This window comes from Corvus moneduloides, chromosome Z (assembly GCF_009650955.1).
Source record: "Corvus moneduloides isolate bCorMon1 chromosome Z, bCorMon1.pri, whole genome shotgun sequence".
Lineage (NCBI taxonomy): Eukaryota > Metazoa > Chordata > Aves > Passeriformes > Corvidae > Corvus > Corvus moneduloides.
Window position 1 is genome coordinate 46,665,951 of NC_045511.1, and position 144,179 is coordinate 46,810,129.

The 144,179-nt window shown below is 42.3% G+C and overlaps 3 protein-coding genes and 1 long non-coding RNA gene across 6 annotated transcripts; 1 reads left to right on the top strand and 3 right to left on the bottom strand.

Annotated features, from left to right (window-relative positions):
• Positions 1–19,431: 19,431 nt before the first annotated feature.
• Positions 19,432–52,647, bottom strand: TRIM36 (tripartite motif containing 36). Of its 3 annotated transcripts, none has more exons than XM_032096832.1 (11): positions 52,530–52,645; positions 39,628–39,862; positions 37,287–37,316; positions 32,094–32,419; positions 28,757–28,903; positions 27,607–27,702; positions 26,457–26,710; positions 25,681–25,805; positions 24,037–24,330; positions 23,468–23,765; positions 19,432–19,823 (listed from the first exon to the last, which is right to left on the bottom strand). In XM_032096832.1, exons 1-11 carry the CDS (start codon positions 52,590–52,592, stop codon positions 19,469–19,471), a joined length of 2,223 nt encoding a protein of 740 aa, XP_031952723.1. In that variant the 5' UTR covers positions 52,593–52,645; the 3' UTR covers positions 19,432–19,468. The 3 variants fall into 3 exon arrangements, with proteins under 3 accessions (XP_031952723.1, XP_031952725.1, XP_031952724.1); XM_032096834.1 differs by lacking the exon at positions 52,530–52,645 and adding an exon at positions 40,801–40,893; XM_032096833.1 differs by lacking the exon at positions 37,287–37,316 and having other exon boundaries at positions 52,530–52,647.
• A 13,693-nt stretch (positions 52,648–66,340) lies between these two features.
• Positions 66,341–102,335, bottom strand: PGGT1B (protein geranylgeranyltransferase type I subunit beta). Its single transcript, XM_032095642.1, is given in 10 exon segments — positions 66,341–70,658; positions 70,661–70,795; positions 72,982–73,090; positions 73,361–73,545; positions 75,253–75,298; positions 80,844–80,976; positions 82,441–82,592; positions 88,312–88,379; positions 96,592–96,710; positions 102,120–102,335. Coding segments are annotated over 10 exon segments (1,128 nt in total). The 5' UTR covers positions 102,257–102,335; the 3' UTR covers positions 66,341–70,614.
• LOC116437664 lies at positions 82,844–94,803 on the top strand. Its single transcript, XR_004237407.1, has 3 exons — positions 82,844–82,932; positions 83,319–83,414; positions 94,560–94,803. It is a non-coding gene; the product is annotated as an uncharacterized LOC116437664 (long non-coding RNA).
• A 102-nt stretch (positions 102,336–102,437) lies between the features above and the next one.
• CCDC112 (coiled-coil domain containing 112) lies at positions 102,438–111,300 on the bottom strand. Its single transcript, XM_032095641.1, has 10 exons — positions 111,200–111,300; positions 110,743–110,858; positions 109,467–109,588; positions 107,802–107,891; positions 106,407–106,482; positions 105,432–105,822; positions 104,238–104,636; positions 103,458–103,553; positions 102,731–102,849; positions 102,438–102,653 (listed from the first exon to the last, which is right to left on the bottom strand). Exons 1-10 carry the CDS (start codon positions 111,245–111,247, stop codon positions 102,623–102,625), a joined length of 1,488 nt encoding a protein of 495 aa, XP_031951532.1. The 5' UTR covers positions 111,248–111,300; the 3' UTR covers positions 102,438–102,622.
• Positions 111,301–144,179: the final 32,879 nt, after the last annotated feature.

Below are 144,179 nucleotides of genomic sequence, written 5' to 3' on the forward strand. Positions count from 1 at the left end.
CTGCTCCCAGCACCCAATTGCCTCACATGACCATTATTTGCATGGATAGGCAGGATTCCTTATGTAGGAGCCTGCAGAGGCTTGTGTGCTCTCTTGCCACCCTATCAGGATTATTTTAGTTGCACTTCCCAACACAAAATAACTACTCAGCCATCTGTGAAGGAAATCCTCTCCTACACCCTGATTCAGAAGCAGGCATAAAACTGTAACCAAGCTCTCCACTATCTCATGGGCTCCATCAGCAGATCAAAACAGTAAGCAAGCACATTTCTAAAAATCACTGCCAGAGGAAACTTTCAAAGCACCTGTAGAACCAGTTTTGGGAAAAAAAAATCATTCCCAGTATACTGAGTAATATATAAATACCTATTTTTAATAAAATAAGGCTTCCAAACTTTAGAGGCGGCTCTACTCTGAAAGTCAGTGCTGATCGCTGGTGCTCAGGCTCCCGGTAGGCTTCCTAGTGTGACTATCAGAAAATTGCTTATCTAATTGAATTACAGCATAATAATGGAGAGAATTCCACAAACCTGACAGCATTGCTTGTAGTCAAAGACAACCAGAAGAGATCTGAATAAAAATAAATCATACAAGAAAAAAAAAAAGAGAAAGAAGAAATCACTGTATGCCTCTTGTGGTACTTGATTACAGAGTATCTAGTTCATTATTGTATGTTACATTTTCATAATGTGGTTTAATTGCCAAAGTTGTTCACCCTTTCCCACTGCATGTTGTTCATTCTCACCCATGCAGTATCAGTCACTCTCCTTTAAAAAATGTTGACTGGGGGTGTGAAAAAAGCAGTCAGGCAGCTGGTGGCAATGTGCTCAGAAGCATCTTAAATCAGCTTTGCTGCTTAAAACTCTAGTACGGAATTACATCACCGCTCTTTACAGAAAATGTGACTTAGCAGCCTTGGCCTGAAACAGATCCCTTCTTCACCTAATCATGACACAGCATTGACGGCACAATCCTTAAACAGGGCACAGATGATTCAGAGAAACCAGTGTGCATGTGTCAGAGAGTGAAAAATGACCACAATTTTTGGGCTAAGTGTAGGATAAATTCGTGGTGCTACTAAGCAGGCCTGAGGTAATAGGCTGTGAAAAAAAAAGCACAAAGACGCAAAAAGCAGTTAAAACACGTGAACAAATAGAGTCAGCATGCCGGATCCCTTGGTAATGTGAGCCATGAAATACTCAGGCACATTGCAACAGCTGAACTTGCCAAAACAATCCATTCCTCTCCCAGGGCCATCTTCAAGCACAGTTTATGAAACCAGCAGGTAGCAAGTCCTAGATGTTGTGAGACTGGCTTAGTAATGCTGGGTGAACAAACAGTCTTCTGGTCAACACCTTCAGAAACAACAGTTTTATAACTTCTATGTGTCTAATTAGTTAGAAGGTTTTTGGACTGCCCCCAGAGAAACAGTGTCCTTCTTAAATTACTTTTATTTCCTCTTTGAGAAAAAAAAAATCTGCTGAAACTTACAGGCAAGGAACTACTCAAAGTGTGAGAAAACAGACGTATGTAATTCAGACTCTACACGACATGCTTGCAAATATGAGATGTGCAGCACTTGCCTGCTCTCCCTGGCTCTGGGTTCAGTTTTGGGGCTGTCTCTCCATAAAAATAGGAGCCGCTTGAGAGGGACCAGAAGCATGGTGACAGTGGGGGAAGCAATCAGCAAGCTAGAAAGCATGACCTTTAGAGACAGATTAAAGAATCTGGTGGAGAGGGTTGTACTTAAAAAGAAAGGATAAAAAAGGAAGGCATGTAATAAGGATCTTTAAAAATTCAGGAAACCTCTGTGTAGGGAAGATGGTGATTTGTCGAACTCCATCATACATAAAGTTCAATCAGGCAAGCCATGCTGCTGCAGGAGAGGGGGACACTACCAGTACTGTCTTGAGAATCTGTGGAAACTCCCATGTGGGGAATGGTTAAGGACATGTTAGGTTACTATATGTCAGGACATAGCCATCAGTGGTCACCTCACACCATGGCTGAGACCCTTCTGCATCAATTATTCTGGTATTTGGCTCTTTATTATGAAGGAATTATTTACTGAGCTGACCATGGGAAAAAAAAAAATCTCCTATGTGTTGCATAAAGGAAAGTAAAAAAATCAAAGATAGTCTTGCTGATATATACTTGTCCGTAGACAGGCAGTCTCCTTTCCAAAGCTGAATAGTTGCATAGCTTAGTAGGAGATTCAGATATTCAGATACCCAAGAAACTGCTTTAGATGGCTACAGCATCACCTAGACAACAAATTTTTTAAAATGTTCTCTAGACTGAGAAGCCTGTTATGTAAATGGGTGTTATGTCCTCTTCCACCTATGGTTTCATTACCAGATTAAGAAATGATAGTGTGATCTTCTCCGAGTCCTTTGGGTTTACAATTATTTATAGTCTCGGATGCACAGTGCCTGCAAAGCGAGTGTTGAGTATTAGAACAAGCTGTATGTCCTTCTGGGAATGTAGTGAACATATGCCAAGAACAGCCTCCAGCTGAGACAACCAGAGCTCAGCCAGAGGAAGGCTCTGCTTCATCTCACCTGGGGCGACTTGCTGCCCATAGACCATACTGTCCCACTGTACAGGGCCAGGGGAACAAAGGCAGTGCGTAGGCGTTGCATAGGCACTCTGAACAGGACACCGTCTCTCAACTACAAGCGTGGGAAGGATGCAGAAGGCAAGGGAGTTGGCATCTGTTCAAATTTAACCTTGAGTGAAAAAAAATTGGTGCTTCAAAAGCATGCCTGGAACTCAGCACTCTTTCAGAGAAAAGGTGTGTAATCTTTTTGGTTGGCTCATGTACTCACACAAGCAACCCCCGACCAGCTGCTGATCCAGCAGTCAAGAAAACAGACATAGTGCGCAGCACAGCACTCCATTCCAGTTGTTCCTGTGATGGTGACACAAAGCTGAGTGCTTCTGGCATTTCTAAAGAGAACCGTAAGCCTGAAGCATGTTTGGTAGATGCATTAACCAAATGCATGTAGAAATCTATTTTCTGTATACATAGGCCTGATCCTCAGCACTGCCAAATGAACATATATGCTTTTTCCTCAATTATATTTCACTACATCTGCCTTACATTTTTGCCTGTTGGCTAGCCTTTGAAACCTCTCTTAATTACATCAACTAGCAGGGCACAGAAGATTTTTACCCCTGTAAAATGCATGCCTAATGTGTAGATCTTGCCTAGTACCTAATGCATACATAGTGGATACATCCTGCAATTTGTTCTTGCACTTTGCAGCAGTCGTCTTAGCACCAGTGCAGGGATGGTAATGCTGCATCTCCTGTCACACCTAGATGGCCACAGATGACCACACCAGGACAGTGCCTAGCTCTGCCAGCGACACAGATCACAGATTCACCTGTCACACTTCTGCATGGGGAACATGGGTAAGCAAAGACTCAGCAGCTCTTTGGCAATCCGGCGTCAACTTCTCCTTTGCTGTCTTCCTCTCTGTGTGGGAACCTGCCGGCAAAGTATTTCTCTTCTACTTCTCAGCTCTTGGAGGGGCTGCAGGACTGTCAGGGCTGGGGATCTCCCCGGGCATCCGGCCAAGGCAACCAGCGAGCGCACGGATGAGACTCGGCAAGCCAGTGCCTGTGCTGCCGCTCGCCAGCGCAGCCACTGCTCGGCGGGCGCAGCCGCTGGGGTGTCCCGGCGGTATTCCCGGGAGGCGGAGGCGCCCACTTCCCGCCGACAGAGCCGCCCGGGAGAGCGCGGGGCGCGCCCCGGCCGGGGCTCGGTGCGCTGCTGCCCTCTGCCGGCAGCGCCGCCCGTCTGCTTCGGGCTCGCTGGATTCGGCTTGGTTTGGTTTGCTTGTTTGTGTTCTGGGCCGTGTTTGTTGTTTGGGGGGTTTGCTGGTTTGGTTTGGTTTGGTTTGGTTCCTTTTGTTTCATGCTGTGGTTTGGTTGGTGGGAGGTTCTTGGGCACAGGGTTTGAGTCAATAGATACGGCTGCCACCCCTTGCTGCTGCTAGACAGCAGCTCCCACTTCACTTACAGACTTGCCACTGGGCATTCCTGGGTTTTGACCAGGTCCTTTGAGTTACAATTTGGAACAGCTGGCCCTGGTTGTGGTAGGATTTCATTTCGGGTGTGCTCCTCAGCAAGAGCCATTTTGGGCCACAAGCTTTGTTCACATGACTCCTTCCAAGGTCACTGGAAAGGTCACATTCCTAAAACCCCACATGTCTCATCCAAATGGATGGCCAGACACACTGAAGTTGAAGCAAATATCTTGTGCTCTAAAGCAACAGAGTTTTTAACTGGTTGGTACTGTGGGTGCTTGAGATCAGACATTCCTTGGCACAGATAGTTGGGTTTTGACCTTCTAAGTACTTTTTTCTTTCTTTCCTTACTGACATTTAGAAATGCTTTGCCTTTATAGAAGTGAATTTATATTTGTCTGCACTGCAAAACACCCTAACAGAGAGCTTCTTCTATCCGTACAGCACAAATTAATACACCTGTTTCTCTTCCACCTGCACCAATCCCATAACTGACTTTGAGCAGAGAATATTAATTTCAGCTGTAGGTTTTACATTTAAGCAGATATCCTATTTCCAGCTTTCCCCTTTCTTATCCCAGCCTCCTTGCTTTTCATGGCACTCCAAGTACAAATACATATTCCTTGGCCTTCACATAACGTAGTCCAATTTTTCTTTGTGGCGTTATGGTTTGTCATCAGCAAATGTGTGAATGAAACCTAACTTGCTTTGGAAACTGGGTAAATTCAGGCCATAAAGATAGATATGCTGGGTTAAAGAACATGGTTAAAATCCTGTCTGCACTGAAAAGGAGAAATAATTATGTCTGCATCAGATATCTACTTTCTTAGTTCAGGAAGAAATTCCTAGATCGCATAGAGTTTTGTCTTTTTTAAAATAAAATATAATTTTGTTTTGAAATTACAAAAAAATGTAGGTTTGTTCATTTGTTTTTTTCTCAGTAGAACCTTCTCTTCCTTTTGATCTCTTTAACAAATGGCAGGGATAAAAAAGTTCTGTATCATTTAAAAAAAAATCTAGTGTAAAAAATCCACTTTTTGCTAATTCCACAACAGAAACAAATGGCAACTAAGAAATCAACTCAGTGACTAAGAAATCTGTCTTGTATTGATAAAGAACATTATTCTCAAATTCCCTAGTGATAGCTTAAGAACTTCGAGCAGATTTCTCAGTGTAGAAGCTGACAAAGCTAAACCTAAATTTTTTATAGCAAAAACATTGCAAATATGAACAATATTGATGTGAACAGTGAAACACAGTATAATCATCCACTGAGTCACTCTGGGGAGGGGCAAGATTTTAACTTAATTGTCAACAAGTTGGTCTCTGCAAACCTACTTGTTGAACTCTGTTTCAACAGGCTGTGTACTGCTTAGTATAACAGCTGTGGAAAATAAGAACATTATTTCTCTGGTCCTTGGCTTCTCAAAGCCTTTTGATTGTCATTCTGTAGCATACATTTGCATTGTATGTGCCATATCAAAGGGAGCAGAAAGGCAGTCACCGGAGCAATGGCTTTGCCATTGGGTTTGCATTTCAAAGGAGAAGAACAATTTCCCAGATATACGACAAGGCAGCCAGCCCTTATGCCTTTGCATTTCTTGTGTGGTCTGTTGAGGACAACCCAGTGCTAGCAGCAGCACTGGAAAATACACTAGAGCCTGGTTTGGTCCCAAGTCAAAGAGCACTTCACACAACTCTAAATCTTTCGCCTCTCCCTTGAGAAGTGAATGGGTACTTGTCAGATTGCAGATTGTACAAAGCCAAGCACACACTGTACCTAAAGCAGAACAAAGAAGGCTCAGCCTGTCTCCCAGGAAATACTGCCGATGGCTGCTGTGAAACCAGATAGCCCATCTCTCCTAACTATTTTTGTTTCTACTTATCCATCAGTATGTTTTGACCATGTGTTCTTAGAAATATTTCAACACTTCTTCCTTGCTGCCCAATTATGTGTTCCAGGCTCACCAATACGCACAGCTGGCTTTATTAGGATGACCCTGGAGCTAGCCCTGGGAGGCATGTCCTGGAGCTGAGGGTCACGCCAGGGCACCTTGGGGAGCTTTCATAAACTGGCAAAACCTCAACATTAGTGCAGACAGAGGGGTCCCAGACCCCTGTGCAGGGAGAGCTGAAACTCTGAGGGACAGTGGCCATCCGCCCACATGGACAACAGCTGAGCATGAGCAACCAGGATAAGAGGCCAGGGCATCTGCTCACTCTGCTCCAAAACCAGCATCTGAGACCCAACAAAAAAAGCCACGGCAGGGCCCCATGGAAAGGCTCTCACAGCAAGTCACAAAAGGGGTGCTGAAAGATAAAACTCACACTCAGTCTTGAATGCGTTTACCCCACGAATCTGTCTGCTGTGTGTTGCTGCCCTTCGATTGCAGCAGTAAGGCACCATTGTGGGTGCTGTGCCTGGCTAGTGCATGGGGAACTGGAAGGGGCTTAGAGCTGGCCAGCCTGCCTCTGTGCAGCCTGACAAAATACAAACTGCATAAGGTAAAAAAAAAAAAAAAAAAGAATTTTCAAGGGAATTGAGGTATTTGGAGAGCAAATAGAATTTACATAGAAAAATCTTACCAGTACATCCTTTTCTCTCTAGGGTCTTAAAAATACATTTTTCATCCTTTTTTATGTCTGGGAAAAACCAAAGTGCTCCGAAATAAAATTAAAATAGTACAAACCTGGTACTATACATGATTTTTTTCTCATAATAAGTCCCAATTTTACCCTTCTTCATCCTTATTTTTTTGTCTCAATAGCTCTCTAAAATGACTCTATTGTCATTTTAAAAAAAGATAAATCAACACTTCAGGTTACATTTACTTTGTGTAAGGGTTTGCCTGTTTCCCTGTGAGGCAGTAAAAAGTCATAATAAAACCAGCATGAATGAATTCACACCTGCGTAAATACCCTGGAGTATCAGGAGGTAGCTGATTTATAGCATCTTCTAAATAGGGAAAGAAGTGACAAATTCAGCTCAGGTCTGGAATGCCTGTGGAAAACCTGCTTCCTGTGCTAGTTAGCTCCTGGGCAGTCCACAAAGAAAGCTTCTTCCAGACCCTGAATGGGCATCATGTGGACAGGGCCACAGAGAATTTCTGCCAGGGTAGAGATACAGGAATTGGGCTTGAAAGGTGCTCCCTAACATCATTCCCATAACTCTAAGAGTCTTATTGTAAGTCCCAAGAAACGGCAGGGAGGAGCTGAAAATGTTTGTGTTGTCTACAGGTTTGGTGAGGAAAAAACTGAGGAAATGTAATCCTGTCAGCTCCACTGGGGTACAACGCCACATCTTCACATCTTCTTCTGGCTTAATGTTCACAGGTAGAGAGGATGCACCACCAGCACTGACCCAGGTCCTTCTGTCTCAATAAACAGTCCCTTCACTCTGTAGCCTCCCAGGAGCATAGGAAAGGACCTCTGTCACCTTCATAATCTAAATATCTGTCTGCAGTGAGCACAGTTAACCCAGCAATATGCACAGTCCTGAGTAAGACAGTCCTAAGAACAATTATCAGAATTATCTTAATAAGTCCCACTGTCTTCTGACCTTCCTAAACATGTCATGATTAGTCAAGTGACTTTCCAGAGAAAAAGATACATGCACTTAAGCACAAATATAAATAGGTATACCCAAGATGTCTATATATAGGTAGGTTTTGTGAGAAATGAAATTAAATGTTTTCCCTAGCCAAGCAGTTAGTTCAAATCCCTGCAATTCTGTTATGAAATGACTTCTCAAATGACTTCTCATTTTCTAATCATCATTCATTGCTTACCTTGGTTTTGAAGGAGTATTTATGAGAGATTATTTCTCAAAAGAAGCTTTTTTCTTCCACCAGTTTAGTTATGGTGTTTTTGTGGCATTCTATATAGCAAAGTATGATGACTCACTTAAATTACATTGCTGTAAACTCTACCCTTAAAAGTTATACCACAGTTCTCTTTTTAAGAAAGGATGGATAGCTATGGAGACAGCATTTTTGTTGGAGATGAAAGTATTTTAAGTCAACTAAGACAGAGTCTAAATATAACATATAATCTTTTTATTCAAGTTCAGACAGAAACAAAGTCATTTGCAAATTATACCATATAGGAAGAAACTGAACGTTCCCCTGTTTTAGCCCACCAGGCCACAGTGGGTTACCAACCCCAGAAACAGTTCTGGACAACATACCAAGTTGTTCTGTGGGTTGTCCATGCTTAGCAGCACTGGTGGGAGCCTGCTCTGCCTGCCTGATTCCCTTCCCTGCTCAACCACCCATGCAGAATGGTCACTCATATAGTTCAAGGAAGAAAATAGTTATTTTTCCCTGTCTTCTGAAATTATTTTTCCTTTTTTTCCCTTTTCTTTTCCTACCAAGTTGAAAGTTTTCTGTTCTACCTAGGGCACCTTCTCTTCACCTTCATCTGATAGTTTAAATGTAGCTCTGTGTATTTTTTTTTCTTCCTTTCTTCGTCAGTGAACAGAGGAGCAGAGGATACTGCAGCTGTAGTTGTTTTCAGGTCTGAGAAAAGGGCAGGCAACCCACTAGCTGCACAAAAGTTGAGCTGACATGGGTATGATAGAGCAAAAGAGAGGAAGAATTTAATTAACAGACAGGAAAAAATTAATTTCTGAGAGAAGTATTTTTGTAGTGTTTGAGCCCCCCACTTCTCCCATGCAAATGTCTTACGGGAGACAGGAGGAATAAAAGGGTTAAGAACAAGGACTAAGCCTGTCAAACCAGGCACGCTTGCTAAAACAAATGGGTCTTTTCAGGCTAAATTGGTTTTGCTCAGTGCAATGTCTATAGTTGGGCAATAAATACACATAAAGGCTTACTATTTTGCCAAGGAGCTAGAAATATCGTTCAGGCCAACTCAAAGCCACTTCTTTCTAATTTGAGACTCCAGTGCAAACTGAAATTTTCTCTCACACAGATGCACCATTTGTTTTTCTGAACCTCAAAATAGGCTTTCAGACACTTGGTGCTGAGCAGGAGCTGAGCACAAACCATCTCAGGTTTCCCCTGATGGTAAACACCCTGGGAAGCACCAGACAGCCGTGCATTCATGTACTGGTGGGGTATTCAGAATATTCTTCACAGCTCTTTTCAAGTGCTTCCCCAGACACCCATCTGTCTGTTTTACTATATTCCAATCAAAAAACAAGCCTGTCATTTATACCTTTGAACAACATACTAGAGAATGGCAGCCAAATCAAAAGCTTACTTATAGTGGACAACCCTCTATTAGGGGGCACTGTGTCCCCCATCTGCCAGCCGGGTAGAGAGGCAGGAGATCCGTGCTGCCTGCTGGGGGCTAAGATGCATGATGTTGCCAAGAGAGCGCCCCAGCTTGCCAAGAGCACGGGCTAGTACCCGCTACTACTTTCTCATGTGGGTGCAAATGACACTGCAAGCCAAAAAATGGGCAGGATCAAAAACGACTGTAAAGCCCTGGTGAGGCAGGTGGAAAATATCAGTGCCCAAGTCCTCTTCCCATCTATACTATCAGCTGGAGAAACAGAGACAGCTAGAAGCAGACACATAGTGCAGATAAAGATTTGGCTTCATGACATTGGCTTTTATGACAATGGGCTGTGCTTTAAAGATGGTAACCTATTAGGGAGGAATGGGAGCCACCTGTCTAAAAAAGACAAGAGAAGCCTGAGCATCAGGCTGGCCAGTTTGGTGAGACAGGCTTTAAACAGAAGGACTGGGGGGAGGGGATGTGTTGTGTCCAAAGTGGCAATGCTCCTGCCACTGCTTCCTCTTGGGGTGTTGGTCATGTCAACCAGTGCAGCAACAGATGTCCTTTGGCTGCCTCTCAGGATGAGAATCATAGGGCTAACCACGTCAAGGGTGTGTATGGCTATGGTAAATCCTCTTTTGCCCCTTCCATGGAACCTTGATGCTTGATGAATTCTCTGAAATGCCTGTACACAAATGCACACAGCATGGGGAATAAAAAAGAACTAGAACCTTGTGTGTGGTCACAGGGCCGTGATCTCACTGCTCACATGACTGGAATGTTGTCATGGATGGCTATGTACTTTACAGAAAGGACAGGTCAGCGAGGCAAGGTGGTGGCACCGCACTTTAAGTGAGAGAGCACTGGGAATGTATCGAGCTCTGTCCAGGGGCAGATGAACGAGTTAAGAGATTACGGCTAAGAATTAAGGGACAGGATAATATGGGTGACACTGTTTTGGGTGTTTGCTGCAGGCCACCTGATCAGGAAAAGGAAGTTGATGAGGCTCTCTGTGGACAGCTGGAAGCAGCCTCAGGGTCACAGACCCTGCTTATCCTGTGGAAATTCAACTACGCTGATACTGTGGGAGGGACAATATGGCTCAGCACACCCAGTCCAGGAAGTGGATCATTGATGGTAACTTTTTGATGGAAGTGGAGGAAGAGCCAACAAGGAAAGGGGTTGCTGGACCTTTTACTAACAATCCAGAGGGACTGGCCAAAGATAAGAAGGCTGGGTGCAGTCTTGGCTGTAGTGACCATGAGATGGTGGAACTCAGGATCCTATGTGGAGGAAGAAAAGCATCAAGGACTAGAACCCTGAGCTTCCAGAGAGCTAACTTCAGCCTCTTCAAAAAGGAGCATGGGTTGGGGCTCTATAAGATAAGGGGGTTCAAGAGAGCTGGTCAATATTCAAGCGTAATTTCCTCCAAGCTCAAGACCAGTGTATCCCCATGATAAAGAATTCAAGCAAAGTGGGCAAGAGACCTCAATGGATGAGCAGGAAGCTTCTAGTAAATCTCAAACAATTTATGGGATGTGGAAAAAGGGACAGGCCACACAGGAGAACTACAGGAACATCATCAGAGTATGCAGGGATGCAACAAGGAAAGCCAAGGTCCACTTGGAATTGAGTCTGGCAAGGGATATCAAGGACAAGAGGAAGGTTTCTGCAACTACATCAGGAGCAATAGGAACATTATGGAAAAAGTGGGGCCGCTGCTGAACAAGATGGGTGTCCTGGTGACAGAAAATACAAGGATGCCTTCTTTGCCTCAGTCTTTACTGCTTTACTTCTGGCTCTCAGGAACCCCAGACCTCAGGGTTAAGAGAGGAAGGCTGGAAAGAGGAAGATTTCCCCAAGGACAAAGAGGGTTGGGAGCTGAGGGAGCTGGCAGATACCGTTGCTAAGACACTCTCCATCATCTTTGAAAAATCATGGAGAACAGGAGTGGTGCCTAATAACTAGAGGAAGGCCAATGTTACCCCCATCTTCAAAAAGGGAGTACACGGGAAACTGTTAGCCTGTCAGCTTCACCTCCCTCCCTGAAAAAGGGATGAAACAGATCATTCCAGAAATCATCACCAGGCATGTAAAAGAAAAGAAGGTGATCAAGGGTAGTCAGCTTGGATTCACCAGGGGGAAATCATGCTCGACCAGTCTGATAGCCTTCTGTGATGGCATGGCAAGATGGGCTGATGAGGGGAGAGCAGTGGATGTTGTCTACCTTGGCTTCAGGGCTTTTGACACTGTCTCCCATAACATCCTTGTAGGTAAGCTCAGGAGATGTGCATGAGGAGAATGGACAGTGAACTGGACCAGGAACTGGCTGAATTGCAGAGCTGATGGCCAGCAGAGTTTCTACTCCAGTTCCAGTTGGAGGCCTGTGATCAGTAGCATTCCGCAGGAGTCAGTACTGGATCCAGCCTTGTTCAACTTGTTTATCAATAATCTGGACAAAGAATGCACCCTCAACAAGTTTGCTGATGATATGAAACTGGGGCTGATACATCAGAAGGCTGTTCTCCCATTCAGTAAGTCCTTGGTAGGCTGGAGAATTGGGTGGAGACAAACCTAGTGAGGTTGAGCAAGGGCAAGTGTAGGGTTCTGCAGCTGGGGAGGAATAACACCATGTAGTGGTTTTGGTTCAAAATATTCATTACTTACTTATTTTCCTTCTGTGAGATAAGAATTAGAAGAAAGCAAAGCAGGCACAAACCTTAAACAGTCGCAGTACACTGAAAGAGTTTTATTACTAATAGAATTAAAAGTAAAGAGGAATAACAAGAAATTAAAGCAAATCCCCCTCCCTCCCTTTCCAGCACTTCTCTCCCTTTACCCAACTCACACAAAGGGTAACAGAACATGGGATGTTAGTCAGTGTTCCAGTTCTTGAAGAGTCTCTCTCTTATGCTTAAGGAAAAAAAGGGTTTTCTTCAGCTGCACATGGTTCCCAAACTGCCACCAACAGCAGACCCTCCCAGAAACAATCAATCTGCTGTGTGTAAAACATCTCTTCCATGAAAAAATCTCACAGTTCCTTCACACTGCAAAACATGGGCCATCACATGGGGTTATTAATCTTTTTAAGGATAAGTTCTTTTGGCCTGCACACAAAGGCTTTTCTTCGCCACAAGTCTCTAACAGCCTCTTACTACTTCTATATAGCCTGGCATAGGCACTCTTCACAATCTTCACAGGCCACACGCGGATTCTCCATCCCCCCTTGTACTTCAAATGGATTAAAGAGACAAACAGTTTGTGGTATTACAGTTTCTTACCACGGCAGGCAAGAAGGGTTTTTAAGCTACGCGCCAGAATCGCGGCACCGCCCTCTTTTCTCCCGTCGCCATTTCCAGCTCCGTCCCACGGGACTCACTTCCCTTTCTCTCTGACTCTGAAGCCGCCATGTTGAAGGGTGTTCTTGTTCAGGCTTTACGGTGGGGAAAGCCTCACTCCCTCTGTGCTGCTGGCTGCACGGTGTCCTCTTCAGTTCAGCACGGAGTGTGCTGGCTGCAGACAGGAGGCTCTGCCGGCTCCCGCTGGCTCTGCCATCTCCGCATGGAGAGGAGAGGGACCCGCCTGTCCCCAGAAGCCGCGCTGGATGGGTTTAGCTGTGGCAGTCCATGGCTGGTTTTACTGCCTGCGGCTCTGGGACAGTCCCCCAGCGACCCAGGGTCCGTGCCGCAGCGTTGGGAAAGGGGGGAAGGGGCAGTGGCCCCGGCCCGGCCCGGCGCCCCCCCCACCTTCCAGCAGGCGAGCTCGGACAAAAAGGGAAATCCCACCTTTCCGTGCCGTTTAAATATGTAAATTGTGAGAAGCGTCATTAGTCTAAAAGACTGTCCATCAACTCAGGTTCAACCCAATACACCCGAGGTACCAGTACAGGTCAAGGGCTGACCTACTGGAGAGCAGCTCTGTGGAGAAGGATCTGGGAATCTTTGTGTATGACAAGCTGACCATGAGCCAGCAGTGCCCTTGTGGCCTGGAGAGCTAACGGGATCCTGGGCTGCATCTGGAAGAGCAGTGCCAGCAGGTCGATAGGGAGGTGATCCTGCCCCTCTACTCAGCCCTAGTCAGGCCATATCTGGAATGCTGTGTCCAGTTCTGGGCTCCTCAGTACAAGACAAGGAGCTAATGGAGAGGGTTCAGCAGAAGCCACAAAGATGATAAAGGGTCTGGAGCATTTCTCTCACAAGGAGAGACTGCGGGAGCTGGGCCTGTTTAGTTCAGAGTAGAGAAGACTGAGGGGGGACCTCATAAATACAAGTATCTCAAATGTGAATGCCAAGAAGATGGTCCCAGACTCTTTTCAGTGGGGCCCTGTGACAGGACAAGGAATAATGGCCATAAAATCAAACAAGAAGTTCCATGTCAACATGAGGAAGAACTTGAGCGTGGGAAAGCAGTGGAACAATGCTGCCAAGGGAGGTTGTGGAGTCTCCATCACTGGACACATTTAAAACCCACCTGGATACACTCCCGTTTTCCCTGCCTCTAGGTGAATGTCCTGGTTCTGCCCAGGGCAGAGTTAAGTTTTGCAGCAGCCAGAAGGGGCACAGCCAGGTTATTCTATACCAGCTCACACCCTGCACAGAGGGGCACAGGATTTTTCACCAAGGTGTACAGGTGGCACTGGGTTCCATGTGCTGAGTAATCCTATGTCAATTATTCACCTGTCTGGTACACTCTGTTATTAGTATTGCTGTTGTTGTCATTTTCTTATTTCATTGCTGTTTCTAGTAAATTCTCCTTATCTCAACCCGTGATCTTTACCTCTTTGTGCCTCCAGTTCTCCTCTCCATCCTGCAACAGTGGGGAAGGAAGGGAGAAAGCAGCACATGTACATGTGTTTCCGTGGAAACATTTATTTGAGGAATACGGTTCCTAAACTGTGACCCTGCCTAGGTAGGAGTGTTGGACTAGATGGTCTCCAGAGGTCCCTTCCCACCTTAGCTATTCTGTGATTCTGTGAAAATTCAGCAGAATACTGCTCTTGGTGTCAATACTCCTGCTTTCCCAGGAGTGTCAGCCTGCCTCTGCTAAAGCATACACATCCATATATATTGGCTGCTTTAACTGCACTGGCACAGCCCACAGGGGATTCCCTGTGAATACAGCCTCTGTTGCTTGCAGGTGCACACACAGCTGGCCTGAAGGCAGCAACCACCAGAAGCTGGAACTTTAAAGCGTCCTGCCAACAACAGCATCAGCAAATGTAAACATTGAATGAAACAAAGGAATGCAGATTCAAGCAGTAGCACCAATTTTCAGAATTGCAGAGTAAAGCAGGTCCACCCAGCCTGAGGTCCTCCAGTAGAGCTGTTCAGGTTGGAGAGCACCATCTGCTTCCTCTGTTAGGGAACAGATAGTTTCCCTTGAAAATGCCCAAGAGCCAAGTTCATTTTGGATGCACATTTTCCTTCCCTGACTAGGGAGGGAGGCTCAGGCAGTCAAGTTCCTAACACTAGCATCTTAAGTAAATGCCTGGCAATCAGTCCAAACTACTCCTAAAATCACAGGTACTGTTATATGTGCACACTTGAGAACCAAAGCAGTGCTTTCTCCTTACAAGTCACCTATTTTCATGTATTGTATGAAAAATTATTTCAACCAGGGTCCTCCAGAGCTGGGATGTAATAATGTGAATGACTAAGATATAGTATTTCAGCTTTTATTAAAAAAAAACAAGACATCACTTTTACATTTCAGAGTATTTTCAAACAAGGCCTTTCTGTTAAAGCTTTAGGTATCTAAAAAGTGTCTACATGATTCACACCTGCATGAAGCTTTGCAAGTCACACCATAGTCACCAAACAGCTATATTGCACAAAGATCCACACAATACCACACCATTTTTAGCTTAGTCTACATTGTAAAGTGCTGTTTCATAGGGAGAAACTTGAAAAAATAATTATCTGGATAGGCAAGTACTGCTGAACTGTATCTCTGAAAGTTGACGCTTCCATGGTAGCGGAAAAAATATCACAGCGTGTTGTCAGTGCCTCTTGATAGTGTGTTTTTTATTTAATAAGCTGAAGTAAGCACCAAAGAGTACTGTCTGGAATGCATACTAAGTATTCAAGTAACACCAAAAGCCAAATCAATTTTTAAACTCAGAATGAGATAAATACAAGCAAATATATCAAAAGGTAGATAAATGTTTAAAGTAGCATCAGTTTCTGTCCAGTAGAGTAAGTAATTGCATAGCGGAACACATCTTAAATGAATTTGAAACTCTAGTAGAAAAAAGCCCCTAAATTTTTAATTTCTGTAGTCTCAAACCAATAATCTTTTTAGATTAATGAGTCTTGAGACACTGTCTTCATATCTGCAACAGAGTTTTCCATTTACAAATATTTCCATAAAGTAACAAAAGGTCTGGTGATACCAGTACAGATGCTTATAAAAAATCTAAATGTGGAAACGTGGAGTGCTAACCATGACATAAACCCTCTAATCTAGACCAGTTTCTGAAACAAACCAGTTTTTGTTTCATCAAAAATGAAACATTTGTCTACGGAAGGAGATTTGGTCTGGAAAAAAACCCGCAAAGTTCAGCCCTACAATCTACAGCTTTAAGCTGGTACTTGGTTTGGTAGATGAACTGACCATTGCCAGCTATAGAAGGGGAGAAGTCACAGCTACCGAAGTGAGAATCCTTTCTCCTGGGTCTGTCTGACTGCTGTGCTGACACAAGCAAGATCATGACTCACCTACTCAACAGAGTATACTGATGTAAGAGTTTTCAGTGCTTGACTTGTGGTTTAATAAATATTGGACAGGGGGGAAAAAAGTAGAAGGAACAAAAAAATCTTAACAGCAGAGGGAACTGCTGAGTCTCACTACAACTTAGTTAGCTCCAAGACCTCGAAAAGCAAACAAAAAAAAGGTCATGTTCATGTTACCAATGAAGCTACTCAGGAATATCCAAGTCTAGAAGTGACTGAAGAGCTGAAGAAGGCCCTTAGAACTTAGTGACTAGGTAAACAAGCATTATCAACATAAACAAATGCAAAACAGCACACAGGTGGGGAAAACCCTACGTGCACAGGTAACCATTAGGACTGCATGAAACACTGCAGAAGAAGCTTCATCATCACCCTAGTATTGGGTATCAAACAAAAAAAGGCAAATATGGCTTTAGGACTACAGAAAGAAGGAGAACACAAAACTTTGTTATCCTTCACAGCAACAGGGTGTCTTATGGACAGACTGTTCAGTCAGCCTCAACAGGAGAGAAGAGAGCAATGGCTTCAATCCAGCAAGAGGGAAGATGAAAGGGAGGAAATGATAGAAATGAAAGACTATGATGATAACCATCTAAAAGAGAATAAATTAGCAAAAGGCTAACTAGTAAGGGACAATTTGCCTTTACTCCTGCAGGAGAAAAGGCCAAAGATACCCCCTACTTCACACCTGCTGCTGGGACATCAAAGTGTTTCTCACACAACTCACACTGAATCTGTGGAGTGCACCTCCACACAGCCTTATCAAGACAGAAACATTTGCAGGTGAGATCCAGACAAGAAGTTGCTCTTGCTGGGCCTTTCTAGCCCCAAAAGGGCTGTCATATTCATGCTGGCACAGACAACCATTTTAGACCGTTTTTTCCAACAGTGGTACAGTCAGAGGCTTAGGAGAGAAGACACTGGGAGGGGTGGACTCCAGGTCAGATCAGTACAACAGTTCAGACAGCAAAGCCCACAAAAGTTTTGCATTATGACTTACATTCACTTAACTGTTATTGTGATTTTCAGGTCCCATTTCACAGCTCTACAGCTGTTTACATGTACTTAGTAAGCATACTTCACACACATTCGTCAAGATGCAACACTATCCCCAAATTAGAAAGCATATCCCCAAATTAGAAAGCATATCCCCAAATTAGAAAGCACCAAGTACTCATTAGAAACATCCTTCACTTTAGATTCTTATTTTTCCACAAGTCAACGGTGCACACACCCTACTTTTTTTTTATACACAGGTTTCTGTAAAGAGAGGCAGTCCACTTCCATTCCCAGGAAGATCATGTAACAGATCCTCCTGGAAGATAGGTCAAAACTTACGGAAGACAAGAAAGTGATCAGGGACAGCCAAATAAGCTCACAAAGAGCAAACACTGCCTGACTCACCTAGTGGTCTTCTGCAACCGAGTGACTGCACCAGTAGATAAGCGAAGAGATAAAGAGATACCATGTACATGGACTTCTGTAAGGCCTTTTACAGGATCCCCCACAGCATTCTTACCTCTCAACTTGAAAGAGAAGGGCTGAATTGGATGGACTGTTCAGTGAATAAGGAATTGGCTGGATAGCTACACCCAAAGAATCACAGTCAACAGCTCAATGTCCAAGAAGAAACCAGTAATGAGTGGTGTCCCTCAAGGGTCTGCACTGGTACCAGTGTTGATGTGGATCTCATGAGGTTGCCCAAGAGTGAGCACAAGGTCCTGTACCTGGATCCAAGTAATCCCCACTATCAATACAGACTGGGGGATGGAGAGCAGCTCTGCAGAGAAGGACTTGGGCATCCTGGTGAATGAAAAATTGGCCATGAACCAGCAGTGTGTATTTGCAGCACAGAAAGCATCCTGAGCTGCCCAGTGGCCACCAGGGCAAGGGAGATGATTCTCCCACTCTGCTCTATCAAGACCCCACCTGGAATACTGTGTTCGGCTCTGGGGCCCCCAGTACAGAGGAGAGGCACAAAAACTGTCAGAGGGCTGGAACACCTCTCCCGTGAAGACATGTTGTGAGAGATGGAGTTGTTCAGCCTGGAGAAGAGAAGGCTCCAGAGAGGCCTTATTATGGCCTTTTAATACATGAAAAGGATTTAAAAGAAATATGGAGAGAGAGAGACTTTTGACCAAGGCCTGGAGAGACAGGACAAAGGGCAGTGATTTTAAACTAAAAAAAGTTAGATTTAGATTGGATACAAGGAAGAAATTTCTAACAGTAAGAGTGGTGAGACACTGGAGAAGGTTTCCCAGAGAAGCTGTGGATGCCCCATACCTGGAAGTGTTCAAGGTCAGGTTCGATGCAGCTTTGAGCAACCTGGTCTAGTGGAAGGGGTCTCTTCCCATGACAAGGGGGGTTTGAAATGGATGGTCTTTAAAGGTCCCTTCCAACTCAAGCTGTTCTGTGGTTCTATGATTCTGTGAAAAACTACTATGTGATACAGTTTTTAGCATTAGAGGAACTGAAATTTGAAGGGAGACATCCTTTAAGGCAGAAATTAGGTCTCAAAACTTAACCAGTGCATTTTTAATATTCTTACTAAGAAAAATCTAAGCTGCTACTAGATGAAAAAAATTAACCTATAAAAGCAAGTATTAAAAGAAATACCTGATTTTTTTTTGAAATTCACATATGATTACTCATGTCAGTAACTCATTTGCTTTTGCCTAAATACCAGGTACTATTAATCACACATGCAAACATTTCTGATTTTTGACTCCAAAATCTGACATTTAAGGTACAATTGCACTTTCTTTTTGATAGCTTATAGTAAAAGCCTGAAGAATAAAGATACTTACCATTATGCCACCAACTATATGACACTGAGTGTCAGAACTTGAGTTTTAACTTACAATCACATTAAGGGTATACAACATGCAATCAGATTCAAGTTTACCCTCATCATTCCAAGTATAACTTAAACATTCAACACCATTTCTAGTTTCTTCCTCTTTTATATTGTATTTTCTTAAATGCTGTTTTGTGCTGAAAGGCCCAACTGGTGGTCAGGGGTTAACTGGAAAGCATTTGACCCCGTAGAGGCATTCAGGCAGATTTCTTAAAAGGAGAATGGCAATCCCCCACTGTCAGCTTTGACTTCATTAAATACAAAGCTGACTGTGTAAGGATTTAAGTTAAATACAAGGCAGATTTCTACCCCGAAGAGTAAATTTTGGTTGCTAGTCCTGAAGAGTAAATTTTGGTTGCTAGTCAGACTTCTTCCCTGCTTCCCCCAGGAAAAGAAGGCTGTAGAGAACAGCATTGCACAGATCACAAGAAAGGCATGAGAATTCCTCTGGTTCAGGAAGTGCCTGGACCATCTCTTTTAAAAAATCACATGCCAGAGGCTTGTGAGCAACACGCAGGTAGAATATAATTTATCAGGACTGAAAACTAAGGTAGAACTTTTCTGCTTTCATCTCGGAACAGCAACGGGAAGAGATTACTGCACTAGATGTCGTCGTGGTACTCCCTGTACTTGGCTGTGACAGCTTCCTCAAGATGCACTGCTGCACCGCCCATCAAAGCAAATGCTGGGTACATTATGCCAGAGCAATCCACCTCACATTCATACAGGCACTTCATATGGCCTGCATCGTAAAACCCTACCCTGCCTTTGTCACAGTCAAGGCAAATGCCCAAGCATGACGGCAGGGGAAGGATTCTGCTTGCTGGATCCTTGGGAGCAGCAGGTGTAGCAGGGATAAAGAACTTCTTCATGCCTAAGGTGACCAGTGTGCAAGGCTGCGATGAGTCAAAGAAGGCGTCTTCACTCCCACTGTCATGACCGCTGTCTTGCTCATATCTGGAACAGAAAAAAAACCATGTGCTTTTGTCGAATTATTAAGTGGGATCGGTGATGTGAACTGGAGAAAACATTTTTGTAAGATAGGCAACACCACATGATCACCCAAAAAAAACTTGTGTGGTAAAAAAAAATCATAGAATCATAGAATATCCTGAATTAGAAGGAAACCACAAAAAACATCAAAGTCCAAGTCCTGGCCCTGCACAGGACAACCCCAAGAGTCACATCACGTGCCTGAGAGCATTGTCCAAATGCCTCTTGAGCTCTGTCAGGCTTGGTGCTGTGACCACTTCCCTGAGGAACCTGCTCCAGTGCCCAACTACCCTCTGGGTGAAGAAACTTTTCCTAATATCCAGCCTAAGCCTCCCATGACAAAATTTTGTGTCATTCCCTTGGGTCCTGTCAATGGTCACCACAGAGAAAGGATCAGTGTATGCCTCTCTGCTTCCCCTCAGTCTCCACCAGACTGCACAAGCCCAGTGACTTCTGTCACTCCTTCTGGGGCTTCTCCTCAAGGCCCTTCCCCATCCTCGTGCCCTCCTTTGGACACTCTCTAACAGCTCAGTAGCTTTTCTGTGTTGTGGCACCCAGACCTGCCCCCAGCACTCGAGGTGAGGCTGCCCCGGTGCAGAGCAGAGCGGGACAATCCCCTCCCTTGCTCGGCTGGTGATGCTGGGCCTGATGCACCCCAGGACACGGGTGGCCCTCCTGGCTGCCAGGGCACTGCTCACTCATATTCACCTTGTCATTGACCAGGACACCCAGGTCCCTTTCCTGCACTCATTTCTGCTTTCCAGCCTCTCCTTCCCCAGTCTGTCTGTACATCCAGAGTTGCCCCATCCCAGGTGCAGAATCCAGCACTTTTCCTTGCTAGATTTCATACAGTTGGTGCCTGCCCAGTCTTCTTTCTTGTCAAGGTCTGTCTGCAGGGCCTCCCTGATCTCAAGGGAGTCAACAGCTCCTCCCAGTTTTGTATTGTCTGTGAAGTCACTTAGTATCCCTTCCAGTCCTGTGTCCAAGCCATTTATGAAGATGCTGAAGAGCTCAGGGCTGAGGATGGAGCCCTGTGGAACCCCCCAAGTGACAGGTCACCAGTCTGGTGTTACCCCATTCACCACAACCCTTTGTGCCTGAAACATGAGCCAGTTGCTCACCTAACACATGATGTGTTTATCCAGCTGTGTGCTAGTCCTGAAGAGTAAATTTTGGTTGCTAGTCAGACTTCTTCCCTGCTTCCCCCAGGAAAAGAAGGCTGTAGAGAACAGCATCGCAAGAAAGGCATGAGAATTCCTCTGGTTCAGGAAGTGCCTGGACCATCTCTTTTAAAAAATCACATGCCAGAGGCTTGTGAGCAACACGCAGGTAGAATATAATTTATCAGGACTGAAAACTAAGGTAGAACTCTTCTGCTTTCTTTTTTCATCTCGGAATAGCAACGGGAAGAGATTACTGCACTAGATGTTGTCGTGGTACTCCCTGTACTTGGCTGTGACAGCTTCCTCAAGATGCACTGCTGCACCGCCCATCAAAGCAAATGCTGGGTACATTATGCCAGAGCTCTAGAAGATCTCTGCTCAGCCAAGCCAGCCTTCTGTCTCGCCTGCTTGACTTACAACATTTTGGAAGTGCCTGCTCCTGTGCCCTTAGGAGGTGATGCTTAAAAAGTGACCAGCACTGATGGACCTCAGCACCTTCAACAGTGATCTCCCAGAGGACTTTACTGACTAGCACCCTGAGCAGCCTGTTCTCCTCATGTCAAGAGCTGAGGTTTTGCTGGCACTTTTCCTCCTGACAACGGAAATTTTAAACTCGATCACTTTGTGGTTGCTGTGGCCAAGAGGGCCACTCATCTCCACTTTGCTCACGAGATCCTCTCTGTTGACAAGGAACAAATCAAAGAGGGCACTTTTCTCAGCTGGCTCCCCTAGTACCCATAACAAGAAGTTATCATCCAGATATTTTAGGACTCTTCTGGACCTGCTTGTACCATCTGTGTCATGCTCTCTGGCAAGCTGAAGTGCCCCACAAGGACACAGGTGGTTGATGTAGAGATATTCCTTAGTTTCTTAAAGAATAATTCATCAGTGTCATCATCATGTCAGGCTGGGGGGCCTATAGTACATTCCCACAATGACATCCACTTTCTTTGTCCCTTAATCCTTATCCAAAGGTTCTCAGCTGTGGCATTGCCAACTGCAGGCTCCATACATTCCAGACATTGTTACACACAATGCCACCCCCACCTCATCTGTCCTGCCTGTCCCAGGGCACTCCCGTCACAGGACTCATCCCACCGGGCTTTGCTTACACCAGTGGTACACACCTAAGCCAGGAAGGAAGATGCATTTAGTAGGTGGAGAAGACTCACTTCAGTCACTTCAAACCATTAGTAACAGCTGAACTCCAGTAAGGACAAGACCACAGAAGGGTATACTACAGAGTGGATGTATCTAAACGTACTTACGCTAGGCAATCATTAGTGAACCTACAAGTATAGTAAATTAGTTAATGTGAGAAGTAACTTAGCAAATATGACCAATCCTTCCAGACAGGAACATGTCCTGTGAGTTCTCCATGACACTGCTGTGTTACAGTATCTTTAAAATTCAAAAATCGAAAGGTAGTGTTTTAATGGTTTAAGCTTTGGGGCTTTTTTAAGGTGCGCTCTCTGAAGACTTCCCTGAACAGTTTCCCAAATGGTTACTGAAGAGTGTGCAGATATATCTGGTCAGTCTGCATGCTTTTCCCCTCACCTCTGTCCCAGATAGAGACACATGGAGAAGCATACATTTTTCAGTACAGACATTCCCTACCTAGGATTTCAGTTTTGGCGTGCTTGTGGGGGCAGTTGTTTCTGTGTCAGCTAAAGTTTTGCAGATATCTATGTGGAGAAGGAAAAAGAAATCAGGAAATTTAGATCTAATTTCTCACTTTGCAAATTGCTCCATCTGGTTTTAAGCAGCTCGAGATTGTGCTGACACATTTTCCACGTGTTATACAGGAGGAAGCCAAACATTTGTTAAATTTCTGAGAAAGAGTCCCCAGGAGATAGCCTCCCTGCCTGCAGTTCCTACACACACCCAGGCTTGCTACAACTGTAATTGAGAGATGGAAATATTTTTACTGGTTTGTCCACTGCACTTTGGCTTGTGCTCAGTGGCACTCCAATACAGTATGTAAGCATGGAGCCTGGGGTAAGCCAGTGCCTTGGGATCCACTGTGGCACAAGCTACTGCAGAAAAATACAAATAAGTACAGTGAACGCAGTACTTCTGAAAGGCTGCCAAACCTTGTATGCTGAGGGAATTAAGGCAGAGTCTCGCTATTGATAATTAAGCATTGCTTCTATCTTAAAACTTACACTTATTTTTAACCTTCTTGCTTTAACTGACATTCCTTGGCATCTATAGGAACCTGGCTTCTTTCCCAAAAAGAAAGAAAATAGGACTCTGGATAATCAGGACATCTTTCTGCTAACAGGAAGGGATGAACAGGACAACCTGCTTATACCATACAGTTCAAACTTCTCACTGGTGGTTAGGTTCACCTCATGTAGTGAGACCAGACTTGCTCTTAATTTACTTTTTTAAAAAGCCATCTCCTTATGTAAAACATGCATTAAGCAAGAGTCTGCAATTTACCTTGGACTGGTCACATCATGGGTATTGTGGAACAATTTCTGTATCTTGTTGCTAGGAACAACTCCCACTTTCACCAGGTATGAATAGGCTTCCACACGAAAAGCCCAGAAGTGCTTCCCTTTGGCAATCCCAGTGTCGCCAATGATGTAATCCAGGGTTGTGTAGCATCCAACCTGCAAGCGTTCAGATCCCAGTAGGAGAGGAAATCCTGCCCTACTTTCCACAGAGGTTCTTCTTGGGTTCAGCTGGAGATGCTCATTGTTGTACCCACATTTGTCATCAAAAAGAAAACTGAAAACTGAAAAACAGTATCCCAGAAAAATTCTTATTTATGTATTTGGCCTTCTGTGCTTATAAACTACATTTGAAGTCATACTGACATTAGAATTCCTCACTTTTAAAGGCTACTAGGAATGTCATGCAAGCTAACAGTCTCTGTATGTTACCTACTTAACCTTTAACAGTGATTCTAAACATTTATGCAACTGGTAACAGTGTAGGAGACATCTGGGAGCTACTGGAAACTACTTTCAGCTCTTAACACTGCCGGACATAAGAAAACCCCATACCTGGAGCTGGAGGAGTACGCAAAATAACTTCTCGGCTCCAAGGGCTACAGATAGACCCTTTGTATCCTCGAACTCTAAAGGCATAGCTGCTGTCGTCATCAAGATCAGATAATAATTTGCTCTTGCCACAAACTTCAGTCTTCTGCCATGTCACACTCTCATCTTCTCTATTAAGCTTATGGTACTCAAGAACATAGATATCAGCTGAATCTGTCTTCCCAGGGCATTCCCAACAGATCAGAGCTTTGTTGTACATTCTGCTCTGCTCTTCATTGATTTCTGGTATTTCTAGACCTGGAACACATGAGGAAAAAAAACACTGAAATTTATATACATGTTGTTTTGGAGTTAACCATACAACCTGTCCTGGGTAACCCAAAATGTTAGTGTATTCCACATCTATCTGTGCCCCTGGGATATTACAGCTGGTGGTGGGGTCTGAGGCTGTGACCCAGGAAGAGGTGACTGGGCCGGGGAGATGGTCCTGAAAGGAATTGCCTTCCCAAGGCCCGGTGTCTTCCCTCAGCTGCTGGCAGGAGGGCCCTTGCAGAGACTGTCAGCTCTTTAGTGATATCAGCTCATGATTCCAGCTCAGCTCTGCAGGGCAGCCTCCAGGCCAAGCCAGACCAGAGAGAGAGACGAGAGGCTCGTGTGGCTGGTTCCGCACGAAGGGAGCTTTATTGTGGGTCCCCTCCGGCGAAGGAAGCCAGGGACGAGCTCTCCCTCGAGGGGCTCGAGGGAACTTGCCTTTATAAGGATACAGGGGATCAGCAAGGGGACCAATGGATTACAGAGGGTCTGGGACAGACCAATGGGTTACAGAATGATCTGCATAGGGTATCCCAAAGGATTGTGGGTCTACCTTTCCTCGCCATGACCCAAAAGTCATTGCCTTTCCAGGGAGTCCTGCTGGGCGATTGTGAAATCTTTTATCTCAGCAGAGATCCCTCCAGGGCAGTGGCTGGGCATACCCCACACTGTGAGATTTCAGTCACTTTGTAACTAGGGACTATTACTGTTATTTTTGGCCCATTGTTTTTTTGTTTTAGTAGTAAACTGTTATTTTTTCACTTCTACCTACTCCTATTAGTTTTTCCCTATTGGTGGAAAGGGATTGGTTAAAATTATATTGGGAGGAAACTCATTTTAAAGCGTCCACCTCTTAGAATTGTCTTAAACCAAGACCCAGCTCCTTTTTTGCGCTATAGCTCTGTTAAAGGAGGGAATCTAACTCTCTGAGTTAAACGGAGCAGATGAGGATGGTTCTCTGTTCATACACTTAAATAAATCCCCTGTTTTCTATTTTTACTTTGAGAGGCTTGAGCCATTTTTTTTTCTGGCAGCTTTAAAAACTATTACTTTCTGTCATGCAATAAAATCTTTTAGAAAGACTGAGTGTGATGTAACTACAATATTTTAGAAGCCAGTGCAAACTGGTACCAAAGGCAATGTCATTTTAGCTTCTTTATGAAAGCTGAAGCTTACACTGCTGCCAGGTAATGCCTTCTGAATCGTGGAGACAGAAGGCACAGTGCGAGTCACAAGACTGAGCCCTGCAACTGCTGCCCTGTGCAAGTTCTGCCTTTCTCCAGAGAAGCCCTTAAAGCTGTAACTTGAGAAAGACCTGATGCTCTCAGAATTTACCATTGGAATGGAAGGACAAGTCACCAAGGATGTCTTCTTGCTTAGCAGTGTCCACCACAAAGTCTTCAAAAGTAGTTTCAGCTGCTGGCCTAAAGCTCTTCAGAGACTCAGTAGCTTTTTGGATTCTGGAAACACAGAAGAAGCAGACTAGCACAAGAGAAAAAAAGACAATTCAAGGTGGACATTCCAAAAAGTAAAAATGCTAGGTTTTACTTTAAAAGAAGTTCTGCTTTCATGTACTTACTGATGTCTCCCAGAAATTTTTGTCTATCTAAAAAGGTTCTCAAATACAAAATTAAAGGCCTTTTGTACATCAGTGTAAAGATAATGAACAGGATATATTCAGCTGGCAAAGCATTTAATTAATTTGGAGCATTATGTGCAAAGAACAAAACTGATGTGAGGTGCTAGTAGAGAACACAAAGATCAAAGAGCCAGAAGAGGCCTGCTATATTAACTTGCAAACACCTGATAAAATCTCTGAGAAAAGGGATTTGTCAGGGAGCTAAACAGACTACCCTTCCTCTGCAGTGCCACTGAACAAGGCTAGGCATTGAGGCAGGACAAGAGCCCTCCTCTCCTGAGTGGTGTTTCCTAATGCACACTCTAATGCAAGAATTCTAACTCTAATGCTGGAACACCACCAGGACTATCTCCCAAGCCTCTGCAGTACACGGTACTGCAGTCAGTATTTTGCTATCAGCTTTCTAAAGAATACAACAGCAGAGACATCCTGGAACAGTACCTGCACTTCAAACAGAAGATATTTAAGATACCTGACATGAAGTTGTTTTGCTGTTTGAACAAAACAGGAGGGATCCGTTTCTTTAAGCACTTCTTGAGCATATCCTACAAGGCCATTATTTTCCAGGAGCCCTTGGTATTCTTCCACTTGTGTTTGCAATTTTTCCAGCCTTATATTCTTAGAAGTTTCAATTGCCCTAAGAGCTGCAGATTTCTTCTCTTCCAGGACATGATATAATTTCTCAAAACTCTGAGATGCTTCTTGTTTAGCTCTTTCACTGTTGCACTAGGAGAAAATAGAAGACATTTTAGACAGATTCTGTATCACTGGGGCTCTACAGAAACATACTTAAGGTTGTTCAAGACATCACAGTAATCTAGTCATCCATTTCACACACAAGACTAATGAGCTTTGCTATGCTATTCAGCACTGAAAATGAGATCAGCATACCACCCAAGCTAGTCAGCATTTGCTGTCTTTAAGAGAATGAAGGAAAGTATTCCTCTGATTATGTCTCAAGTTATGCATTACATTTGTCTAGATAGCTCATGAAGAAGCACTGTGAAAGCATGTCTGTCTCTGAAGTCTTCATGCCCAAGAGCTAGATGCTCTTCCACCTTCCCCAATCACCCTGAACACCCAAGCCCAGCTTCTCGAGTACACCCTCTGAACTGTAGTGCCACCTCTGACTACTGCCCTGGATAAAAGGAACTGCAAAGCACAAAGGCAATCTGTAATCAAGATACACCAGTACCAGGAGCTTCTGCAATTTCTGCCTTCGGGTTTTTCAGCTTGTATGTGAGTTTCCAGCCATGACCCTTCAGGCAGATTTTGCCCTTAATTCTGACTCTCTCAATGTAAACAGGCAGCGTAAATAATGCACCATCATAAAAGCACAAATACCCAATGTTTAACCCACTTTGGTTAAGGTATCAAGCAAGCTTTATTTCATTTAAATTTACAGCAGCACCCAAAAATGAACTTCCCTCTGTATGCTTCCCACACTGGCAGGACTAGGTCTTGCCATGTGTGATTCAGTACTAGCATAAAGTGTTCAAAAATTTATTTCACTCCTTAACTGAAAAGCCCGAAGTTTGAAACTTCACTGAAAACAGTGAAGACACAGTCCTTCCTGTGTCTCTACAAAGGCCAACTCCAGAAAACCTGCAAGGCACTCTTACCTCTGTTTCTTTCAGCAGCAGATCCAGCTGTGTGATGTGAGCTTTCACCTGGCTCTCCTTACTGATGAGGTACTCAATATCTTTTGAAAGCTTCTCCTGTTGGAGTAAAACAGCAAGAATAGGGTATCTCACACAAAGTGACAACCAGCACAGACAGGTCATCCAGCTAGTCCTCAGTTTACCTAGCCACAAGGGCAACAGCCTGACACCAGTTACGAGAAGCAATCCTGTGGAGAATTGTTTGGTGACCTGCAGAGACTACAAAGCAACTGTGAGCAAGACTGGTGGCACAGCCCCTAAGGACAAGAGGTAACAGTGTCAGCTGGCTCCCAATCACCCAGGAGTCACCCTCTCTTAGGTTAGGAACATTATGCTTCAGGACATTAAACTTACAGAAAGGAGTTATTAGCTATTAACTCATTTGTAGTAAGAGTTGCTAGAAAAAGGAGTAGTTCACATCACAGGTTTATGAGTGTCCCTGTGCTTCCTTAGCTGCAAGAGCAAGCAATTGTACAGGAAAAGCCTTTCAAACTAGTGAGGAGGCCAAAGAGCACAAGGCAGGCTAGTCTGGTCTCTTTTTTTTTTTCTTCTTTTTTTTTCCTCCTGTGAGCAAGAGAGGAAGAAAAGGAAGAAGAAGAAGTAGGTGCAGTCTTTAATAAAAAACTGATGTTTGCAAGTCTTCTCTGTTGTGCTTTGCTTAGGAAATTAACAGCTATACAGCTTCCAAAACACACAAAGATACATACTAAGGTGTCAACAGGTACTTCTGATGCAAAATTTTTAGAAGTGCTTCTCAAGTACCAGCTACCACAAGCTACCTGAACATTTATATTAAAAAAAGTTGATTGTAAAGTATTAACTGCTTAAACCTTCTGCATTGTCAGTACTGCCGTACAATTAGTTGAAATAAGGTGAAAGCACTTTTAAGGGGTTACGTTTCAAGCATCACAGCAAATGGCAATTTAGTTTCTAAAACATGCCCTACATCACACTAATATATACATTAACCAATGCTGCACAACAACAGGCCTCAAGACTAGTTCAGGGTCTCCTAAACACAAATCCTGGCTTCCAGCCAGAGGGAGTTTGCCCTCACATCAGAAGTACTCCTCCCCTTCTTAAGGTCAGGTCCAATGATATTTTCTTTTACCTTAAGGGTTTTGTAGGCAGTGCTCATGGTTGTTACTCTATGGTTTGCATGACCTCCACCCAGTTTACAAAGATGACAAACAGGCCTTCTGCAGATTTCACAGTACATGTTTACCCTCTCCATTTCATGTTCTGGACACATCAAAATCTGTGGGGGGGAAAAAAAAGAAAAGGAAAGAGACAATACAGGTGTACTTCCAACAAACAATCAAAACACCCAATCAACCCAAAGCAGCATGTGATTTCATCAGTGAATTTTTTATAGCCAGTTTATCTTCTACCTTTTGTATTTGTCAATGCCAGTGAAAGCAGATGAACACACACAGTTTCACAAAGTTTACAGTATGTAAACCTCTAGCAGTGTCTGTGTAGACTCCATATAGCAAACAACCTTTTGCCAACCCCTGCCCATGTTGCTTGTGATGCCTCTAGCACCCTACACTCCTGCTCAGAGCTGTAAATGCAATATATAACACACCCAGCCTGTCAAAGTTAACCATGCTCATGCCAGCATCTCTTGCAACAGCTATGAAGTGTTTCTTAAAGCAAGAGCTGACATAACACTGTAGCAATTTAAGTCTAAACTAGATTTTGATAAGCCACATAGCCATTGCTCTTGGAGCAACAAAGTGCAGCCACCACCAGCTACAGTAATTTTAAATACAAAAGACTCCAGTGTTTCAGTCTTTCCATCTGACTCCAGTTACAAGCTGCTCGCACTGAGTGCTCCTTCCACGATTAGCTCAAACAGCATTGCAAGAAAGCTGGTGTTTGCTGAAAATAATCTTTCAAGAACTGAACACGGGTAAATAAATGCTCAAAGAGTTAAAAAAAGTGCTGCTCAAGTCCAAGCTCAGGCAACAGATTAAACCACGTAAAACGTGTGTGTGTGTGTGTGTGTGTATGTGTCTGTGTGTGTTGCTTTAAAAAACAAACAATGCTTTGCCTCGTTCTAGAGCACTGAAAGACAACATTTGGGTCATCTATTCCACAGAAGTTACCAAAGAGAAGCTTTTGAGGAAGCTTTTCAGTTTCAATATGCCCCCACACAAGAAAGGTCAAAAAAGGGCATAAAAATAGAAAATTGTGAGCAGCACAAATATGGACACAGTAAGTTAAAACCTGAAACCAACATTCAAGTCCCAAATGTTATCTTAGGCTATGCTGAAAAGCCCAAAGTTACTAGTCTCACCAGCACCTTAGAACATTAAAATTATCATTAACCCAAATATGCAATTAGCATTGACTACGGGACTTGGAAGGAAATAAAAAGGGGAAAAAGGAAGCTGCCAAAAAAATCAGCTGTGCAGGCAAACATCTCCAAAAACTACAGTCAATCAGTTAGGCTGTGGAAGTAATTTTTCCACAGCAGTGTAGAGTCACACCTAGCAAAAACCACATATTTTTATTTATCTCCTCATATAAGCAAGAATTACAGGCTGCAAGTGAGAGACAGTAGAGGTCAGCAGACTGCCTTATTATCTTCTCTCAAAACTCACAAACCATCAGCCCAGTATGTACTTCTCCCATCCCCACCACACACACTTCGAAGTGCTCTCCAGCCTGGTTGTAAATTAAAGTGATGACTGAAAACATTGTTAGGAAACCAACAAATACTTCATGCTTTCAGCTCAGGTCTTAAAAATGCAGAAAAATGAAAAATGCATTTTTTTTTTCTTTATACTAAGCTCAAGCAGTCCTCAGAAAAGTTTCTGTAAGAGCACAGTAAAGATCTGATTACTGCTGTTGGTAAGTTTTTCAAAAAAGCAGATGCATCTAAAGTTAACTACACTATGCTTTTCTCCTTTTTTCCCTGCTTTCTGACTTCACATAAAATTAGAAATGCTAAATCCCACAGGTGCACACATACTCAATGCATCTGTGTCAGAATAATCTAAACCACTTCACCCCACTTTGCTCTGCTTCAAGAGAAGTCAACTACTGACTTTTAATCCTGAATTCAGTCTGCATGTAGTATAACACCATAGGGCACCTTTAGGAGTGCACAGGGATCACAAGATGTCTTTGGTATTTTCAAGTAGCAGCATTGCAGCTGTGAGGGTTTAGATACCATAGAAGAGAAGTTTTTAAGGAGCTGTATAGCATTTAAAAGCAAGAGCTAGAAGATACTATGCAAACCTTCACCCTTCTCTTTTATCCAACAGAAGGACATTTCAACATGTGCAAGACATTTGTAAGCATACGAAGCATGTGCTCACTTTTAACGGGAAATAAGCACCAAGTGGACTACTGGATGCTCACTATTTGCCAGCTTGCTAACTTTAGAGGCTCAAATCTTTCCAGTCTCAGAAGGAAGATACACCAGCAGTCAAGAGCTTCTTACACACTGCACATTAATCAAATTTACTTAATTGAACCATAATTAATCAGGACTTCTTGACCATCAGCATTTCCAGTATCTGTGTGACCTCCAGCAAGGAGGCACAGGCACACAGCACATGGTGGGACATTAAGGTCTTTTGTGGTCCCTGGTTAGCAAGGTGGCATCTGTGACATGTCACATCTGTGATGTAACTTAAATTCAGTAAGGCACTGCCATGTACTGCACCATGCTTAGCGCGGGACACAAAGGTAGCAGCATTTTGTTTTCACTCTGTTTTGTCTGAATGCAGCACCAGCAGCACCAGTGTATGAAGCAGAAATTTTGCCATTAAATTTTATCTCTTATGGTACAGATAAAAAAATAATGGTGTAATAGCAATGGAGACCTTAACTCCACCTTTTGCTCTAGTTAGATGCAAAGAAGGAGAGAAAGAAGATGCTTTCTGATGGATCAAGTTCAGGCACAAAGCATCCAAAGGGGATGTGCCTAAAGGGGGCATGGAAGAGGCCAGGTGTGTTGAGGTTTTTAAGTTTATCACACACAGGCATCCTTCTGAGGCAGTCCCATTTTAGATGCTCAAGAGCATAGTGCCAATAACACCAAGGGTGTGGATTCAATCCCTGTATGAACCATTCACTTAAGAGCTGGACTTGATGATCCTTGTGGGTCCCTTTCAGCTCAGAATTTTCTGTGATCTGTGATCATTGTCTTAAAAAAAAAATGGAAAGAAAGACTCAAATCACAAGTAACACAATCCATTCCACAAAGTAAAAATCCCTCTTTTTATAGTACCCTTCAGGAATGTTCTCATTGTCCCCTTCAATGACAACCACTTGACCATCAGCAAGAAAAAAATCTTGTGGTTCACTCAATAAATAACAGCAATAGTCAATAAAGCAATAATGGTCCTGAAAAGCAACCACCATTGCACAGATATATCTGAAGCTACACGAGAATCCTGCAACCCAAATTCTGTAGGGTACAGTACACTTACCTTGGGTCTGAAGTTGGTGGTTGGTCCTACATACTCATGCTGGGCTTTCACGGTTCCCCAAGGATGGTGTATTTTGAAACATTCATTGCAATAGCTTGCACTGCAGTCCATGCAGCTCTTTGTGGACTCCTGAGGCGGAGGTTTGCAGAAATCACACATAATAGCAATGGCTGCCCTGGCTGCCTGTCTGTATCTTTCCACAATGGTTTCCAAAGTGAAGTTGCGAAATAAGCCATTGATGCCACGCTCTCCAAGATCAATATCCCGCTGGCAACCAGGACAAGGAAACAGAGTCGATCTAGGAGTCAGTGAATTGCGTTTTCTGCCTGTGTAGACACCAAAGCCCAATTTAGAATGAGCACAAACCAAACTGGTTTAGATTTTAAAAGCAGCACAGGAATCTATGAATCAATTCCAGACTGTAGCACATCATCCAAACCAGTACAACACCAATTCAGACGCAGTCTGCCAAGCCAAAAAGAATACAATCGCCCTGACAAGGTACTGTAATTTCTGACTCCAAGGGACATTACAAACTACTCTTCTAAAACTTAATTTTATGTTAAGATAAATTTAGCTGTTCCAATTCTATCTTCTTTATCTAGTTTTGGATACACTCAGGCTGTAGCCTTTTGAAACAATAAACACAAAACCTCGTGGAAGCCAGGTGGTTTTAGACTAACTGGTTGCCCATATAGAGAGCAACAGCTTCCTAAGATATTAAAGTGAAAGATGCTTACTCCCAGAGCAACAGAAAAATAAAGCCAACTTTGAGCTCCCTGAAGCTTGCTTTGGCTGAGTTCAAACTTACTTTACTCATCCTAAGAGACATCATAAAAAAGCCAGGAAAATGAGGGAACAGTATGATATCTCAGCCAAATCATTTAGTCAAAAAATGCAGAGGCTGACTTGGCCCCTGCTGAAAGACCTCAATAAAGGAGAACTGCGAAATAAGTCCTGCACACCAAAGGGGAGTCTGAGGTAGTTATATGGGAGAGATTCCTCCACCCTGAACTGAGGAACCACAGATCTCCACAAGGTACCTCTATCTTTATTAATTTCTAAAGGAGGAACTGCAGAGAAGCTGCACTCCTACCAAACAGCTACACACAAATTTCCCCCTCTCTCCAAAATAAAATCACAGGCTCAAGAAAAGCCACTAACCTAAGGAGCCTTTTGAGTCTGTTAGGGGACTGGCTCATACAGACTCAGAGGTTACTCACAAGGTGATGCTCCTGAGGTTACCAAACCAGGAGTGCATCCCATCTCACTCATGAGCCCACAGGATGCAACGACCAGAAACAATCCTGTATGTATTTCAAAAGCAGGCTAAGCCAGTCTTTAGGCTTAACTTGTATCCTCTCAGCTTCCCCTTACAAAAAAACCCACCTTCTGTAGCGCTGGTACATTGTTTTAAGATCTCTTTGAGAGCACTGCATGTCGGTATAACTAAATGTCCTGATTTCATTTGGGTTAGAGATAATTTTCTTCTCAGTAGCTGGTACAGTGGATTCAGTGTGAGAATAATGTTGTTATTACACACTGATGTTTTGGCTGTTGCTAAGTAGTCCTTACCCTAAATCCAGGACTTTTCAGTTTTCCACGCTTCACCAGTGAGCAGGTGCATGAAAAGCCAGGAGGGAGAACAGCCAGGACAGCTGACCCAAACTGGCCAAAGGGATATTCCATACCATAGAATGTCATGTCCAGAACATAAACTAGGGGCAGTCAGCTGGGACAGGCTGGGCACAGGGCAGTGAGTGAACAATTGTATTGTGCATCACTTGTTTCTCTTGGATTTTATTCCTCTTTCTCTTTTGCATTGCTATTTTTTTAAATTATTGTTATCCCTCCAGTATATACTCCAGTATATAATTAACTCTATTCCAGCTGAAACCAGGACACTAACAAATTTGTAAACGGAGGTATGACCTAAAGCTGAATTCTTAGTGTGGAAATTGGTTCTTCAGAAAGGGAAATCCGTACTTCTCTGTATTTAATCAGTGTTTTCCCATCAAAAATGCTAATATTATAATAATAATAATAATAATAATAATAATAATAATAATAATAATAATGCTTTTTTTCTTTCTGAAGTGTCCTGTGATGCTACCCAAAATACACTTGCCTTGGGCTGCTCTGCTGTTGCCCCTTCACTTTAAAATCCAAAACCTCCATTCCTGTCATGCCCTTTCCAGTCTCTTCAAATGAAACACCAAACCAACACTCCTACAAGGAATTAGTTCCTTTAAATATCTTTGAAATTTGACCCGTGGTAGTTATGCATGACTGTCAGCTAAGAAGTCACAATTGGAGCATGGATAAGTGTGCATGCACTGACAGTCTCCCACCCAGCTGGTCTCATGCCTTTCTGTAAATTCTGAGCAGAACTAGGCTGCAGTTACAGAACAGGATGGGTGACACAAGACAAGTATACAACTCTCTGGCTAAGGGAGCAGAGATTTTTTTTTCAGATTTCATATTTTTTCAGTACTTACTTGAAGTGAATTAATTACTGCACATCCTGCAGTACCTATAACTTGGCAAACACAGCAACACACGCATGCAAGGCACAGCAACAGCAGTGAAACACAAACTGTATTTCCAGTGTATGCTCCAAGCCAGCACTGCACACGTCAACACAGAGAAATCTTCTACATAGACTTCTACTATGTCTTAGACAAAAATATGACTTCACATGCAGTGCCATGCAGACAGTAGCTATAAAAAGTGATCTAGAATACATACATTTGCTGAAACTAAGAAAATAATCATACAGTGTGGCACATATCACGACTGCCTACAAGTAGTAGGCTACAGCAGAGAGCAAATAATGACAAAGCAAGATAACAAGGAAAAAAAAAAACATGGTGCAGTGGTCAAGTTTAAAAATACAATCTGAAACTCATATCCATCCCAATGGAGGCCTTTCATTCTGCCCATGGTGGACCAAAATGAGACTGTCATCATGAGCGATGCTCTGCAAAGACTGGTGACATTGTTTACGGAAAGCAATCCAGTATCAAGGAAGTCCTGCACACCTTCAGATGTCTCATCCCTTTTCATTGACAGCACTTCGAGAGTCTAGGTTGGGGTTTTTTTCCTATTTTAAATCTTGGAAATTTATTTGCAAACCTTCTTGGAGTGTTCTGCCACTTTGACAGTCAAAAGTAAGGAAACACATTCTCTTTCTGCCTAGAGAGTGTTAAAATATGAACACTCTAGTTTGCTTTCTGCTTAAAGGATTTCTACACTCGTATTTTAAGAAGAATGAAGTGATGAAGTAACGAATTACTTTGGACACTGTCTTTCTATCTGTCTTGTGTCCAGTTTGCTAAAACTGAATTCTGGTTATACACAAAAAAGATCCTAACAAAGAAAAAGCACACACAAAAAAAACAGAGCACCAAACCCCTGGATTTTGTAGACATATATAGACGTGCAGCTCAGGGAAACTTAGGTCCTACCCACATTCTCTTTCCTTTGCCAATTCAGTTTACAACAGGCAAATATGTATTTTGTGAAATATTAGAAATCATCACATGAAATTTTCCACTGTGATTTGTAAACTGATTGCTCCACTTACAGTAAGTTGCTCAATCAGTTACAAAAAATTATCACAACATACACTCATGCTCAGACTCAGAAATATTACCATACAGATTGCAATGACTTGGGTCGAAGAGCAATCTTAAGTATGTCCTTTAAAGACAATGTTTAAATGTCATCTTCCCAAGGAGAGGTACCAACACTTAAAATGTTGAAAAGTCCAAGCTGCAGTGAATGGTTTGCAAAGGGATAAGACATCTTAAAGATAAAGTTGTGTTTTCCAAGTAAACAGTATTACCAGAATTTTATGGTTGCGGAAGACACGGACATTAAATGTGTGAAAGTTTAAAAAAAAAAGATTTAAAAGTCAACTGGATTCTCTTGAAAGGTTGGGGGTTTTTTAAAATATAAATATATATTGCCACCCCATATCTCAGGTGATGCTTTTGTATGGACTTTTAGGGGGAAGGGGATAGGGTTAGCAAGGGGAAGGGATAAAGAGGGAAGGGGAAGAGAAAGGGAGAGGAAGCACAGAGAGGGGAAAGGCCTCATGAGAGAAGCCAGCAGAGCTCAAATGTTACTTTCAGACACTTTAGTTTTTCACAAATTGAAAGTGCTTTCTGCCAAAAGAACAGATACGGACAGCTTTCCAAGAGGTCTGACAGTACCGTGTGGTATCTCTGTTTTGTGACACATTCAGCCTTCAACTGAGGCAATTTAAACTCCCTCTTCCGATCAGCTGCTTTGTCCTCCACTGAGTGTGAAATTCAGATTTGTGTTTAGCTCAGTTCACATCTTTCTTGAAGGACACCTATATTCCTATGGATTGCTCATGTGTCTGCCAATACTGTGGCAACAAGGAATTTGGGGACTTTTTCTCTCATTTTTGACCGACCGTTACATAAAAAAATAAGAAATCAGTATTTAAAAAGTCCACACAGTGACTGAGCTTTTCAATTTTGGAAATGAGATATAATTAAAACACTGACCATCCTTCAATCTGATTGTGTCATTAGACACACCAAATATTACAAGTCTGTAAATGCAAAATGTTTCGTTTTCCTCACATATTCATGTGCTGTGATAAACTGTGAGATTCAGATCTACCTACTCATACCAACATGGTGTAAATTTCAATCTGTTCTTCATCAAATGAAGCAGGCTTAGATACAATGAAGAACCAATATTACATTCCTTTAAAAAGTGATGGCTAAACATGACGTGTAAACATTAGGAAGATCAATCCAATAATCACTCTTCATTACCAGTAAGACAGCAGTTGCACTGAAACATAAGCATGTAAACTCCTGAAAATTAAAAAGCAGGGGGTGGAGGAGGTGGTGTGGTGGTTGCTGGGGTTCTGCATTTTTGCACCCACCAATATATATTCAGTCGTGTACACACACAAGGAAAAAAATCTAATCCAACCCTTAACTGAATTCCAGTCCAGTTGACCTTTAAATCAGTCTTGCACAGAATGAAAAGCTGTCCTTACAGAACTTCTTTGCTGTACCTTTGCTCACTGCAAAAGCCTTTTTGTGGACTTGACCACTGACAAAAAGCTATACGCTAACCAACAATAGTTAACTCGAGATCTAAATGCTAGACTATCTCTAGCCAACACAAGAAGTGAAGCATTTCTACCTCTGCACCCAAAAGACCTCCTCTGTGAGGCTGCAAACAATGAACAGAGAGCTGTTTAGACATCAAGAAATGAGATATACCATTGGTTTACAATGGTTCAAATGAAAAGCATCAACTCCTTTCTCTCCTGTGGCTGTTAAACTCCTGCAGGGTTGAAAGGCAAGAATGTTTAATTTCCTAGCATATCAAACAACTGTAATATTTAAGCAGAACAGGAAAAGGGAGAAAGAAGGCATTGGGGGGAGGGGGACAGGGAGAGATATTTCCAACATTCTCACAAGTGTCAACATAACCACATTACACACTTGAATTACACCAACACTGTAATTACAGTAACATTAAAGGTAATGGAACAACAATGAGAAATAGCCTTCATTTTCATGTTATATACCGCATCATTTTTTTAATTAAAAATGATTTTAAATACAATATAAAGAGGAGTATTTTTAAACCAACACACTGGATTTTAAGCAGCACATATACTCCATTTCAATGAGCTCTGTCCTTTTTACATTAAGATAAATTGTACTTGTAAATGCAAGCTGTGTGTGCACAACAAATACAGAACAGGACCAAATACCGACCAGCTCCTTCTGGCATACCAAGAATTTAAATGCCAAACCCATTTAAAATAGATTATATTCCTTATGGAGACATCAGGGATTCCTTAAGTGGGGGAAAAAAAAACCAAAAAAAACCATAGTGGGAAGGTGTCATATGCCTTTTGAAATGTGACACTGACATGCCCTACACGAGCCTCCCAGAAGTTCTAGTAGGCTTTTGTTATGCATGTGAGACCCTACTTTGGATATTTTCTTAGCATTTTCTCTCTTACAGAGCTGTTTTCTTGCAAATTCCCCTACAGATCACAAACCCAATTTAGCAAGGCAATGCACAATATGAGTACTCCAGATGCAAGACAACAACTGTGCAAATGTAAATTGCAAGCTGGCGACCACTGCTGGCACCAAACTGTCTGAGAGCAAATCTCACACTTGATATAGCAATGGAGCTACAACGCCTGTTACATTAGAAGCAAAGACAGTACAACCTGAATTTACAAATTTATTCTTTAATGCTGCCATTTCCATATGCTTTTCATTCTGCAAATTTGAACTGTCTGAGATGATAATTTTCCTGTGATGTGCATCTGCCCAATGCTCTTTGAGGTAAGAGGGGGGAAGCTCATTATTTCCAAGTCTCAACTTTCTCTTGCTACTCATCAAACAGGTCTTTAGGAAAGCAATCACCTCTCTACTAGCAGGTCAGATGAGGAGATATATTCCAATCAGTTTGCTGAGATGGTGGCAGACTCCAGTGGATTTAAAGATTACAACTCCTGCAACAACTTGTGTACATGTATCTCAGGACAGGGTGGTGGTGGCAGGGGGAGTACCAAAAACTGGTGGTTTTTTGCTTATCAGACTCATTTGAAAGAGTACCAGTACTAACAATTCACCAGTTGTTTGCACATTTGATCTGTGAAAACTGGGAAGGATGAACTTTAGTAAGACAAAATGTAAGAGAGAGCTTTAGAGTTTGTCTTGTTAGTAGCTCTTCCAGAGCACGGGGGAATGTGGTTTTAAAGTGGATAATTACGTCAGAAGAAAGCCTAAAGCCAAGATGAGGTATCTTTTAAGAAGTAAAGCATGCACAAATCACTTTCAATGCATCTGTATAAAAGCAGATCAACTCATCCGTGGATTACACTGACTGCAAGAATCTTCCTAGCATGATACCACAAAGAGCATGAGGAGTCCTACAGCTAAGCACTCCTTAAACCTTCGAGCAGACCACAATGAAGGAGGCTGTTAGGGCTGTCTGCTTATAGTCATCAGTCCTTCAAATCTGCAATCATGCAATAATCATAACCAATGGATAATTATTTACTGTATGCATAATGAAGTGGGCAGGACAAAACTCTAACTTGCAAAGTCTGCACAGGCTCAGAAGGAAGTCAGAACTACTGCACTGGGGCTGGTTGAAACCAGAGCAAATCACTGACAGGCAATGAAAATTGCCAAAATCTACATCTACACGCTACTGAACATGATGCTATTGCATCTCCATGTAAATGAAATACAGAAATAAACAAACACAATGGTTATAAAGATTTACAAAATGCCACAAAGACATTTATTATAGATGAAACAGAGTGCATTGTCCTTAAAAGTATTCCCATTGTTCTTGACACAAAATGAACAAGAGTAGCACTATCCCTAAGTCATCTCTGTAACTGTATCAGGAGTACCAGGAAGACATTTTACCAATGCAGATACCATTCAGCTCAAGCCAGTCTAATAATAAAATCAGGAAAACATGCACAAATTCTGATACATACCTGATCTATTAATCCTGTCAATTCTGTCCATGCTAGAAGCAGAGATTCTAATTCGAGGGCTACTCTGATTAGAGGATTCAGAGCCTCCATCAGCAAAGGCGTCTTCAAACGCAAAAAGTATTTCTTTCACACATTTGTGACAGACATTGTGCTGGCAGGGAAGGATCAGTGGATGGGTAAACAATTCCTTGCATGCTGGGCAGATAAGCTCTCTTTCAATACCCTTAATGGCAACCTTCATGATAGAAAGAGGGAGAAACAAGTGTAAGCGCAGGAAAACACAAGCCACCAAGAGTTATGGCACTGCTCTATGTCACCAAACCCCAGCTCTGTAGAATAAATGCACACAGTTTTATCTGGTTTGAGGCACTTCTCTGACTAAAACAAATCTCAATTAACATTTATGAAAGCACTGACACCATTCATTTCAACTGAAGTGAGCATTGCCACTAGGCAAACTCAGTTCATCTTTAGGTCATGTCTGCATTGCAGGGGAGGAAAGGAGGGGAGTAGTCTTAATTCCACTCAAGGACCTAGTGAAACGAATGCAACCATACTTCTTAACAATAGGAGTCCATATGTTTAGCTTGCTCGCTGGCTTACGAAGAGGAAGGGGGGAAAAAGAAATTAAGTGTCAGACTGGTTAAACAACAGGCTTTCTTGACGTATAATTCACGTTTAAGGGCTGCAACTGTCTTGAATTCATTAGAGTAATAGTTTCGAGTCAGAAACATTATTTATTTATTTATTTATTTATTTATTTATACGTTTATTTACGTCTTGTATCTGTCGCACAAAAAGCCGCCTGTGGATCGGTGCGGCTGTTCAGTAATTCCGTGACCCCCGCGGCCGCCCCTGGCACCGCGCCCCGCCGAGCACCAGTGTCGGGGGGGCGCAGGCAGCGGCGGCGGCAGCGCAGCGCCCGCTCCGCCCGGCGCCCTCCGGGAGCGCTTCCCCTGCGCGCACCGCACCCGTCGGAGCTCCCTGCGAGCCCTGCCCGCCGTCCCGGCTGCACTACGGGCCGGGCACGGACGAACCTGTCGGCGCACACCGGGGGGACAGACAGACAGACAGGCAGGCAGGCAGGCAAGCAGGCAGGCAGACACCCTATAGCCCCCCGCATCACAAGCGGAGGGACGACGCACCCCGCCCCGCCGGTTCCCCCGTGCTCACCGGGCTCTCCAGCCGATCGTTCTCCATCCCGCCGCCTCCTCCGCCACCTCCTCCTCCTGCGCCGGGGCGCCGTCAGCCCGGGCGGGCGGCCGGGACGCGGACGGTGCAGCGCCCGCGGCGGCGCCCGGCGCAAAATGGCGAGCGAGAGGGCGAGCGAGAGGGCGAGCGGGCGGGCGGGCGGGCGGGCGGGCGGGCGCGGGGCAGCGCGGGCGGGGCGGGGCGTGCGCGCCCGCGGCAGCAGCCGCACAGCGGAGCTGTCCAGCTGCCCCCGCCGCGCCGCGCCCCGCGGGACGCCGGCTCTTTCGCTGCTATTGTCTCGGTCCTTTTTCTCGCCAAGCGTTACCGGAAACACCGCCCGTCCCGGCGGCCGGCAGTATTGAGTGCTTTCGCGCTCAGACCCTGCAATTGATCACCTCCCGTGGTACCCATGACAGAAAATCGCTGAATTGTTGAACGGTTTGGGTTGGAAGGGATGTTGAAGATGACAGAATCACAGAATCAATCAGGTTGGAAAAGACCTCTGAGACCTTCGAGTCCAATCTATGTCCTAGAGCGATATTGTCAACTGGACCTTGGCACTAAGTGCTGCACCCAGTCTTTCCTTAAATACTTCCACCACCTCCCTGGGCTTTGAAGAAATTCTTTCCTATGTCCAACTTAAATTTCCCCCAACACAGCTTAAGATTGTCTTATGTCATCCTAAACATCTAATTCCAATCCCCCTACTGTGGCCAGGGACACCTTCCATGAGACCAGATTGCTCAAGCCCCCATTCAGCCTGGCCTTGCTCCAGGGATGGAACATCCACAGCTTCTCTGGGCAACCTGTGCCAGTGTCTCACCACCCTCTCAGTGAAGAATTTCTTCCTAATATTCAATATAAACCTGCCCTCTTTAAGTTTAAACTAATTCCCCTTTTTATACTACCTGGCCATTTTAAAACTCCTCTCCCTCTTTTTTGTTAAGTCCCCTTTAAGTACTGAAAGGCCACAGTAAGGTCTCCATGGAACCTTCTCTTCTCCATGCTCAACAGTCCCAACTCTCTCAGCCTGTTTTCACAGGAGAGGTGCTATAGCCCTCTGATCACTTTTGTAGCTCTCTTTTGGGCTCACTCCAACAGGTCTGTGTCTGTCTTTTGCTGAGAATTGCAGAGCTGGATGCAGTACTCCAGGTGAGGTGTCACAAAAGCTGCTGGCCACACTTCTTTTGATGCAACCCAGGATACAATTGGCTGCAAGTGCACACTGTTGGCTCATATCCAGCTTTTCATCCATGAGAAACCCCAAGTCCTTCTCCTCAGGGCTGCTCTCAATGACTTCTCCCAGTCTGTACTCACATCTGGAATTGCTCCAACCCAGGTGCAGCTCCTTGCACTTGCTGAACTTCGTGATGTTCTCATGGGCCCAGTTCTCAGGTTTGTCCAGGTCTCCCTGGATGGCATCCCTTCCTTCTGGTGTGTCCAGCTGCACTGCTCAGATTTGTGCCATCTGCAGATTTGCTGAGGGCCCTGGATCTCGCTGTCCACATCATTTTTAAAGATACTGAAAAACACCAGTCCCAAGAGAGACCCCTGAGGGACACCACTCATCACCGGCCTTCACCTGGACACAGAGCCATTGACCACAACTCTCTGGCCAATTCCTTATCTGCTGAATACTCCATCCATCAAATCCATGTCTCTCCAATTTGGAGATAAGGATGTCATGTGGGACCATGTCAAAGGCCTTACAGAAGTCATCTCTTGGTCTTCCTGTGTCAACTGTTGCAGCCACCCCATCACAGAAGGTGATCAGTTTGGTGAAGCACAATTTGCCCTTACTGAAGCCTTGAATAAGGCTCACAAATCTGTAATTCTCCAGACATTCCTTCATCCCTTTGTTAAAAATTGGCATGTTGTTTCCCCTTTTCTAGTCACTGGGGACTTTGCCTGACTGCTGTGAGTTCTCCAATATCGTGCAGGAGGTGTGCACCAGGCAGCTTTTGTGGCAGCTAGGATGAAAAAGAGGTGAGGAAGTGGTTATGACAGCCAGCACCTCCTACCCTCCCCTTACACCATGTTTCTCTTGGAAAAGGGGTAGCAAATACTCCTTCCACCATCCACCAGAACACACAAAAATACTTTTAAATTTCCAGCATCCTCAGGTTTTAGCAAGGGTGCAGACACAACCATTGCAGTAGCAATAGTTAACAAAGCACTAGGCTAAGGGAGAAAAAACACCAGTTAGCAAGCTTGGAGTGAAAGCATACACTGTCCTCACATTACACAGCTGAAGGAGATTCACTTAATTAAAGTACATGAAGCCTGGGTTATGCGAATGATGAAACGTTGTCTGTTTCACAAATCCTAAATTTGACCTACTTGCCTATTTGAAGAAAAACATCAGGACAAAAAGTTCCCTTTTCCCCTCAAAACTACTTTCCGTATGAGTCAATAAAACAAACATAGTTGAAATGTCTTACTTGGGCATTATTTACACCTGGGTTCCAGTGGCCTGGATATGAAACTTGAATGGAAATTTACCCTCAGAAATCATGAAGACAGAGGTGATTTTTTACATGTCCAGTACAACAAAGAATTTTCTACAGAACACTTACAAAGATATTATTTAACATTTACTTTAGTAACCAATCTCATAAAAATACAGAGTACTGTGCTTGATAGTGCCAGTAAATGTACAGTATGTGTATTCAAACTGAAACATGTCACTCACCTGGGCAGGGGGGAGAACAGGTTGGTAAGGTCATGTGTTGTCAGCCTTCCAACTATGTTTTGAATATGTTTTGATTTGCAAGCCTCTGAATAAGTATATTATCTCTTAACCATCTCTACTATTCCCAGATTTCATGACATTACAGGCAGGCAGCTTTTAATAAGCACTTGTCTTCACTAGCACACTACCCACCATGACACTGGACTGTGGTTGAGCCAGGGCCAACAAATAAGCTATCAGCCTCAGACTGGAACAAAGACCCCTTGGCTCTTGTAGTGGTTTTGATTCAAAATATCCATTATTTACTTATTTTTCTTCTGTGAGATAAGAATTAGGAGAAAAGCAAAGCAGGCACAAACCTTAAACAGTTGCAGTACAATGAAAGAGCTTTATTACTAACAGAATTAAAAGTAAAGAGAAAACAACAAAACAAAATTAAAGTAAATTCCCCCCCCCCCCTTTTCCAGCACTTCTCTCCTTTTATCCAGCTCACACAAGGGATAACAGAACATGGGATGTTAGTCAGTGTTGCAGTTCTTGAAAAGTCTTTTCTCTTATGCTTAAGGAAGAAAAGGTTTTCCTTCAGTTGCACGTGGTTCCCAAACTGCCACCAACAGCACACCCGCCCGGAAACAAACAGTCTGCTGTGTGTAGAACATCTCTCCCATGAAGAATTTCACAGTTCTTTCATACTACAAAACATGGGCCATCACATGGGGTTATTCATCTTTTTAAGGATAAGTTATTTTGGCCTGCACACAGAGGCTTTTCTTCGCCACAAGTCTCTAACAGCCTCTCACTACTTCTATATAGCCTGACATAGGCACTCTTCACAAACTTCATAGGCACACGAGGATACTCCATCCCCCCATGTTCTTCAAATGGATTAAAGAGACAAACAGTTTGTGGTATTACGGTTTCTTACCACGGCATGCAAGAAGGTTTCTTTTAAGCTGCGCGCCAGAATCGCGGCACCGCCCTCTTCTCTCCTGTCGCCATTTCCAGCTCCGTCCCACGTGACTCACTTCTCTTTCTCTCTGACTCTGAAGCCTCCACGTTGAAGGGTGTTCTTGTTCGGGCTTTACGGTGGGGAAAGCCTCGCTCCCTCTGTGCTGCTGGCTGCACGGTGTCCTCTTCAGTTCAGCACGGAGTGTGCTGGCTGCAGACAGGAGGCTCTGCCGGCTCCCGCTGGCTCCGCCGGCTCCGCATGGAGAGGAGAGGGACCCGCCTGTTCCCAGAAGCCACGCTGGATGGGTTTAGCTGTGAGCAGTCCATGGCTGGTTTTAGCTGCCTGCGGCTCTGGGACAGTCCCCCCCAGCGACCCAGGGTCCGTGCCGTGGTGCTGAGAAAGGGGGAAAGGGGCAGTGGCCCCGGCCCGGCCCAGCGGGGCCGGGAGGCTCGGAGCCCCCCCCCCACCTTCCAGCAGGCGAGCTCCGACCAAAAGGGGAAGTCCCGCCTTTCTGTGCGGTTTAAATATGTAAATTGTGAGAAGCGTAATTGGTCTTAAAGACTGTCCATCAACTCAGGGTCAACCCAACACATTCCACCCCTCGCTTCTTAAAATTTACATATCCAAAAGTTACTTAAAATAGCAAAACCAGAGCTAAAAGAAAACAAATTACATAAACCTCCACCCCTAGAATTTTTACCACTACTACAAAGCAAATTTCTTCTATTATTCTACTTAATGTTATAACTTTCTACTTGCTCTGCTTATTATTTTCTCCTAATTAATCTTCATCTCACAGCGCTCATTAATTGCCCGCATTCTCCACCATTGATGTAGCGGGTTGAGTTCGAAACCGGGCGGAAACACCAATTAAATGTAGTGGTTTTGATTCAAAATATCCATTATTTACTTATTTTTCTTCTGTGAGATAAGAATTAGGAGAAAAGCAAAGCAGGCACAAACCTTAAACAGTTGCAGTACAATGAAAGAGCTTTATTACTAACAGAATTAAAAGTAAAGAGAAAACAACAAAACAAAATTAAAGTAAATTCCCCCCCCCCCCCCTTTTCCAGCACTTCTCTCCTTTTATCCAGCTCACACAAGGGATAACAGAACATGGGATGTTAGTCAGTGTTGCAGTTCTTGAAAAGTCTTTTCTCTTATGCTTAAGGAAGAAAAGGTTTTCCTTCAGTTGCACGTGGTTCCCAAACTGCCACCAACAGCACACCCGCCCGGAAACAAACAGTCTGCTGTGTGTAGAACATCTCTCTCATGAAGAATTTCACAGTTCTTTCATACTACAAAACATGGGCCATCACATGGGGTTATTCATCTTTTTAAGGATAAGTTATTTTGGCCTGCACACAGAGGCTTTTCTTCGCCACAAGTCTCTAACAGCCTCTCACTACTTCTATATAGCCTGACATAGGCACTCTTCACAAACTTCATAGGCACACGAGGATACTCCATCCCCCCATGTTCTTCAAATGGATTAAAGAGACAAACAGTTTGTGGTATTACGGTTTCTTACCACGGCATGCAAGAAGGTTTCTTTTAAGCTGCGCGCCAGAATCGCGGCACCGCCCTCTTCTCTCCCGTCGCCATTTCCAGCTCCGTCCCACGTGACTCACTTCTCTTTCTCTCTGACTCTGAAACCGCCATGTTGAAGGGTGTTCTTGTTCGGGCTTTACGGTGGGGAAAGCCTCGCTCCCTCTGTGCTGCTGGCTGCACGGTGTCCTCTTCAGTTCAGCACGGAGTGTGCTGGCTGCAGACAGGAGGCTCTGCCGGCTCCCGCTGGCTCCGCCGGCTCCGCATGGAGAGGAGAGGGACCCGCCTGTCCCCAGAAGCCGCGCTGGATGGGTTTAGCTGTGGCAGTCCATGGCTGGTTTTAGCTGCCTGCGGCTCTGGGACAGTCCCCCCCAGCGACCCAGGGTCCGTGCCGTGGTGCTGAGAAAGGGGGAAAGGGGCAGTGGCCCCGGCCCGGCGGGGCCGGGAGGCTCGGAGCCCCCCCACCTTCCAGCAGGCGAGCTCCGACCCAAAGGGGCAGTCCCGCCTTTCTGTGCGGTTTAAATATGTAAATTGTGAGAAGCGTAATTGGTCTTAAAGACTGTCCATCAACTCAGGGTCAACCCAACACAGCTCTACAGCTGCCTTTGAAACAGTGGGAAGAAATTTTGTCTTTGGTGGCACAGCAAGGAAAATGATTCTGCACTTCATGGCAGAGGTGTAGATGACAGGAGCAGGTGGGTGTTGCTAGTGCAGACAAACCTGGAGCACACATTTTCCCCTGTCCTCCTGCATTCTTCACATGGACCACAGTGCCAACTACTGTTACTGCCAGGACTTGTGAATGATTCTTTGTTCAATCCCTTACTAGTTCATTAAGGTATTATCTTGTTTGTGTACCTGTTTGCTCTGGCTTCAGAGTACTTTAGAGCAAGATTTTAATTACCACCTCCAGCACATTAAGATGTTACATGGAAGAAAATGTCCTTGAAGGTCTCCAAAGAGCAAAACTCCCTCTTCTGCACACATACCTTTTTACTAGCCTTTTGATCCTCCCTCAGCCCAGGACTACTAAATTTGCAGTGCCAAAATTCTCATTAGCTTTAGGTACTGGGAGGAAAAAGCAACAGCTAGGAATGACTGATACATTAAAAAGGTAAGAGCACAAACCAGTGTCAGAAAAGGCTCCTGTCCTTAGCTTCCGAAAATGGGGTCAACAAGATCAGCATGACTACAGAAGTCAGACCTACCCTTCTGCTTTGTTTCCAGCCAAAGACGTGCATCATTCTGCTCACAAGGCCCTCCTTTTGCATGGAGTAATACCTGGGTAGGGTCTAAGTAGTTCTACACATCCTTCAAAATTCACTTCAGCAGACAGGGTCTGACTAGGAGTTACAGCATGGCCTGCACTCCCAAGACAGCAGAAGAAGACAGAAATTGGGATGGGTGGGTGTTGCCATCCTATTTCCCCCTTACCTCAGGTTAAATGTGCCTATTAATTCAATAATTGATACGCAGAAATCTTCCAGGTGCTCATTTGCATTAACTATCTATATAGTTTCAAGAAGGATGCAGCACTGCTTTCCAACAAGCTGTAAAAATCCTACACTTGTTAAACAGTGCAGCTGCAGTCCTACTGCATGAAAAAACATGAGACTGTCCCAAAGCACCAGGACAGTTCTGCCAACACCTCTTCTGCTTTCAGTAGGTCTTCAGACCAAAGCTTTTCAAGACATTTATTTTCATGCTGCTTTTGCAACCATGGCTTGAGACTGAGTCAGTTTCCTGCTGGTCTGCCTTCATCTGACTGACAGTATTAGAGCCAATGCATCACACTGGAGATATGCAGGATGAAAACAGACTTTTTCCTGAGCTAGTATGACTGATGTGGGGACTGAGCTATCACACAGACACTTTTCTCCCTGCGCAATGTGTTTTCTTCCAGGATGAATTCAGAGGGGTGTTAGCCCACATCCTGCTCTCTCTAAATTGCCAGTGCTGCAATTTGCTTCTCTACTTAGTCCTGAAAATTGAACCTAATGAAGATGACTTCTATCAACAGGATTTTCCCAGTCATGCAGGCTGAAAGATATACTGTCCCCTCAGCAATAAGGCAGGAATTTATGCTGCCTGAGAGAAATGTGCCTGTTTTGGCTCAGGAAGAGAGGCTCAACTTTTTCTTCACAATGGTTGCCCTTCAACTGTGTGACCCTGAAGAGCCATCACAGATCTGCAGGCCTTGGGTGTTTCAAAATGAACGTAACTATGGCTTGAGGATCTCGTCATAAAACAAAAATATCAGTCCCTAATCCCTTGGTTCAGAGTTGTTTGTCTTCTCTGCAGAGGTGTGCTACAGGCCCATAATCCTCAAGGCTGGAGGGGTTTACAAACAGATCCCATAACCTGATCAGCTGGACTGGACAAGTTCGGAAGATCCCACATGCCACTGCTGAGTGCTGAGTCAATAAAGACTACATTCACTGAACTGCCAGAGTATTGGGTCTGCAATCAGATTTGGGTAGGATTTGTAGATAGCATGTCTCAAAATGTGCTGAATTGGCTCAGTGTATCTTTACTTTTTAGCTTATAGCCACATGTACAAATACTCTGCTTCAGTTCCAGGACACCTGAAAAGCAGCAGAGAATCCAAGGAGCAGCTACAGGCAATAGCCCACATAGAGGACTTTGCTCTTTCCTTCCATACATTGTAATCACTAGCCAGCAAATGAAAGAATTAAAATGAAAAAGTTTCACAAAAATACGTGACACTCAAATCAAAATATCTTCCAGCTCTGAATTAGGAGAGAGTCCTACCTCTAAAGAAATGATTACTGTTTAGCAGAAAGAAGATGTAAGGTTGTTTTAAAAAGGATTTAGAATAGAAACAATTTACATAAAACAAAATTTTTAAATCATGTTTGCAAGAAAATCAGTCACAGGCTCAGTTTCTGACACCATAAAGATATGACACAAAAAATAGTACAGTACATGTGGAACACATGCGGAGCCTTCTCTCCTTCGCTTCAGGCTGTAGATACCCCTGTCACAGAGGACAAAGCTGGCAGCTCACCCTTGCCGTGTCACATCCCATGTGCTGCTAGGTGCTTCAGGGAAACCACTGCTGGAGTGATGAGGACATGTCTAAGATGTGGAAACACACCTCTGTCACACAGGCTGGCTAACCCAGCCAAGTAACTGCGTAAAAGCTGCAAAGACAGGCAAATTGGATTTTAACTGCTCTTGACTGCTCGATTTCAAACTCAGACCTCTCTATAGTACCTAACTTAATGCTGTTACCTGACACTGAACTCCAAGTTACTTTTACATACTCTTTCAACCAGAGTAACTTCTTTGTGCAAATGCCCCTCGCAATATACACATGGCATGCTTTTGAATACTCTGCAAATGGAAGAAAATTGTTCTTAGAGGACTATTCTCCTCTTAGGGACCCCAACCCCAAAGAAGCAGTTTTCTGCACATAAGCAAGAAATATGTAAAGCCTTATCTTCTTTAGTGTGAGGAGCAGAGCTCCAGTTCGGCTGAGTCAGGCAGCCCAGAGTCACCTGCCAGCCACCACAGACATGACTAAATGCTGCATTTCCCCTCTCCAGCTCCTCATTGTGATTTTGGTTTGAAGCCCTGTATAGCTCTATCCCTCACTGTCACGTGGACAAAAGCTAAAGTGCTACTACAAGAGAATTTTACATTAGTCATTACATGAGATCAAGCAGAAGACAGGGACAGAAATCAGTGTCCCCCTGCAGGTTCCAGGTGGAGAGCATGCAGAACCTGAAATGCTCTTAAAATTACTTTTATATACTTCTCATGTTCATATCATATGGGGTTTGGGGCTTGTTTTCAGTAATATCTATTTCTCTAAATGTTTTTTTCTGCAGAATAGCTTTAAAAGCTGATCCTTATGAACCACAAACTCTTGGTTTCTGCAAAATATGTGGAGTGTAGGAATAGATGGTAAAACAAAGCAAACAAGTGAGGGAAAAAAGAGAGGGTCAGGGCCTTGATTAAAAAATAGAGCATGCCAAGATCCCTATTTCAATTAAATAAGGGGGCCACAGGGACAGTGTTGGTGTTGTTAGCTTCCCTCTGAGACTCACATTGATTTATATCAGCTTATTGATTTTATTCTGCTTAGAGAAGAATGCTCAAAAATGGTTTTTTGAAACAGATGGCAAGTATTGGTATTGTTTAGCCCATCAGATATGATTGTTTCTTTACAGCATTTAAAAATTCTTTGAAGTTAATACTACAAGAGAATCATACGCATTTCAAAAAACACCTATGCAAGTAAAACAGTTTGAACTGGAGTTTGGGTGAATTACTGGGGTAGGAATGTGTGTGTTTTGACTACTGCAAAAGTAAACTTACAGGGAAGAAGCCTGAGACTGGTTCTGGAATAATATATCATTTTGAGACAAACGAGTGTCCTTGCTGTGGTTTGAACTGAGATTTCAGAATCCTGAAAGAAGGTCATACAATCTCCTGTGCCAGTGCCTCTGATAAAAAATGCAGTTAGTTGTTAATCTGTCTCTCGGGTATTTTGGAATTCTCAGATGCTGCTGTGACATTTGTGACAGGTGCCATGGAGGCCCAGAATATCTCAGAGAGTATTGTAGTGAGCCTAAACAGATGTTGTGGATATATGGGTTACACAAGGACTGTCTTATTGGAACTGAAAGTGCTACATGCATCTTTCTGTTCTAGGTATGATGTGCAAGTTGTGTGTGTGAAGGGGAGTCACAGGAGAATAATGAGTACAGATCATTAAAAGAGATAACAGGTTTTTGAAGTGACATTCCCCCGGGGAAAAGTGATATATAATGATTTGCCCTGTTTGAGAGGTCTGATGGAGGTTGTCAGCTAAGTGGAAAAACAGCATGCTTGCCAAAAGGGGTCATGTGCCCAGGGTCCAAGGGCTGATGCATCGTACTTGCAGGGACCCTACATATTGAGAGCTGAGTGTGCAAGTGTCAAGTATTCTTATTGCATCCTGATTTTCTAATAGTTCTTTGTTCAGTGAAAGCCAGATGCTTGGCAGTTAACTCAGAGAATGTTAATGCTTCCAGGCTTTATTGCAAAAGCTTTATTGATGGGGGGAAATGGGAAAGGCAAAACTGGAGTGCTGGAACCTCTAAGCAGCAATACCCTGACCCCAAGCAAATACAGTTTACCTTGCAGAAGAGTCCTTTTGCTGGCATGATTTATGTCATCTGAGAAAGCAGTTTAATTATCCCAGCAAAACACCTCCAAGCTGCTGGATAACATCAATAAATTACAAAGAGGCTGTAATCTAAAACCCTGGTCTGAAGGTTCAAAAAAATGCAAAAGGAAAATGTGGAGAGCAAGAGGTCTCGGAGCTGGGCGCTGTAGAGCAGTGATCACCACTGTGGAAAGTCTGTGGCAGTCACACAACTGATGCTGCTCCCCTTTTCCTCATGTACATCAAGCATCTGTGATGATGGGACTTGGCAGTGTCACTGTCTATGTATAAACAACAGCACTGTTTGTAATAAACACGCATATTTCACAGTACTGTGCCAGCTCTGCACAAGCCATATGCTCTTGCAGAGGGTGTCAGATCAACTGCTTAACTGTGGGATAAGGGATGGATGTAACACCCCATTGCAGGGACATCCCAGCCAGAAGGAGTTTCTGGCCTGAAACACTTTATGATTTTGTTTGTTGTATAAAATGGACAGAACAACAGTGAATTTTCCTTTAAAGCCCCGGCATGATTACTCCTAAGCAAGGAGAAGCAGAAAATCACCCAGGAAACTCCTCACTCACCTGCTCTAAAGGTTCTTCCAGAACTTTTAGAAGAGGGAGTGGAGGAGAGGGAGGGGTAAAAAGATGCATCCAAAGAGCTGGTTGTGAAGGCAGCCTTTGGAGATATGCGGGAAAGTCATCCGGATGAGTCTGGAACAAACAATATTTCCAATAGCACCATTATTTGCCACACTTATTTTTAAGTTTAAAAATATTGTGGCTGTTTCATTTTTTCGGAAAAACACAACATCTGAATCTTTGATGCTACCTGGTTTTCATAGGTATCAGTAGCTCAACAGCACAAGAAGTTGAGTTTCCCTTTTTTTTTTTTTTTTCTCTACGAAGCGCGCACGCAAGTTTTCCTCAAAATACTTGCCAACTCTGAATCAGTTCCTGGGGGAGACACTTCCCTCTCCAGCGCTGCCCGCAGCCGGTGGCTAGCGGCAGGGCGCATCCCGGCGCGCTGGAGCGGGGCATTCCGCAGCACACGGAGCAGGAGCAGGGCTGCAAGGGCCACAGGCGCCCGCCCAGCTGTGCTGGGCTGAGGGACACTTCGCAGAGAAATTAGCTTTTTAACTTTTTCACCTCGTAGCCTCGGAAGTGCGCGGCAAATAAGAATCGAATCTCCAGTGTACGTTAGCGGTAAAGACGAGCCGTTCCTGCCCGCAGGTTCCCCTAAAGGAGCCCGACAAACCATTTGCGAAGGGAGCCGTCTCTCCCCGCGGGGCTGCCTCCCCGCCCCGCCGTGTCCCGGGGGTGCCGTCCCGGCGCCGTGCCTACCTTGTCCCGCTTCAGCAGCTCCAAGATGTAGCCGAACCGGGCGCTATCCGCGGCCCCCTCCATGCCGCGCGCTCCCGGCGGGATCACGCCAGCCCTGCGCTCCCGTCGCGCCCGCGGCCCCGCTCCCGGTGCGCTCCGAGGGAGGGCCGTCCTGGCGCGACAGACGCTCTGCCCGCCCACCCACTCACGGGACACAGGATGCTCGTGAAAACCTCTCATCCTGCAGGGTCGTGGCAGGACTGCCAGGCACCTGGAGGTGCCCAGGAGCACCTCGTCTGCTCAGATGCTGCAGCGGCGAGAGCCTGTTAAAGCTGACAAAGTTATACCTACTGGTGGTCTCGTCAAATGTGGGTGGTACTGTATCAGTCACTGAGCCATGGGACTGGGCTGATGCTGGTGCATGTCCACCAGGGCAACACCCAAGGTGGGCATGCCTCTTTTCAAAGCACAGCTTGTAGTGGATGTATGCTGAGGAACAGCATGATACATTTGTTCCCAGGCTCCATCTGGTTTTCTTGAATTCTAAGCTGTTGTTTAGATGAAAAATTGTGTCTAAACAGAGAACACCTACTAATGTACATAATTGCATGTATGATCTGCTTCATGTGTTTGCACTTGAGTGGTGGTATGTTTGTGGGGTAACTCAAACAGGAGGAAATCTTCCTATCATTTCTTTTTCTTCATCCCTCTAGGGATGAGATGGATACAACATGCCTGTATACATCTGTGGCAGAAAAACTGGTCCCAGCCACTCATGTACTCTCCTCTGCTTGATGAAGGCAACCCTCAGTCCCACTGAAATGTTGACACCAGGCAGGAAGACCAGTTATCAGGTGAGGCACTGCACCCAGACACTGTGGGCAACGGGGTTCCACAGGATGGCTGGGTAATGGTGTTTGAGGCATGGCAGACATCACATTTCTGCTCCATGCCTGTCCCCACTCCAAGCCTTATATACAGCTTGCTTCTGGTAGAGGAACTGGAGTTCACTTCAGCCAGCATCTGGCTCATTCCTTCCTATTTTGGAGTCAAACTTCCCCAAACCCAAAGGTCCCAGCTGCCTCCAAGACCTGGGGGTGGGGGACAGCCCACTGCTCCACCTCCCAGTTCTGTTCCAAACGGAGAGGTGGAAGGTGACAAGCCCTTCTTATGCCGTAGCTATCAGGTAGCCCACGGAGCACATCACCCCTGTGTGGTGAAAACACAGCAAAGAGTATTTTATAACAGTATAATGTATCCCCTCAGAGGCTGCATTTCCTAAGATATTGATATAGTAGTAATGTTATCTCAAATTCTCTCTCCAGGTTACTCACTGAAACGGTATATCCTTCCTTTCTCAGGAAAGGGGACTCATGAATAGCTCGAGACTTTTCTGTTACTAGATATTGTACAATTATATGTATTAAATGACTCATTAATCAATAGCTCATTATTATGATATAGACAGTCTTTCAGTGCTCCACTTCTTGCTTTTGTGCAAGCAGCCCAGGAATATACAATAGGTAGTGGCACTGGGGACAGTCAGATGTCGTTACCCACACAGCTGAGAAGTCTTCCATATATAATTTAACTCAGTGTGAGGTATTTTGCTTCCTGGTCTGATTTCAGCTCACCAAATGGCAGTCATGTAGGAAATTTTCACTACTGTAATTTCTTTGTGTCAGTGTTGAGTGCTGGCAGAGAGCAAGGCTGGCTGAGGCTGGGATGAGGGTCTGCTTGAAGGAATCCTTTGCTTCTCCCAAGCTGCTCAAGTCCAGCAGTCATCTGCAGGAGACCATGCTGGTGGTGGCCTCAGCAACAGCAGCACTCCTGCATCAAGGAAGGTTGTACCGTGGTATCAGTGTGAATCTCCAGATGATAACCAGCACCAAGAGCAAACATACCTTTGACCCTACGACTCTGTAATGACAGGCTGTATGAACAGCTGGGGAATTTACAACCCTTTGTGCTTCACAGTGCAAGCTGTGTACTCCACTGGAACCCTTTCAGCAGAAGGCAGGCCTGCACCTGGATGTCACCACAGCTTTGTCATGTGTATGTTAGGCAACTCCCAACAGCCATCTGCCAAAATCTGTGAGACAAAGAGTCTCCTCTGGTGCATGCACTGTGGATCTGCTCCAAATCAGAGTTTTGTCTTGTGTTCTTCAGTCACAAACCACACCAGTATTTTGTACTATAGGCTCCTGAATTTCTGGCTGGTATCTTTTTTTTTTTTTCTTCTTCAACAGTTAGCTGGATTTAGGTTGTGGGTTTGGTTTTTTACTTCTGTTTCTGCCAAAAGTTGTAGATTATGGCCAGCTTGAGCTGCAATTACTTAGGACAAAAAAGGATGATTCCTTGTTCCTCTTCCTTCAACTCCTCATGTCCCACTTCCATAAATTGATAAATGTAAATGTAAATGTAAAGAGATGTAAATGTAGCTCAAGTCATGAAATCAGCCAGGGCAAGAAGGATACAGGAGAAGATGGAAGAAGCTGATGGTTCTTTCATGATCTCTTCCTGGAGTGGTTTTGTTTCAGGATTAGATCTGTTAGCACTCCAGGTTCAGATGGCTGCCAGTGATAGTTAAGCATAAGGAAGCCACAGACCACTTTTGCATTGATTTCACAGCTTCAGCAATGGCATCCTCCCAAGCAGCTCTAGCTAGGATGATCCTGGCCCATGTATGACAGCGCTCTCTGCCATCAGCCCTGCAGGAAAGTGTTTTTCTGCAAGTCCAGCAAGCCTGAGCAGAGCATTGTGGACAGCTCAGCATAATTAACTACAAGCTCTCTCCGTATATCCCGACTAGCTAGGAATTTGGGACTATCCTCTGCAGAAGATACCAATTCCTGTAGCCATTCTGAGGGGTCCTGTTTACTTCCCTGTGGATAGTAGACAGTTTGTGCTAGCCTTTGTCTTGAGAGGCGGAAGGCTGACAGTGGAATGTGTACTTGGAAGGCCGTAGACAGATGGAGAAGCTTCACTCTGCAGCTGGTGGCCCAGGGACTTTCACCCCTCTTGGTAACTGATGGCTGTGTTTTACACAACCTTTACTGAGGTGGGCTGCATGTCAGAAATAGCTGGGAGCTCCTCACTTGTTCCACATAAATTCAAGATATGAAATTACTTTTCATACTTTTCCTTCTTTTGTTTCACCTCTACATCAGTTTCTTTCTGAGGAACCAGGATGTCCGAAAATCAATTCAAACCTTCTGTTGTCATGAAATCATCTAAGAGTATGTCATATTACATTAAAATGAAATGTATAGCATCATATTTGTTTTCTGTTACTTAAACTTGAAGCAGGTCTCCAAAAAAATAAGGATCTCAGTCAGATTACCAAGTTATATAAGCTAATTGGTATAATTTCATATCAGTGGAAAAACGGGTCCTGTATTGCAATCCTGAGATGTCATGAAACACAGGATTCTGTTGTGGGCACGCTGGTAGACAAATAAAAACACAAAGGAAATTTGTCGTTCCCTGACCTCTGAATTATGTTGATTCTCCCAGGACAACGATGACAGCTCTAGATTTTCTCTTTGATCTCCTTCTCTGTCTTAGTTGACTTCTAAACTAAATCTGAGCAGCGAAGCCTATTCAGATGTTTTTGTCTTTCTGTTCCCCTAGGACTGTGAGATATTTTCCCATTCCCATTGCACAGGGAATCCAGTCAAGCACACACCCTCAGCAGCTGTCTAGCACCATGGTGAGGCGGGTCTTCTCCCACTGTGCTCCTGAACACCACACTTGAACTCGTTGGCCATCATCACCTGAGGAAATATACTTAAAGAGTGTTTGAATCTAGTGGCAGGGAGTGATATGGTTAAGGGCAAGCACAAATAATTCAGTAGAGAGGAGAGAAAGAGCATTTCCATTTTATAGTATGCCAGGGGGCAAATGGATCTGTGCAGATGTACTTGCATCTCAGACAACTCTATCATTGAGCAATGGAGATGCAAGAAAGGTGATGTTAAAGATAGTAGAAAACTGTGCTGGTATTCAGCATGAAATGCTTCACTCTTGAATTCTACACACGAGCAAACATTTGAAATAATGAAAAAAAGACACCTCTGAAATGTCAGTGTGCATGCCTCTGGTAAAGACTGTGACCTGCTTTTATTCTCTGATCAGCATTCACAGGCCTGCATCCAGCTCGAGTAATATGAAAGAGAATCCATGTGAATACTTTATGAATTTTGTATAAACTCCTTCCTTCCGCAGGGAGTGATGTAGATGTGAACTGTCACTGGCAGAATAAAAATTGCCTTGAAACAGAAGATCTGATGGCTGGAAAGGTGTTGCAAGCAGGACAAATGAGACCAAACTATTTCAGAGATCACAGTACCTGCATGCAGACCTAAACCCCTCCCTGCAATAAACCCCATCTCTATAGTTTTTCTAGGCACCACAGGGGCATTTTCCCCCCCATTTTTTTCCCCGCCTGTGCTGCTCTGGGGTAAACAGAGGAGCAAAAGTCTCTGGACTCTCTTCACAAGCAGTTAGAAAACCGTCTGCTTCTGTTTCTCTTCCACATTTTAACTGAGATCCTTCTCAAAATGGCCAACTCCTGTACCTTCCCCCTGACAGCCATGTTAATAAACTCCACTCGGGATTCAGCCTTAGCCCGGGATCCCCAGATCTCTCTCATGATGCAGCTGCCAAATCACATCTTCACTTTCTGCTGGAGAATTTGATTTTTACCCTTTCAAAGTCTCTAAACTTCCTTAGTGATCTAATTTTTACCCACCATCACCACAGACTGAAACAGGGTTTTATTTATTTTTATATACTTTATCCTAATAGAAACTGGCAAAAGCATGAAGGTCACTGAACATACAAGACTTAATATGGCAAATAAACAACAGGAGATACTGAAGCAGTTCTGCTGCTGCTCTATGGCTAACACAAGATACTTGGCTGCTAATGGCCAGATGGAAGATTCTCACCCTTTCCCTGTACTTCTTGCTTCCCTTACTTCTGGCTGTAAGTCCTCGGGCAGAAGCCAAAAAAGAGAATTAAAAAGTGAACTCCAAATCCACGATATATTGGAGCCAGATATTTTGTTCTACTGTGCTGAGACCTTTTTGACACTTGAGATACCTATCTCTAGACTTTTTGTCGTGCTCCCTTTAAGGACCTCTGTTCAAGTTCCATTAATACATGTATTCAGTATTTTTGAGACGCAAACACACAAAAGAAAGTTCAGAGAGAAAACTGCATCTGCACTGTTTGAAAAATTACCTTTATGTATGATTTCCTCCTAGCCTGTCCCATATGACACTAGCAGAGTATCACATGCCCCTGGGAACAAGCTCATTTAAAAAATATGGGTTAAGTATGTAGACTACTATTAATATTTAATGTATTGAGTATGTTATTAGATATTTATGAGGAATAAGCTAAAGTACATAATTATGCATACCATGAATATATCATGTAATTGCCATTTTTTGTTGCAACTACAGTTAATCAAGCTTGACAATACAAAGAAAATTTGGGGTATCTAGAGTTTTAACAATTATTAATTGAGCAAAACACAGAAAGCTTGTGTCTATTAATTTACTGATTCTATTCAGTTACTTAGAAGAATGTGTCTAATGAAGAAATCAGAGACATGCAAATCAGAGAAAGATAAGGGAAAGATAAGCACTGCTGAGATCTGCATGCAAATTGTTGTCATGTATGTTTTAGTAATTTTGTGTGTTTTGCAAAAGGGGCAGGTCTGTAACTGTGAAGGCTCTGAAGAATGAAGCATAGACATGAAAGCTTTTTAGGCTCAGCTGGCCTTCAGAGACTGTTACACCCTTCTACAAAGCCTGTCCAATTCACACCTTCAAGGTTTAAATGCGTCAGCTGGGCTCCGGTACTTTTCTTTCAGCTTAACTATACCAGGATTACATTTGACTTAACTTTCCTTTTTCAAAATGGCATGCTGTGCTCCTGCAATGAAATTCATCCCCTGCATTTACCCATGGGTTAATGAAGTCTTTAATCCCCTCTGAAAGTGGATTTAGCTCCCTGCAGATTGGCTTTGCACAGAGCAAGGTGGATGCAGACCCTGCTGTGCCCAAGGGCTGACCCTCCCAGTGTCTCACACCGCCAGAACGAGCCTGCCCCTTTACCCGTGTGTCCACTGGGCATCTGAGGCTCTCCAGAACCTCCACACCAGTAACTCCATTTAACACCAGTATCCAGCTGGGATCAGCATTTAGGCATCCGTCATGCTGCTGCACAAGTCATGACATCTGTCACCTGCTTGCAGGAGCACTGACTTTGCAGCCTCCTGGAAGGGAGCACGGCATTGATGAGAGTTCCTGTGCCTACTTCCTCCTCAGAAGGATGACAAAGGTGCTGGTGACCTGTCAAAGAACAACTGGCTCAAACAAAGTTGGCTTATGTATATAAAGGGATGTGCACCAAAGAGCAAAAGGCCAGAAATGTCACTTAGAGCAGCTTGTCTGAAATCACTACACAGCAAATTGTTCCTTCTAGTGTTAGTAAAGATCCAAGGGTGGAGCACCATGACACTCCTGCTCCTTGGTCCTGTTGTGTGGAGCGTGGAAAGGATCTGGGGCATAAATTTGTCCTGGATCTGAGATGGATGCTAAGGCTGGCTGTCGCAATGACCGCCACTGACCACTGCCCAGGCTAGCTCCTGTGGTGTGCGACAGGAGCGCGGAGCAGCTGGAGGCTCTTGGCTTTAAAGCTGCTCCTCAGGAGCTCAGCTCTGCCCACGGGAGCTGAAGCTCCAGGCACAGCAGCTGTCAGCAGTCCCGACGAGGGAGAGGATCAAAAGTAGCAAGGAGGCTTGCCACACGGGATAATCCAAGTTTATTGGAGGCAACTCCCAGCAGACAAGCCTCGAGCAGCTCCAGGGAACCTCTTATAAAGAGAGGTGTTACAATGGGGATGGCTTAACTGGGGACCAATAGAAATCTCTGTACTAGTTTGAAAACAAACCAGTGGGAGGCACCAAGTCAGAATAACAATTTAATGGAAATTAAAGAAAAGGAAAAAAAAAGGTAAAAGAAAACACTGTCAAACTGACAGAGTCAAGGTACAACCTGACACCCTGTTAGGCAGGGTGGTGGTAGCAGTCTGGTAGAATGGTGGCTGCAGTCCTCTGAAGCAGTGATCCTGTAGTGAAACAGTCTGCTCTTCCTCAGAAAGTCCAGTGGTGGCTGTGTAGCTCCTGTCCCCTGGAAATCCAGTGGGAAGCCCGTGTCTCTGGTGTTCAGCCTCAGATTATATCCACGATGGGATGCTTGGCTCCTCCCTCTGGGTGGAGCATCTCACAATGGGGTAATGAGTCATGAGGCCAAGAGTTGATTAAGCTCATTAACAGAAGATAGTTCGGAGGGAGTTATCTCTGAGTCAGGCGGCAGGACAATGATGGGCCATTAACAGCAAGATAGTCTCGGGGGAGGAGGCAAGGAAACACTGCCCCACCTGGTTTCAACAGCTCATGGGGATGGTAATAGAATACACTGCAACCCAGGACAATCTCTAAGGGAGGGATATGGACGAGGATAGACATTTCCTTGGGCCAATAGCCTCAAGGGGAGGAGGGAAAGGGATCACATGCCCCAATGGGGCATCGAGGTTTAGCAGATTTCCAAAGGGGGAGGTATCTAGAGGGGTAGGGTCTCGGGGGATAAGGGTAAATTGGGAGGTTTCAGATGATGGACACTGGACCTTCGGGAACAACAGGAGGGGTTTGGGTGATTGATAGGGAAAGAGCTAGAACAAGGGGAGGAGAACAACCATGTAGGGAGCACCGGGGGAGCGGCTTGGGTCTGGGGCAAACCAACTGGGAATAGGAGTGGGGAAGGTAGGGATGAACCATTGGGGTACAGAAAACTTCTGTAAAAATACAATAAAGGTATCGCATCACCACAGCTGGCCAGCAGTATTTGGGGTCCAAACCCCCAAATCATGGCTCTGCCTGGCTCCCCCTGTGTGCTGCAGTGCAGGGGAACCAGAGCACCACGGGGTGCAGAACCACAGGGTGCAGAAGCAGAGAGCCACAGCCCTGAGTGTTGTCCCACAGACACCACAGTGCAAAGTAAGCTGTTGCCAACCTGGCTGGGTGAGCTTGGTCGCCTTCATTTCATGGGTCACAGGCAGAAGCACAGTCCCCCGTGATGTGAGTCCCTGCCATGGGCCCACAAGCACTTATGCACTATTCTGGAGCTTCTAGAAAATGAAATCTCCCTGGATTCCCATGCAAAGTTCTTTTCATTCCTTTGGCTTCTACAGACCACAACTTCAGCAGTTGTCATCAGCATACTTGAAAAGGCCTCCCTGATGCAGCAGCCTGAGTGGAACAGACTTCCCTCCAATTCAGTTACAAGGCACTAAATCCACAGAGGCACACTCACTTTGCCCTGCTGTGGAGAGGAAAGTCAAATGCATGTTAGTGTGTCAAGGGTGACCCCTCTCAGTGTCCTCCCCAAATAACTTGTCAGACAAGGATTTCAAAGAGGCTAAAGATAGACTAACTCCTACTAGTTTGGAATATTGCACTATTTATTACATTTTTACTGCATTTATGTTGAACTGAGGTGTGTAAAATGTTGGCAAAATGGACATTTTAGCCTGGTTTTTTTAGGGCTTTTTTTTTTTACCATTAGTTTAAAACAAACAAGAACAATCTGTTCCTGACTGACAGCAGTAGATGAGCAGAAGTGTTTAGGCTAGAGCTGTCTCAACCCATAAAAAAACCACATCTAAAGTGCCTGAATCTTCATTTGCCAGTGTTTCCAGAGCACAGAACTTCACTAGAGTGACTGATATTTACTTACTAAAAAAACAAAAAAAGGGTTTTCTTTACATCCCTGTTCACTCCAAATCTGGCTAGCATCAAAAAGCACTGGAAAGCTCAGTTCGTTCGGACAGGACAAGTGGTCTGTGGGTAGCTGGAGTAGGCTGGGGCAGCCAGTAAGGGAATGGGAGGGGGGTCCAGTCCAGACTGGCTATCAGATCAACAGCTGCTGCAGAGTTTAATTTCCTTTTATAGAAGGGAAACTGTGGGAACTGTGGCTCTCTGCAGTCGGTGGAACCTTTGGCTTAAAAAACTGCCCTCCCTGGGGAACAGACGCTATGTAACATCTCGAATGCCTGCGTGTTTGCTCAGGTTTCTGCCACAGCTAAAAACAGTGTGCTTGTGTTTGTTTTATGCAGGGACCTGTGAAGCATCCCTTTTCCCTGGCTTCTGGACCATGACTTGGAGTTACAGGAGATGAGAAAGTCCTGAGAGGTTACAGGCAGATGGTAAGGGAAATGCAGTGTTAGGACCATCCAGGGGCAGAAGGAGAAATGTGCCAGAAGCCTACCTGCTGCTATGCAAGGGGCCCCATGGGGCAGAGCACGGGCTTGGGTGCCTGCCTGGGTTTGTGCTGGTGGCCACTGAGCTCAGGAACATGCCCGCAGCTGTCACAGGGCTGGGGAACAGCTTTCCCACCAATAGCTGTCATTCCCAAGTCGTGCTCAAAGCTGGCAATGCCCCTCAGCAGGAGGAGTGTGCATCCTGGGCAGAGGAAACGTGTGCCTCTGCTGTTCCCTCACTCCCGTGTTTAATAACAACTAGGATAAACCAGCGCTGGCAGAAGGGAAGGGGACAGGACTTGTCTTATGGCCAGGGAAGCTCACCTTGTTAACACAGTTAACACCTTTTCTTTAGATGCCCACTATCCCAGTCCTACTTGTACCAGCAGCTCCTCATTCTGTAGAAGGAAGTTGTTCGAGGCTGGAGGTTTTTTAGGCTAAAAACAGATGTCAAGGCAGGGAGCCATCAGAAAAAATTGGTGGTAGTAGCAGTTTGCATGGTGTGCACAGGAAGCTATCTATAGCAACTGTGAAGTCACAGAGGGCACGTTATCACCACCCTGCAGGTCTCATTCTGGCCACATACACGGAGTTATATATAGAGCCATACACAAAAATATAGAAGAGCCCTGTGCCTGTGTTGGAAAGTCTCATCAGAACTTCTCTTGAGCAGACTCTTGTCCTTGGCCTCACCAGAGAACTGCATATTTCAGAGGATATTTTGGAAGGATGCTGGACAGCGAGTACCTCCCAAGGACAGCTTGGGAGTACCTCCCAAGGACAGCTGATATGCACCAGAGTGCATGTATGCCCAGTCTATCTAAGATTTCTGATTTCCTCTGAAGTATTTTTGGGCTATTTATAGAAACCTTCCCCTCGCCCTGCTTTCCCATCTATGTACCTCACAGGCTGGCTGTAGGATAAACCAGAGCAAAACTCTCATTGGTTTAAAAATTCACAGGCTGGGGTTTTGGGGGAAGTGGGGGTGGTGTTAAAAAAAATATTGAAGTGGAACTAAAGAACTGTAAGAAATAGTCCAGGAGGGTCCTTAAGAGCCCACCAAAGTGCCCCAAGGCAGGATGAACTGTCCCTACACCATGTCCAACAGTTCTTAAGCTGCTGTGAAAGAGCACCCCTGACAAATGCTCCCTGGGCAGCAGGTTTACGCAGATGATGCCTTTCCACACAATACTTCTCCAAAATGAGTCTGAATTCAAAGGAGGCTTTAATAATAAAATAAACAGAATGGATGTTGGGACAAAGATTAAAATGCAATTTGGTCAAGTGAGCTTATTTTAGTAAGGCTTGGCTGTAATTTAAAGAAGGTTGTTAAACATAGACTGCTGGACAGCACAACAGCAAATAAATATACCTCTCTGCTTAGGGTAACCTTTAAATTAACCAAAGGCAGCATGCAATTTCAATAGCAGTCTTGAATATTTAGCTTTCTAGGCAGCATAGGCACCACTCCTGTCCCGCAAGCACTCAGTAAGGGTGATAAACCACAGAAAGACTTGTTTTGACTTTTGTCATTTTTACTTCAAATTTTCCTTTTGCAGCTTTCACATAAAAGGATAAGGTGGGATCCTCCCTCCCAGAGTGAGGCAGAGCCTTTGTCTCATGTGCTGGAGCAAAGGGAACATCGAGAGAGCTCTGGATGGAAGCCTAGGGTGGATCTTGCAGATACAACCCCGCAAAAGCCTCCATGCTCTCCCAGACTGAGCATCCAAAGCAGCTGCTTAACTGGTGCACAGATGTGGTGGTTGACCTGGGCTGGGCACCAGGTGCCTACTGAGCTGCTCTATCACTCTCCTTCCCAGCTGGACAGGAGAGAGAAAATAAGATTGAAAAGGACTCATAGGTTCATATAAGACAGTTTACTAAAGCAAAAGTGAAAGTTTGCACATGCACAAGCAAAGAGAAAAAAATAGGTTTATGTTGGGTCCCTCCCCCTGCCCTGTGGTCCTGGGAGAGGGGCCCTGGTGGGAGGCACGGGGTTTCCCTGCCCCTGGTCACCTTTGTTCCCCATTGGTTGTTTTGTGTTCCCCTGCACGGGCAAGGACCCTCAGGACCCGGGATTGCCGCAGTTCCTCGGCAGAGCCCGGCCATGTGGCTGGGGAAATAAACATCTCTGAAACATCCATCAAGAATCCGTCCATATAGATTTCTTTTCCACGGGACTCCTTGTCTGATACACGTGTTGCAGTATCCGCACTGTAACAGGTTTATTCTCTACTTCACATTGGCAAGTGATGTTCAGCAACTTCCTGGGAACGGGGCTTCAGCACCTGGAGTGGTTCCTCCAGAAGGCAAACATTGTAAATAAAAAATGTCCCCTTCCTCATCCTTTTCTTAGCTTTTATATCTGAGCGGATGTCATATGCTATGGAATATCCCTTGGGTCAGTTGACCTGGTTGTGTCCTCTCCCAGAATCTTGCCCAGCCCCAGCCTACTGATGGGGTGAGCAAGAATGCCAGGGGGACAGTGCTGATGCTGTGCCAGCACTGCCCAGCAGCAACCAGAGCACCAGTTATGAGCACCTTTGCAGCTACCAGGGCAAAGCACAGCACTGTGAGGGCTGCTAGGGGAAAATGAACTCAGACAGACTCAATACAACAGGGTAGCTCCTGGTCCTCGAACTACGGCCTGGTTATCATCACTGTTACGAGTTAACATGGAAGCCACCTTCACAAGCAGGCTAAAATTGTCAAAACACAGCTACCACATTCACATCTCTCTCCTTGCATTAGTGAATTTAATATAAACAACTTACCTGGCAAGTTGAAAGCTCTTTCCTTAACATTTTTAATTCTCAAAGTGAGAGCATACAGATTGTTATCACACAGATTTTCTCTTCCTCTATGAACTTTCTCTTTTTACTTCAAGTCAGGACCATATTCTTCCTCAGAATTCTACTTGTTCTCCAGTGATAGTGGCCTGTCCAGTCCTATTCCCAAGTACAGAGCCTGTACCTGCAGATAGACATTTTAACGGATGCCAGTGTTACCTTGGTGGAAAGCAAGACCAAGGAGCAAATTCTCCTAGAAACTATGCTAAGGCATGTGGAAAATAAGTAGGTGATTTGTGACAGCCAGCATGGCTTCAGTAAGGGCAAATTGCACCTGACAATTTTGGTGCCCTTCTGAAATGGGCTTACATTGATGGATGTAGAAAGGGAAACTGACACCATATACGTGGACCTGTGTAAAGCCTTTGACACTGTCCCATGTGACATCCTTGCTCTAAACTGGAGAGGGTGGACCATTTGATGGATAAGGAATGGTCTCACTCAAAAGGGTTGTGGTCAACACTAAACGTCCAAACAGGGACCAGTGATGAGCAGCCTTACTCAGGGGCTGGTATTGGGACTGGCACTGCTCCACATCCTTGTGGGCAGCAGGGACAGTGGGACTGAGTGCACCCTCAGCAAGCGTGCCAACGACACCGAGCTGCGTGGTGCTGTCCACACACTGGAAGGAAGGAATGGCATCCAGAGGGACCTGAACACGCTTGAGAAGGGGCCTTGTGGAAACCTCATGAAGTTTAGTACAGCCAAGTGCAAGGTCCTGCAGACATGAGTACAGGCTGGGCAATGACTGGATTCAGAGCAGCCCTGTGAGAAGGCCTTGGGAGTGCTGGTGGGTGAGAGTCTGGACATCACTCAGCCATGAGCACTCACCCACAGCCCAGAAAGCCAAACGTGTCCTGGGCTGCATCCAAAGCAGTGTGGGCAGCTTCTGCCCCTCTGCTCTGCTCTGGTGCGATCCTATGTGGATTGCTGTGTCCAGCTCTGGGATCCTCAACATAAGTAGGGCATGGACCTTTTGGAGTGCATCCAGAGGCCATGAAGATGATCAGAGGGCTGGAAAATCCCTCCTATGGAAACAGGCTGAGAGGAGGTTGTTCAACCTGGGAAGGAGAAGGCTCCAGAGATACCTTCTAGCACCTTCCAGTATCTGAAGGGACCCTACAAAAACATCAGAGAGGGACTTTTTGCAAGGGCATGTAATGACAGGACAAGGGGGAATGGCTTAAAACTGAGAGAGTAGATTTAGATTAGACATGAGGAAGAAATTCTTCACTGTGAGGGTGGTGAGGCACTGGGAACTGGTTTGCCCAGAGAAGTTGTGAATGCCCCATCCCTGGAAGTCTTCAAACCCAGGCTGGACTAGGCTCTGAGCAACCTGATCTGGTGGGAGGTCTCCCTGCCCATGGCAGGGGGGGTGGAACGAATGATCTTTAAGGTCCCTTCCAACCCAAACCACTCTACGATTCTATGTCCTTACAATGTAGTTATCAAATAAGACACTTTTCCAGAGCCTCAAAAATAAACTAGTAGTGTCAGGGTTTGCTGCCTTTAGTGGGTTCAGCTTGAAAACCTTTGGAGGTTATCATTCTCTGTGCCCTCAGGAAGACAGATCCTCACCCAGAACATATAATTTGGAAAAAAAGACATGACAAGAGCTACAGTTCAAAAGAAATTACAGTTTTCCCTTGGTTTCCCAACAGTTCATTGAATTTTATTAAACTCAGAAACCAATCAGGCAAATAGAGACCAGGAACACAAAAGCTTTAAAATGGTGAATGGAAAGTGTAAATCTACAACACACTGTAACCACTCAGTGGAGTAATTTAATAACCATTTAGTATAAAGATGTTGAGACTTTCTTCTTTTTCACCCGATACTGTCTGAAATGAGGAAAACTTGTTAAGTAGCCTTTTCTTGCAACAGCAAAAAAAGAGCTTTTCAGAACCACCACAATATTAAACATCAACCTAAACAGACCAATAATCTCATTCAACTGACAAATTTTGGAGATGTCTCAAATTTTGGTTGCAGCAATAGCATCTTCTTACCTAGGCTCTCTCTGCTTCTCATGCATGTCCTGACATCTCTTTCACCCCCACAGGGACACTGATAGCAAGGTTTCTCCAAAATCCCAGGAGATGGGCTGTCCACAAAGGCTTTGACTTTGGAAATCACTGTTTCTCCCCTTCTACACTAGGCAACCCCATACTGAATGGCTTACTCGGTACAAAGTTGAAATGTATTTTTCAGGGAACACAACAGTTTCTACAAAGTATTTAATTTTTATACTGCCATCCATGGAGAAAGCACATTTGATGTAGCTTCTTCTGCTCCTCTCAGGTTGTTTTTTTACCTTGGGCATTAGAGCATGGAGCAAGGTACTCTTACTATGTGCTTCAGAATACATATTTCTGCAATGCCCAACTTACTTGCTAGTTTTTTTTCAGTGATAATGATTGTTCCATTTAGAAAAAACAGTTCTCAAGATGAAAATTCATAAATACAAACATACTTAGCAGCCTTCCAAAATGGTGTTATCATATCTGCCAGCAGCTATGTACAAATCAAGCGGCCCTGAAAGCCCTAGTGACAATGTTTATATCCCCAATCCTCAGATCCTATGGAAAACACACATTTGACTTCCTTTGTTCAACATACCATTTTAAACCCGTTTTTCTGGAAGAGAAACTTGGGCCACACATAGAGTTTGGGAGTGTTTCAGATAGGATAGAGGCACACACGTTTGTCAGCCTGATAGCCAAGAGGTTTTACATCCTCAAGCACATGGTAAAGCGATTTAATGCATTAATTTCTTATGTAAGTTCAGTTTCAGCAATGTAAAGTTGTGGTTAACACAAAATTATTAGAGGTAGGTAATAATCACATGGTTTGCTTTTTCTAGCTACATTTAAACTTCACAGTTCACATTTAAATTTTAGCTGTATTTTGATGTATCCCCTTTAAAAGTGATTTTAGGTTATGGACTTCTGTGAAACTCTTGTCCATTGTTTTCTCATTTAACATTTTTCCAGTCAGAAGACACAAAAACCCACAAAAATCAGAGAAGCAATTCAACACAGTCAGAATCCAGATGTCTGCTACACAGGAACATTCAAAATTCATCATTTGTTTGCCTGACATCAGTTGGGGAATTTAGAATGGCTAATCATGAATGCAGAGTTGGTTATTAATACAGATTTTTGTCAACTTAAAAAAGATTAAAGATTTCAAAGCAATTAGAGTAATTAGACACTCAGCTTGAGGCGAAGGCATACATATTTTGCTGCCTTCATCAAACTTCGGGAGTTAAAGAGAAACAAATACACCTCGTGCAACCTTTAGGAAAGGCTAGCTCTGCTAGCCAACATGCAGCCTGAAAAGATGTAGAATAACTGGGGGCCAAGGAGACATGAAATGTAAAATCCATATAAAGAACCCAGGGTAGCTTACAGATACAGAAAACAAAGCAAGAAATATTATCTGCTTTTTGAGGCAGAAAACTGTTAAATTACTTGCCATGAGAATTTAAATTCTTGTTCACATAATATGATTTTTCACTGTTACCCCCTTATTTTCTGCTGAGGGATCCAGATGTCCCTCACAGATGAGAACCTGGTCACATGTAGGGCAACTCAGGAACCATAGTTTAGGATTTTGCAAGCATGGATTTGCCTCACGACAATCAAATACATCATTTTTTATGAAGCTAAGTAAGAACAAATATTTAGGCTGTTTCCCAGCAGAGACTAAGAACACCTTATTCAACTCTTCTGAAATTCAAAGCTACTCCCTCTACTAGGGCATGCAGTAAATGCTAAAAACCTCAAAGATAGTTCACCAGCAAGGCAGAGCAGTAGTGGGGATGGGTAGCTACAATTACATCTCATCTTCATTGCAACTACACCGTGTTCCAGAAACCCATCCTACCCTACCATGAGTCAACTTGTGGCCACCATCTGATGCAAAGACAAGCAAATACTGTGCTATTTTGAACAATTTTGACTTCAAGATTTTTCTTGTTTGGCTTTAAACGGGTTTTCATCTAGGTAGACCCCCGTGACCCAAGAGACTTCTGCTCAGGGAAGCTACTTCAGCCTTTGCTGACCAATATCTGGTTAAGCCCCTCCAGGAAAATGGGATTCCCACAGGAACTGCTGTAGTGAGCCCCCTGCCTGGGAGATCCTCTCTTTTAGGTATCTCACTAGTTCTTTTTACTTGTGGCTGGATTTCTGGTCATCTCAGCATGTGAGCAGCAAAACTAATTCCCAAGCTCTGTCTTCCTCTCTTTAACTCCCTCATGTTCCTTGAGTCATTACCTTTCTTTCACGCCCCAATCTTACCCTAGGCAGCTCAGATCCTTTCAACCAGTTTGGTTCCATTACTACTCCACATTCTTTGCTCTTGCTTCCAGCCTCAGTATCTCCCAGTTTCCAGTTCTCTTACTCTACAACAGTCCTACTCAAGTACCTCATTCCCCCTCCCCAGTAACAGCCCTACAGTTCTCTTGGTTCCACCCCTCCAGACTTCCTAGTTTTTCCAACTATTTAGTCTCTCCTCCTCCAAATAAAGTGTCTCCTGGGACATGTCTACATCATACATCTTACTGTCCCCTGCTCCTCCTCTGCTTTTCCAAGCAGATCACTATCGCTAGTTATGCTCCCAATGCTGCCATGTAAATTAATCTGCTATAGAAATAAAAACTATTTATTTAGGTAAGAAGGCTTCTACAGGTTTGGACACTGAGATTGTTCTGGTAGCCTAAAGATACCTATTGGATCTCTACAACATGTGTGCTAGGGGTACAACTACACTACCCTTTTCTCTTGCCCTGCATTGCAAAACAGGAATCGTGTTTATCCCCAAAGCTCTTTTTGCTGACCAAAATGGTCTACGATCCTGTCTCTTTGGGCTCAGCAGTGGCAAATGGTGCACTTAATCTGTTTTAAGAAGTCTTCAGCTGTCTTTGGAACCTTTAGAAAAAAAAAGTGCTGGTAATGACTGGCAAGTAGAAAGATGTCGTGGTATCTAGTGAATGCACAAACTGACCAGCCACAAATACACCAGCTGCAAAGTTACTTGCTTCAACTCTGAACAGCACTTCAAGCATACAAATTAAGGCACTAGTAAAGCACTAAAGAAGCTGAGAATGTTCATCATTACTCTAAGCTGAACAACTTCAATGTATTGCAAAGGTTTGTCTTTGGAAGCGGGTTCTAATGCTACTCTTGCACACAGCTATGCTTCCAAAAGACTGGGTTGAGTATCTCTTATTGACACACATCAATATCCCTTCACTCCTAGCAAGCTTCACATGAAGAAACTATTTCAGATGAAAACTCTTTATCTGGCTAACAACCCACTGCATCTGTGTAAAACCTACTCAGAAGAATTATGAAATCCATTTAGTAAGGCCACACAACTTTAAAAGTCCAGTATATTGAATAAAATAATTTTATTTGTATTTAATTAATTTGTTTGTGAAAAACAAAGTTTATGGAATCTGAAAGCTGATGATAATAGGTAACTTTTAACTGAGACTTAATATGGGAGATTCTCTACCCAAAAATATGTCAAACAGTAAGATTATAAAGAACTTCAACGTTCTGTGCTATACTGTATGATATGTAAACAATTTTGAAAATACTTCCCCATTATATATTTTGACACAGTATGCACAAATTTAAAAAAATAAAATTAAAATGAAGTTTAAATGCCTCAAGGGATTTCTTATAAGTAAAGCCATCTGAAAAGCCATTTACAGTCTGCGGTGACAAACTTCTATATAATCATTTCCCTTTTCACAATGCAGAATAACCTGCTGAAGGCAACTCCCTATCAAAGTGATGCCAGCAACACAGATCTGATTGTATGACTCCAGCACTTAAAAGAGCACATTGGTTATACATGGCTTTTAACCCTGGGCTACAATTATGCTACCAGAACTAAATTCAAGTCTAAATCAGTCATGTAGAGAGGTGTGTGTCGTCTGAACGCTGTTTAAAGTCCGTGTGTTCCAGATCTGATGAAGGTGCTGAAGACGCTCTGATGCTCTTGTGCTTACATTCAGGGCGGGATGAACTTTGCAAATACCAGCTTCTCCAATTAATGACAAACCACAGATCCCAAAGTAGGCATGTAGAGCATCTGAAAGAAGGACAGAAAAGAAAAAAAAAGATAAAATTTCAGTCTGTAACAGCCAAGTGTTCCTATACTCAAACACCCCCAAGTAATTATAGCCAAGGAAAACAAATAATCAACTGCTATTTTAAACTTGAGTTTTGATGGAAGGAAAACACTTCTGCCCAAAGCTACCAGCATGAACTGAAGTCCAGATTTCTTTTGTAACAACTTGTGCACTACTTGATTTTTTCTGAGTGCCACAGCCAAAAAAGCAAAAGGATTTAAGCATCTGAAAATAACCAGTCCAGAAAGCAAATTTTTTTTCTTGCAAGCATTTTTTGGCTGGTTACTCCATGAGCAGCTAACTACTGAAACAACAAAATTAGTGCCAATAGCTGCCAACAGCAAGACTTAGAGAAATTGAAGAAGCCATTACTTTTCCTAGCTTCCCTCCTTCCTGAGAGATACCCTAAGGATAGGAATTCATGCAGCTTGATCAAGAGATGACTGCTACCAAAATGGGATACTCTTACTCTCCTATCCCATGCTGCTCCTGATGTCCACCTTACACCAGGGTTACATGTGGCACCCAGACCTGCCCCCAGCACTCGAGGTGAGGCCGCCCCAGTGCAGAGCCCAGCGGGACAATCCCCTCCCTTGCCCGGCTGGTGATGCTGTGCCTGATGCCCCCCAGGACACGGGTGGCCCTCCTGGCTGCCAGGGCACTGCTGACTCATGTTCAACTTTCCGTTGACCAGAATACCCAGACCCAAGGCCCTTTTTGCAATGGTGCTCTCCAGCCTCTTGTTTCCCAGTCTATCCAGATGCACACCCTGGACTTGCCCTTGTTCAACTTCATACGATTGGTGATTGTTCATCTCCAATTTGTACACTCTGCAAGACTTCTCTGCCCTTGAGTAGCCAACAGCTACTCCCAATTTAGTGTTGTTTGTGAACTTATTTAGTATTCCTTCCAGTCCTGTGTCCAAGGCATTAATGAAAATGTTGAAGAGCACGTAACTGAGGACAGACCCCTGCGGAACCCCACTAGTAACAGGTCACCAGTCTGGTGTCACTAAACCCTTTTTGCCCAATACATGAGCCAGTTGGTCACCCATCACATGATGTGTTTACCCAGGCATGTGCTGGACAGTTTGTCCAGAAGGATCCTGGAAGGGACAGTATTGAAAGCCTTAGGTCACAACTGGCTTCCCTTGGTCAACTAGGCAGGCAACCTTGTCATAAAAGGAAATTAAGTTTAAGACAGGATAAGGCACTTCACACACAACAGGCGTTTGAAACAGACTTTTCTGATCTCCAACTCACAAGGTAACTGTTTCATTAAGATAAACCAAAACACTCCCTCCAAAAATTCCTCCGAAATTCCTCTGAAATCCTAAACTGATTTTCAGGCAAGTGGCAGAAGCAAACCTATCACAAGCACGGTGTTGTCAGTGTGGTTTCACCTCAAAAAATTCTGAACTGTTGTTCAAAATGAAATTATGAAAAGATTAAATAACAGGGCACAGATTCTGAACAGACTCTTCCTTTATCATGACTAAATTTTTGTCTTATTTGGTCAGTTTATCTTCCCTGTACAAAATCCCATGGGCAACACTACTGGCACAAGCTTTGTTTTCACAAGTTTGCAATACCCAAACTGAATTCCAACAACTTTTAAAATGAAGAGATTTTAACATCCTTTTGAATTTTTCCTTCAAATTATCCACTTCCAAAAGCATAATAATTAACTTTCAGATGTATACGTACAACCACAATCTGCAAATGACAGTACGGAACTATGTAAATTTTGACTGTTTTTACATATATCAATGACTTCTCAATAAGCTGAAATGATTAATTTACTAAAGAAACAAATGTTTTAATATATTAAACTCAATTTACAGAGATACCTACAGCACAATATTCCCTTTAAGCAGAACAGTTAAACACATACTAAATAGACAGTGATACTCTTTTAATAGTAATCTAAACGACAACAGTTCACTTCCTCTGTGGCTGTACAGGGAAAAACTTAATCTCCCTCTTTCTACTTCAAAAATGAAAACCTTATTATACTTTGAGGGCTTTTTTTATCTTTTTTCTTTTATGGAAGAGTACGATTTCCCTTACACCTCTCACATGTCTGACTGCTGGAATGCATTTCTTACTTAGAACACACTCACAGTAATTTTGAAAAGTTGTACTACCTGGATGGCTATCTGGCCACTTGGCAAATCCACCAACAAGGCGATCTTGAGTTGACAGGATGTAATTTCGGTTTTTCTCAAAATTTGTATACTGGAATACGTTCAAGAGCTGAAAAGAAATTAGATCGTTACAGTAATATACTAAGTCTTAGCATATTTTTAATACTAGAATTTAGTGCCTATTTTTGAGATAAGCAGCGACAGCACAGACAGCACTAATCTGGTAAACCTCCATTTCCTGCATTTTTGCAAGATGAAAGACATTGGCGCATATTGGTGCACTTGTGTCAAATATCTAACTCTTTCAAGCAGAGAAAATGGTGCTTAAAGAAATCAAAACAAGTGAATAACTATACTTAATAGCTGTTCTGTACACTACCTTCAATGTTGCTCCCACCCAGAAGGAATAGCAAGTGTCTACAGGTTTGTTGGGACGTCCATGGTAGCCATTCTGTTGTCTCATTATACACCATCTTCTTATTCTGTTCAGTTCTTTTTCTGAAAAAACTTCCTCCAGTTTGCCCATCAAACACAGAGATGCAATACCACAAAATGTAGAGCCACCTGTGAAGAGAGAGCAGGGTTTGCAATGCTTTGATGCAGAGATTTTCACTGAAGACTGTATGATCTCAATCAGAACTTTAACTAAGTTATTAGCAATTAAATCAGTGGACTTTCAGAAGTATGAAAAAGTTAACTTCAAGTCTAAAATTCAAGTAAGTAAGAAGACTCTAGTTCAGCAGGTATGTCAAAAGGGGGGAAAAAAACCCTCAGCCTAGCTCTTGTAGAAATAAACCAGATCATTTTCTTAAAGCTGTTTTTTCTCTCAATGCTGTGCAATTTACATTACACAGCAGTCCAGAAATAAGTAAATGGCATTGGAACAGAAACATTTCTTCATTTGTAACTTAAAAAAGAAAGCCGTTGGGATGCCAGCAATCAGACTGAAGCAGAGATGCCAAAGCCAGTCTCAGACACCATCCCTCAGAGGATATAAACAGACAGAAGTGTCTGGTGAGCAGAAGGAGAAAAAAAATTAAAAATAAAACTTAAAAAAAAAATCAGAGTTAACAGTGAAAAGACTCCTGGACTCTCATGGTCGTAATATATACAAACTGTGCTTCCAAGGAATTTTTTGCTGTCAAGGAAACTGCATGGTATATTAGAACATAAACTCATGTTCTTTGTGTAGGCCGGCCATCACTTTTTAAAGCCCATCAAAATTTATTTTGAGTCTAATACTAATACTTTGATATGATAAAATTAGAGGCTGGGAAAGACCATAAGCAAGCTGCTAACACATGACTTTGGCCCCAGAATTCCTTACAATACCCTGGTGCTGGAAGACCTCTGGAGCTGTAAGGTTATTTTCATTCTGATGCTGAAATGCAGTACAAAAAGGCTGCTGGAGTACTGCTATCTGTTATCACTAACACTCTACAGAAAGTTAGTTAACCAATTGTTTTAATACCAAGGGGTGTAATTTAAATTTTTCAGCTTTATTGATCCAGCAGGAAGGAAACACACAAAATCCTATTAAAGCTCAATACTAAGGATAAAGATAGTAAATATTTTGTAGAATCATAGAATCATTTAGGTTGGAAAAGACATCCAAGATCATTGAATCCAACTTTTGACCAATCGCCATCTTGTCAAATAGACCACAGCACTAGATTTAGTATCAGTCACATGAAAGTCAATAGTTCCTCTGTCACAAGCAAACTGCTGCTTCGTCACATAGAAACATTTTGCTGAAAAATACCTTCTTAGTATTTTAAGTCTCTTAGGGATTCCTGTCTTCAGATCTACCAACTTTTTACAAAAATTAATTGTTGCTTCAAGATTTGAGCCCACAACAGATGCTGTATCTATCACAGGAAATCTTTCTAGGTTTTACCAAAGCTGTTGAAATTGGAAATAATCAGTTGCATTGCACAAAATCTCTTGCAGACAAAACCGTCAGAGTAACAATGACACGTGTGGAAAAAGTTTGCTCTGTCAGCAACAGCTGAGATCTACAGCCAACACCTTTCAACAAAACACTCATGAGGTAAGATTAATGGAGGTGATATATTAAGAGCCCATCTATTCAGATATTAAGCTAGCTAAAGGAAGAAGAAGAAGTGATATTTAGAGGCATGTTTTGGATGTGCTCCTCCTCATATCACTTACTTAAAAATCGGAAAAGAAGGAGAGGTATGGCATACCCTGCACCTCTACAGCATTTTCAATACCGGTCTGAAAGGTGTAGAACACTTTTAACATTCTTACCATGAGATTCCAGTCCAGCTCCCTGTGCCAGGCCATTATCATATGACTGAAGAAAAAAAATCCCACAAACCAGTTACTTTAGAACCACGTCACTTTGACAGGCATTACAATTTCTTACTTTACTAACAAAATTATCATCAGATCATAGCCACAATTTAATCTCATTAAATTCTGAACCTCCAAAGTTCTTGGCACAAAACAGTTAACAAATCAGCCCTGTTTCAATGCAGGCAGTTTTTATGCCTTTCATGGAATTAATTTTAGTTGTGACATGTGTTAGAAACCTGAAAGTGGAAAAACATATCTTTGCCAAAAAAAAAAAAAAAGCATGTAATGCAGGTATAAAAAAAAAAAAGGATGTGTAATCAAAACAAAACAAAATTAAATAGATAATTTAATCTCTCTCTAATCTAAGAGCAGTTTAACATTAAAAAAGGCAAAGTGCAAGGTACTACTGCTGTAGAATACTCAAATCCAAGCAACACTTTAGTAAGAAGCATGTACATCAGGCTTTTAAAAAAATGAGAAGGGAACTAGAAGCAAGAAGAAAATTATAACATACATTGGAATAAACTTAAATTTGCCTATAAAATATTACTGTTAAAAAGAACCGTTACAGTGCTGAAAAATCACTCTGTTATGTGCAACATAAGGAGAAACTCAAGTCTGACAAAGCACCAAGAATATGACAGTTCACGTCTGTCATGAGTAATCCAGGAACAGATGTATATGTAAGAACAATAATCTTTCTTCCCTAAAAATCCATTAAATCATTTTACTTCAAAAGAAACAAAGGATCATATTGGAAGTTATTCATAAAGTAGAAAATGTTTATTTTACAAGAGTTCATAGAATACTTAATAAATTATCTCTGAACAAATACCAAATGGTTTAGTAGGAGCAATGAGGTATAACTTTTGAAGTTAAATTACATAGGTCTTACATATTCTAAATCAACTGCTCAATTAATGATTGGATCAATATCTGATCAGGCAGTTAAAAAGCAGCAAAAATCTTTCCCCCCCCATCCTCCAGGTGCTGACTATGAATTTCTCATGTTTTCTCTAAAGCAGTGGCTAGTAGATACAGGACACCTTGACAAACCACTAATGATTCCCACAGTCCTTACCAAAGAATGGCTACAGGACTATCCTGTCTTTAGAAATTACCTAAGGATTACTTTGTGTATCTGCTTTTAAAGCTGACATTAAGAAAAAAGTAAGCAGAAGTAGACACAGAAGCTACATTAAAACTGTATTCCTAGTTTTGAGTTGTTGCTGCAAGCTGAAGCAACTAAAAAGACTAATATCTGATACACACACTTCAAGCTACAGCTTGATTTCTCAAGCTTGAACTAGTAAATTTTAAGTAATGTCTATGAATTTCTGAATGTTAAAGCACACAGTGTAAGCTCTTCCTTTTGCACTGCCTTTTGAGAATGCAATACAAATGTGCTGCCACACTCCACAGACGCATTAATTGCTAAGAAAAGGCAAGCTGATTAGCAAAGCTATGCTGGCAAAGCTAATTAACTCTACAAACAGCAATTGTAAAAGGAGGTGGCTTGCTTTATGTATGACAAAGTAATTAGCTCTGGAGAAAAGCTGTTAAGTGTGCATCCCAGACACTACTATGTTGGGCTGTACAATTAGCTTCAAATTCTTATAGATAGTAGCTGACCCTTGGCTAACTGATGCCTATTTATTTACAGACAGCAGCTGCTCTTTGGGGACTTGTGTGCACTAAAGAACTAGGGAATACTTTTATTTCTTTGTCCTTTTGAAAAGACTCAAGAAATCGTATGCAAAAGGAGCTCTTGATTACTGCAACATGAGAACTGCATAATTAAATACTATCCTCAGGAAACGTGTAAACCCAGTTGAGCAAAATCTTCACAGTCTACAAGTTTTACAACCAGCTTAAATATATCAACAGACCAATATAACTGCATTTGAAGAAGACTATACTAGAAAAAGCAGATGATATTTTTAAAGCTTTTTGCAATTTCTCTACTTTAAGAAAACCAAGCATTGTTGTAAAAAGCAGTGTTATTGAGTCTCTGGAAGTCATTCAAAATCTCAGCATCCTAGTTGCCTTTTGATTAGTGATATATCTGAGTTTTGAAAGACAAGACTCAACCTACACTGATAAAAATCGTGTGTATTTTACTGAGAATAAAAGTGGCCCAGCACTATTTTTGTGATCAGCATTGTATAAACACATTTTAGTCCAATGACAACAACAGGGCTATTTATTCTGTATGAAGATTCAATTCCTTTTAACATTTTAAACGTTGTTTATGTTCCAATCTTCTGCTGTCCTTGACACACCCAACTACACAAATACACTCTCTCATTCATCTGTATTGAATTGTATGTCACAATTCTTATACTGTATCACTAAAGGCAACAAATTCCAAAGAATAAGCTAAAAAATCCACAATCTTATTACAAAGATTACTGTGTTTAACCAGTCATGCTACTCTCAATCCAGATTAGTTGCACTTCACATGTATGCCAATTTGAAAAACTGAGAAGAGTTCTGTTAACTGCCACATGCTTCATCTAGGTGCAAATGAGTGACAGACAACAGCAAATCAAAACCACACCTTTCTGTCAAAGCAGTTTAGTACTGAGCAGTGCAATCTCTTTTGTTCCACAGTAACAATAATAATTCCATAACAGAAGTGCCAGAATGTGGAGACATTGTAGCAAAACAGGAATAAGCATTTAAAATAAAGCCTATAGCTATATTCATTGTATAATTAGTTACACAAGGAGTAACAAAATAATCTCAAATAGAATTTACTTTGTATTGTTCCATTTTATAGGTTAGTTTTAGCACCATCTACAAAATCTTAATGGGAGAAATCAAGCTAACATTCTTGGATGTCACATGTCACATTCATTGTATTTATTTAGGAGATACACTTTAAGAAATACTTGGCTCCTGTGATAGGTAATTGAACCGAAATACATCTCAAGGAAAGTGGTGAAGAGATGAATGAAAGGAAGGAATAAGCACTGCTGTGAAATGATTTTCACAATGGGCTAGTCCCTGAATGTCTGAGACTTCTTCAGACATATCTGCAGCTCTAAATGTGACCAAGCCAGATGCAAAGGTTTTGTGTCTTTTCCTAGAATTGCCAGACACCTTGCAACTGAGTTAATTCACAGAAATACTGGTCTGACCAAGGAGTGCAAACCCAGAAAACACCGACAGAACTAGTGTACATGTGCATGCCAACTCTGCAGTGAATTCAAAGCACACTAGTGGTTTAAAGAAGTTCTACTGAACAGAGTGTATAGTTAACCTACAAATTCACAGTAAACCTGGACAAAAATACAGCATGTTTTGCTGCACATTTCTAAATGCTAGGATGACTGCTGCCTGCAGAACACTGCTTATAGGATCTAAGTTACTCTCTGAGCTAGCCAGGAAAAGACACAATCTTTGTGATCAGTGTCTTCCGAACTTTGACCATGCCATGACTCCAGGTCTACTTTACTGGCGAACTGAAATATTAATATGAGGCCTTCCAAGATGTCTTGCCCTGTTCAGGCTTCAATTACTCATTTTTTTTTAAGTGGTATCAATTTTTCCAATAAGGGCATAATGATTGGAATTTGCAGGTACAACAATTAATGCTAAGATCTAGAAGCAAAGTATAAATCTGGTTCAAGATCACACTACACAATAAATCTCCAGTATCATTTCAAAGATCTGAACTTTAAAAATCTCCACTTGCCTGCGCTATTAAAGGCCTCACCTGATGCTCTCTAGTTCTGTCTTAGAAAGAAATAGTTGCTTCTTGCTCCCTTTATTTTTTCAGTGCTACTTGTTACCTTACACACCTCTGTCACACTCTACTTAACAATCTCATGTCCAGAACAAAGACTCCTAGTACATTAAATACTCCTTTTACACAATCTGGTTCATACCTTTCACCATTCAACTCAACTTTCTTTGCCCCTTCCTAGTTCCACCATTTCCTTTGCGATGAAAACTGCACTCAGATATTCACAAGGTTAACTAACAAACAGGGATGTACAGAACTACAATGAGGATTTTGCTCCTGTGTTTTCTTTTGTATTCTTTTGTAATACTTGATTCTCCTTTTGTATCTCTGCAAAGCTATCTGACTAAAGACTGATCTCAGTAAACACAAAGGTCCAGAAAGGGTCAGAGGAGGAAGAATTCTCCTGACCTAATCAGTTTGAGCAAGCAGTCTGCCTAAGCTCCTCCCTCAGACTGTGAAAAGAGAATGGATAAATCACTGTCCTTGGGTGAAACCCACTGAGAGGATTCAGTAGGGATATTCTCATCCTGAGAACCTGTGCTGAGTAAGGTGAGCTACCAACTACAGGAGAAGGGCTCTTATGGGATGCAGGGGAGGAAGATTCAAGGATTGTACAGAAAACGCCCTTGTTATGGACTGTTCTCTGGGGAATGTAGGGGTGTGCACGACTTACTATGGCATGGCTAGGGAAAGGACCAATGGTAAGAAAGCGAAAATCGAAGTAGACTGGGGGAGAACAAGTAAGTGAAAACAGAGGGGAAAAGGGGATAAAAAGTGTCACTAGGGTGTGAGCAGACTGCAGGTCCATATCCTTGTATGACTGAGCCCTGGCCTTGATCACCTTTGTCTGTCCAGGACCATGGCAGTGTGCCAGAAAGCTTCTTGAGGTGAACAGTAAGAAATATTAAGGCATCCAACTACCTCCTTTAAAAATAAACAACAAATAAAAAGCAATTTGGTCTGAAGCAGGAGATTTTAAAGTCTTTTTTTAAGCTTGTTTCTCACATATATTTTACAATCTTGCTGCTGGCAGCAACTACTGAAAATACTCATTTACAACAGAAGTTGTGTGTCATCATAAATTTGGGTCTTCTTTACCCTATGTTTACTGACACTCAGGGAACTGCAATTTTCAAGCTTGCTCAGCTTCTTTAAAAAATTGTATTTCAATGTTGGAAAATGTAACTCAAACTAATGAAACAACATTAAAAAAATGGAAAGCTCCTTTACTCCAACCAAATATGAAGACAACTTGCACAGACACAGAAAAAAAGATGTGTACATACTCATGAATATTTTTCTTCACTCCAAGTTATCTAATAAATAAATAATGGAGTGCATGACTGGAAACACTTAAGCATGAATTGGTGTCAATAATTAGCTTATTTGAATCAGTACATCTTTTAAAAAGCAGAACTACAGCTCAATGAAACATGAGGATTTTACTGAAACAGTGCTTTACGCACCTTCTCTAAGTTATGCAAACATCACACCTCAGTTTCCAAAAACTTGCTTTTGATTTTTTAATTATTTAAAATAAAGAGGATTTTAAATTTAATTTGCAGTGAGCAAACACAGCAAATAAAATTATCTTGCTAGCACACACATTTCATGAAAATACATATGCAAAAAAACAATGTACTTTGTAATTCTCAACTTGCTAGAGCAGGAAGGAAAAATAAAGAAATTACCAGAATACTTCAGTTTGGACAGAGATTATTTTAGCCATAGTTAAGAAGAAAAGCTATAAGCCTTAAAGCATAGAAAGAAATAACATTTTGTGAACACTCACCATACTTCTTCTGATGTAGTCTATCGCTTTCTTCATATCCATGCCTGACCAGTTATCAAGCATGTAGCAGATGCAGGAAGCACAGTACACAAACCTCATATCATTCTCACTTCCTTCCAGCACTGCACAGAAACTGAAAGAAACATTTCTGTCTTTAGACACTGTTTCGGCTGTTACACCAGAAAATATGAAATGCAGTTCAAGGAATTGCGCAGTGTTTTCTTTGAAGATTAGTTTCCAGTAGTCTCATAAATATAACCCAAAGCTACACTAGATTTTCTTCATAGAAGATGTGATTCTAAGCCAAGGAAAATGAATAGAACTATTAACATTTAGGGGCCTGGGTAACTATTTCCAGCAATGTAATGACACTGGTGTTTATTTATTCCAAGATGTTTATGCTTACGGTCTTTCTCCTATTAGTGTAGATACAGATATATGACTCAGCATTTTACCATTTACTCTTTTGGGCAGAATTCTTTGACTTTCTAGAAATCCTAATAGCTCACAAGGCTTTCCTTCCTTACTGCAACTTCAGGACCAGTTTCTCAGGTATGTATAAAAGTAATTGCTAATACTACCATTTCTAATACAAATGGTAAATGAGCGTTTCATTTCTTATTGTCACAATCTCACCAAACTCTATGAACATTTTACAATTATTGCACCTGGGCTCTTTTGGCACAATCTCAGATACTCCTAAGATGATGAAGGATGTCCTGATTTGGATGCTTGTATCAGAAAGTGGCCACCAGGACCAGGGCAGTGACCATCCGCCTGTATCAGGCACTGGTGAAGCCACACCTCGAGTGCTGTGTTCAGTTTGGGCCCCTTACAACAAAGAAGACACTGAGGTGCTGGAGCATGTCCAGGGAAGGGCAGTGGAGCTGGGAAAGGGTCTGAAGCACAAGTCTGATGAGGAGCAGCTGAGGCACCTTTGAGTGTTCAGCCTGGAGAAAAGAACACTGAGAGAACACCTTATCACTCTCTACAACTACTTGAAAGGAGGCTGTGGGAAGGGTTGGTCTCCTCTCCCAAGTGGGACAGAGGAAGTGGCCTCAAGTTGCACCAGGGGAGGTTTAGACTAGGTATAAGGAAAAATTTCTTCATCAGAAGGGTTGTCTAGCACTGGAAGTGGCTGCCCAGGGAAATGGTGGAGTCACCATGGCTGGAGGTATTTAAAAGACATGCAGATGTGGTGTTTAGGGACATGGTTTAGTGCTGGATTTGGCAGTGCTGGGTTAATAGCTGGACTTCATGATCTTAGGGTCTTTTTCAACCTAGATGATTCTAAGATATACAAAAATAGGTAAAAGGTTGAATTACCTGTGACAATAAATAAACCTTAAATTGTTTCTCCTGCTTGGCAAGCCTGCTTTTGGTTCAAAGAACCAGTCAGTCAGTATCCTCTGATGACTTAACAACTTGCAAGAAGCCAGCATACATATTGGCATATGTTCTATGACTGATACAGTTGCCAACCAAACTATTTGCTTATAGAACAAAAAGATTATAGCTACTTTTTAAAATAACATGTTTCTTATGTTTCATTCCACATGTGGGTTGTGAAAGCTGCAGAATATAAAGTATCTTTTACCTTCCATCCTCCAGCTGGAGAGCTCTCAGTCCTGCCAGTATGGCATCTTTATTTACTCGACTTAAATCATCCCCAAGAATAACCAGACATGATAGTCCTGTGTAAGTCATTGCTATGTGTCCACTATCATAGGGATGAGATATACCTGGACCCTAAAAAAAGAGGGAAAAAATAGAAATACTGAAACATCACAAGATCTTATACTACAGCAAATTTTTTTTTTTTTTTTTTTTTTTAGTCAAGAGGCAAACAAATGACTTTTCCCTTCACTCATTACGGTTAAACTGAAGGCATCCTGCTCAGCTTTCCTCGTCAAACTGAGCTACTGCATAACTCTGCTAACCTTCTAAATTCTTGGTCAGCAGGAAGCTTTGGAAAAAAGCTTTGCCAAGAGCTGTATTTGTGCAACAGTTAAGCAAAAAGATGGGATGTCTTCAACTGTGCCTAAGTTTGTCCTGACACACCACTGGGCATTAGCTTCCTGGCAGCTGGGTAAGCACTCTTAAAACAGTCAAATCTCTGGAGGGCCCCTTCCTCCAGCAAAGATTTTACAACACAATGATCTACAAGGAGAAAGCAGTGTGAGAGATTATTAATAATCTCTCTGTCAACTGAAGCAATACCAAATTAGCCACTTATCTACTTTCATCTATTTTAAAATAATAATCAGAGTTAAAACAAAGTACTTATACACCAAATAATCACAAAAACATAAAATATCCTGAGTTGGAAGGAACTCACAAAGATCACTGAATATCAACTGAGAACCTAAAATGATAGCTAAATGCTGACTAGTCCCACAATACAAATAACAGAAATGAGCAGGGGATTGATACAGCTGTGCTAAAATTATTATTTTTCCTTATGGTATTTTATAGGCCCATCCTGGACTGGACCACTTCATGAAAACAGAGACCACATGTAACAAGATGACTTTGGATACTTGGGATGGTTCAGTTGGGAGCAACTGCAAGGTAACTATTTCAACAGAATAAAAGCTATTTCAATGCTGAGTAGTAGAGAAAGATTTTCAAATGATATTTTACTAGCATTATTGTCTAATCAGCTGTAATTCTTATTTTGCAATTCATCCTAAAAACACAAGAAAAAAGCAGCATAAAACCAAAATTTAGTATTATGTTATGTGTAACTGGCATTTTTCAGGCAAGTTATTATTTCCAAAGCCAAAAGGTTTTGCTTCTAGTAAGAAACTGGGAGAAAAATTGTTACTAGCCACCAGACAGCAACAGACTGCTCTCGCACAAGGGAATCAAAGATGGTTGGGAAAGGGAGGCAGAAAACAAGGTGAAATGGCTTCAGCAGCACTGAAAAAGCTATGTAACAGAGAAGGAGAAGAGGAGAGGGAGTGCTGAGACCTGCACCTCCTCTCCCTTATTCCTGGTCCTGGACCCTCTCTTGAGAAGGGGACACAAATCTCAACAGCTCCCACTCCCACCCCTGTGCTGCCAGTGCCCCCATCACTGCCTCCTACCCTGCACGTTAAACAGACATATAGGGCACATTAAATTCCTTTTGTAAGGAATTTACAAATTCTCTGACTGACCTGAGCTAATGCACTGGTGCAGACATACTCTGAAAAGACAATAAAGGAAGTATGGCCAGGGCCTCTTCTCTATGCACTTTGCTTTTGTGGTAACTACTCTGTAGGTCCCACAGGAAACAGATTTACTTGAATCTCAGAGATGGAGTAAAGAGTTCTACTCTATTGGCATTACCATCATGTTCTCCACAATCTCAGCCTTCTTTAAAAGAATTAACACTTAAAGATGTAAGGTGAGGGGAAGCTTTCAAACACTTGGCTCATCGATGTGACAGTGTTCCCCACTATATAATTTAGAACAGCTATTAAAATGTAACTCACAGCCACCAAGAATTCCCACTGTCCACTGAAGAGAGAGCTAAGAAACTCTCTCTACTGTAGAAGCATGGGCAAGATCTCGTCAAACACTAATAAAGAATGCTACTGAACATACACTTGCACTGGCGCAGTCCCACTTTCAAGAAACTTTCTTCTCACACCTGGCACTGTTGCCCCAAGACAGGATTCTTTCGCCCAGGGTGCCAATCCACACATGGAGTTTATTAGATTTGACATGTTTGCACAGAGGTGTGTGCTGGGTGCTAAGTACACAATGCAAACACACCTGGTTACAGCCAAGAAGCATTGATTATACTTTCAGAATATGTAAGTATGCAGTTATCTGATTTCTAAATACATGCCTACTTAATAGCTGTTGGACAATTTTTTGCATACTTTGATGTAAAGGTACAATGTAATTTATGTTTATTGCAGATGTTCAGTGGGTAGGGGTCTTCACTTGGAGCTGGGTAGCCTAAGCCTTAGAGGTGTGTTTTTCACATTATGATGATTTGAGTTCATTTAAAGCACACGATTTTAGCTGATTTAGCTAATTTGAGTAAAATTTACGGTACGTTGCCAAACGCAGTGTCTAGTCGCTAATTCAAGATATCTCTGCTTTTGTGATCTCTTTACTTGTTTCAAAACTGTTCTGCAAGATCTTGCCATTTCTCACTTCATAGAACCACAGAATGGCCTGGGTTGTAAGGGACCTTAAGGTCATCTAGCTGTAACTCCCCTGCCATGGGCAGAGACACTTTTTCGTAGATCATGTTGTACAGGTCCCCTCAAAATATATTATAGAGATGTCTGCTTAAAATAAAAAAAATACATAATACAGAGATATTTTAGCCCAGGCTTACCAGGGTCTTTATAGTATTTATTTTAATCTTAAATTTACTTTTGTATTCTACTTACTGTTATCTTCTCTGTGATTCACTCTGCAAAATATTTTTAACTATTCATCTCTCACCAGTATGAGTGTTGCAGCCTTACAATGTTGTGTGAGGAATACAAAAGAAATATTTTTTCCCCAAGTGAAAGCTATGTTAATTACCACAATCTTACATGCAGCTTACTTGCAGCTATTGGCTTTCAATTTAGCTCTAAAACTGATTCACAACACTTTAAACAGACTGAAAAGACTTATGCCCATCTGAAACTTTGAGGAGACTGTTCACCCCTAAATTAAAAAGCTAGTTTAAACTTCAATAACACCAAATCAGAGAGAGTGCAAAATCTGGAGCCACTTCAGTATATAATTATTTTCTAATTCTAAAATTAATCATGTTTTAAATGTGATGACAGAGGAGTCACTCGTAGCCCTCATTCACACTTAAGACTGTTACAGTTTGTGAGGGCTGTGTTCTGAGTTGCTGAAGTGGATATGCTTTAATTTTACTTTTGCTTCTGTCCCAAAAAAGCTGAAAAGACATTACCATCAAACACCACAAATGCAACAGCCGTAACACCTCAACTCCCAAACCAAACCCAAACAACCTATCCTTTAGTAAAGTTGGATATTCCAACATAACCCTTACTCTTTTCTACTGTTTTGAAAGGTCCCTACTGACCAAATAGATTTGGCTATCTCTGATACCACTGACTCAGAGTTCAAGAATGAAATCACTCTAGCAGCATGTAATAAACAACAAATGTCAATGCAAATCCAAAATACTTACAGGCTTTTCAAAAAATATTTTTCAAGGCAGATTTAACAGAATGTTTTTAAATAATGAATAAAGAAAAATGATGTGACTGTAAACAAACCTCAGAGTCATAGCAGTGAATTTCCAAGCCTTTTTTTCTGAGTTATTTCAGAACATTTCAGGCAACAGTACTGGAAATGCTTTAAACCTTTCTTGGCCAATAAATCAAGCGGATGCAATCCTTCAAATGCAGATACAATGAAAAAAGCACTGCAATGCTTAAATAAAAACCACATCCACATGCAAACAACTTTCTAGAGATAGTGACCTTGTAGCTAATTTCCACAGGTTACACAATTCCACCCCTTTATCCCAACTGTATATTGGCCAACACATTCTAAGACACTAATGGATTGCAACGTATTTCCAGTAAAGATAGTATTTCAGTATGAAGCATATACTATAGGAAGTTGAGAATTAAAACACCACCAAGTGTTGGGAGGGGAAAACAATGCTTTGCCAATATTACACACTTTCTGTTTTCATGGCCCTTTACAAGATCTCAGAACTATATCCAGAATAAACCCTTCTAGCATCATACACTGGGGAGGATGTGAAAAAGGTTTCCAAAAGTATGCACTGATACAATGTACTACACTGTAGAGCTGCTAAAGGTGGGATACAGCTGGAAAAGAAATGTAGAGTCCAGTGTGCAGGAAGGACTGCGAAAGTACAGTAGCTCCGTCCTGTGTTTGAGAGTGAAGAATCAAATCTCACTGAAAATTGGATGAAAAATCCATGAGAGCACTAAACTAGCCTCTGCTAACCTCCTTCCTGTCTTTTATTAAAGGCACTTTCTTTTCATATGAAAGTTTAACTCTCTTGAACCTCAGTTCATTGGGCTTCAAAGCATCCTCTCTTACAGTCATGACAAACAGGGATGAACAGAGCCTTGCCTAAGTCTCTGGGGCTACCAGGTACAATCAAATACACATGATTCAACACAGGAAGAGAAATACCAGTTGCACTTGCAGCACTGACTTTGGAAGAAACAGTCAGGCCCAGCCTATTAATACATGGCTCCCTGGCTCATGTCACTGCCAAGATTTTAGGTGTTTTTTTGACAATGGGATGGCCTACATGGCACCAGACACATTGGCATCAGATGGGATTCACCCTTCTCAAAGGACCTGGACAAGCTCTGGAAGTGGGTCGTGGGAACCTCATGAGATTTAGCAAGACCAAGTGCAAGGTGCTACACCTGGCATAGGACAACCCCAGAGTGTGAGAAGAAGAGAAGCCATTGAGAGCAAAGGACCAGGGAGGTGTTGGTGGATGAGAGGCTGGATGTGACCCAGCCATGTGCACTCTGCCCAGAAAGCCAAACATGTCCTGGGCTGCATCCAAAGCAGCGTGGGCAGCAGGGGAGGGAGGGGATTCTGCCCCTCTGCTCCTCCCTGCTGAGACCCCATATGGAATGCTGTGTCCGCCCTGGGGTCCTCAGCACAGGAAGGATGGGAACTTGTTGGAACACATCCAGAGGAGGCCACTAAGTTCACCAGAGGGCTGGAGCACCTCTCCTATAAGAAAAGGCTACAAGAGTTGAGATTTGTCAGCCTGGAAAAGAGAAGGCTTTGAGGTGACCTTTGTGGCCTTCCAGTTCCTGAAGGGACCCTACAAGAAAGATGGAGAGAGACTTTTGACAAGAGCATGTACTGACAGGACAAGGGGGAATGGCTTCAAACTGAAAGAGGGCAGGTATAGATTATGTATTAGAAAGAAACTCTTTACTGTGAGGATGGCAAGACATTGGATTAGATTGTCCAGAGCTGTGTAATCCACACCCCTGGAATTGTCCAAGGCCAAGCTGGATGAGGTCCTGAGCAATCTGGTCTAGTAGAAGGTGTCCCTGCCAGTGGCAAGGGGATAGGAGCTAGATGATCTTAAGGGCCCCTTCCAGCCTGAACCATTCTATGATACCAAAGAACAGCACATTCTGCACCACTTAATTAGGGCTATTCTGCCCTTCTCTACCTCATGACAGCTCCTCAGCTAGAGAAGTCTTCATTCATTAGTAAAAGACCAGAAAAGGAGGAAACTGCACTGAGATAAGCCACAATTTGTATGTCAATTTCTTCACTGCTGTGAGAACTGAAGTTCTAGGTATCATTTTCGTATGTTTCTCAGGCACATTTCTTAAAAGTTCTGCAAACATTTCACTATTAACAGTACAAAATTCCCTGCCTTCCAGACATTCTGTAACATGCAGTTAATATTATAAAAAAGACACAAGATCATTTATTGCCTAATTTAAAACATTTCACATATACATTCTTAACTGACCTTGGAGGGATTGAATGGCATCCCTAAATATGAAGAGCCTCTGAATCCACAGCGATTCATGTTTGATCCTGGAAAAGATTAAACAACACTCAACTAACTTGTTTTGTTGAAACAATCATTATAAACCATAATTCTCTAATGAGATCAAGATCTGTTAGTTCAACACTATCCACAGCCTTAATACAGTGTGCATGTGTTTCGCAGTTCTCAACCTTAGTTTGTTATCTCTCTGATTAACAAAAAATTAAACAAATAAAATCACAAGCAAACTTAACTTACTTACTGCTGCAGTGACAAAACACAAAGCATCAGATTTTCTTTTAATTAGTTGGAAACACAGTTTGTATCACCACAGACTTGTCTTCTATGCTCACAAGAAAAAAAGAAGAAAAGGACTGCTCCCCTGGGAAAATGGCCAGAGTTAACATATTTTTTTATTCCTCTCTGGATTCCTGCCTGGTAATACCGTCTGTTCCCAAGCAGAACTGTTTCAAGATACTTCGCAACATGTTCAAGGACAAACAATTCGCAGTTTTAAGTACATTGTAGCTATCAAACATTTCTGTCAGTGATTCAGTGTAATTTGTTTCAAATGTGTCACAATACCTGAACATGTAGCACATAGAAGTGTGAACCACACACTGTCAACAGTTAAGTACAGCTTTGCAGGGCTCAAACTTGCTTTTGCATGGCAAAACCTCGGTTGTTTACTGCTCGGTGTCTGAAAGTAAAAACCTAATGAATGCCACAGTTAAACAGCAGCTGGCTGTTCTTAAATCCTCTCCATGTTTTCTAAGTTATACAGCCATTAATCTAAAAAATCCTCACGGATATTAGGGAAAATTGCACCAGAATAAATAAGAATTAATAGTTATAAAGCTGAAACTCTAAGTAACATCACTATGCAATATGGCCTACAAGCTCTGGTATAACTTAGCAGCATATTACCTTCTAATTCTAAATATAGTCTGTATATATGCAAACTTTAAACTAGAAAGGTTTTATTAGCCTAAGAATTTCTACTTGGCCTAAAGTACGCAACTTTCTCTGCAAGACAAGTCTTTGGATCTAACTGACATGGAGCAAAACACCTACAATTCTCCACTTCCTCTACAGTTCAGTCAAAAGTACTTTTAAATGATGCTACACACGTAACAAAAGCAACTTCAGCCTGCTGAAAAGCTAGTGTGCCATAGTCAGATCCACAAAGAGGAAAAAGAAAGAGTATCTGTATTTGTAGACAAAAAAAAATTTCATAACTGTTTTTTTTATTATAATCTAAACATTCTCATAAGAGAACATTTGTCTGTTCACTCCCAGAGTCAAAAACTTGCATTTCATGTTGCATCAGCCTCTGGAAAGCACAAAAAAATTGAATGCGTTTTAAAGACTAATCTAAGGTCTTGAAGGACACTGCCCAAAAAAAATCACAATTTCAAAAATGCCACAATGTGAATTAATCAGTAAGAGAAGACCTAGAATTCCTGCCTGGTAATTCCCAGATTCCCTAGGTGACATCATGGGAAAAAAAATCACCATTCACTTTCATTTTCAGTAAAAATGAATCTGCGTTTTAAGTACTTAAACAAACTAGAACACTCACTTTGAAATGATACTAGTGCAGAAACCCTTCATCCAGAAGAGAGCTGCTATGCTACTAACACACAGCTATCCAGGCCTGCTGCAAAGGGAAACATGCTACAACCAAGACAGCGCTGCAGTTGAACAGAACTCAGCTGATAGTTGCTAGATGGAAGGATTCATCCCAGAAATACTGATCCCCATCACTGGCCTTTTGGAGTGTAGCATATAGTTATTATCATAGTAGAAATGACAGCGTGAACCGCAAGTTTCATGCTACTAGTGTTTTGTATGCTGTCAGTGGGTCGCTTTGATTGTCTTCTGAATTCACAGATAATATACAAATAGATTAAAAATGAAGTACATTAGTGAAATCATGCCCTATTACTCCCTTTAGATGTTAAATTTTCATGTAGTATTTGAAAATCTTTTCTGTGCTACTAAACTTCTGTCAACTAGAAAACAGCATTTGCAATTTTAAAATGTTGGAGTTTTAAATGCATTGCTGTCAATTTAAAATCTATTTTGACTCTTTCTGTCAGTACTTCTGATCTCCCATTCTAAACTTCTCACACTGGCTCCTAAGAAAAACAGAAGACCAGCATGCCCTTTAGGGCAAACTTTAGGGCAAACTTTGCAGGGAATTTTATCCTGTCCTCAAATGCATTAATCTGCCTGCAATAGATGCTTCCTAGACGTTTGGTATTAGAAGTGAGTTGCTAAATCTCTAGTCACAATACATGCAGTAAAAAATAGAATTCTTAGTTGATAAAGGAAGCATTAAAACAGGAAGTGAAAACAGCTTGTTTTTACCACATGAGTCTACAACACTGATGTTGTGTCTCAAAATGGTTTTTTAGCATCCTGTGAACATACAAGCTCAAAATCAAATGGGAACCAAAGGAGAGTTACAGGAAATTACTGTCTTTCAGTTTATGAAAGAAACCTGATAATGTGAAATAGAATTTTCTGTGAAGTTGGTTTTACTATTTTATTGCAAAGCACTCATACTTCTCATTTTATGTAATAGTTTAGTATTGCAAATCCAACTCTTTACTTTCTTGAAACAAAAATGGGCTGTGAGAATCAGAAATAGAATTAAAAATGAAATACACTCAAATTAAAAGGATATGATCACAGCTTATGTCCCCTGGGAAAAACCTGCTAGAGTGGCCAGTTCAGCTCCAGCAGTTTGCTGTGCATCAGTCCAACTGCAGCTATGAAATGGTACCACCTGCTGTTCACTTCCACCATTAACCCTACTCAGCCACTTTCTGCAGGCGCTTAAGACAGAGCAAAAAGTAATAAATATTTCATGAACTGCTGTGTAACTACTGCAAGCTGAACAAAACACATCTGGAAAAACTCTTCTCATTTGACAACTAAAGAAAACCGACCCTTTCCAAAACCAAAAGACTTCATGCTTAAATCAAGAGCTGCAACTTTCCTGTGAAGAAAGAGGTTACTTACGTGTCCTTAAGCCAGAAAGTCCTTAAGATATGTAAAAGAGCTTCAAGTGATGACCACAGAAAACTTATCCTAAGAGCTCTTTTTTTACAGACAGAGCGTTTTCGTTATTTATATTTCATGATTTCTCTTGCAGGGAAGGATTGATAAACTTTTACCACTACTTTTTCACATTCAGATTATCCATGCATTCCTCTGGCTGCAAGGGTTCTCTCCTTTTGCTAAGCACAGGAGTTTACATACATTATTAAAATCTTATAATATATTAAAAAATCATAGCTTTAACATAGGCTGATTCAGTCAGTACATCCAGATAAAAGTAAGCATAAGCTCTTCTCACTGAACTAGAGCTTGTAATTGTTCCTGTAAATCAAAGCACTACAGTATGTCACCAAATGCAAAGTTGAATTCTCTGAAATGGAAGTCCATTATACATCCAGATAAATACTTCAAATGTAGCCATTAAAGAAAGTTATGTTGGAGGAAAATTTGTATTTTTGCTCAAGAAACTCAGGATCAGAAAGCTCAGATGTATCAATGATTTGAACAAAGTCAATGTCATTTTATACATTTTTTTTTGGTACTGCCACATAAGAAAAAAGAATCATTAATACAAATCTAAATTTAGACTTTGATAGAACTAAGTTTTAAGTCTGTCGTGTAACATATTGGTTTTCAGTCTGTTATCCATGGGTCCTGGGGATTCAGACCAACAAATAAAATATGTTTCAGTGTTCCTTTCGGTTCCATTTCCTAGTACATCAAGCTAGTGAAGCATCCAGCTGTCAAAAAGTACAATTTTCTTCCCTCTCTCTCAGTGGGCTGGCACTGGGACTCCTAATCAACACAGTTCACCAATGCAACACAAAGCTAACCTTCTGTTAGATAAATAAATGCATGTTTTTCTGCCACTTCAGCAAGCTCTCAAGCAGGGTCAAACAAATGCCACTGCTCCTATGGGGGAGGATGGTGGATGAATATGGCCAAGCAGTGTGCTTCCACTGTGTAATTTAGATTACTTGAGTACAAAGCTCTGGATTCACTCTCTTTTAAAAGTGCTGAACTGGCTTTGAATGTGACTTGCAAGAAACTGGAATACATCTTCCTTAAATTGCTACGAGTTGCACTTTAGGTAGGTAAACTTGAAATTCTGTCAAGAAGCTGCACTATGAGAGGAAAAACAGCAAAATACTGATATGGTAAGGATCTTAAGAACAAGCAACTAGTTAAAAGAGGGTCTTTTGTCCCTTTTCCAATTTCACTAGCACTTCAAAAAATACGTTTTAATCTAAAAACATATCATTTCTGGTAAGGCTTGTAAAAGAACACCCTCCTCAAAACGAGAAAAAAAAAGCACTTTTTAAGATTTCAACTTCTTTCTAAAAGGAAACAGAATGAGGTCTTCTTGCAGTGAGCACACAAACAAAACCGAAACACGTATTAGTTATGCACCTAAGCAAAGCATTTACTAAAAGGGAAGGAAAGGTAACAGTGGCCAAAGCCTATGCAAGATAAAGCCAAACTATTTAGTGTGAGTTACAGAAGACAGGGGCCCTTCAAACAAGCAGAAGGCAGCAGTAAGTTGAAGCATTCAGCTAAAAATATGTTTCCGTTTGAGGGTCAGTTTGCACGTGACATGCCATTCCCTCCGAGTAAGAAACGGTATTGAGCCAGTCTCTGGAAGACTTGAGCTAAAATTATGGTACCTAAAGGACATTATTTGTTTGTATCACAGCTACAATAAACCCACAGAAGAATACAGTCTATCCTGACAGACCTTAATCTTCAGTTTCCTTAAGTGCATTTTGATTAGGCTGACAGACCATTTATTTGTTTTCTTACTCAGTAGATCAAGATCTCACCACTTAAGTATCAGTGAACTTTAGTTTCACATAACATTTCAAAGGCTACAAACCTCTGAAGTGAAGCTATCATTAGCCATCAGATATATTACATCTATGACTAAATACAAACATGGCACCTAAAACTATCACAGCGTATTGTGAGACTTCATCTAAGAAGTGCTCTAAACCATGAAATTCTAAATTTTCTAGAAGGTTCTGTAACACTGCTGTTGGGTTGACTCCAAACAGCAGCTGAGGCAAGAAAATAGAGATGGAGAGAAGACTCACAGAGCGAGACAGAGACAGTTTGACAGGTGAAGCCAAAGTTCTGGGCACCCAGCAAAGCAAACTGGGAATTAATTTACTACATCCCATCAGCCAAGCACATGTATAGCCACTTCCCAGAAAGCAGGGTCTCAGCAGGTGTAAGGGTTACTCAGGAAGACAAATGCCAGAGTGACAAACACTTCCCCCTTTCTCCCTCTTTTCCCAAAAGCTTTTATTGCTGAAAATGATGTCAGATGGTGTGGAGTGTCCCTCCAGTCAGTCCTGAGGTTAGCCTGGGTCAGCTGTCCTGACTGTGTCCCCTGATATATCTGCCATGGGAAAAGGAGTGCAGAGGAGGCAAAAAGAGCCAGCCTTGACTGGCACTGCTCCGCAATAGCTGAAAGACTGGTGGTTGCCAACACTCTTTCAGTACCAGGCTCAAAACACAGCAGCTTAGAGGCTACTATGAAAAAAAGGAATTCCAGCCCAGCCAGTACACTTACTATAACAGTTTTTGATAAAAATAAACAGACACTAAGTTTGCAAAGCATCAACTGTTCTGTCTCCCATCCACTGGAAAAAAGACTGTAAGGCAGCAGTAGTTCTCAAAATAATTTGAGTTTACCATCTTAAAAAAAATGCTTTAAATAAAAATCAATTTAAGTGCTGTGCATAAAGGAATCTTTGGAGGGACAAATGTGAAGTACAGAAAAATTTATTTTTCTAATAAGTATTTCAGGAATTCTCTTTTTGACTGATACCGAACTTTAGAAATTCAACCACTGATGCAATCAAGAACAAACCCCAAGATTCTGCAAAAACATATTCCCATTTAAAATGTAGCTTTTAAACTGGTTTTCAGTCCCAGAGTCAAACTTAGTGAAGAGTTCTATCAAGTACAATAGAGTTACTTTAGACTGGTGGAATTCATCATTATAAAAAGTATTCTAATTTAAATGTTTAAAAACCAATATTCCCTGGAAAGAAAGATTTATTAGAATGCATGAAAAAAATGCTGCAATAGCATGTTTCTTTAAAAGTAAAATGTTGTGCTTTCTTGGTCTTGTTTTTTTTTTTTAACCTGGACAGATTCCAACCCATCAAGTTAGCAATCGCCTCTTTAACTAGAGATGCAGGAGCACTTTGAAACCAGAAACTTCAGTGCCGTAGCCTACCACAGTTCAGTTACTTCTTCAAAGAGACCGAAAGAGGGAGCAGGAGCTCTGCTGCTGGGAGGCTGCCAATTAACAAGCACTGCACCCACCAAGGATTAAAAAACAGGGAGCCAATGCGTTTTACTGAAAGGAGATATTACAGGAGTGTAGGTGTTTCCTTCTTCACATTTAGTCATCCAATTTCCAACCTGCTGCTATCATCATCATTTACATTTTGCACTTTCTATCGTCCAACAGAAAAAGCAAAAATGAAATACAAATAATGCTAAAGTTTCAGTAGTCAAGCGACCAGATAAGAGCAGTGCTATTACCAAAAGCATAAGAAGTTATTACAGTATGATACAAAAATGCAAGACTGAAGGGAAGCTTGGTCTTCTAGTGAAAAGAAGAAAGCACAGAGTGCACTGCCAAAAGTGCCCTCCCCAAAACTCCCCTCATTTTAATAAGGGGATGATAGCTAGAAAAAGAAGGAGCACATCTCCGCTGAACCGTTAGTCTCCACATCTGCATGCTGAGATTTTGACTGCCCTCCCTAGGAGGCTCTAGACAAGAGCAATATTCTGAACTTTGGCCATGTAGAAACCCTCAGAGAATTACTGCTTACTGTCAAAGACAAACAAACAGAAATGCCCGTTCTGATCTCTCTTCTTGCAAACTTCCCTGTTCTTTTGGAATGAAGTCCTGAAGACTGCGATAAAAGTCACAAAGTGAGCTACTCCTAAAAACAAAGCATGTACACAGTGGAAAGATTTTTTAACAGTAAGGCACAGGAACCTTCTAATCATTAATAAACTTTGCAGGAATAATTATGTAATCCAAATTTTCAAGAATCAATCCTGGAATACAACACAAGAAAAAAGAAATCTATTAGAACTAATTTCTGTCGTGGATCTGATGGTTTCTAAACCTCCAGAGTAAGAAAAAGGGTTTTTTTATTACTGTAAAAATAAAGCATCAGCAGTCCTGATTTCCATATGCTTACTTCATAAAACTGATTTTAGAGACCTAATTTGTAGTATATAATTAGACATGATAATATAAAGGAAACACACAATTTTCTTTCTACATCCATCCGAAGCGCATGTTCACGATTTTACAGACAGGCACCTGGAATTGTCTTTGCTCTGGAGACCACCAGCCTGGAGCTATGCCCACACCAGCATTTAACATCCCAGCACCTTCTGTCATAAAGCAGCAGCGCCTTGCCCACATCTCCCTCCCTCCTTCCAACCCCTTCTACTGCTACCAGCCATTCACCTGGGCTGCCACAGAAAAAACCGCCACCACCAACTAGCCTACAGGAACAGCACCCCCTAACTTCTGTCAAGTCACCAGGAAAGGGACGTTTCCTGTGTGTTCCCTCACCAGCTTGATCTGCTGTGCAATCTGAGGAAAACTGGGATTCAGCAGCAGCACTATTCCTTCTCAAAACCTTGGGTGAATTCAACCTTCACAGATCTAAGGAACAGATCTTTCTTTCTCAAGCAGGGACTGTGTTTATCTTTTTTGCTTCTTACCCTTAAACCTCCAATTTCCCAAAAGCTGTTGTAAATAACCACACCTAAGATCAGAGCTCCTGGCATTGGAGTGGAAGTCAATATAATCCTAGTATTAATAGTATTCCTATTAGACTTGTAATACTTTCACAACATATCCATTTCTTTTAGAACCAGGTGAAACATTCCTCTGAGATGCCTAAAAGTGCAACTTCATTATACTATTTTAAACTGGCTTATGTTCAAATTAATTTCTGGTTTTTCTAGCTTTATTATTTGCGAGGGAGCTATTTCCAAGATCTGCTCAACATCACTACCTGAAATTATCAGGACAGCACTTCAGGAAGGTCAACCTTGTATTTTATAAAAACAAGAGCCATCCACTATTCCCCAAGTAAAAAGCAAAAGTAAAGATGTTAATATCAATAAAAAAACTAAAAACTCACTCACTGTCTTCTGTGGGAAGGACCTGCAGGGAATAAATCCATTCTATTATATCATCTTTGTTCACCACATCTAAGGAATCCAACATATCCAGACCAGAGAGTGCGAAAAATGCAATTGTCAACCTAAAAGAAAAAGATAAGACTTACACTTCCCACCATACATATCATGGGGAAATTAACAAATGGTTGCAGCAACAGATACCTCTATGAATTCTCAGCCTTTGACAGTGGTGCAACACAGAGCCTAGCTCAGAGTACATGAAATTTATCTACTGGACAAAATAATGTTCTTTGTACTGAAAACATTTCTCTGTCTCAACAAGGTTTTTCATATAAGCTGCCCCTCCTTTTATATAATAATGACATGTCAATTCAAAATTTACCTAAGGGCCTGTCTACCTGAAAAAAAAAAACCCAACAAAACAACCCACTACAAAGTAAACTAGGTTATGGTATTAACATATCGAGCACTAGCTCTCTGTGAAGAATTCTTACACAAACAATCCCCTAAACATGCATTAGGTGCATATGCAAGGTAACCCTTAACTATAGTAAGCTGCCTCTCATTGTGTCCCAAACCCAACTTCGGATGCTTAGATGTCAGTGTCAAACAGCAAAGCCTATTTTGTAAGCAAACAATGTATGAACAGGCATATAGGATGAATTAACATCTAGAGGTACTTATTTCTGGTCCTTGGGTGTAAAGCAGGCTACATGACTACCTTACTTAAACATCTAAAATTAAGCATGTCACATTCAAGTCTCCAACAGAGCAGTGAAGTAGCTAGCATGCTGAATGTCCTTCTTTCCTACAGCTTGCTTCCATGAACATGGGCTATCATACCTGCTAACTAACACCTTCTTTGCTAGGTTTGCCTTAGCTTAAACCATTGCAGCCACCCACGGCATGGCCCTCCAACAGGGATTACTCACTCTGACAGAGCACCTGAGCAACTGCACTGGGTTAGGAACCTGGGAGAACTTGCTATGAGAGAAAATGCTCATGTAATGGTACCTTGGATGTTCTGACTCAGACTAAAATTAGCTGGATGTATATTTTGCCACCCACACTTGTCTGCTGATCTTTCTAGAAATTCTTGTTCTCCTTACACCAGATAAGATGATGGATTGTGAAACAACTGCTACACATGCAGAAACTACAATTCAGCATGCCAAGGAAAACCAACAGTTAATACCAGCTTTCCTTAGGAAATGAAGCTGTAATTTGTATTTACCTCACAAACTGGTGAGCCACCTTGGCCACCAGTAGTTGGCACCTCTGAAGAGACAGATGCAGACAGAAGCCTCCAGAACCACTTAATTTCTGCATGAGGTTCTGCATCAGAACCACAAACAGTAAGACCATGGAAAAAATGGTGATGTGATCCAGCCCAAAGCACACAACCAAAAGAATTACTCTAATTACAGCACAGCAGCCAAATGACAATGCAGCAGATGCTAATCTCAATAAAGTGGCACAACGTCCTAGGGTGACATTCCTACCAGTGGGCTGGTAAAATATGTATCTTTACTATTATTATTTCCAATAATTATCTGAGTAGAGAAAGCCAAAAAAGTATGTTGCACACAGAAGTATTTCTATCTGGAACAAGAGCAAATTTTAACCCTTCCAATGACTAAGAAATTGTCTTTCAAAGTGCAAAATTAACACTTCAAGGCTTATATCCACTTTTACCATCTATCAGACCTCTGTTTAACCCAAAATCTGACCCTGGATAATTAACTAATTAAAAAAAAAAAAAAAAAAAATCACTAATTTCACTAAAAAGCCCCAAGGAATTTATTGTGCAGTTACAATAAACTATTTATTTGAAACATTGCCTGTACGTTCTGATATTCACAAACACTGACAGTCTTTTACTAGAACTATTTAAAATACATTTTCACTCAATTTTACCCAGCTAAGTTACTTCCAGAGAGGCACAAACAGCATGCCAACATCAGCACTAGAAACTGCTACAAAGTAGCTCCAAAACCACAAGGCGATACATACAATACAGACAGTAAATCTCATCTACAGTTAAAAATGCATATGACAGATATATGAATTTAAAAAGTGGTTTTACATATAGTTAGGGTTCAGTTCACTTATTCAGAGTTGACTGTGTCTCCAGCATTACTAAGGAACAGCCTGTACTGTGTTGGAATTTATGCACGGTGGGCAAGAACAGCCAGCACCACTGGTCATACAGAGGTTGCAACGCAGCCATTTAGGCACTGAATCCTTACTTCATATGCTATGCTGCCTCACAGAAAATTAACAGACATATGTCCTAACAAAAACAACTCTTAGCAGCACCTTAGGTGACACATGCCAAGAAGTGTAAAAACTTTATCTACAGCCACTTCCACACAGGATGGCCAACAGAACACTTCTGATGACAGATTCAGACCCCTTTGTCTTCAATCGTGGACAAAGACTACAATTTCACTGAAGAATTCAGAAAGCATTTGAAGTGACAAATTGAGAAACTGATTAAGTGCACTACAAAGAGCACCATGAAGGACCTGAATCTTAAAGACTTCAGAGATCAGCAGAGTTGCATTCTCCTGCAAAACCTCAGTGCTGACAATCATTGTGTATGAAACACTATCAATCAGAATGCTTAAAAACTACTCTTGCTGCAACTACTGTTGCATGCAATAGCTACAGATAAAAATAATTACAAAGGCTTTGAGCAAAGAAGTTGAGTAGAGAACATGAAATGAATTCTCTTTATTCCCCATTATTGTTTGACAATCTACAGCTTAAGTTGGAATGCACCAGCACAGTAAGGAAAATCTCACTCTCTACTACCCTTGTCTGGTGACAACAAATACATTTTTCTACTGCAGTGCAGTGAAAAAAACAATCTGAAAAACGACTTTATTTATTTATTTGACAAATTTTTCTTTAATTTAGTTGAGTTTCCCCATCTAACTCACAATGGAACCACACAAATTCAGGAACAGGGGAAATAAGAACAAAAGGGTAACAGCATTTCTTTCTGCAGCTGTATAAGCTCCAGAGGTTTGCTGAAGGTTTGCTGAACTCTGTGACCTTGAACTTGGCAAAAAGGCAAACTTAATACCCTTGAGGTCAAACTGGAGAAGATGCATTTATGGTTCAATCCCCCACTTCGCATTTGTCGACAGACAGGTGCGCATCCCTGCAGAACATGTCCATGTTGCCAAGGGCCTCTGGAGCTCACTGGTCCCATCTTTTGCAGAACACAGGGCCTCAGAGGAGATGACCCAGGACCCTGACAAGCCATGTCCTCAAAGGTAACTCCATCACTTCAACAGGCAAACTTTTCATGGTTAACTGTTCTAACAGCGAAAAACGTTTTTCCTACAGCCACACAATTCTCCCCAAAGTACCTCATTCCCACAGCCTCCTGCCCCGTCACTATGGTCCCTTGCAAAGAGTACACCTCCATCTTTCTTCAGTGAGAAGTAATACCTCTCACTAATGGAAGACTGATTAGATCCCTCCTCCTCTAGGCTGAAAACATCCCATTTCTTTAGCTATTTTCAGATGTCAGTGGGGCTAAGGTTAGCTATTTGTGTTATCACTCTAATACATTTGCATGCTGTTGTAATTTTAAGACCTATAAAAAGTTGAGCATAGGATACCTAGACTTCCTCTTGCTGTCATCTAAAATAAATGAGAAAGTAGACTGAAACAACAGCTAATTTTTAATGAATAAATGGTTTACAGCTCTGCAATCAAAATTTCACAAAATTACAGAATAGCTGGGGTTGGAAAGGACCTCTGGAGATCATCTAGCACAACCCCCCTATCCTAATACAGGTTCACCCAGAGCAGTTTGCACAGGATCATGTCCAGGCAGGTTTTGAACATCTCCAGGGAAGAAATTCCACAGCCCCTCTGGGCAATCTGTTTCAGTGATCAGTCACCCCCAATCTAAGAAAGTTTTTTCTCATATTGAGATGAACCTTCTTGTGTTTGTGTCTGCTGCCCTTTGCCCTGTCACAGGCACCACTTAAAGAGTCTGGCCCCATCCTCCTGCCACCTACCCTTTAACATACTTGAATGCATTGGTAAGATCCTCTCTCAGTGATCTCTTCTTGAGGCTAAACAGACCTAGCTCCCTCAACCTTTCCTCACAGGACAGATACTCCAGTTCCTTAACCATCCTTGAAGCTCTCTGTTGGCCCCTCTCCAGGAGTTCCATTTCTAACTTCCCTTTTTAATATAAAGTTGTGTTATTCTACACACAGCTCAGCACTATCTGTACTAGTCCTTACATCCTTATGCCAAGTGTTTGTGCCCTCAAACGAAATAAAGCAGGATGACCTGACCAAAGATGATGCCATGAAGATTTTTTGCCTTTTCTTTTATACCCTTGTTATACCTTTTTTACAACTTCTGTATTCCTAGTGCTTTTTGCCTACATTCTTGGACTTGTTTGTCAAGCTAAGAGACTAAACATTTTAGAAGCTTCGTAGTTAGGGATCAGTGTGCCCCAGACCCCAAGGTCCTCTCCAGAACACATTCTGTAAACCAAGATAGAACCATGCAGGGGAAGGTTCCTTGGGGAGGGGGGCTCACTCGAGCTTCTCATTGGGGAATCTTTGATAGATATGCTAATTAGGAAAACCTATGTTATACCCGATCTTTTGGGGGGGTGCATTTTCGCAGGGTGCATTTTGGTGCATTTGACCTGGATGTGTGCACCTAAGGACCCTTAAAATAAATACCAAGGTAAAATCCCTTTTCCCCTTCTAACTGTGTGTGACTCTTGATTTTAAGACCAGGAAAAGGCATCAAAGCCATTGAGCATTCCTCATAGCATGACCTGCAGGACATTACAAAATGGAAAGAATCTTACTATTTTATTGCCTGAATAAGATTATCAAACTATCTACGTGTCTCCAACATTTTATCAAGTGCAGCTTGATAATCACATTACTGGTCTTCTTACACCTCAGATGTAACTATCTTAGACGAAGACTTGAAGAGGATCAAATAAGTACATTCTGAAGCCGTAAGAGGAACAAATGCCTCTCTAATTCAAAGTGAGGAACATACTTCACTAGTATTTTCTTTTATACTAACTAATGAAGACTTAAAAATATTTGTTACATGAACAAGAGTCTTCTGCGTGCTGAAGTGAAGCTTAAGTGATTTACTTTAAAATGGCTTCCAGAGTGGATTAAGAGAGTGAAGCACTGGATTTAAAACAGATTAGAAGGATCAACAAGTCTTCCCTCGTGGATGTCAAGCACTCTACGCGAGCAGTGACTACACCCCTACATTAACACATTTTCTGGGAGCCGTCTGCTGGTGGGCAGATTTATAGGGATCCGCTTCCTTCCGGCCGCGGGGCGCTGCTCCCGGCCGCGGGAGGCGGCAGCGCTCCGGGAGGGGTTTCCTGTCACCGCCACCGCCCGACGGGAGGGGAGCGCGGCCGGGCCCCGGACGGCCGGGGGGCGCCGGGCGGACACGGCGGCGCCCGTCCCGCCTCCCACCGCGCGGCCCGCCGGAGGAGCCCGGCCCGCTGCTACCTGCTGGTCTCCAAGGACGAGTAGCGCTCGGGCAGGATCTGGAGGCACCGCTGGAAGAAGCGCACGTGCCGCTCCCGCAGGAAGTCCAGCCGCTCCGGCTCCCCCGAGCACGGCGCGGCCGCCGCCGCCATCTCCATCTCGCCGCTGCTGCCCGCGCCCGGCGCGCCCGGATCGCGTCACCCGCGGCGCCCGCCCCGGGGCGGGGAAAGGGAAGGGAAAGGGAAGGGGAAGGAGCGGGAAAAGGCAAGGGGGAAAGGGAGGAGCGCCTCAATTCACCGCGGGTGGCAACCGTCCGCTTAAGGAGCCGTCACAACCGGCTGCAGGGAAGATGCGCTTTTAATGCCAAGGGACATCACAGCTGGCCGGTCTGATAGCCGGCGTGTCAAACCCGACACTCGCAAAATACAGAGGTAATACACGTCATGGGTCGAGGAACTCTGTGCCGGCTCCCGGGAAGCGCTGGCTGCTGCTTCGTCCTGCGACAGGGACAGGCTGGTGCGCGGCTACAACCCTCCTCTCCAGGCTGGGACAGCTCTGACAACAAAGCAAAAAGGCATGAAGTACAGAAGTGCACTTCTGTCGTGCTGCACATCCACCGGTCCCCTCCTCACCTCTGAGGAACGCCCAGCTGCGGTTCTGCAGCTGCTGGTGTCGTCTCTTGCCTACGTTCTTCCCAGCCTTTGGTAGGTCTGTTCAACCTGGATCGGTCTTTGGTGACCCGAATCTCGACCTCAGAGTGAAACAAACAACCAAAACTCTAATAAGTCTTTTTCGTTCATCACAAAAGGAGTTCTGTTATGCTCACTGGGTCTTTATCGTAGTAGCAGGTGCAGAGTAAACAACACAGCTGGCTAGCCAGAAAGAGACACTTCCCTCCACGCTACCACAGGGAACAGGAGAAGGGTGAAAACTAAGGGTGGCAGCAGCTGCTTGCTGTCGTTGAATTTTAATAATTTAAAAGATTAAACTCTTGTAAAACCCAGTGTATGTAAAATGCTTCTGGGAGCCAGCCTACTTATTTAACCAATGGTAAAAACAATTTCGAAAAAAAAAAAAAGCCACCACCCATACTGCAGCTCGCTTTTATGACCTGTAGGCCTTACCCAGTGAAATACTGCAATGAGATACATAAATTCTCAGGATTTTTTCCTGTTTTTTTTAACACTGGAACAACTATGCCTGCTGCAATTTAGTCTCCTGATAACGGGGCATGACTTTTTGTTTTCCTTTATGAACCATTTAGATAATTGAAAACTACTGCTTTTTAGATGAATGAAGAAAAGTCTGCTTAAATCACCAAGCTGCACACATCTCCAATTAGAACAAAGAAAAAGTTACCTTCTCTCTTAATTTTGCCAATCTTTTTTCTTCTTCTTGTTTCTCTGTCTCTTTAGCGTGTTTCTGTAAAACCCTTAGTTCCAGTTTATGTAGATCCTGAAACATAATGAGTGGAAAAGCAAACTTCTCTTTGGAAGTAAAACAAATGATACAAAACTACACATGCAGCCTTTTTACAGCTTTTTTTTTCTTGTTCTGAAATTATCATAATAGTAAAGTTTCACTAGCTACATGTGATAGCTTGTCCTGCACAAAGACATTATAGTTACATGGCTTGAAAAAACCCCCCAGTAGTTTCAGCTATTTATAAAAACTTTAGTGTGAATACAGATAATAATACCAGTTCTCCAGTAATTGCATTTACATTGGTATGGGATCTGACTTTACCTAACAGGTACTGAAACCCGCAGGATATTCAAACAATTCTTTCTATCTCCTATCTGAATACAACACTCAGGTCCTCTGACATCTTCTTAGGCAACACAGCCCAAGCAGTTTTTCCCAAGTAAATTATTTACTGAAGAAATAAAACCACTTCTATATGGATAAGGAAATATGAGCTTGAGTAATCCTGCAGAATTTAGATATTGAAGAAAATGAGCATCTTTGTTTGAAATCAAGTTTCATACTGTTTGTCTGCAATAGATGCTGTTACTTGTATCAATAATGGATTTACATTAATGAAATTTGGATTTTAAAACCTGTTTAACTGATTATATTGTAGGAGGAAGTCGCAAATTTAAAACAACAACATGCAAAAATGGAGATGAAATTACGCACATGCTCTTGAAACTTAGAAATTTCTTGTGCAGCAATTTGCTTCCTTTCCTCCTTTTCAGTTTCCTCTCTCGTCTCATTTTCAAGCTTTTCAAGTTCCTCCCTTACTTTTTTTTGCAAGGTATTCCTTTCCAACAGTAACTTCAAGTGGCTTTGGCACTCTTGTTGTTGCTTTTTCTCTTCTAGTTTTAGTTGTGATGCTTGATCCATTGCAAATGCTACTTCTTGCTGTTTCTTCCAGACTTCAACTGCTGCTTGTTTTCTTTTTCTTTCGTCTACTTTTTGCTTCTGAGCTTCTTCACGCTGTAGCCATCTTTCCTTGAGCATTTTTTCTGATTTCTCTTTCTCCTTCAAGTTTCTTTCTTTTTCTTGCTGTTGCTTTTCTTTCCACTTTTTAATTGACTACAAGAGACCATAGGGAAAAAAATCCAAGGTTTCCATGAAAATCTTACACATTCACATTGATTCAGTCTGATGAAGACTTATGTTCCAAGGACACACACTACACAGAGGAATTAAAAGTCTGTTGAAGGCAAAACTTAAAGCCAAGAAGTACCTGTATCTGCTTTCTCACTTTATTTTTTCTATTTTATGGATCACACAAGCAGGTTTAACAGATGTCTGCTAAAACTGTTTCAGATATGGCAATCATAATAACTCTGGGTAGTTATGAATGTCGATATAATATGCTTTTTTAAATGCAAACATATTACAGTTCTTACTTTTTTTCCAATTAACCCACTGTTTTATAGTAGTTCTTATGTCAGTATATCTTTTATTACTGGATAGTTCTTGAGGGAATCATAATTCTGTATGTCAGTCTGTCGTATGTGTATTGCTTATAGGTGGGACAGACATTCTTAGGGACAAATGTAACAGGAAGACAGGATCACTTACAGCTCTGGGCTTGGCACCTAACCTGCTAATCACTGACATCAAAAGCATTTATAATATACTTTGGCAGTACACATCCCACTTCTCTGTGTTGTTAGCTCTATGCTCGTTTGTAATTATTTTTTAAAGACAAATACTTTGGCAAGTTTGGGATGCTAAAGACCTCAGTTATATACCATCAACTGTAAGACAAATCTGCCTAGCACTACTACCAGAGAGGCAGATACAAAAATAAGACAGTATGCATTTTGAAAATAAGTGCTTTTTCTTAAATCTCCGAAAGCCCTAGAGGGGTTATTTTACCTCTTTCTTTCTTTCATGTAAAATTACAAATTCTTGATACCATTTGTCATGCTGTTCTATATCTTCTTTTGTTCTTCCATTGAGATACTCAAGGGCTTCATCCATGTAAGACAGCCTTCCTCTGTATTTTGTCCGTATCTTCAGAAAATTTTGATGATCATAATCATCCCAGCCTCCTTGCCGCCCTCCTGTTCGCTGAAGAAATCTTTCAAACTCTATTACTTCTTTGGGTAGATGTTTTTCCAGTGTTTTATCAACTGTGACCCTGGCTGATGGTAATTTCAAAACTTTTTCTGCTGTTGAGCTCCCTAATACCCACAGTTCCACTTTTCTCTCAAAGAGACTGAGCTCATTAATGGCAGCTTTTTCCTCTTTCAAAAGCTGTTGATATCTGAAAAGAGACAAGCACTGAAATGTAAGGAAAAAAAAACAGTATTCATTGTCCATTCACCAAAAATGAATTTTGTAATTGTTCAATGCCACACAAAAGCTATTCTTCAAAGATTAAGAACTGAAGTGGTAACAGCACAGTTATAATGATCCGATAATAAAGCACTACACAATGAGAATTAAGTTACCCTTTTACTGAAAGAACACATTTATGGCATGCATACAATTAACTCAATCCCCTCCTGACACCAGTGGAGAGAAAAGGAACCCCCCCAAACCGGCTTAGACAACACAACAGCAACAACAAAACCCCTACAATCTAATCTCTTCTTCAGCCTTTCCCTAGAAAGGTTATTCATAGGCAAATCGTTGTTACATTGGAATGCTGCAATAGCTGTATAAACAGCCTCCCTAAAAGGCAGCTTACCAAGATTCTAACGCTGATAGCTTGTGCTTTGATATACATACCATGAGAATCACTACCAAAAGAGTAAATCATAAGAACAGTTTGCTAGATTAATGCAAAGTTTTCATTGTGTCTTATGAAAGCACTTTTTCTAGTAGCTGAAGCATGGATAAACATACATTTGCCTCTGTTCCTCTTTAAAAGCATTGATTGCATTTTCAATTTCTTCCATCATTTCCTTGATCTTGTCAACAACTAAAAAAGGAAAAGAAGAAAAAATTATTTAACTTAAGAAGTCTACAGTGTTTATCAGCACTATCCAGAAATGCAGGACTTGTGGAGACTTTCAGGACACATATTTCAGTGTACAAAAAAGCATGCATTTCCATCTTGCACAGCCTTAAAAGAGAAACTCTTATTTATTCAAAAGGTGTGTTTAAGAAATGACTTAGGTAACTGGATGCAAATCCCGATATAAATGTTTATTTCCATTAAAGAAGTCTCATCTTGACTGAGCTTCAACTGATTCCCAGAATAAGACAGCCTTATCCTAGAGTTCCACGTTTGTTTTTTATAACAATACAGTTAGTGACTTAAGCACACTCAACTCTGGTTTATACCAGATTGTAGCAATCCTATTGAACCTGTAGGCCACTGCTTTTACAAAGCTGACAAAGAAACATCAAAGTAAGACTTAGTCCTGTACTGTCAGCGTGCTGTAGTCCTGACTTTAAGAGGGTAATACTGCTGTCCAGGGAAGATCTATTTTGCACTGGTACAAAATCCATCCATTAGATTACATTATATTATTAGATTAGAATCTGTTTTACATCAGCACAACATCTCTATGGACAAACTGAATGTGTAGTTTAAATAACCTGTATTTTAGTAAAGTTATATAATCTAAACCTCTTATTTCAGCTTTCATGCCTTGTTAGTTCTTAGTATCTTCACTGACAGTTTAAGAAGATAATGATTTTGTTTAGATAAAACACTGAATAAATGAAATGGGATGCATTTTATCCAGCATCAGCAAGCCCTCAGCTAGTAGGAAGGCCTCTACCTGAGCTCTGCAAAATAGTAGATACCACATGAGAATGGTTCTTTCAGAGCCTATTTCCTTAAAGCTTTAAAACATCCAAACTGAACAAACTGCTGCAATATTTTCTGTAGAATATTCCAATTTACATTTCAAACCATGTGGTGGCTAGAAATGAGTTCCGTGAAGAACCTACCCTGTGACCTCTTACCAGATCAAAGGGAGTTACAGGGTAGTAGAATACCAACTTTGTTTTACATAAGGCAAATGTTACAGATGGGAAATCTAGCTTTCAACAGCCTCAAGGAACAAACACACACCACTTGTAAGATAAAGTAAGTTTCTGATAACACAGAACTGCAGAGTCTTTCACCATTTCTTAGGTTTCTGCAATTTCTAGGTTTAGTCTTCCCTTTCCAGATTCCTGCAAAATCATAAAGACTGGAGGAGTATCCCAACTCTGCAGGAGAAAGACAACTATGCAAGAAATCTGTCTGTAGAGGAAAATGTTTTTAAATCTGACATCATGACTTACACTCTGGTGTAGGCTTCACATCTTTTAATTGTTGCTGAAGTCTCTTCACACTGTTCTGTATTTTTAATAGCTGCTGCAGGATTTTAGCTTCTGTTAAACAAAATAAGGTGCTGATAATTCTAAGTTTCTTTTGCATTAAATTCAATACAAGAACAAGAACAATGAAGTGTCCAAAATAAACCAGGGGTTTGATCTAAGCAGGGACAAAATTCTGTTTGATGATAAGAAACTGCCATAATACTGAACATTTTAACTGGTAACTGCACGTAGCTGACCATGCAGTTAACAGTTAAAATGCTTAGTATTTTAGAGGGGAGATTCCTAAAGGGAAGCTTAGAGAATATTGCCTATGCAGGTGATAGCTTCTAGGGTTTTGGGGCAAACTTTGACTTAGGCTTCAAAACACTCATTTATGAAGAGAAAACAAACTTTGAAAGTGTATATGAATGTACTACTTCAGTAAGATTAATTAATTTGTTGTGTTAAATAGAGAAGAATCAATGTTTTCTTGCCCTCCAAGTATGTGTGGACTTATTTGCATTGTTACCACTTGGTTCCTCATGAGACCATACAGTACTGAAGAGGATGAAGTTCTGGATACACCTTAGATATTAAGGAGCTGTATCTTCTATCCTAAAAGATTTGGATTAAGGAAGGTATAAGGAAGGTACACATTCCTGCTGAGACCGCAGAAAATCTAAAAGCACACAGATCATGCTGAAAGACCTGAATGCAGTAAATGGGAACTGGGGGCTGTTGTACACTTTTGCATCTTTTAGGATATACTCCTTCACATCTGACATGTAGTGCCTGACACTTCACATCACTGTCCTCTTTATTATCTCATAGCATCATCTCCATCCATATTCCATGCTCCCTTCTTAATCATGGAAAAAATTCTGAACTTATTAGCTTAGTCATTCCTCAGAAACATTTATATTTCTTAAGGACTGCAAGATGCAAAGGATATTCTAAGATTCCTTAAATAAAAAACGTACATCAGAACACACGCAAATTTGTAAGATGAGGATACTTTTAATTGTTTCTACATTCCTTTCCTTTCTTCAACTTATTTTGATCTATATCAGATGGCATAGCATGACTTATGTGATTACTTTTGAAAGCATTCAAGTACTGTAAGTAAAGAGAGTAATTTTTTTCTTGAGTTACATTATCACCTGTAAGTGGAACAGATACTGTAGGACTGTGTAACATCTCACAGCACTATCTGAACTAGGAATATTCAAAAACTCAAAAACTGCAAACACAGAACAGTTTAAAAGTATATTTAAAGGCAGCAATCAGTATGTGAATGCTGAGGTAAGAGTATTTTTATTGTACCTTAGCTGGACTACATTATATTTTGCAGTATACACCCAAAATTGATTCAAAGTGTTTTTAACAGTACCTTTTCACCACAGTCATTTTACATTGAAGATTAAAAGAGAACAGTTAATAACATAGGGGGCCCAAAATTTTTATGCTCCTGAATTTTGCAAGTGAATTGTGTGTTTATAAGCACATGGTGAAACACTACACTTACTAGGATCTATCTTCCACCTAACTCATCTCTCTGTACTACCGGTTTTTAAACCATTTACAAAAACAACACCATATAAAAGGGGGGAAAAAAACCCAAACAAGCCCAAATAAAACCCCACTTACTTTCCGTTTTCCTGCTGACAGTCATGCTGTGTTCCAGTTCCTCTAGTAATCTGTATTCTACCCTGAAATCACTCTTCCTATTATAAAGGTGTCCATTTCTGTCTTTTTCTATATTTGCAAGCCTAGGAAGAAAGGGTACCACACTGAGTAAGGCACAAACACTTAGCAAAGCCCCAAGATTTTCCAAGGTTATTGTGCAGCCAAGGCTGTGTTAACAGGAATATCTTAGATTTTATACAAATCCATGGTTTGTTCCTACAACTGTTTTCAAAGAAAATCTTTCTGCAGCTGTAACACTACACACCACTCAAGCACTTGAACAAGAGAAAGAAATTAACAGGGAAATCACCTCACTGGCAAGCAGTGGTTTACGCACTGAAATTCTATGTGCATGCTTATTCTCTGGAGGCCTATGAAGATTTTCCCTGGAAACGTGCAGGCAGACAGGCTGTATTAATGCAGTGGCACACCTAGATGGAGCCCCAGCACAGACAACACTACAGAGGAACGCTGAGCCTCAGTTAAATGGGATGCCTCATTTCAATCTGCTTGATCAAGAACATTACCCAGCAGTCAAATTTTGAGCTACAACCCAGGATCCAGGGTAATCAAGATGAATTCGATTCAGTCACACAGTGTAAAACACTGCTGTGAGATTTAAGTACCCTGTTTAATCAGGATTCACAACTGCAAACCTCTCCTTCAGTCAGATGGCTACATTAGCTATTCCCCATAAAGCTCACCTGTTGGAGAAGAAATCTCCCTGTTCTTTCAGATGCCAGTGTAGTTGTAATCAGCACTTGGTCAAGACGTGGGGAAACAGATTTAAATCACTTCTGTGCCTCAGCTGTCTTGACCCTTTGTTTTCCAAAACAGTGGCCTAGATATTTTAGATGAAGTCTTTCAATATTCTGCTACTGCAATTCCCCTTTTGTTGGGATGTCTTAAGGGCTTTAGGTGCTTCGAGGATCAGCACAGCTAAGTAGGAAAACTGAGAACTCAATTGTGCCACACACACACTTCCTTTTCTTTGCACCTAAGAGTATCAGTTCTTACTAAAGAACATGACTGGCCTAAGTCCAAATGGTAATTGGAACAACGGGACATTTTGGAGGTCATAAGCCTATCCCGAACTTCTGTAACAACCACAATAATTTGAGCTCCTGAAAAGGAAACCTTTAGCCTAAAGACTTCATTACCATATATTCTTAATTTGAACCTCGAGTTATTGTTACCTCCAGAACAGAACGAAAACATGATGAAGTGTTTAACTTACTGAGCTTTTAGCTTTTCTGCAGTTCTTATGAATTCAACTTTCTTAGCTCGTTCAGCTTTCATCTTCCAGCTCTGAAATTGTCGGCCAGCACCTGCAGTACTGGAACAGCTCTCATTCTGTCGATAACAAAATCAACTGTTATTTACAACCAATTTTTTTTTTTTTTTTTTTTTTTTTTTTTTTAATGCTCGTTGGTTACTTTCAAGCAAACAACACCACAGCGCAGAGTTCGCTTTTCTACTGCCGCGATTCAAGTAATTTTAAGCGGAAACTGGAGTGAGGCGTGACGCACCGGCGCACACACAGAAATGCCCTGCTCAGCAGAGACATGCCGGTTCCGCCACGGCGGCGCGGTGTCGCGGGCTGCGGACCCGCGGCCTGCCCCACACGCCCGCGCAGCCCCGGGGCCCCTCCGGGAGGCTCGGTCCCGCCGGGCCCGGGTGCCGGCGGCCTTTACCTGCAGCCGCCCGGCCGCCGCCGCCAGCGCCGGGGCCAGCGCGGCCATGTTGCCGCCGGCCCGCTGAGGGGAAGGGCGGCCGCGCCTCTCGCTGACTCCATTTAACTCTTTTCTTCCCTTCATCTGCTGCCGGAGGGCTCTTCTTATTGGCCTTGGTTTCAGTTATGTGGGGATTCAAGGGTTTGTAGTGATTGCTTCTTTCAGGAAAACCGGGATATACCCACATTATCCTGTCCAAATCTAAAGAGTTCCACATTATTCAATAAATTTTGGGGGGGCTCAAGATCTTGTTTCTCACTCGTGTACGAATCAAACTTTCAAATGAGTTGCCACTTAGCATTTCTGTGGAATAGAAATAACACTCATGCAGTGGCTTTCCTGCTAAAGAGATTTTTGGAACCGGTGTTTTCCCAGCTGCTGGACACAAACACATCCACAGATGCTGCCCGAAGGGCTATGCTGAAGACATTTTGTTGCCTAATTGATGTTTTTAACAGCACTTTCCAGATACATTTTTCCTCTTTCTATTTTATGACTATACTTGTTCTCTTTGTATTTGCTGAATAGGAATTGAAAGGAGAACATTTCAAACCTGAAAATATTCTTCAGCATAAAATAAAGAAGATTGTTCTCACAGACTGCTACTTGAAAGGCTTGTAGAAGTATTCTCTTCACAGCAGTGTTTCAAAGTCTTTTTTGTCTTGTCCTTCACTATTGGATGTAAGAGAAAAAAGTAAGTTGTGTTAGCATTTGCTTTCTGTTGGTGACTGTCAGGCCTTCCAAGTTCCCTGTTACTACGAGCAGCAAATTGGTCACTGGTCAGGGACTACTCCACAGGAAGCACCTGTTTTCAGAAAGTGCTTTAATAAGGTGTCTCCACTCATAGTGTAACTCAGGTGTGTTCAGTAGTTCACCAGTTTCTGGATGGTGAATCTCTAGGACTGTTTTACTTTACTTGTGAGTTCTTCAAAATCCTGAGGACTTTACACAGGTGTTCTGGAAACCATATGCAGGGATATTTCAGCTGTCGGAGCATAGTTAGGCTTGGTTACTTCTGGCTTTGGGCACCAGGGATTCGCACATCAAGTTGTGATGCTGGTATAAAGATGAACCTTGGGTTTCAGCTGTGCCAGGACCTTACTTCATTCCCTCTACAGAGCAGAACTCATTTCAGCCAGCATATGCCTGCAGTGGGTTCATTTTTACTGGGCACCAGGACTCCACAAAGATGCTCCATCACTTGTTCTGCTCAGCAGGACAGGGGAAGAAAATAAGATGAAAAACTCATTGGTTGACATCAAGGCAAAGGCCACACTGGGAAGCAAAAAGATTTATTCTCTAATTGCTCTTAGCAGGTAATGTCCAGCCACTTCTGGGAATACGTCCCCAGTACATGTAGCAGTTACTTTAGAAGACAAACACCTTAATAAAAAAATTCACCACCCCTTAGCTTTTATTTTTACAACATCACATGGTATGGAATGTCCCTTTGGTCAGCTGTCCCAGCTGTTTCTCCCCTCCCAACCTCTTGCACACTCCAAGCTTGCTGGCCTTTGTGGGAGGTGTTGAAGACAGCCCTGATTCCACCTGAGTGTGCCCTGATGACCACACGGCCCAGCAGGAGCCCAGCACTGGAGTGGTCTCAACTGTTGTGGCCACAAACACAAAGCACAGCTGTTTTCAGACTGCAACAGGGAATATTCGCTCTATTTCAGCCAGACCAAATATGATGCCACAACTCTTGGATGGCCTCTTTGCCAGACAGGTAAACAGGTAATCTGAATCCAGAAGAAACAATCTAGATAATTACGTAATTTCCTTCTAACCTCTACCGCATTCGTTTTCAGCTTAGTTTGGTATTTGAAGTCAACGAATCCCTGACTTCTCTCTGTGTTTTGCTTCATGAAATCTTTGAAGATTTGGCACAAAAATAAGGCATGGAAATACAGCAAGAAAAAATTAAAACTGTTAACATTTAAAGGAATGGAGTATACATAGAACAGGGAAAAAAGCTGTTAACCTGGAAGATGCAATCAAAGAATCGATCTTGGTCACCTTATTTATGGCAGAAGCCTCATATGTCACAGCATTGGTTCAGCAGTATCTGACATTTTCTGAAATCCTTCGAGCCAAATAGAGAAACAGGACTGCACCAGAACTTAATATTCCTATCCATGAGATCTTTGAGGAAACCACCTATTTCACCATGAGATGTAAGCATCCCCAGAAGAAACACTTTTCTGAGTAGTTTCTCTTCAAAGTGCCTTTTTTTTTCTTTTATATTGGTGACTTATTTCTGAGACCTCAACAGGAATGCATAAGGGCAGTTGTAAAGTATCAAGCAGAAAAGACAGACACGATAACAGAAGCAGACTGGAATTAGTTTAAAAGAGGAAGAGTAAATTAATAAACAGAAGAAATCAAAGTCTTTAACCCTCTGAGTGTAGCTATCTACTTGTGAAGGCATTCATAAAATTGTCTAGTTATCCCACCATAAAAGGACCCTGTTGCTGCTATCCTGGGCTTTCCCTGTATTTTTATTTTTGGAAATGGTGTGTCCACTCTAGCCTATTTTCAGACATGCAAGTCAGAATTAAACAAACTCAGGACATGAGTCAGTATAAGAATTAAAGAATAAATAAAATGGATATGAGTGCTGAAAAGAAAGCTCTTGCAGGTACATGGATGATATGTGCTTATTCTGGGCAACTGTAATAATGGGCTGGGGAGGTGAGGTGGATAAGCAGAGTATGGAGGAAAGCTGATAGCTGCACCTGCAGTAGTGCAAATGTGAGCAAGGATCAAGGCTCTAGACTATGAAGGCAGGCTGCTTTCATCTCTCTAGCTTTTGTCCACCAGGTGTCATCTGAGAAGCACATGATAGCTACTAAAGGCACTTTTTTTGTTTTGTTTTTGTTTTTTTTTTTTTTAAGAAACCAACGGCAAGCTTTTGGTGTCTGTAGATGGCAGCGCCTGCATTCAGTGCTTTGCCTGTCTCTATCCCTCTGTAGGGGATTATCTGGCCCCACATTGATACTATCAGCTCCCCATTTGTTTGATGAGGACTGAGTGGTCATCACTTTTTCCTGTGAGTCCTGACCTGGAGCGCTGGCAGACCCGACAGCCTGGACACAGACATGTTTGTGGCTCTGCAGCTGCAGCCCAGTGTCAGTGTCCCCCAGTACCTTCTCCTGCCAGTGCCTAACTTGCCCTCGAAGTCAAGGAGCTCCAGAGTAGACAATGACATTATAGAAGATTCATTTTTTGTTCCCCAGATGAATGCCTATTGCACTCACGCAAAATCATTTTCGCATAAAGTCCCTCCCCTCCCCTCCCCTCCCCTCCCGTGAAATCTAGATTTCACAGTAAAATTGAAATGGAAACCAAAGGGGAAAAGAAAAAGCCCTGGAAAATTCCATGGGTCCCAAGTGAACAGGAGCACATCATTTTAGTGTTCCTCACTGTGCCGGTTTGGGCAAATTTGGAAATATATCCTCTGATAGAAGGCAGGTTACAACCAACCCTCCCCCACCAGGTTCGGGAAAAAATGAATTTTCCTCAGAGGAAAGTGAAAGAGATAAAAACTATTTATTTAACAAACACACAGGAAAAGGGATAATGATGCTAAATAATAAAACTTCTCGATCTGCTGAGAGAAACCTGGGGAAATTTCAGAGTCCTTCCGTAGATCTCTCTCTCCTCTCTTTCCCTCGGAGCTGGGACGGGATGGGCCCCCTCCTCCAGGGCCTCCACCTCGGTGAAAAAAGTCCCGATGTGTTCTGATGTTGAAACAGTCCAAAAAAGAAGAAGGGGGAAAAAAAAACCCACAAAAAACAACCCACCAAAGTCCCAGGAAAACAAAGGTTCAACTCTCTGTCTCTCTCAAGAGAAAAAGTAGCCAAAAGCTGGCTGAAAATCAAGCTGCTTCCTCCCGCTCCCACCGCTGCTGAACGCAGAGAGCCGTCTGTATCTCAGTGTGTCCTTGAAACATGAAAACAAACTGCAAAACTGCTTTGAAGAGTTTGCTCTTTTTTTTTTTTCTCTCCCCCCTCTCAGGCTCAGTTTAAAGGCATAGAAAGCCACAAAATTAATTTCTGGGCATAGGGCAGCGATATGGGATACAACATCATAAAGTCACCCCAAGTCACTCACTTTCTCCTGTTTTATAACTATGTAAAAGACAACTGAATAATTATTCATCCTATTCATTCCTTTTCCCCTCCAATTCTTTCCTTCTTTTTTTTCCCATTCTCTAGAATTTTGAATTTATTTTCACATCATTTCTCATTCTTGCCTCTTTTGTAATTTTCTCCTTCATCTTCCTTTCCTGTTACAAAAAGGAGAAAGAAAATATTTCCCACAACTGTACTTGAAACTAACGAAAAGAGATAGCAGGCATGCCAATAAACAAACAATTCCTAATGTGTCTGAAGTCTTGAAGGTTTTCTTGAAAATCATTCTGGATGTGATGAAGGTGTTAGTTCTAAGTTCAAGTCCCAGTGTTCCAAAATACCACCCTTCTTAGATCTGGCAAGCAGAGGACAGAAATGTGCTCTGGCAAAATTACAGAAGATTTTAATCTTGGCCAAACCTCAACACAGCAAAAAGTTGGATGCTGTCCCTGGTACACATTTGTACATTCAATCAACAACCTTAGCAGCTGCCTGTGTTGGGAACTGGCAGACTGTATAGGTCACACTATTACATCAGTCATGCTGGGGCTTTAAGACCTTACTCAGCAGCTGTCTCTGCCACTTTTTCATCACAAGTTTTTAATTTATCAGCTCCTATACTGCTTTTCTCTAACTGGTCATTAATGCAATCAAGTGTGATTGACTTTCTTACAGCCTTTTGTTGCCCTTCTCTGCTGCTTCTGCAAAAAACCAACTGCCTGCTTTGGGCTGTTGCGAGTTTTTCTTCCTCCTGTGACCTAAAGGCCAAGAGTTGACTAACTCAAGCCACACTCAGCAGCACTCCAAAAACCTCAAATACATCAGAGGCAAATAAATGAGAATGTGTTACCAATGTAATGAAGGTTCTCTAGGGAAGTGTGTGCTGCAGAAAAGAGAGAGGGTTCCTGGGTGCCTGAAGAAAGTGGCTGGATAGAAAGATGACCTGTACTGGGTGCAAGTGCAAGGATATTGGTGAAAAAAAGCAAACCTGACATACACAGATAAAGAGAATCACCTAGTCTGTCACAAGTGTGCAGCCTAGCATTGCTGCAATTGGAAGTGTTCAAGAGTTTTGGCACTGCATTCCTAACTGGCACATTAAACCCCTTAATTTTTATGATTGCTTTTCTTTTTCTCAGTTCTGATCCCTACCGGCTTGCTATGGTAGCTGTGAGAGTTAAGTGATTAAATTAGTGATCAGAATTAAAAGGTGGAATTTAGAATGTTGTACTTCTACATTTTTTCTTTGTAGTTACCCTCAGTCCTTATACTTGAGCAGCTGAAAGAGCATGTGTGTGAGTTGGGACTGTAACTGCACAACCAGCACAGCAACACACAAATCTCAATCACAGCCACAGTTTTCACCTCCATTGTTCTGGATATATGGCTGAAAGATGCAAGACACAGTCACTGCTATTTAATGTGTCTTTGTAGTTTAAAAAGGGAACACATAAACACAGTCCATTTACAGCAAAAAATCCCTAGTATTGCCCAAATGCTGATTGAAAAATAAACTTGAAATGAGGACATTTACTATTTTCATGGCCACCATAAGGCTACATCAGTTTCACAGATTATTCTGGACGTCAGTAGCACAGAATTAAACATTGTGATTTTCACAGATTTACTCTTGCAATGAAAAATAGCCGGTTTTACTCACATTCACTGAGTTTTATTTGACCATTCATTTATCAAAGAGAAGCACTATCCAGACCATATTAAATATTGACTCTAATTTTATACCTGGCCTCAGAACAGTTTGCTGGAAAATGTGATAGTACATGTGCAAGAATATACCAGTCTGTGCCAATATTAAGTCCAGTAAATATTTGCGCAAAAGACGTGGTAAAATTCTGTGGGTGTTAAATAGGATCTTGGTACTGTTTTAGAGGAAGGGATTTATTATATTGTCAGTTCCCTTGATCTTTCATGGTCTTTCCCTTGTGGAGTATACATTCTCAGAAAGTCATGTGATGCTGGGATAAGTACTCCTGGTTTCTGTCCTGACAATGTCCCAGTGAAGTCAGTAGGAATGTTGCTGTATGAACAAATTGACACAAACAGTGCTTGATGCTTTTGATAAGGTTTTGGATAAGTTTTTCAACCCCAAATACTGCAGAAGCAGCATTGACAAGCAGTGAGATAGGAAACAGAGCTCAGGAGGCTTTAAAGGCCTTCATTTAAGCTATTGTCTTAATCTGTAATTTTCCTTGATTTTAAAACAGTACTTAGAGCAAGAAGCCATCCATTAAAAAAACTTAAAAGTGGAAACAGATCGGCTACAGGTCAAGGAGAGAGACCACCTCTTACATATGCAGGGACTGATCTGGTAGCCTGCTGCCATTCCCACAAAACCGTGCCTGTAGCAGTACCTCTTGGTGACTCATGACACCAGTCTTGTGGCTCCTAGCATAGCCCCAGGAAGCTGACACTGTAATAACAACCTGACAAATACTCTGTATTGATGATTTGCAGATGTGTTTCAAGACAATGATCTCTTCTTACATATTTAGTCAACAAGAAGCATGAAGTGGCATAGAGTTTTTTTTCTCTTGTATTGCTACTCCTGCATAGCTACCTTAGAAGAATCTGCATAGCCATTTTTGATTCCTGTCTGCAGTAGACAGAAATCAGAAAACGTTTGAAATGAGCAAAAAAGTCAAAATAGATCCAAGGAACATTAGTTTTAATCATCTGTTGGAAACCTTCAGTGTCAGGTAAGGGTTGTGCTAACAGGGATTGAAAATGATATAATTAGTAAGCAATTCACAGCCAAACTGAGGTCAGTACATTTTTGTAATTTTTATTCTTTCCTATTCATGTTTTTTGCTTTTCTTGAGATATCAGGGTTTTGTCCCTTTTAAAGCAGAAAATGAAAGCGGAGCATTTTTCATTAGTTCCTGCCTGTTGGCAGAACTGCAAAATATCAAGCTGTTTTCAGTGAAAATGAATGGGCTATCAAGATGTACGAAACACAGTCACTTGTGTCTAAGTGAAGAAAATCTTTACATGCATAATGTGATATCAAATATGCAAGGTGCTGGAGACGGCTGGGGCAAAATAACTCACAGTGGAGACACAGTGGTGCAGTGAGTCTGGAGCAGTAGCAGGGATTCAGAGGATGTCAGTCCTGCCCCCAGCACAGCTGCTCGGGGGTCTGAGGCAAGTCACAGAGACACCATTCAGCCCTGCACTGGAACATGCACTCCAGTGCTTGGGAGCTTGTGTGGATGGTGCTGAGGAACTACCACGCACACAGGAATGACTGTGCTGAGAATTGCATGTCAGCATTTCTTTAACCGTTCACTCTGCAGCACACAAGACCAAATAAAAATTACATCTGCATTTGCACTGGGCCTGCTGCTAGACACAACTATAAAATACATGATTTAGGAAAAAAACCCATGCAAACATAGAGTGTTGGTATAGTATGCTATCCTTGCTAACATGGACACCAAGCCTGGAGGTCACAGTGGCCTTTAGTTAGATAATCCTGTAAGGACCAGAAGTATATTTGGTTGGAAAAAACTGCGCTGTGGGGCACCACAGAGGAAGTGAGGGACACTTGCTTGATTTCTCCTCAAACAAGCTCTTGTACCAGGCTGAGCCATGCTGCAGGCACTGATAAGGAAATGCTTGCTGCAAGTCATACAATGAGATTTTTTCCCTTAATGAAGTCTTTAATAAGACTAATGCTGCTGATTATATGTCTGAGAGAAAATAGCCTGCATGAGGAAGGTGAGAGGCTTGACTGTATGTTACAGAACTTTCTGACAGATTGGGAAAAAATATGTATCACAGTATATTTCATAGTTACTGACTGTTGGTAGGGGAATTTGCAGACAGCCTGGGATAATTAGATGATTTTAGCTGTGTATTGCCTAAAATCTAAAGGTCAGGTTGAGATTACAAGTGGTTTTAATGCTGGTAAGAGTAGTATGTTCACAAAGCCAGCTGCCAAATGGGTGGTTTTCAGTGTAGGCTGTTCTGTAGCATTGCTAAAAATAACATCCACAGGTTTCCACTTTTTCCTGTGTTCCACGGGTAGTAATCACAGGCACCATCTACTTCCCACATAAATCTTCACAGGATACTTCTGAGCTCCACTCAGATGAGTTATACCCAGAGCTAAGGCAGCACAAAAGATAGTTTAAAGATGCTTTTGCCCTTGCCACTCCCTCCTTGCCTTCTGGCTGAGTGGTCACTTCAGTACCCACAGGACAGGGAACCAAAAATGAGCAGGAGGATGCCAGGACTTTTCCCTTGTCAGAAGGCACACTTCTGTAAATTGATGAATACACACTGTGAGTGCCCGATAAATAAACAAATAGCAGTTATTACTAAAGCCAAAGAAAAGACAGATGTGCACCCTTTACAGATATTTAGCTGAAGCTGTGTTGAGAGAGATATTAAACCCCTGAACATACAACAGTCCATTTGGAAGCATATTCTAGATTGGTACATGATAACGCTGGAAAACATGCCTCAAGTTCAACATTCCCCTTGGAAACTATTTCACTGAGAAATTCTACCATTAAGCAAAATGTTATATACTCTGACAGAACTTCTCAGGCAATTTGCTCCATTTCCAAGTGAAGTTCATCCTTCTTTTTTTCCTCCTGTGTCATTTTATTTATTGGAGAATTCCAGCAGGAATTCTCTCTCTCTCCTTCTGTCTCTCATTCTGACATCTGTCAAGAGCTATTTCCATTATGCTTTCTTTTAGGGAGAGCAAATCTGGATCCTGACCATTCCTGCTAGTCAGATTACAAAATCAGAGCATGCCACTCTAATGAGAACCTTTAGTATCTCAATTGTATCCTGCAACACTGATGATAATAAAAGTTTATGACAAGGTACTGTGAGTTATCTGACCCCTGCTGTGCATAAGAGGAATTCTTTTTTTTTTTTTTCTGCCTCTATTGACCTTTTAAGGTTTTTGTTTGCAAACTGGCGGGGTTTTGTCACAGCAATACACAGAGCACTCAAATGAGTACCATTTGCTAGGACTCATGGACATGAGCTGAGGCACGCTCCTGCTCTGACAATGCTGATGTAATGCTTGGGGAACTACACTGCAGTGAGATGCATGGCTTTAGTGTGATCTTTGTGTCAGAGGCTTCTACTAACACATCAGCATATACACACTAGCATTTCACTACCTCTTTCAAACAAAAGCAATGCTTCTGACACTCTGTTTTCGTGCCCATGGCACCAGACCCTGCTATGCATTAAAGGTCACTTTGTGTCATTTTCCAAAGCTGGCTAAAATGGCCCAGAAGGACTTTCCCAATGCACCCATGTCCCAGGTGGGAAGGAGCTGACATGTTTTGTATTCTGTTCCCCAGCTGAGGGCTCCGGGCCCACAGCCAGGGTCGAAGCTTGTTCTGAAATAGGAGGCCACATACCTGGAAAGGGCTGAGTTTGATGGGGATCTGGGACAATGAGTCCCACCATACAATATGTGGTTTACCTGCAGACCAGCATCTGTGGTTTTCCCTTCCATCCTGCCCTCAGTCTCCTTCTGGGTGCAGTCAATGTGATGTGAGTGTCTGACTGCCAGATTATGTTTCACATCACAACTGCTCCTGTTGTGTTTGCACTTATGCAGGTTCCGGCAAGGGTGAAGGGACAGACACAGTCCACAGCCATCAAGTCAAAAGGAAATGCTGGGCATTTCAAATCTGACTGTTACATGTCATATCTCAACTTACTCCCAGGAATATGCAATTGAGAAGTGACCAGAATGTATTTTAACCCTTTCATTTGATACAGCTTTTACATAGCTTGGCTTTTATCCAATGAGATTATACTCGGGTGGATGAAGAGGTGGATGCTGTCAGAGCCCTCTCTAGCACTGCTGCTGGACCATCTGCAGGAAATAAGAGTGGCTCCTTGGCTATGGGGACACCCATTCAGACTGAGCCTGTGCCTGTCAGCTCTGTCATGTCACATGTAGTCTCTGTTGGTGTCAAATCCTTTGGCACCCAAGTGCCAAAGCCTGTAACCAGGTACATGCATAGATAACTTGACATGGTTGAGTAGGTCTCCCATAAAACAAATATTTGTGGTCTCGGATTCCAAGGTACTAAGGAATATGTTACACAATCCCCATGACAGTACTGATTGGTAGCCTCACCTCATATTCTTGTGGGAACCTACTGATAGGTATATGTGTTCTGGTTTTAAAAACTTCTAAAAATAAGATTAGCTATATTCCTTGTCTAACAGCTGTATCTTATCTCTCTTTAAAGTATATCTTCAAAATGTTTTCTTATTTTGCTATGTCTAGTTTGCCAGAAAGGTTGAAGTGCTCTTTGTAAAGGTCACAGAAGAGCAAGGAAATGAAAAGAAAGATAACTGCTAGGACCACAATCAGCAATTAGAGGAAAGAACAATGGCAAGGGAATGTACAGGTGCTTTTGAACCCCAGTGCAACTCCTGAGACTTAATGCACAGGAATTAATATTAATCCAAAACACATATATCAAATTCTTCCAGGTGCTTTTCATTTATAATAGCAAAGCTTTGAACATTTCAGTCATAATGTGCTTTTTAGTGAGTCAGGCCATGGTGCTCCATAGGCACTTTTTCTGAGTTAGGCCCCTTCTGACCAAAAAAATGTTGCCTAAAACATCATGTCCAGAGAAAATGTGATAGAAAATTGTAAAGAGTGACTAAACCCCAGACCTATGCCTGAGATGTCTAAGCATTTCTCCTGATGTGTGGAAAGCTTTCTGTGGGATGCACCTGAGATGGCAGCTGCTGTCAGAGCTCACCAAGAAGTGTTAACAGTAAATGCCATTTTCTCTCATGCTCCAGTTCTGAGGACAATTTCATTCCAACTGCACACTTGTTTGCCATCTGCTGAGTGTTGACTGGGAGACATGAATGGTGCCTGTGCAGTTCCCCCATGCTGTCCTGCTTTGGGGCAGCCCTGTGCACAGCTGGTGCGGTCACACAACTGCTGGGTGTCCAGGGATGGACGTCCTGAATGTTCAGACATATTTCCTGTACCAGATTGTAAAAGAATGTTGAAAGGACTCAACCCTCCCCCAAAACCTCCAGAAAACCCCAGACAAACAAACAAACAACAAAAAAACCCACCCTTCCCCACAGTATCTGTGTATGTACCTAGATAGTGGCAGTAACCTCTGTCTTTACAAACATCTCTGTGCGTTATACTCACCTACATTTCAGTGTGTTACATTATTTTACAAAACTGGCCTGCTTCTTAAAGACATAATTAAATTGAAATACCTTTCATTATGGTGATTAAGGACCATTGGGAAGTAAAATCTTGTACTTTACTTGAAATAGAAGTATTCACTATTTCCTTGAGAAATGTAGACAATGCCCACTGAGTCTCAGATACGCTGTGCTATGCTAATAGTGTATGAGGATCAGATTTCTTTTTCTTAAACAATTAATACCTTATCCTTAGAGAAATACAGGTTCTAAGTTGGTTTGGACACGCTGTCATGCACGAGTCTTTTGAAAATCTCCGGGGTTAAATCATTTAAATCAGATGTCATTTCTACAGAAACCTGTACCATGGAGAATAGACCCACCTTAGGCTCTTTTGTTCCAAAGCCAAATGCTCTCCACTTGGACTAAATCAGATGTTCCCCTGATTATAAAGACTAGCAATAGTAAATTGATAAATTTCACTGCATATGCATTAGTAACCCCAGTGGATGTAGTTGAAAAGCTGGTTTAAAGCAGTTACCACTTTCATTTTAAATTGCTGAGCAAAAGCCAGTTGTCTAAAAGCCAGAGATGGGTCAGTATTACAAATTTAGTGCATTGTTTGCAGAACTGCTCCAGAAAGCTGCGTAGTCTGAAAATATTCATGACATAGCCAGAAAACAGGCAGTAAACACTTTTGGTGCTTGTTGAATTGAAGGGCTGAACTGCTGTTATTTTCTTAATTGCCTAAATTGTTAGCAGACCAGAGGTTAGTGGTGTTTATGTTTTGAATACAATCCAATCCAATATAAACACTAGCATTAAAAAAAAAAAACAAAAAAAAAAAAAAAAAAAGTAGTCTTAACTGGTTTTTGGGGAAAAAAAATAAGTTGATACAGAAAAAAAGATAATATTGATATAGAAATTCATCAAACAATATGTTGAATTACTCCTACAGAATGCACGCTCACCTTTTGAAAGTTTTATGCACAATCCAGAAATGTACTGGTCTCTGACTTTTGATGATAATGGTAGAAGTTTGATTTCTAAATACCTTGTAAACTTCTGTCTGTGGATAAGTAAGAATGTAACACCTGGACTACTACACTGTGAATTAGAAAGAGAAACATTAAACCTGCTGTCCAAGGTGTCTGTTTCTTTAGTCTTAAGGGCATTTTCATTTTTCTTGTCTTTTGTCAGTATATTAAAGGTCTTCCAGAAATTTATCTTGCGGAAAAATGCTAGCACCCTTTCACAATACCTAGACAAAATCAATATGTTGCTATGTGTGTGCTAAAGTGCATCAAACATCACAATGCTTGAGCAGGAGCTCAAATGATCTAAATAAATACACAGACCTCTGTTTTCTAGCTTTTCTTTGGTTTTTACTCTTGCAGTTTGAAGGTACTCTAACATAAATTTAAACATACACTAAATGTTAGATGCATTAAATGAGTTGACACCAGAAGTTGGTGTCCCAATGAACATGACATCAGGGTCACAGGAGACAGTTCATAGGAGGAAACAAGCCCCGCCTTCTGCTCTGGTGTGTGGCAAATTCCTCGGTGGTAACCCATGAGCTTCTGAGGGGCAACCTGGGAAGGAAACAGGAAAGGCAAAGGCTGCTGGAAAACCACAGCCACAGCTCACAAGGGAATAACCCCCCTGCAGCAGGATGCCCACCATCACCTGGAGGCTCCCATTGGGACACATCCAGTGGCTGCCTCCAGAGGCTGATGAAGGGCTGAAATGTTGCAGTTGTGGTGGAAATCTGCTCTTGGGATGGTGACCACGTGGAGACACATGGCTGTCCCAAAATAGCTTCCAAGGGTGGTGAACAGACTGCACACCTCCCAAATGCACGTGTTTGCCAGGGGTCCCCTGTCAGGCATCTGACAGATATTTCCAGAAAAGGACTCTAGTGTTGTTCTCTGCATCATATAGCTCTTGCTATGAATGACATCTTCTAAATTTAGGGGGTTTATTTCTTTAACAGAAAAATATTTAGATTTTATCTTACTTGGTGTTTTTTCTATTTTACTTTGCCAGCAGAGGACAAGCCTTTTAGATGTTAGAGGACAAACCTGACCTCAGTAAAGTATAAATTTGTTACGGCAAATAAAAAGGGTCATTAGTTTAATATGGATAATTTTTATTTCTTTTGATTGAGTACAGTTCACAGCAGACATAAAATTATTTACTTCAGGTCAATCTTTCTGCTGGCTTAGGAAGCTGCAAATGTGCCAAGTATCTTCCTCCATCTTGACCAAGCGGTATCAGAGTTTTAATTTTTGGGTATATATTCAGCTTCTCTTGTCTACCAGCATTTTCTGCGTGTAGCGGGATAACTCTGATTTAATCAGCACCTTTTCTGGCTGGTGTTCTGTTGACTTTAAAACAGTTGATCTAGTAAATCCAGCTAGAAACTGTGCAATAAAGGACTCTTCTACCTACAGCAGTGCATCTGCAGCAGAATGTGCTACAGACAAGCACAGATTTGCCAGGAATTCTATGTAAAGACCCAGCTGCTGAAGCCTGAGGGGTTACACTAATTTTACTTTCTTTCTGGTTAGTTAGAGGTAGTTTAATGTTCTGGGGAATGAATAGACTGCTGCCACAAAGAGAGCTGATTATAGAGGCAGATGCCATGTCAATGAGACAAAAAAAGCTATTTAAGTGGTGATTCAAATGTTGTGATATGGGAGAATATACAGGAAGGCCTAATCCAACACCTTCTGGACTCAGGGATGGTCCTTTCATGGCTCTACTGAAACAGAGCCTTGGGTACAAGTAATAGCTGGAAAGTGTTTGAAAACATTACTTTGACAAACAACAATAATATTATAATCCCTTCTTTCTCATAGGAGGCTTTCCTTTATAAAATTGTGACTTCACTGCTCACTAAATGTACCTGTGATTTTGCATATTCTGTGCAAATAAATTCATGGGGCCTTACTGGAAATATGTAATATCAGCTTTAGACCTGCCCATACAAAGACTAAGCCTGAGCAAAAGCTAGGGTTTGTAAAGCTGCTTGAAATGAAAGGTATTTGCAAATGCAAATTACTATTATGATGGTAATTTCTTTCCTGATCATGCATGATACTTTTTATCTTAGAAAATTTCACTTCTTCATAAAAAGTGTATAGCTATCCCATTTATTAGAACAGGAGAAGATAACATAAATATAAATGAAGTTTTCTTTCAGATACCTGGACCTGAATGCCAAACAGCATGCAGTTCTCTCCCGTTCTTATTGGGAGGACACTTTAAAATGAACCTGAAAATACAATAAATAAGCAACTGCTAGGAGTATAACTGCATTAGAACTTTAGTCTTGCAACATTTCTGAATCTTGACACCTCTTTAGAAGGGCAGTTTCATGACATAGCTTTGAAATTACACACAGGGAAGCCAAGAGTGCTCCAGACATGGTCTCACCAGTTAGAGCTGCCTCTGAGGTTCCAGATTGTGCTGGAATGCCTCTTTGATAATAAAGGATCACCATCTTACTGCTTAAAATCAAAGAGATATATACTGTGTTTCCAATGCACCTTTAATATCATGTAAGTACTGTGAAATTACTGCCTGCCATGGAAAAAGTCACAGAGGTAGAAAGACGTCATCTTCTGAAAGTTCTGAAATTTCCTGAGTCATCAGTTTCTGGTGATTCTGAAATGGTAGTGAAGCTGTAGGAGCAGGCTGGGTGTTTGCTGTGCCCAGAGGTTGTGACTGCATGGCTGTCAGAGGGCTGGCAGTGCAGTTTGTCTCTGAGAGCCCACAGGTCATGCCCATGAGAGCAAGTTGTCAGGTACTGCCCTGCAATTTCACCTACACCTGTTCTGAACAGGCTTACAGCACCATCAAGAACATTTCACAGGCCCAGGGTGGCTACATATTTACTCATCGCTAGATATATTTGTTTTGTACAGCAAAAGGGAAGAACTAAAAACTAATTTTCTCAGAAAAGAAACATCCTCGGCCAACGGGGAAACCACGGTTGCTTGCCACAAGAGAAAATCCAAAGCATGTATTTAGTGTTTGCGTGTTTTCCTACATCTCTGTCCAGAAGAGGACTTTTTCTGAAACGGTGTAGGGGTTGCTGAGTATGGCTTGGGCCAGATTGAAAGGCTGATGTTCTTATCTGGCAAAAGGAAAGGTGGTTAGGAGTCTCACGGAAGGATCTTGCAGGAATTTGTGCACCGTAGAGCTGTAGACTTTGACAGTAAAATACATAACAGGAAAATCTGATTAAGTGCTTTGGGTGAATGTATACTCTAGTAGGCCTAGAAGGTTGATTATCAGTAGGAGTGTTATTAGTGATGTTAGGATTAAAAATCATATGTGTCCTCCCTTGTATAGTGAGATCATTACTGTTCTGTAATTAAGTAGAAGAATTGCAGTTGGAGGGTAAAAAAGGTGTTTGGCAGTTCACCAGTTGTCATCGGTGTTGTGGGAAGTAGTAGGGCAGGAAATATTACTGAAAGAAGGATTAGGGGGATTCCTAGGAGGGATGGGCTTGTGAATTGGTCAAAGTTCATGGTCAGGTTCAAGGGGTATTTTTTGCAGTTGTGAGGGTTTTGTTAGAGGGGGAATTGTTAGGGGTGAATGATGGGAGTTTGGGTTGAATGATTAATGAGAAGGTCAGTCATGTTGTTAATAGAATGAACAGACCAGCTAGGAAAGCCCACATGGGGTGAATATGTGTGTGCAAATATGTGTTACACATTCAACCAGTGTCAGTTCCTTTTTCACGGGGATCCAGCTTTGTATTGATTTTTTCCAGGATCTCTTAATTTTGTGGTATTACTATCATTATGTGCTGTTACTGTTCTATGTGCTATTATTAATATCGTAGCATTATTAGGACTATGGTACTGTTATTACACGGTAATATTCCAACACCTGATATTTAGTAAACCATAGGTGCATTTATGGTCTAAAATAGGAACACATGCAGCTAATCAATATGCTCCCTGCAGACCTGCTACTCTAAGCTTCCTACTCTGAAGCCAAAATGAGGAGGACCATGGGGTACAAATGAAGATGCTCTTGACTTGATTCCTGATTTTGTTTACATCCCATATGCATTCCCTTTTTATGCATCTAAAAGGCAGGACAGAAGTCCTGCAATTTGTCAGGTGAGAGAATGAAATACCACTAGGCTACAAAGCCCAGCTTTGCAGAAAATTAGCTTTGCGTCAGTACAAAAGCATCAGATAGAATGCTTATCAGATAGAATGTTCACCCACCAGCATCATTGCTCAATTTGCTTTGCTTTGGTCATATCATATCATTTACCAAGCTTATCTAGTGAGTGAAACAAGTGGTTGGCATAAAGTGTTGCCCAAGCAGAAAATGAACTGCAGTCAGTTATCAGGGAACACAAGTAAGTTACTGGATTTGTTCGTATCATCTTAAAGCAAAATAAATTATCTACATTTAATTTCTTGTGAGGTGACCTGACAGAGTCCATATCACACTCAAATTAAGAGATACAGTATTATTTAAACTCACAAAACATTGCAAACATAGACATAAATAAAGAAAAATAAACTCCAGAAACACATACTGCAGTGACTAAACACTCTAGATTATGTGTTTTCTATACGGAAAATTCAAAAAAAGTGGTTGTTGGAAAGAAAGTCAGCAGTGTAGAGGAAGAGGCCTACATGAAGTTTTTTGAGCAGTCAAAAGTTACATGTCAGTTTGATTTTGAACCTGCAAGATTGCTATCTTACTGAATTTGGTGCCATTTGATTTAGCTGGCTATGGTTTACTCTTTCAGCTGTTTTCTCATTCATAGACATCAATATGTGGCTTGGGTGACCCATTGCAATGTGACAAAATTATTTTCTAGTTTATCTCAATTTTGAGTGTTGCTTGCTTTATTTTATCACAAGGGATTTAAAAGTCATCAGAAGACGGGTTGAAAAGCACCTGGATTTCTGTGGGGTTGGGGTCATGTCCACCCAGTCCCTTACAGAGCTTAGAGAAGAGCCCCAGCTCTTTTCACGCCACAGCCATTGGGCCTTAGGACTTAAGACAGTCACCATCCCAACTTCTCAAAGGTCATGAGGCTCCTGGGTTTTCTGTGCTTTCCCAAAAAAGTCTTACGGTTTCCTATCCAGGATACACACTGCAAAACTCAGGGATCAAAATTATGCTGGGCCAATTTTGCTTTCTGCTCATTCCAGGGTAGGTCTCACCCCAACCACAATGTAGATCAGACTGATGGTCTCTGTCCATTACGGATGGTAGCAGGGCCATCTGGGGACTCTTTCAGCAGCTTCAAGACTTCAGGGAAGAACTCTCTCTGCAGGGAGCAAGAATGTCGAGGCAAAGGCAGTGACAAGCTCTCTGTACTGGAGGTGCCAGTACAGAGAGCTGTACATTGGTGCTGGTGTACAGAGAGGTGTACATTGCTGCTGGTGACACTGCTGAGCCAGGGCGGAGCAGCCACAGTGCAGAGTGGTGCCCTACATGTATTTATTTACATTTTTCATACCAGATTTCTTACTGTGCATGAATCACTTTTCAGTGGTTTGGCCTACTGAAAGAAATCAAAGGTCCTCATTTTCTCCGAGGGCAGGATGCCTCTTAACATTAGTACTGCTGCTGCAGATTCCTGTTTGGTTTATATGACAAGCTGGTCTCTTAAATGTACCAAGGACAGAAAGTTTAGAAATTCGAGGATTCCCTAGCAAAAAAATCCTCCTTCCTTGTTCCTCAGTGTATACTCAAGAAATAAATGGGATGCAGATTTGGGAAGAGAACCAATGTTGCAACCACCTGGCTTATTTGGTGAAGAAAGCTGCTCCATTCTCAGCAGTCCAGGCTAGTGCAGTTTGCCCCCACAGACCCTCTCTCAAGCAATCAATTTCACTCTAGCATCAGTCCTGTGAATGTGAACAAGTTATCATAGTAGCATAGAATGGTTTGGGTTGGAAAAGACCTTAAAGATCATCTTCTTCAACCCACCTGTGATGGGCAGGGACACTTTCCACTAGACCAGGCTGCTCCAAGTTCTATCCAACCTGTCTTTGAACAATTCCAGGCATGAGGTACCCACAGCTTTACTGGGCATCCTGTTCTGGTGCCTCACTTCTCTACAGTATGCATCTGTTATATAGATCATATAGGCAACACACAATCCCCATCCTCTACCTGTACAGTTCATAGATTTTAGAGCTACAATTATGCTAATTAGATCTGCTTTCAGGTGAGATTTTGAGATAAAGCAAGGCAAGCAATTTCACCTTTAATCTGCTATATCTATCCTAACACTTTTAATTGAATTGGTTGCAATGTGTATTTGTAAGAAAATCAGCTGTGACAAAGAGTTTTAGTAGTAAGTAATCCACTTTCCCTTTTTCTTTTTAGTGGACTGGGGGGAGGCATTTTCCATTGGAATTTGATCATTGTTTAATTTAATCTGATGGGTTTTGTCTCTTCCCTGGATTAATCATTATTTGCCTCTCTATCATTTCATTTAAGACCAGGTTTCTGCAAATGGAAACTGGTGACTCAGAAGGATTGTTCTGGGACTTTCTCTTTAGACTCTACAGAAAGCATCACGATGGCATTTCCAGAGATTTCCCTGAATAAACACAGTGTACTAGCTCCATGTCCCGCTCAGTGTGCCTGGGCTTTATTGCTCTGTGTGCGTATGTATCTTTCTGCCTGCCTCTGAACCAAGCTTATTTATGTAAAGGCTACTTGTGCAAATGAAAATGCTGTTGTTCCAAAGAACACAGGCAAGCAGTCAAACAGCATATTGAGTTTCTAGTTGGCATAAAACCAAGGCCTTGGTGCTTTGCACAAAGAGTCCCCAGCTTGTGAGTGCGCAGTTTGACAGAAAGCAGAGACAGAGTCTGTCATCAAAAAGATTTTGCATAGTTTGGAGTCTCAATTACAAGAAACCCCCAAAAAGGTGTATACATGGGTATATCTATCTTTGTATCATGAATTTCTGCTGTCAGTACTCTAAATAATTAACATTTGAAAACAAAAGTCTAAAGGACTAACACAACAATAATAAGCAGAGACAAGCAGTGCCCTGAAGTGTCGCGAGGTAACGGAGTGGGAAACATATGCAATGAAACATCTACAATGCTTGAAAACACCATATGTTGCTTTGCCAAGAACTCTAGCTGTGCCACTTAACTGTGCTGAGCATTAGTCATGAAGCAAGCCACCCTGCTGGGAGGGAATTGGAGTTAATGATCCTGCCTTTAAAGAGGCTTCACAATGCAGGAACCCTCTCCAATCACAAGCCTGCAGTCTTCTTTTGCAGCGGGGGCCATCATCCTTGTTGGGACTTCTACTGGGGTGTATCCGATGAAAATAAAGTTTGCAAGCCTAGTTAAAATGTGATTTCTAATGCAGTTCTAGAATATTACTACTCCACAAGCCTTGGGGTATTAAAACCCCTTGACACCTTTTGGAAACAAAAGACCGGGCCTAGTGGCTGGTAGGTCCCTCCCAGCCCACCTTCCTACATCATGGGCAAGGACACACCTAGGAATCCAGGTGGGAAGTTTTACCAGTGCCTGCCACTACACTGACTTGATTCATACTGATTTTTTTCACCACTAGGCAAAAGTTGCCATTGCAAAGTGGCTCCAGATCTGCTCTGCAAGGAATATTGGTTCTCAGCAACGTTCAGAAAATGGAGGGAAGAGGCGAATTGTTCATAAAATGGTAAGGGACTAAGCAGTGAATGCCATTATCCCACTGTATGTTTAGCTACGATATATCTCCATCTTGGACACTGTATTTTGTTTGAAATAGTTCACAAAAAGTCAAAGAATTGAGAAATCCCAGGAAAAAAGGCAAAATTTCTGAAGATAGAGAAGAGCTTTCCTATGAAAAAAATTTGAACAATTTAAGACTCCTCAGACTGGAAAGGGGCAGAACCCAACTGTGCTGATTTTACAGAAAAAAAACCTTTAGAAACCCCCAACTTTATTAACTGTAAAATGTTGAGTGATTTGAAGGAGATGGCTGTTTTTCATGGACTCTTCCAGCACAATACCTCAGGAACACTGACTGAAATAAACATAGGAAGATCCTGACAAGCACAAGAGGTGGGTCTTCACAAATGACAATTAAATTGAATTACTCCTTGCTCCAAGACAAGGGATAAATGAGAAAAGGGGTTTTTTTTAGGTAAATGATAAAAAAATTTGGATTTTCAAAATAACTCAATACATTGATGGGAAAAGTCCATCTAGGTTTACTAAACACAAGGAAACCACCACGACAAATTAGAGTGACTCATCAAGTTTTTCTAGGTCTTCCCTGCCCTTTTATCCAGACTAAAGGAGTCTCATTAAAAGTTGTCTGGTCAGATTTTATAAGACTATTTAAACCAGCTTTTCTGTTAATAATATCAGTGCCCTTAGAGCTAGTCAGTAATCTGTCCACTCCTATGAAAATATTTATGACTTGCAAAATGCTTAAAATTGCTAGGCAAATATTCGTAACTGAATGGAAAGAATTTGAATTTGTCTGTGGAATGGTTAGTAAGATTAGTAAATTGATCTGTGCACCTAAGTGTAGCTTTGAGGGTGGAGGTTTTGATCAGGGTCACACATGATTGTGCAAATGCTTATGAAAACTGGTTTTAAAATGCACTGGATTGGCTTTCTGTCCAAACTATGCACATGGTCTAATTCATTATCTTTTGAGCTTAATCAGATGCATTCCCAAAGCAAAAGCAACTTCAGCTTCAGAATGGGAAGGGAAGAGAATATTCCCATGCAAGTCCTGACTTCTTAGAAAAGCAGGAGCACCATTAAGAAGCCTGTGGAGATAACAAGCTTTCTGCTTTCCCTTTCCACTTCTACCTGATCCTGACCAGGATGTTCCTGCTTGAGGTTACTCCTGCAGTCTTGTTCATGTCTTAACAATTTATGGGAATTTTTCATGCATCTTCCAGGTGCTGTAATGGAATAGAAAATGCATATGTGGCTGAACTGTGACATGAAATCTCTAGTATCCAAGGAAACAGAGAAAACACATAAGCAACTCCTCTTGTGAAAGTTAAACCAAATTATCTGTATCATTTTACTTGTCCAAGGGACTATCTTGCTCAGACAAGCCAGTGCAAAAATATTTTAAATGTCAAAATGGAACTCACTGCAAAATATAGATCCTAGTCTCAAGCACCCTAGTTCTTAACAGGGTTTTCATCTGTGGGTGTAATTTTGGCCTATTAAAATCACAAAGATGAATCACAGATAATTTTTTGTCTTCAAAACCCTGGATCTTCTATCAAAATGAGATGCTGATTGCAGACAGCTTGAAACTGGACATATTTTCCCACAGCTTGCTAGTTTATGCCTGCCTGTAAAAAAAAGGATATAGTAATGAGGTGATTAAGCAAAAACTGAGATGTACTGTAGGGAAAATACTAAAATACTATGCAGTAATCTCAAAAGAACCACAAAAGAAAATGTCCCCTCATATATTCACTACCGTTTATCTACTGTTGCCCAGAAATGAGAACTGCTGAAGTGCTAGGAAAAATGGTTCTGTCTGGAGCTTTCCATTGCAGGAGGGCACTCACAATATGAGTGAAATGAGAAGAAATTTTTAGGCAAGTGGTATGGGTAACTGGCCCTTTGGATCTGCTTGTGTATCCAAGCAAAAGCCGTGTAACGCTTTTCAGTTCTGTTACATGCTTTTAGATAGATATATAGATATAAAGCCAGTGTCATTATCCAGAGCTGCTGTTTCAATGAATAACCAGACGCGGACAAACCCTCAGGCATAATGGAAAGGGGCCATGATGTGGCACAGAAACTGTGTGCAAGTTTCCATGGCTTATTTTTAGAGTCAGGGACAAAAGGAAACAAGAACAAATGTAAGATCTCCATGATAGTCAGTTCAAGAGAGAGGTGTATTCCTTGGTTTAAAGTGTTGCACTTTGGTATTTCCCCATGGCATGCACATGCTCCTGAGCCTGATGGGCTGCCTGAGGGAGAGTTCTCATTTGCCGTGGATTTTCAGATCCCAGAGAGAGAGACTACAGTCTACTGGAAGTCCAAATTGCCCAAATACCTCACGACTTGTTGTTGTATCATGTATTAGGTGAAAAGCAGACAGGGTAGAGCTGCCAAGTCCTCAGTCTAGACAGTCCAGCCAGTCTAAATGCACACGCATACCTGTGTATACACCTATAAGTGTACACTCCTCAAGCAGAGAGCAGAAGACAAGGTTAAATGAATCCGAATATAAATGTAGTCTCTACACAGGCATAAAAATTGCACTGTGTTTCAGTGGGAGGGAAGTCAGAACCCTCTAACAGTGGTGCTGGAGCAGTGTGCAGTCCATCAGACTGAGGTGTCATGCAGACCACTAAGAAAGCTGCAGTCTTACAGAGAAACCACAGCTGTGATGAGGTAGCAGTCTGACTCTCTGCTTGCACATTAAAGCAATTAATTTCTGGATGTCCCTGGTGTGACAGAAAATGTAGCATCTACGGAGGTGTGCAAATGCAAAAGGAGATAGATTAAAACTTTGCAACTTTAATGACTTCAAAGTGAATCCAATGATTCTAGGAGGGGGAGGGTCTAACTGATTGGATTTTTGCTGATCTTGGCTAGGTTCAACTTACTTGCAAAAGAACAAATCAGGGGTCCACACTGCATAGACAGGACTTCCTTGGACAATATTCAGACCAGAAACAGCTCCAGCTCCAGCAGCTGTGGACACTGACACCTATCAGCTACACCAATATGTGCAATTAAAAGGAACAAATTAATAGTTTGCTTGGTTTAATCCCTGTACCAAAGAGTCAAAAATTACTTGTTGTGAAGATGTACTTTATAGCTTGTGCTGGGGCCAATTCTCCTCCTGGGCAAGCTCTGCTCTTAAAACAGTAATACCCAGGGAATGGTGTGACTGAGAAATTCCTGTTAGTGTTTACTGTATTGCAGAGAAGAGGTCGTGCATTTCTGAGAAGAGTATCAGGTGCAACCTGATGTGGCCAACAAGAGTTCATTTTAGAACAGACCATTCTGGCACTTGTCTCCAGATGAGTGATTTCACTGAGAGATGGCTTTCTGTGTCCCAGAACACTTTTAAAAGATATGGTAAGAGGCCTCACCTCTATTGAAGATTATTTCCCTCATTTTCAGGGCATTTCCAACTATTTCTTGACTTAGTTCAGCTGTTTTTTTAATTTCTGTAGCCAGGAGAAAGGGCAAATGAATCACGGGTAGTCTCAGCTATGTCATCGTTTATCTGTTTCAACAATTTGCCACATCTGATGGTGTAGCTGTGAGAACCCAGTGTGAAGTGCAGCCCCTCAGCCCACAAAGTACTAGTCTGTCAGCTCTTGAACATGGGAGCCAAGAAGGAAACCAGTCAGAAATGCCCCTGCGGGTGCTGGCAGGAAACTTTGCACCGTGCAAAGACATAGAATCAGTACTGCTTCAATGCTGTCCCTGTGGCAGCAGGAGAGAAGAAGCCAGGGAGTCAAGATTCCTTCTACATCATTCTTCTTGACACATCTCTCCTCAACTGGTACCCCAAGAGGTGTGAGCAGAGACAGAAGCTTCATGTGAACAGGGTTGCCTCACTTTCCACCCTGACATGAGTATCTTCACAGGACTTCATAGGGGATGAATGGTATCATAGTGTTGTGACTGATGCTGATCCCAGATGTTTATAAATTGCAGGACCCAGAATAATACTAAAATTAGCTAGAAAAAATATCTAGAGATAAAAATAAAGCTTAGATTCTTTTTAGTTGCTGGTTTTTGTTTGGTTGGTTGGTTGGGTTTTTTTGACATTTAGAACAGCATTTATGTTGTATTTTCCAGCTTTACTCACATCTCTGACAAGTAGAAATATACACTTATTTTCTCCTTTTAAAAAAAAGGGAAGAAAACTACTCTGTCATTATTTAGTCCCCTGCTTCATTATGAATGAGAGGGATAGGAAATGCTATTCTCACCTGACATGCCTGCAGGCCACCCTTGCAGCAGAGCATGATCACCTGTGCTTTCACACTCTTCCTACAGTTCCTCACCTTCCCAAGTAAAAAGCCAAGCACTGTGGTCGCATGAACTGAGATGATGGGCAATCCACATAACAGAAGAGAAACATTTCTCATCTTGTATTTTATGATCACAGAATCACAGAATGAACTAGATTGGAAAAGACCTTGGAGATCATCAGCTCCAACCTCTGACCTAACACCCCCTTATCAACTAAAGCATGGCACTGAGTGCACGTCCAATCTTTTCTTAAACACCTCCAGGGACAGTGACTCCACCACCTCCCCGGGCAGTTCATTCCAATGCCCAACCACTCTTTCTATATAGATTTTTTTTCTACTGTCCAGCCTAAACCTCCCCTGGCACAGTTTAAGACTGTGTCCTCTCATCCTGTCACTGGCTGCCCAGGAGAAGAGACTGACCCCCACCTGGCTGCACTTTCCTTTCAGGCAGTTGTAGAGAGTGATAAGGTCTCCCCTGACTCTCCTTTTCTCCAGGCTAAACAACCCCAGCTCCCTGAGCTGCTCCTCACAGGACTTGTGCTCCAGACCCCTCACCAGCCTTGCTGCCCTTCTCTGGACACACTCCGGCATCTCAACATCCTTCCAAACTGGGGGGCCCAGCACTGGACGCAGAACTCAAGGTGCAGCCTCACCAGTGCCAAGCACAGGGGAAGAAGGACTTCCCTGGTCCTGCTGGCCACGCTACTCCTGACACAGGCCAGGATGCCATTGGCCTTCACGGCCATGTGAGCACACTGCTGGCTCATGTTCAGCCTGCTGCCAGTCAGTGCCCACGGGTCCCTTTCTGCCTGGCCACTGTCCAGCCACTCTGTCCCCAGCCTGCAGGGCTGCAGGCGTTGTTGTGGCCAAAGTGCAAGACCCAGCACCTGGTCTTGTTCATCCTTATATCGTTGGATATGGCCCCTGTCTCCAGCCTGTCCAGGTCCCTCTGCAGAGCTCTCCTACCCTCCAGCAGACCAATGCTCCCACCCAGCTTGGTGTCATCTGCAAATTTGCTGATGGTGGACTCAGACCTGCCCCCAGCACTCAAGGTGAGGCTGCCCCAGTGCAGAGCAGAGTGGGACAATCCCCTCCCTTGCCCGGCTGGTGATGCTGTGCCTGATGCACCCCAGGACACTGGTGGCTCTCCTGGCTGCCAGGGCACTGCTCACTCATGTTCAACTTGCCATTGACCAGGAACTCCAGGGCCCTTTCTGCAGAGGTGTTTTTTTCCTTTCTCTCCCCACTCCTCACTGACTACCCCTTCAAGAGTCTTCAGCATCCAAATGAGCTTTCACAGCTGGAAAGACGTGTGGGCTGCAGACAGAAACACCCCACTGTCCAAAGAGACTTTACTGCTTCTTGCATGAGCAATGCATTGATTTTAGTTTGAAGGTTTCTTCCTAAGAAAATTAACGTCTATAACTATAAAATGTGATATGCTCAGCATCACAGGAACCAAGTTTAATTAATTAAAAGGGAGGCTGTTTTTCTTGATTTGAGAACAGCAGGAAGAGAACAGGAGGTGGAGAGCTGAAAATGCTCTTGTCTGGCGATGAACAGTGCACAGCGTGAGGAAGAGGGAAGTTGAAGTGCTGATTATAATGTGTGAATTTTCTGAGTTGGGCAGTTATTTGCTGACCTTTTCCACCAGGGCTTCACTGCCATTACAGGACACCCAAATAGGATGTGTAGTGAGGTAAATGTGCTCTCAGACTCAGAGGACTGCACTTTCCTTTTAAACATCATCCTTATATGCTGCTCAGTATATTTAGAGTGGTTGTGATTAAGGCCACCAAAAATAAAGCTACCACATATTTCACTCTATGATGTTACCTGTCCTTAAGCTTGGGGACCAAACTGAGACATGTCAAGCACACCAGAAATTATATGTATAGGGAAGTTCTAAAGGACTTCACTGAAATCCGTCCTTTTTTAGGCTTCTGAACCATGCTGTGGTATTTAGTTGGGACCTTCCACTGCAGAATGGGGCATTGGAGGGGACACTGATACGATGTATTGCAGTGGTCCCAGAGAGAGAAATGCTGGCTTTACTTGCATTGCTGGCATTGTAAGCTGGCATTGCTGAACCTGCCAAAGAAGTTTGTGGACCAAAGACAAATGTATGTGTTCTCTTCCTGCTTGACAACAAGTTGTGCTGGAAGTTTTAGAGCAGTGATGTCTGTGACCAGAAGTGTCACAGAATGGGGGCTTACAGAGATGCTCAGCCAGAGGCAGGGTTTGGTGCAGATGAGAGCTATCTAAGCAAGAGGCTTCCAAAGCTGTGGTAATCTGTGGCATCATGGATACAGGAATGGCTATTTTCAGCTGACAGTAAGACTTGCTCAGGCAGCTTCAGCAACAGAGAATTTATAGGATGGGGAGCTGTTGGCACTGCTGAGGATCAGCCTGTACCTGCACTGAAGGCAGGCAAAGGATGCTCATTACTATGGGAGAAGCAAAAAGGAACTAGCTGTTGCTCCCACATGCCTGTGGTGTTCCAGAAAGGCATTCCAGCTGAGCAGCTCTGAGGCTGGCTTGCTGGCAGCCCATGGAATAGGGCACAGCTTCAGAGGGATGCACCTGGAGCTGATGCCAGAGACTCTCTGTGGGGTGGAGAATGTGCTGTCTTCATCTCCAGGTCCAGGTCCAAGCCCAGGGAGTAGTCCAGCCTGGCCTAAGCACTATAAAGAAGGCAGTGCAGCTCCTTCATTACAGCATGATTTGGGGTAAGAAACAGAAAAAGCTTCACTTTTTCTCTAGACTTTAGGCTGCCCACGTGAAAGGAGAGAGGGCTTGGGGGTCTCAGGCTCTTTCATGTGGGCACACAGCACCCCTGAGTATGTGACCTCTGTGGCACTAGAGAAAGAAACCCACAGTGGGAAGCAACATGAAGGCCAACAATTCTTGATTTTGTTACAAGAGGATGCTGCTTGTCATCCAACTCTCCCCTATTCAATGAAACAGCCTGCATCACCCTGATGAGCGTAAACAATATTGAGTACACAGTGTCTGCCTCCTTTTCACCTTGAGAACCATTGCACTTAACTTATTTGTTAACATTTTGTGAAGAGAAAAGAAGAAAAACACTACATAAAGCCAAAATGCGTTTCTTTTAGTACAGCAGATGTGCAAAGGTGAGCACTGGCAAGTCATGGGTGGTCCTTAATTTTTTTTAATATGCCAAGGGAAAATAAATCCTATTACTTTGCTCGGGGCTGTGGAAAAACATTAAGAAAGGGCAATAATTAAATGTCTACTCCTGATCCTGCAACACGTCCTTCAAATATCCAGAAGCTGCAAAGAAGCTGTAACCCAGGGACACAGTCCTGTTCATCCTTACTGAACTAGGTGCTTTTTGCCCAGGCAAATAAACATTATTGAAGTCAGCATGACACCTTGCAAGAATAAACTTTACCCTTGTACAGAAAGAGACTGGCAGATAGAAGTTAAAGTTTAGATAATATTTTGCTACCTCCCTTTCAGTAAAACAATTTTTGTACACTGAAAGGAGAGGGAGATGAGAGATGATATTGCATGCTCATGGAATATACAAAACAGGCTCCTATTTGTTATACAAAAATGCAGTAACTTTAATTACATTGAATACGTTTGACAGAACTTTAAAATCTAAAGGATTAAAAGCTTTCTGACAGCTCCTGCAGTCAGTCATGGCTGTGTCAGCCAACAGCAGTGCGTTGTGCGCTTGGGGAAGATAACTTTAACCAGCACTGAAAAACAAGAAGGAATGAGGAAAAAAGCCGCTATTGATTTTTCACTCTGCCACAGCATGTGATACCTCCCCTGAATAAAACTAGTGGATGCAGTGGGAAAGGAACAGAAATTGATGTCTGTGCTCAGCTTATCCGAAGTGCTGAGTGGGTTTAACCATTAATAATTACCATTATGCACCAAGGAAATAATTGCCCCTCTTAGCACATGGTTTAGGAGGGTTTTCATTTTTATACAGTGAAGGATATGATGTGAAAGTGGCTCTTTAGGCAGAGCTTTGATGAGGGGTTTGGGGAATCCTGAATCACCCTCAAACTAACACGAAGACTAGAAGACTGTGGGGGAGGGGGAAGGGCAGGGTGTTTTCAGACCCACTGCAGCTCTCCCAGCAGTGTGCTCTGCTCCAGTCCACAGTTATCCACAGCAGTGAAATTTTGTCACCCACCACTTCCCCCAGTGCACACAGCATGCCAAGTACCTGTTGTGGTGGCAGCCGTAATAAATTTACTGCCGCTTTAAAAAGAAAGGCATCAGAAAAATCATTGTCAATAAAAGTAAGAAAAGAAAGGCAAGGGAATTTGAAGCCTGAGAGTTTTTGTTATGTCTTCTTTCTTTTCCACACCCCCACCCCCCACACCTCCCCCATCACTTTATAGCAATATATGCACATATTTTAAAACATGCACTTTCTTCTGTCTGTTATCAGACATTTCAACAGCACTGCTAGCAACATCAGCCTAGCAGGGATAAACTGGATGTGATGATGAGAGAATTGTTCTGCTGGTACAAACTGGTGCTGTTCTGCATAAACCAATGGACCTGTGTCAGTTCACGTCTGCTGAGCCTTTTTCTTCTCTAGAAATCACTCTCTCATGTCATATCTCCCACAGAAAGTGAAAGCAGGGGGATTTTCGGGTTTGCTCTGGGAGACCCTGCAAACAGAAGCACAATAAGAGAGAGCTCCCACTGCTAACGATTAACCCCAAGCCCATTGATTTTGGTGCAGGTGTCACTGCCCGCTTGTACAGTGCCCTTGTGTGTGGGCCCTGAGGCCGTTGCTCCTGAGGGGCTCATATAGATTAAAGACTTCATACTTGCATTTTGACAGCAGCAGCAAACCTTAAGCCAGGTGGGTTCAATACCCTAGGCACTGCTCAAACATGGACTGGGGACTCAAGTTGCAAAATAACCTTCTCTGTCATACCCACTGCTCTGCAAAAATTATCCAGTCTTCACTGACAAGCAATCCTCTTAGCTGTCAAACTCTGCCTCACATGTTCAGCACTGAAAATTAAAAATCTTAAATAAAAGGGGTGTTTTAGAAAGACAAATATATTCTAGAGATGAGAAAAGCTATTTTTACGTATTTAATTAGTCACACTTGAGAGTAATAATAGCATTACTTGGCTTGTGCTATGTTATTAATATTATGCAAAATACTAGATACTGGTTGTGTTATCTTTTTTTTTTTTATCGCTAGACCACAATTTCATCAAACAATAATTTGTCATGTAAACTTTATTTTTTTTCAATTTTACCTCTTATATGTGAAGGTACAAGTGTACTTATGCTAGAGGAGCAGTAAGGAGCAGAAATCCTGTCAGGAATTGAGATGCCAGGTGAGAACCCCACACTGGCTGGAGAGCACTGAGCACAGGTGCTGGTGTTTCCTCAAAGATGGTAATTTGCAAGTACCATTTTTTGGTGCTGATCCCTGAAAAAGGGCAGTGCTTGCAGTAGCTGTTGTTTTCTTTATTAAGTAATCAACCAGTTTAGCTGCAGAGAGGGTGGTGGTGCTGGGCTGGAAAGCTGTTGCACTGGCAGGAGGGTGCCGGCTGACACGCCTGGCTCCTCGGGTGCGCTGGCTTGCTCACGCTGCTGCAGAGTGATGGACAGGACGGAGATGCCGGAGGCTGTGCCCTGAGGCTGTCGGATGTGAGTCACACCTTGCAAGAGCATCCTGTGAGGGCACAGTCATCTACTTGCTCCTGTTGTTTTTTGGCAAGTTGCAAGCCCCCAGTGCAGGACGTGTGCAATGGAGAAAGTCACAGAGACAGAGACAGAGACAGAGACAGAGACAGACCCTGGTTTGGCACCCACTGCTCAGGCAGTGAGATGTCTTGTGCCTGGACAGAAGGTGATTGCCCCAGGCAGCCACCACGGGTGGAACCGGGACCTGCATACACCCAGAGCTCAGCCTTTGAAACACTAGATCAAATCAGTCCTCCGATGTCACACCGCACAATATATACTCTGGTGTGTCTGGGGAGCTTCCACCAGATTTAGTAACAGTGGACTTTGTTTTTCTTGGTGTTTAGTTTAGCATTCAGCCCTCTGCCCTGAAAAAAAGTTCTTCTTCTTTCCCTGAAATAATATGTATGAGTTTAAGTAGATATTTATGCCTATGAACAAAGATTTTAATTGCATATATATATATATATATATATACACACACATATACATGTATATATTTTCTCCTCAGGAAGGCAACCATCCTCCTGGTAAAGATATGTTATCCCCATTTAATGGGCTGGATTGTGTGTTTCCCAAGCAGACACTGACCTTCAGGGTTCCATAGTCCAAAACTATATCCTGCTGCTCACACATTTGTTGACAGACACTACCAGTACCGTCCTCCTCCTTACACTTTCAACCCTCTCTGTCAGGAATTAGAACATCACTTGGGTCCCCGACTGCCACCCCCAGAGCTCTGTAGTCACTTTGGATACTCTCAGGTTTTCCAGCACTGTCATTGGTGCCTACATTTAAGAACACAATGGAGTAGTAGTCAGGGGGTCAGGCAAGCTTTGGCAGGCCTCCCCAACACCCAGATCCAGGTCTCCAGCATGCAGCAAACTTCTGCAGACAACAGGTCAGGTTGGCAGGTGGTGCCACTGTCCCCTGCAGCAGGGAGTCCCCGGCTGCCGCCACTGCTTCCTTGTGGTGGCCTTGGTAGGTCAGGGGCAGTCGGCCCAGATACCTCACTTGAAAGCATGGCCAGTTTCCTCAGCCTGGTGGACAGTGAACAGGTTGCCAGAGAATCTGTGAATGCCCCATCCCTGGAAGTGTTCAAAGCCAGGTTGGATAGGGCTCAGAAAAACCTGGTCTAGTGGAAGGTGTCCCTGTCCATGACAGGAGAGTTGGAACTAGAGGGTCTTCAAGATCCCTTCTCAAGCCAAAAGCCAAATCATTCTGTCACATTATAGTTCTATGATTTTATGAACTTATGGCATAGTTACAGGCCTTCAGATAGAGCAGAAGGCACCAGCTTCCATCCCTTTTCCCAGAGGCTGCCCTTGCTGTTCTGCTGGGAACAGACCCTGCCTGCACCTGCATTCTGCATTGCAGCTGGGGCCCAGGGTTCTTGAAGCTGTTGCATGTCTGAGAAGATCCTGTCTATCGCTCCTAGTTCCACTACATATTCATTTTCTTTCTTTGTTTTTTGGTTTGGTTTGGGTTTTGTTTTGTTTTGTTTTGTTTTAGTATGTGGGAGATGTTCTTGTCTTCTGTATGGTTTCTTTGTTACAAAGAGAATGACAAGGAAATTACCTTGGGCTCCTGCATGGTAGGAGACTTTGCAAAAGCTGAAATCACTTATTCATCATAATCTCCTATGAACCTGCACAAAAGGTATTGGAAGCACATTAGAATAAAGTTGTCTTTGTCTAGCTAGCTTGTGATTTTAGGAAAAAATTTATTTGCATACAGGGAAAACAAAAAGCCAGCATACCATTCAAAGGTGGTTGAAACCACGTTTCAGCTCAAAATAGGGTGGCTAATTTCACTGGAGTCTCAGTGCTGACACACAACTCTGCCTTGGGATGTCTTCCTTGTTCTACACTAGGCTTTGGGCAGTGATTTTAGTTGGGGCTCCCTTGTTTTGCAGACAGAACTGGAGAGCTACACAGTTAAAGGAATATTTGCTAAGATACTGTAACCCCAAAGTGATCACAAAATACCATCAACAGAAAGACACTGTGTTCTCCACAGCCCACTCCCAGGGCTCCACTGCAGAGTGCACAGGCCCTTCCTTTTCCTCTCAGGTCTGGGCAGAGACCTCACAGGGGTACAAAATGCTGTGGAGTCGAGACTGGTCAGGTGCAGCTTTACCCATGAGGATGGACTAGAAAAGAAGTATTTCAAGGCTTTATTCACATAAGGTGTCAAGTGAGCCTGAGAGTATTAATGAGGCCAACACAACTTCTCTCTCCACTTTGGCACGGATTTTAGAAGATCCTTAGCACCAATTTTGTCCATCCAAAATTGGCATACCCTCCAAGTCAGATATGCTCATGAAGACACCATGCTGTCCAGAAGGAAGGGGAGGTCTGTTCATGGAAGAAACCTCTCTGAGCTCTGTTCTACAGCCTCCCAGGACTCAGTCACAACTGAGAACATAAAAATTACAAATTATAAAACATAATCTCATAACCCTTTCACCTGTGAGACTGCTATTACTTCATGTTTCCTCACTTTGATCTTCCATCACCAACTTTCAGAGATGCTTCCTCTTGTTGCCATGTTACTGGAGCAGTTCAGGCAGTGCCTGCTTGGCAAAGAGGTTCAATTTCTACCCGGGGACTCTGACACAGAATTTTTCCATTTTGCTTGGTGGGTGCAAACAAGTAACTGCTGCCGTCCCAGTCATAGGTATGATGATCTGAACGTTTATCAATCCTGGGACAGAAAACTGCTCATCTTAAAATAACCACTTATTAAAATAAACGTATTGAATAACCAGAAGCTGCTCTCTGCCTGCTACTTTGAGGAGGAGTGAGCCTCGGATAGCAGGAATGTGCCAGGCTGATGCAAATTCACACCTGTCATGGCACAGTCTCTGTGCCTCTTCACCAGTCCACTACTGTTGCTTCTGGCT

Bases quoted from the DNA above. Each gene is read 5' to 3' on its own strand.
- TRIM36 (XM_032096832.1), bottom strand. From the start codon at position 52,592: ATGGAGGGGGCCGCGGATAGCGCCCGGTTCGGCTACATCTTGGAGCTG. The intron at 32,420-37,286 runs GTAGAAATGCTT...GTGTCTACACAG, and splicing joins GAGGTCTTTTGGGTGCAGAG to GCAGAAAACGCAATTCACTG. The intron at 26,711-27,606 runs GTAAGAGTGCCT...ATTTTCTCCTAG, and splicing joins TGCTGCTGAAAGAAACAGAG to TGCAACAGTGAAAGAGCTAA.
- CCDC112 (XM_032095641.1), bottom strand. From the start codon at position 111,247: ATGGCCGCGCTGGCCCCGGCGCTGGCGGCGGCGGCCGGGCGGCTGCAG. The intron at 105,823-106,406 runs GTATGTTTATCC...GTCTCTTTTCAG, and splicing joins AAAGAGGAACAGAGGCAAAT to ATATCAACAGCTTTTGAAAG. The intron at 104,637-105,431 runs GTAAAATAACCC...GGTCTCTTGTAG, and splicing joins TACATGAAAGAAAGAAAGAG to TCAATTAAAAAGTGGAAAGA.